We start from the raw sequence: 144,179 nt of genomic DNA, 5'->3' as shown, positions 1-144,179 counted from the left end.
ACCCTGGTATTGGATGCAACCAGGACAAACCCTTTCCCTTGCCTAGGGATCAGAATCCTCTTTGAATATGCAAATCCTCACAGGAATAGGGGAGAGCACCCCTGATCTGTTGGACAAGAAAGGCAGCTGTCATTTCTCTCCCTTTGGCCGCCCATCCTGTGCTCCCTGAAAGATGTCTCCGCCCGGTAACTTGTGCCTTCCTGGGACGCATCTTTCACCAATGACATCAGCCCCACCAAACCCTTCAATGCAGACAAACATTACAATATCACATTGATCCACCTTACTCCAAACGCCATCCAGTGGACACTCAGATGTATTACAGATTCAAACCTTTATAACATTTTGGGGCTGATGCAATACGGTGCGCTCAACAGAGTGCACTGTATAACCCGCAGTCGGACGCGGGTTAAATAGGCGCTAATCCACCCCCTAATGCATATGGGGATTAGCGCCTATTTAACGCATGTCCGACACGGAGTGAATGGGATAGTGCTCATCACATGCAAATGCATGTGAACGAGGCTATTACTCATTCACGCCAATGAAAAAAAATAACTGTGCGTCTCAGACGCACATTTATCGCGCAAGGATTAAAACCTGCCTGGAGCAGGCGTTAATAGCTGAGCACATTGAAAAGAAGTACAGAAAAGCAGAAAAAACGGCTTTTCTGTACTTCTTTTAAAAGTTCAAAAAAAACCCAAAAACCTCAGCCGGCCGCATTGAAGACCGATGCCGATAAACTCGGCGTCGGTGTTCTTAACTGGCAGACCGCTGCTAACGCAACCCCCTAATTATAATATTACATGGTGCCCCCCTTGCGGGCGCTATGCGCGTGTTAAGAAAGCAGGCGCTGACTTTTCAGCGCCCGCTTTCCACGCTTTTTTTTTTTTGCATCGGCCCCTTTAGATGTAACCAAGAGCCATTCTTTTGTTACCAGTAGGCCCAGGGAAGCGCCAGGTACAATAAGTGAGTGGATGGGGGAGGATCCATTCAAATTCCAGTCCCTCCCTTTGAAGGGCCTGGGAATGGTCATCCCCCTAGGAGGCTTTATAACAGCTCTCTCCTGAGAGTCTGGAGACAGTCTTGTATAATCTTTGGAGCGTTAGGAGGTGGGAGGCACTTACTTTTTGTTGAACTTTTCAGGCCCAGTTGGAGGGAACAGGCTAACCCAGCCTGGGAATCCTGACCAGGGTCGGGACGGTGGTCCTGTCAGTCTGTTTGGATACTCCTCCGGGTTGTTTTCAGGATTTTGAGATTTTCATGGTAGGAGCCTCACTTTCTCAGATTCAGGGCACCCTGTGTTTGGGATGCCCAGGGATAGGGATCACCTGCCTTCAGAGGTGGTGACCCATTTGGGGAGTATTAACACTGGTGTTATATTCAGTTAAGGGAAAAGGACATTAAGTTGAGACATTCAGGAGGAAGATTTTTGGCTGCCCCTTCCTACCTGCAGTGGGTCAGGGTAAGTGATCCCTCCCATAAGGGATCCACAGGAGAGTGAGAGACTGAGATAAATCTAAAGAAGTGGAAGACCCTGCTAACCATGAATAACAGAACTGTAAAAATTTGAGAGGGTGCTAGGGATGCCAACTTTTTCATAGATGTGATGTAGTGCAGCACTGCCGAGAGCAGGAACTAACAAGACACCATAAGGCGGCAGGTAATACCAGAGCCAGACAGCAGGGGGCCCAGGTGAAGATGAGAAAGACTACACTTCCCAGGTTCCCTGAACCGGCACCTGACCCCTGGCTGGAAAGTGAGCAGGAACAGGTGGAGGAAATAGGGACTGATCCCTATGACTCAGCAGAGTCCATGGAAGCTGAGGAAGAGGACGTGCTGCCGTGGTGGAGCTGGCCACAAAAGCCCGGCTCCTCAGAGACAGGGGGAGGAGATGGAGGTAAGCTGGGGAGAGGAAAGCTCCAGCTGTTCCTCTAGGGAGGTGGAATAACCAGGAGGTTGGGGGATGGTAAATCCTGTGTTGGTAAATGGATGTATGAGAAAGGTTGGAAGGGAATTGTGGTTTTAAAAGCTGTTTAACTCTGGGCTTGTTAAGGAGAACCTAAGAGGTTGGGCTTGGGGCTTGTAAGGACAACCAGGCATTATTACAGGACTGCAGCCGGTGAAGCTACAGGATCACATTAAACCCTTTTGTGATAAAGACCTTTTTCTGTGTATTGTTTGGGAGTGCCAGGAATAGGCCTGGCACTCTGACTAGAGACTTGGAGGAGTCCATAGCAGCGGAGGGGCGTGATCCTGACAATAGACCAGGACTGGACACTTGAGGACTAGGGGGTGTGTGTGTGTGTGGGGGAGAATGGTACCCCCTCATTTGCATACATTTTAGATCCTGCCAGTGAACTGTCTAAACATTGTATCTATGTATCTGCCGAACCACTGGGAACTGAGGGCTGTGCTGTGCACCACCTCCTCTCCCTATGCTGTCCAATCACAGCATGGGAAAGGAGGCAGGGCTACAGCACAGCCCTCCTCCGATAGGCTCTGACCTGCCTTTCTCTTCCTCTAAGAGACTGTGGGATAAAGGAGGATCCACCTGCAAAACCAGACATTTAGCATCCGGTCAGTACTTCTGACTGGACACTGTACAAAATGCCTGAAAACCTTGCTGTCCGATCCAAAACTGGACAGTTGGCAACCCTAGAGGGTGCCCATCAGGAGTCTTCAGCCCCTGGGAAGAGGAAAGAGCTTACTCTCTGTGCAAGGACAGGATTTTTGGTCATCCCTAGAAGGGGTTTTCCTGACCAGCTTAAAGTTTGCCCTGCCCATTGGGACCTCCGTCTCTCCTAATCCAGGAGGGCGGTAGGATCCCTTGCCCTGTGAAAGATTCCTGCACAGATAAAGGTGTACATTGTAATCAAGGAGAAGAGAGACTGTGGTGCTGGAAACATATTAATTGTGCCCTCTGCAAGTATTTTATTCAGTAAACTTAAGGTTGGACACTAATCCAGTGCGTCCAGTGTATTCGTTTGGCATTCAGAACTCACCGAGGGAAGTGACCCTTCTCCCAGGGATACATAGAAGGATGTCATCCACCCCTGCACTGGGACCCGAAAGGAATCCTTTCCCCACAAGCCAAAGGATCCACACCCTGGGGAAAAGAGGGCAGGAAAGAGCTAGCCAAGGTTCCTGCCCCAAAGAACTTACAAATTAGTTTATGGCCCCACCCACGCAGGACACACACACTGGGGTGGTGCTACATAGATAAAACATTGAACAATGAGAATCCAGGGTCCCCCCCCCCCACCCCTAGAATATCTTGTGCTACTAAACTAAGAACACAAAATTAAGGGGGGTGGTCTCCTTACACATATGTAATGGCTTCTCCAGTTGGCTGGTTCCATGGAACAGGGGAGCCACATAAAGCTGGGGGTTCATCCAGCGGGGGAGGGTAACCTCCTGGGTCCTAAGCACTGTTGTGGGGGTTTCTTCCTTCTCTCTTCTCACGTCACATGCTGGTCAGGGGGATTCTTAGCTGGCAGTTAGGTCCACCAGGGGATTCCCAGGCGTAAAAAGAACCACAGACTCCAAGGATTGAGTTCAAATGAAAAGTTTACTTAAAGCGGGGGAAAAAACCCCCCAAAGTCCAAACCAGTATGGCAAAAGCAAAAGACAGCATCAGAAAAATCAAAACCGGAGAAAGCCAAAGTCTCTTTCTCCACGGTGCATCCCTTGGCTGTTATTTTACCAGGTGAGCCAGTGTCTCTTCAAATAGTCCTTCCTTGTGGAAGGGAGGGTAACTCTTCAAGCTCCAGCATAAGATAAGGGCTGGGGAGGTGAAAATCATCTTGTCCAAAAACAGTTAGCTCACATTATATGTTCAAAATTCGAAAACTTCAGTAATTCTCTAAAAATCTCCAGCCTCTGACGATCACTGGTCACAAAGACATAAGATCCAGAGCCCATGCCCTTTGAGATGCTGGGGCTATGCCCTTCTGTTAGGTAACTTGACCCAAAATTCCACAAACAGCAAAGCCTTCCAGAAATCTATACTTCATTCTACTCTTCTCTCCTCTTGGTCAGTCCACCTTGGGGCTGGAGAAGACCCTCCTTTTCTCTGGTGGGCAGAGCCCTATCAAAGATCTCTCCTGAGACCCAGGGAGGATCTCAAGCACCTTTCTCTTCCTCTATTGCCTTCCCTCTGACTCTGAGCAGGCTCCAGGGACCATTTATAGCCTACAGATGCCCCCCCCCAGGGAAAGCTGGGAGAGGATGCCAAAAAAGCAAAACCCCCTCCCACTATCTATGCTAGAAAAATCCAAGAAAACTCAGAAGAATATTAGTGACAGGCAACGTTGGGTCACACATAACATAGTTAAGATCCATAAAAATACATTACAACTTCAATGTCTTTCTAAAACAGGAGTTCTCAACCCAGTGCTTAGGATGCACCAAACTAGTCAGGTTTTCAGGAGATCCACAATGAATATGCTTGAGATAGATTTGCATGCACTGCCTCCATTGTATGTAAATCTATCTCATGCATATTCATTGTGTTAGCACTGTGGACCCTTGGGCCGGGACGAGGGTTGGAACTACCACTGAGGGACGGCCCCCAGTGGTCCTCGTCGCCGGGAGGCGGTACTGGTGGGAGAGACCCAGCTGGGACTTCACCTATACCAGCCCTCATTCCCCTCAGCTTGAGCCCTTGGGTGTCGGAGCCGGCAGGAGTTAGGTGTGGGTCTCCTGGTGAAGTGGAGTCCAGGGAGAGGCTGAGATGGCATCTGGAGTCTGGGTCGAGGCTGGTGGAGTTCAGGCATAGACAAGGACAGTCCAGGAGTCAAGGCTGGCAGCGAAGTTTCAGTATGGTGAATCATGCCGGAGATCAGGGGCAGGCAGCGGACGAGCAGAGACGAGAAGACAAGCCAAAGGTCGGGATGGGCAGCAGACAAGCAGAGCCAGGAAACCAAGCCAAAGTCAGAACTAGGAAAACAATCCGAGGAAAGGAACGCAGGAACCAGGAACAAGCAGGAAGTCAGGATGAGGAACAAGCATGAACTCAGGATCAGGAACAAGCAGAAACGCAGCAACAACGCACTCCTAGGAGCAGGACCAGTTGCCAAGGTGAAGAACATGAAGCTGAGCAGGGCTTACGTAGCCCGGAGTCGTATGTCATCTTCGGGGGCCGGGCGGAGGTTTCCTGCCGTGGCCCCTTTAAATGCCGGCATGTTCCGCGCGCGCGTGCACCTAGGAGAGCTCATGTGAGGAGGACGTCAGCGGCGTCCTGGACCGCGTGGGAGAAGCGCCGCCGGCCGGCTCAGCACTGGGCCGTGCCGCACTGAGAGCGGGGAAGCCCCGAGACGCAGACAACTGAGGCAGGTAGGGGGCACTGGCTGCGGGTTGCCGCAGCCGGGATTCCCAACACATTGTGGAAATCTTGAAAATCTGACTGGCTGTGTGTGTCCCGAGGACTGGGTTGAGAACCTCTGGTCTTGAAGATTGCCACAAGGCTTGCCTTAAATCCATAACATTAGATTCACTTATGTAAAGCTCACTAATGTGTGGCTTTCTTCTTTCCTCTGGGATTTATTTATTTATTTAAAAGTATTTCTATACCATTTTTACAAATGAAAATTTTATGAAAACGGTGCACAAGGTTACCTTCTTAAACAAGTATGTACTTCTATTATTGAATGCTTTTAAGTAACAGAACACTTCACTTTAGCACATTACACACACACAATAGATATAATGCGTTCGCTTTGTCAAAGAAAAAATGTAAAAATAGAAAATGTGCTCAGAGTTCTGACCATTCAGACGTAGAGGTCAATATTCAAAATTGGCCATTTAAGTAACTTAGTCGGATAAAATGTATCACATATAGTGTTTATTCAGTGGCATGGCTAAGCTGCTGTATATACACATATATTAGGGATGTGAATCGTTTTTTGACGATTTAAAATATCGTCCGATATATTTTAAATCGTCAAAAATCGTTAGGGCCACGATACAATACCAATTCCCCCGATTTATCGTCAAAAAATCGTAAATCGGGGGAAGGGGGAGGGCAGGAAAACCGGCACACTAAAACCCCCTAAAACCCACCCCCGACCCTTTAAATTAAATCCCCCACCCTCCCGAACCCCCCCCCAAATGCATTAAATTACCTGGGAGTCCTCCGTAGCGGCGGTCCGTGGCTAAATCGGGGGAAGGGGGAGAGCACGAAAACCGGCACACTAGATCGTGAGGTCTTCAGCCGGCGCCATTTTTCAAAATGGCTGCCGCAAAATGGCGGCGGCCATAGACGAAAATGATTCGACGCAAGAGGTCGTTCCGGACCCCCGCTGGAATTTTGGCAAGTCTTGTGGGGGTCAGGAGGCCCCCCCAAGCTGGCCAAAAGTTCCTGGGGGTCCAGCGGGGGTCAAGGAGCGATTTCCTGCCGCGAATCGTTTTCCGTACGGAAAATGGCGCCGGCAGGAGATCAACTGCAGGAGGTCGTTCAGCGAGGTCCGGAAATCTCGCGAGATTTCCGGACCTCGCTGAACGACCTCTCGCGAGATTTCTGGACCTCGCTGAACGACCTCCTGCAGTCGATCTCCTGCCGGCGCCATTTTCCGTACGGAAAACGATTCGCGGCAGGAAATCGCTCCTTGACCCCCGCTGGACCCCCAGGAACTTTTGGCCAGCTTGGGGGGGGCCTCCTGACCCCCACAAGACTTGCCAAAAGTCCAGCGGGGGTCCGGAACGACCTCTTGCGTCGAATCGTTTTCGTCTATGGCCGCCGCCATTTTGCGGCGGCCATTTTGAAAAATGGCGCCGGCTGAAGACCTAGTGTGCCGGTTTTCGTGCTCTCCCCCTTCCCCCGATTTAGCCACGGACCGCCGCTACGGAGGACTCCCAGGTAATTTAATGCATTTGGGTGGGGGATTTAATTTAAAGGGTCGGGGGTGGGTTTTAGGGGGTTTTAGTGTGCCGCTGGACCACCAGGTAATTTAAGGCATTTGGGGGGGGTTCGGGAGGGGGGGGATTTAATTTAAAGGGTCGGGGGTGGGTTTTAGGGGGTTTTAGTGTGCCGGCTCACGATTTTAACGATTATGACGATACTTTACACACACAAACGGCAACAATACGATTCCCTCCCCCTCCCAGCCGAAATCGATCGTTAAGACGATCGAGGACACGATTCACATCTCTAACATATATATCCGTGTTAAAACTGGTTGAGTTTAGACCTGCTCTATGGCACATCTAACTTATTGGTAGTTAGCTGCATAATTTATATGGGTAACTTGCTCTCCTCCTATCCACCTACTATACGCTCACAAGTTATCCAGCTAACGTTTTAGCCATATTAGTGACGTATGCGGCTACGCTTCGGCTGCTGAAAGTAGTCTCATATTCAGTGGCAGCTATTTAATCACATAAGTTACACTTATCTGGCTAAATAGCGCAGAATACACTTTCGGGCGGATTTTAAAAGCCCTGCTCGCGTAAATCCGCCTGGATTTACGCGAGCAGGGCCTTGCGCGCCGGCGCACCTGTTTTCCATAGGCCGCCGGCGCGCGCAGAACCCCGGGATGCGTATAGGTCCCGGGGTTTTTGGAATGGGGCATGTCGGGGGCGGGGCCGAATGACGCGGCGTTTTGGGGGGGGACGCGGCATTTCGAGGGCGGGCCTGGGGGCGTGGTTTCAGGCTGGGGCGTTCCGGGGGCGTTGCCGTGCCCTCCGGAACCGCCCCCGGGTCGGGTCTCGGTGCGCCAGCAGCCTGCTGTCGCGCGTGGATTTACGTCTCCCTCCGGGAGGCGTAAATCCATGGATAAAGGTAGGGGGGGGTTTAGATAGGGCCGGGGGGGTGGGTTAGGTAGAGGAAGGGAGGGGAAGGTGAGGGGAGGGAACGGAGGCAGGCTGCGCGGCTCGGCGCACGCCGGCTGCCCAAAATCGGCAGCCTTGTGCGCGCCGATCCAGGATTTTAGAGGATACGCGCGGCTATGCGCGTATCTTATAAAATCCAGCGTACTTTTGTTTGCGCCTGCTGTGCAAACAAAAGTACGCGATCGCGCAGTTTTTAAAAATCTACCCCTTTGAATATTTACCTCCTAGATTTCTAGCACCCAGACACTCTATAGGACATCAAAATGGCCATTACCAAAAAGAATGCACGGAGAGGAGAAAAACATAACCTCTTCATTAAACCTTAGATATTCAGTTTGTTGTACTCCTCCTCTGGGCAACTCAGGTAGTCTTCTCCCCCAAGATCTACCAGCACTATTGGGTGAAGACACCTCGTTTGACTCCAGAATGGAAATGGACCAACTGGGAGAAATATGTGATGTGGACTTCTCCCACAACCAGAGTCCCCAAAGCCAAGTCAACATAATACCTCTTGGTCTTCAGGTCTGGGAGTCCTTTCTCTTTGTCTGAGGATATGACACTCAGGTTACTGCTTGCAATAGAGACAGCATCGGTAATGGCAGTGCCATGGGACTACTAAGCTTCCCATGCGGTTGGTACTTGCTAGTTGGTGGGTGGCAGAGTGGGGTGGGGGGGGTCGCTAGATGGACTGAGTACCTGCTTATGCAACATCTGCATTACATACTCTCAACTCCATCCATGAAACTGGGAGCCCTCATTCTTGGGGGCTATGTAGGCCGGTGGATGGGAGAGCTCTTCTCTCACAGATCCTCTTTCTGTTGGTTCAAGAACTGATGACTTCAGCTCACTCAGCAGAACTCTCATGGTTCCCAGCTCCTCCTCTCCTGCAGGGCTACTCCCTGCCATAGACATCTTTTGTGCCCCAGGCACAACAGGACTTTCAGAAGCTTGTGTTTCCATTTCTCCAGTATTCACTCTGGTGTTCCAGGTTCCATGACCTTCTCTGCTTTTATGCAGTGACCTTCCGCCAGCTCCACTACTTCCTCTAGATAAGGTAAGAGACCTTGTTCCTGCATAAGCTCCTGGCTGGCAATTCAGCCCACAACTCGGTGAGTTTTCAAAATGTGGAAGGCAGTATAAGTGCGAAAAGGGTCTTTGGCTCATATAATAATTCTAGGCAGTAGGTGCATTTTATGATCACAGGCCTGGGATCTTGCACTTAGTGGCATCCAAAGCAGTTGGTCCTCTCAAAGTTTGAACTGGCCTCAATAGACAGCCAAACCCAGTCTTGCAGGTGGTAGGTTCATTTCAGCTTCAAGAAAAGATTGGTTTGAATCTGGGATGCACCTGCATTCTCCTCTATCAAATTGGTCGAGCTCTTCCTTGATCACTCATATGAGCAATCGGAGCAAAACCCAATGACCTTGGCTCTGAGCATTTTGTGTCTCCTGGAACTGCGCAGTCAACTCCTGCCTGACTTCATGAGGCTCCCAGATAAGGTCTGTTTACTTCAGGGATAGATTTAATCTGCCATCACCCCACAACGACACACTTTCTCACTTTGGTCATACCTTCTTCAAAGAAGGTCACCAGTGGGAAACAGTAGCCATCTTGAAAAATCACAAAAAATATAAAACTTCACCAACAGAATCATTTTAAAACAAAAACACTGTGATTTAAACAAAAATAATTTTGGAACACCAATCTTGAATCTGTGTGTGAGGAGTATATAGAAAACTCCCTCAGACTACCTTAAAGGACTGGTCACAGCTATCTCATCCAGTTGTTCCTTAAAATCCAAATGCACAGAGAATCCTGGGTGAAGGAAGGAGCTGCTCACCAGAGTTTAAGAACTCAGGGTCTGAAAGGTTTAAACAAGCCCCGGGGAGGCAGGAAGCCACTGTATGAGAGAACCTGCTATATTTGAGGACTGTGTGTTAGCTGAAGTTAAGGTGAGCTGTATCATTTGTTTGTTTTGCTTTGCTCTTCATTTTTTCACTGTAAATAAATAGCACTAAAGGGAAATAGCCAGAGTCTTCCTGCTTTTTCTTTCTGTTTTTTTTCCAAGCTGCTATCACCGAAGTTACCACATATGTGGTAGCAGTGAGATCTCTTGCATAAGCGGGAAGTACAAGCAAGAGCCCACAACCACAGCAGCAGAGAAAAAAAGGCCTTGCAGAACTTTTTTCCCTTTTTTCTGGAGCCTCCCATTTTCACTCACCGTACAAGAGGCCAAGGGGGCTAGCTCCGCCTGTGTAGTCAGGGGTCAAGAAGTATGTAAGGGCTGGACAGGTCAGCAAGTTTTTTTTTTTTTCATTTTTGCCCTCTCCTAATCCTGAAAAGATATACAATATGGAAGCAGGGAAGATGAAGTAAGTGATCCAGCTCCTTGCTACAGGGCAGCAAAAATTACAGAAACATCCTGCAAAATAGCCCAGTCAAATAAACAAAATAAAACTCAACTCTAACACATCAACCTCCTGAAGTGGGTTGTACAGGAGTGCGGAGTAGTAGAAGAAGGAGAGTTTGGCCCAGAGGTTAGACCTGAAGTGGACCAAGCCCAAGCTCCTTTCAGAGAGGAACTGTCCATTGCATGGACAACTGAGTTAAAGCAGCTGGTAGAGCACAACAAAGAGATTTTCTCGAACCTGCCTGATAGAATCCATCAGGTGCAACATGACATCATTACACCTCTTGGAGTTGTGGTACGGCAAAAACCCTATTGGATTCCCAAAGCCAGGTGCCACATCACGGGGACCAACGTAAAGGAGATGCTCCAGCTCAGGGTTATAGAGGAGTCTAACAGTGATTGGTCCTCACCCATAGTGCTGTTGCCAAAGTTAGATGGCAGCATAAGGTTCTGCATTGACTTTAAAAGGGTCAAAGTGGTCTCAAAATGTGATGTGCACCTGATACCATGAGTGGATGAACTGATCGAGTGTCTGGGATCAGCCCAGTTCATCTCCACCCTGGACTTTACAAAAGGGTATTGGCAGGTGCCTCTCCCACCAATAGTGAAGAAAACTGTGCTCTTGATGCCAGGTGGACTTTTCCAGTTCATTATTCTCCCTTTTGGACTCCACGGCACCCCTGCAACATTTCAATGCTTGGTTGACAGCCCGTACCACCCACATAATGGGTACGCAGCCGCCTACTTGGATGACATTGTGGTATGCAGCCCAGATTGGAAGACACATCTAAGCCAACTCCAGGCTGTGCTAACCAGTCTGAGGAAAGCAGGACTAATCCCAAGAAGTGTTTGCTGGGAGGGCAAGGATTCCAGTATCTTGGCTATACCCTGGGAAAGGGCAAAGTCTATCCACAGACCCAGAAGCCTGAGGTAATCACCCAGGTGCCGGTCCTGCAAACAAAATAAAAAGTGAGAGCATTCCTAGGCCTTACAGGATACTACAGAATGTTTATCCCTAATTACTCAGAGAAGGTGGAGTCTCGCAGAAGGATGTTGTTGAAGAAGGCACCAGAGAAGGTCCAATGGTCAGCTGAAGCAGAGAAGGCCTTCAGGGCTTTGAAAGAGGTGATATGCTCCACACCAGTCCTGATAAGCCTGGACTTCATTGAACCCTTCACGGTTCAGACTGATGCCTCAAAAATAGCCTTGGGAACCATCCTAGTTCAAGAGAAGGATGATCAAGATCATCCTGTGGAATGCATTAGCTGGAAGTTGATGTCAAGAGAAAGGCGTTACTCAATAGTTGAGAAAGATGCCTTGGCAGTCAAGTGGGCCTTAGAGGCCTTACACTATTACCTGCTGGGATGGCAGTTCACACTCATATCGGACCACCAACTGCTCCTATGGATAAATAGAAATAAGGATTCCAATGTGAGGATGATGAAGTGGTTCTTGGCCCTTCAGCCATTCAACTATCGGATACGACATAGGGTAGGAAAGGAAAACACCAATGCGAATTCCCACTATCACTCAAAATGACCACTTCACCCATGGAATTTCCCATTGCTGGATGTTTCCTCATAAAAACCTATGGTGAAGCCTAGTGGGATTTATGTAGAAGTATAGGAACTGTGAGGGGACAGGAAGGGAGTAGGAGAGAAAACACAAGGGCAATAGTTAGGGACACAAGAACAGCTCAGGGGAGATAGGGGCAGGGAGGAGAAAAGCAGGAGCAATAACCAATAATACAGGAACTGCTGATTGGAGAGAGAAGGGTAGGAGGGTAAAAGCAGGGGCAATAACCAGAGATACAGGAACTGCTGAGGGGGAGAGAGAGACAGGGTGAGGGAAAGAAAGGGCAATAAACACTATAAGCTGATTTTGCTAGAAAATATCAGATACATTTGAAATCTCTGGAGAAGAGAAATGTTCTCCCCATCCTCTGAAAGACTATGGACCAGATTTAAGTTTTGGGCGCCCCCCCCCCCCACACACACACATTTGAATTTGCTTTGCACTGATGCTGCCCCTGGATTCCTGTAGCTTCTGCAAGGGCAAAGCCCCCTCCAAACCATGGAAAAATGTTTGTCTAAATGTAACCCCTGGGTGGTACCCAGGGACACATAGTAAAAGAGAGATGGACTCCTTATGCACACACCTCCTCTACTCTCTCTCTCTTTTCCTGACTCCATGGACAGCAGTAATTATCTGAGTCCCAAGGCTCCACTTGGGGAATAAACAATTGTTCTTATATCTGGTTCGCTTTTGCAATAAGCCCTTTCCATCCCTTGTAAACAGCACTGATAACTATCACACTCTATGCATCCAGTAAACACACATGAGGAGAGGGGTGGTTTCCAGCTCCTTTCCTGATAGTTGATTAAATGACTGAAGAATATTTTGCAGCTTCAATTAACGTCAATAAATAATAAAGCAGCAGAAAGATTATTAAACTCATGACTCTGTTTCTTTAGCAAAGTCTTTACATTTTCTCTTTTAATACTTAAATTCCTTCTAAAAAGTCATGGGATAGGAGGCGATGTCCTTTCGTGGATTACAAACTGGTTAAAAGACAGGAAACAGAGAGTAGGATTAAATGGTCAATATTCTCAGTGGAAAAGGGTAAACAGTGGAGTACCTCAGGGATCTATATTGGGACCGGTGCTTTTCAATATATATATAAATGATCTGGAAAGGAATACGACGAGTGAGGTTATCAAATTTGCGGATGATACAAAATTATTCAGAGTAGTTAAATCACAGGCAGACTGTGATACATTACAGGAGGACCTTGCAAGACTGGAAGATTGGGCATCCAAATGGCAGATGAAATTTAATGTGGACAAGTGCAAGGTGATGCACATAGGGAAAAATAACCCTTGCTGTAGTTACACGATGTTAGGTTCCGTGTTAGGAGCTACCACCCAGGAAAAAGATCTAGGTATCATAGTGGATAATACTTTAAAATCGTCGGCTCAGTGTGCTGCAGCAGTCAAAAAAGCAAATAGAATGTTAGGAATTATTAGGAAGGGAATGGTTAATAGAACGGAAAATGTCATAATGCCTCTGTATCGCTCCATGGTGAGACCGCACCTTGAATACTGTGTACAATTCTGGTCACTGCATCTCAAAAAAGATATAGTTGCGATGGAGAAGGTACAGAGAAGGGCAACCAAAATGATAAAGGGGATGGAACAGCTTCCCTATGAGGAAAGGCTGAAGAGGTTAGGGCTGTTCAGCTTGGAGAAGAGACGGCTGAGGGGGGATATGATAGAGGTCTTTAAGATCATGAGAGGTCTTGAACGAGTAGATGTGACTCTGTTATTTACACTTTCGAATAACAGAAGGACTAGGGGGCATTCCATGAAGTTAGCAAGTAACACATTTAAGACTAATCGGAGAAAATTCTTTTTCACTCAACGCACAATAAAGCTCTGGAATTTGTTGCCAGAGAAGGTAGTTAGTGCAGTTAGTGTAGCTGGGTTCAAAAAAGGTTTGGATAAGTTCTTGGAGGAGAAGTCCATTAATGGCTATTAATCAGTTATACTTAGGGAATAGCCACTGCTATTAATTGCATCATTAGCATGGGTTCTTCTTAGTGTTTGGGTAATTGCCAGGTTCTTGTGGCCTGGTTTTTGGCCTCTGTTGGAAACAGGATGCTGGGCTTGATGGACCCTTGGTCTGTCCCATCATGGCAATTTCTTATGTTCTTATGTTCTTATGTTCTTCTCAGTTACTCCAGTTGCTTAGACTGAATGTAGTTCAATCCTCTTTTAATCACAAATGTATTTCCCAGCTTTTCCCCACTGTAGGTGGATAGAATTTAGTCCCAATATTTTATCAGAACTTGGTGCCAGTTTTAATCCCTTTTACTCATCTCCTCTTAAATCCTTTAACTCCTTCAGCAGTACCTGGTGGGCCCTTTACTTTCAGCACCAAAGTTCCTGTTACCTTTAATCCAGATGAATTTCTCCACACTTCTTTTTCTTTCAGCATGAAAGACACCACTCTCTCAACAGTTTGGTTACTGAGTCCCGGGTGCCAAGGGCCATCATTTCCCAGTGGAGCAAAAAAAATAATCTTTGAACCCAAAAAGGAGAAAAATCAAGCCAAAGGCAGGGAAGGTGGGATAAAACTTCCCGAGTGCAAGAAGACAGCTAACGCAAAGGTGAAACTCCTCTGCATCGGGTCACTGTCAGGTCCATCCTCTGAAGGAGAGAGGGCACACTGCGGGTCTTTCTTACCCCCAAATCCAGCCTTGAACACAGGGATGCCCCAATCCACTGCAACAAGGGGAACCGGCTCTCACGGGGGCTTCTCCAAAACAAATTGGAGTAAAAGAATCAAAGCGAGCAAAGGTTCTGCTCAACGGGAGTCTGTCCTCAACAGGGAAATTTCCTGACTCCTTGCCCAGAAATAAGGAGACAAAATGAAGACAGGAGAAGAAGAGCTCCTACTTCAACAAAATCCAAACTAAAATCCACGTGGATAGATGGTGATGATAAACAGCTAGGTCACACCAGCTGCAGTTCTCACAGGGGCCAGCAAAACCCCAACCTCTCTTCACTTATTTCTACACAAAATCTCCCCATTCAAATAGTATACTGTATGCTTTTTAGTGAGGAAAATCAAAGGTTCCCTACAAAAACAACAGCGGCGGAGTTTACCTGTAGTCCTTTTCTTTGAAACCAGGCTTTTAGCTTATATAGTTAGTTTCTGCCTAATAATTACACATGATCCTGCAGTTTTCTGTTCTACATTACCTTTCACCTTTGTGAGAGAAACCCAAACATCTCCTAAATAAAGAGTGTTTTAAAATCATACAGTACGCACTTCCGTCTGGCGTCCTTCAAAGTGAAGCTGGAGCTCTCACATGAAGTCTGACGCTAGTGCTGCTGATTACTGGCTTATAACTGTTCATGTATTCCCCCATCTCACATGCCAATTTCAATGATAGAATAATTGCTAATTGTTTTGTGATTTCCACAAAGCCACGGGGGGGAAGATGTGATGGTTAAACAAAGGAATGAACTTTGAAATGAGTAGATTAAATGAAAATTACTTTATATAACTCCACAAATAGGACAGTATTAATGGAGACCTGCCTTCTCCTTGTAAGATTCGTGGACCCTTGTGGCTGTAGTTAGGTTAGGTCAACCTACAGGGAAGGCCCTGTAAGTCCTCAGCGACAACTGGCAGACCTAGGCTACGAAGTGAGGGATCTGGAGCTTCACCTATACCAACCCCTTTCCTCTTGGGTTGGGCCCTTGGGTTCCAGGGGCCGGCAGGTCTTAGGCAAGAGGCATGTACACAGGTCCGGTATCAGGCTAGGGTCCAAGGCAGGCAGTGAACTAGAAAGGTCAGTGTCCAGGCAAGGGTCAGTGGTGGGTGGCAGGCAAGAATGGTCAATATCCAGACAAGGGTCAGAGGCAGGCTGTAGGCAAGAATAGTCAAGGTCCAGGCTAGGGTTGAAATCCAGTAGTCAGTCTGAGAGTAGGTAAAGAAGGCAAGGAGAGGGAGTGACATGGAGGGAAGAAAGGACAGCAAGACTGGATGAAGACAAGACGGGTTAGGCAGAAGAGACAAGTCAGGCTGGGCTGGAGGGTTGAGGCAGGATAGGCTGGAGAGATGAGGCAAGCTGGGCTGGAGAGACAAGGCAGGCTTTGAAACAGAGGATAAATCGACAACTCACAGTACACCTAAGTGTAGCTGACACATTGCTGAAGCGAGGAAAGGAGTCCAGGGCTGAAGCCATGACATGATCGGGAGGTGCCATGGCCAAATTCCTGCCACGGGCCCTTCAAATGAGGCACAGTCCAGCAAGCACACGCCTAGAGGAGCTCGAGAGGGGAGCCATGCTGGGGGCAGTCTGCTACAGAGTGAGGGTCTGGTGGTGTCCCATGGCTGAATAGAGAAACCGGCAGGTCAGCGGCATCGGATGAGTGCTGCGGCTTGCGGGGCCTACCTGCGAGTTGTGAAACATAGCACTCCTCAAGCTGGGCTCAGCATATTCAGCGTGTAAAGGAGACCTGCCACGTCCAATGCTCTGGAATCAGTATGTGGCGTGTATAAAGGAGGCCTGCCTTTTTCTCATGCTGGGATCTGCCTGCCTAGAACAAAAAGGAGACCTGCCTTTTTCTGTGGCTGGAATTAGTGTGTGATACTGACTGCTCTTCGGATATAGGGATTGCACCAGACAAAGTCTAGTTAGAAGAGGGTCCCCAAACCTTTGAATTTCTTATAAAGGCCTAATGGCAACCCATCTGGGCCAACTGCTGGCCACACCCAGCAAAAGTTACAATGCACTCCATCTTTCTCTTTAAAAACAGAAGCATCCAGAGAGGCCTTTTTATTTTAACACAACCACAGTGGGGTCTTTAACTATTCCAGAGCATAACACTTATATATAATTAGTGAAATATCCCAAAATTTCCTTTTGGTTATGATACTCAACCCCATTCTCATCCTTAATTTCAGTAATTACATTTTGCGCCTAATTTTGATGCAACTGAGTAGCTAATATCCTATTTGCCATTCCACCCTTTTGACAAAAAGCACTATCTTCTTTTTTTTAAATCTTTTTGGCTTTGTACTTTTCTTCTTCTTCTGGGATTCCAGATCAATTGGGATCAGCTTTCTATGGGCTATGCCACCATGAGTCTTCATTCACAACTACCCAGGGTTTTAGCACCTATTATCTATCACTCTCCCAACATCCTTTAGTCAAGTCATTGCAGCAACGGTACTCGGCTGGGGGCCGTGCACCTTCTGGATCCCTACAATCATGGGTCCTAAATCCAGCAGCCACTAGGTGTCACCATAACTTCCTCCCCCCCCTCCTGTGCACTGTGAATTCTGCTTTTGCAGCATCATCAGCCCTGGCCAATCATAGCGGGAGAAAGACCTGAGCCAGGTATTGAACCCAGGTTCTTCTGTATGACAGGATGTAGAGCCACCACTGACCCATCGGGTCAGTCCTTCCAATAGATGTTTCATTTCAATGAGGTATAAATTAATTTTAAAGAAGTGTAACCTCTGGGCTAGTTTGTCCTGGATAGTTGATCCAGATGCTTTATCTCAAATCACAGTTTTAGGTGCCACACTTCCTTGGTATTAAATTACTTACATTTCCAGGATTCCCTGAGCAGGAAGAAAGATAACTTACAGGGATCAGGTACTCGCTCCTCGAGGGCCTGCTCTCCCTGCCTTGGTGCCACTACCAACTTCTTCAAGCTGGTGGAATCGCATACCAACAGCAACCATCTAGTGAGTAATCTAACTCTCATTCTATCTCATCCACAGTACTGCCTTGCTGGGAGACCTACACTGGAATCCTTCTATACCAACGGGGTGAGACTGCTACATCCAGATTAACTCACTACTTCCACCTCTGGTGGTACACTTCAAGCTGTTTAATAAAAGAACTAACTCTGTGTTTGTGCGTCTGCATTTAGCCAAGTACTGTGGCACCTCATGGGGCTCCTCCCTGTGGGTGTGGTCATCTGCCTCAGTATCCAAGAATCCACCCAAACACCACTTAACCATAACAAAGAGAACTTAGAGTGTCAGGCAACTCACGTGTGGCAAGTTCATCTTTTACACGGGAGTTGAGGCCTTCTAAGAAGATAGCTCTTAAACAATCTGAATCCCATAGGAGTTCAGAAGACAGGGTTTTAAATTCGATTACATAGTCCGGAGTAGCTTAGTCCCTTGTTGGAGGTATAGGAGTGCTGAACCAGCTACAGACTGGTGTGCAGGGTCATCAAATACAGATTTGAAGAGAGTCAGAAAGCCAGGCAAGTCATTCAGGACTGGATCATTGCGTTCCCATAATGGTGAAGCCCAAGCCAGGGCTTTCCCATCCAACAAGGACAAGATATATGTTGTTTTGGTAACTGCTATAGGGAAGTACAGCGGTTGTAAGGCGAAGTGCATACAGCACTGATTTAGAAAGCCCCTACACAACAGGGAGTCTTCTAAGAAACGAGTAGGGGCAGCCAAAAGAACTGTAGTACGCCCAGTAACCACTGGAGGTAGTGGTCCACAGGATGGGGTAGGCAGGAGGCAGATGTGGGTAACTGGATGTGGAATCCGGTAGTGGTCCGCAGAGCGGGGTAACCTGGAAAGTACTTGCTTCTGGTATACCTTGTGCGTAGTAGCTCTGGTAGTGGTCCGCACGCGGGGTAGGCCGGAAGTAGGTGTTGGCAACTGGCACAAGACAGTGTGGATCTGGTAGTGGTCCGCAGAGTGGGGTAACCCAAGGATCCACACAGCAAGACAGACATGGTAATGTAGAGTAGGTCTTGTACTCACAATGCAGTAGAGAATTCATTGTAGCAGCAGCAGAGGTCCGATGCAGGAGAAACTCACTTAGCTGGTGAAGGTGAGACAGGCAGAAGAGGCTCTTCGAGGAGCAGATAGCCCTGAGTGCAGCAAGGTCCCCGAGGAGCGGGTACCTGAGTCACTCAGCCTGGAACACAGGAACAGCGATGCGAAGCGTCTCAGAGTAAAGAAATTAAGCAAGATGGAATCCTTGCTAACTTGTAGGTAGGAAAGTCTGGTAGGTTTAAATACACATAGGCAGTGATGTTATGCGGAGGGGACGCCCCCGAGGTTCCCGCCATGATGTGCATAAGAAGGAGGCAGGTGCGCTCGCATGCCCTAGGTCACACCAGATTCAAGATGGCGACCAGGATTGCCCTCACCGTCCCGGGAACACCAGAGAGGTCAGCGTGCAGAGGCAGAGGCGGCCATCTTAGCCAGAATTGGAGCTACTGGGCAAAATGAGGTGAGCAGCAAAGGTAACAGCCTTCTGCAACCGGCAGGCACAACACCAAGATAATTTTGGCTACTTCCAGGGAAGACAGTCATACCCTCCTGGCTGCATGAAAAGGTATTAAAATGGGTACATGACTCCTGTGTCACAGGTTACCCTGGATGGGCTCTGAGTTGCTTCAATGCTACTATTGATCGCCTCAGATGAAGCAAAAAAAAACAAACTGAAATCAAAAGGGAAACCGGCTATAACAACTTCAAACTCTTCTCTGCCATCAAAACAAAGGGTTACATTGTTTTCCCATGTAAATGTAACCCTTTGTTTTGATGGCAGAGAAGAGTTTGAAGTTGTTATAGCCGGTTTCCCTTTTGATTTAATTTTTTTTGTTGATATATGGGACCGAGGTTTAGTGCTCTCTTTTTTGTATCTCAGATGAAGCAAGACATCAAAGTCTATGTTGCATGGCCGACCCTGGGGGCCGTTACAGCTATTGCCAGCCTCCAGGGAACCCTGGACCCACTTGTCCATAGATTATATCATGGATCTCTCCCTCTCAAAAGGCAGCACCATGATCTGAGTAGTCTTAGATCATTTCTATAAAATGGAAGACTTCATTCCACTACCAGGGCTCCCATCTGCACCCTAGTTGGCATGCCTCTTTACTCTTCATGTCTTTCATCTGCACAGCTTACTGAAACATATTCTGTCAATCAGAGGAGTATAATTTACGGCAAAATACTGGCGTTCCCCATGCAAGAAATTTGGAATTATGCTAGATTTCACATCTGCCTATCACTCCCAAGGAAATGGCAAGTGGAACGTATCAAATGGACCCTGAAGACATTTCTCTGCTTGTACATCAATGAGCACCACGAAAATTGGGCTACTCTCTTACCATGGGCTGAGTTTGCTCAAAATTCCCATGTTAACGCAGCCACCGGGTCCTCTCTCTTCTTGCTGGTCTATTGGAAGCAATCAATGCCTCTGCTTCCACTGCTGGAAACCTTGCCTTTGCCCATGGCTCAATGTCCGGCCCAGGAATTGCAAGAACTATGGGCACAAACACCCCTCCTAATCCAGAAGGCCATGGGCAGGGCCAAAAGGATGACAGATGCCCACAGGAGACCACCTCCACATTTTAAAACAGGAAAGTATGGCTCAGCACACATCATCTACATTTGAGAGTACCCTCCATGCTCTTGACTCCACACTACATTGGCTCCTTTCCATTACTGTGACAACTAGGGTCCATTACCTATCAATTGAAGCTGCCAGCAACTCTCAAAATACACAATGGATTTCATGTCTCGTTACTTAAGCCCTTGATACTCTCCTAGGAAGCTACCAGAACCTTAAGAGGTAACCATTTATGGGGAAACTATATACGAAGTCAAGGAGACACTGGACTCCTGCCGCAGGGGTAAAAAACTTGAGTACCTTATTGCTTGGAATGATTACAAACCAGAGGAGAACTCCTGGGAGCCAACATCCAAAATTCTTGACCGTAACCTACCGAAGGAGTTCCATCTACACTATACCAAGAGACCCCGAGCCTCAGGGAGGGGGCTTAAGAGGGGGGTACTGTTGCATTTGGCAGTCCATGGGCTCCTCTCATGAACTGCCACACTCACCCTTCAGGCCGGGCCTTCCTCCTAATGCTAGGATACCACCAAACCGCCTCAGCTTCCAGCACAATGAGTCACTGCACAGTGATGCGGCAGGATGCCACAGGAGATCCCCACAGCCGGACACCACTGACACAGCCAAGATCTGCTCCCCCTAAGGCATGTGCGCATGCCTGACTCCTCTATTTTTAAAGGGCCTGTGGTGTAAAAGTCCAGATGGTGCCCTCTGATGTCATCACACTCCCTAGCCTATATAAGGCCACTACAGACACCTCTCTGACACCTCGGCAACAGATCTCCCTACTGCCTAGTAGCTTGAGTTGCCTCAGCATTCCTGTTCCTGTGCTCTCCAATTCCTGAGCCTTTGTCCTTTAGAGCCAGTATTCTTCATTTCCAGTGTCTTCGGTCCCAGTGTTTTCAGTGTCTTTGTTCTTCTGTTCCTGTGGTCTTCATCTTGTCTGCCAGTTCCCATGGTCAGTTCTTCAGTGTACCTTGTCTCCTGTGCTGTTCCTCGCCTTCCTGCCTTGCCTCTCCATCCCCTTTTCTACAGACAGACTCCTGGTATTGACCTTGGCCTGACTTCTGGATCTCCTCGAACGCTGCCTGCCACTGACCATTGTTTGATTCCTGGACTTCCTTGAATGCTGCCTGCCACTCACCATTGCTTGCATCCTGGACCTCCTTGCACACTGACTGACACCAACCCCAGCCTGCCTCCAGACTTGCATGCATCATCCAGCAACCTCAATGGATCCTCTGATCACCAGCAGAAGCCCCCACCTAAGACCTATGGGCCCTGGTACTCAAAGGTTCAAGTCAAGGGAAAATGGGCTGAGATGCTGAGATGCTCCAGTTGGGCCACTGCCTTCTCCAACTCCACCGGCCGGCAGTGGGGAACCGCAGTGCTTCTCCCTGCCAATTCTGACTGTTGCGAAAGTGGAACCTTGGGCCAAGAGGGAGTTGGTGCTACCTGTGGGGAAGAGCCCTGCAGGTCCCCACCATCGTCATGAGGAGCTGGCTGAAGCAGAGGCTCAACTGGAGCTTTACCAATACTAGCCCTTGTTCCCCTTAGGTTGAGTCCTCGGGTGCCGGGGCTGACTGGACTTAGGTGCAGGCCTCTGTGGAGGTGAAGGTTCATTGCATAGAAGATGATGCGGGCCAGCACAGTTGAAAAAGCGGAATCAGGTCAAACAATGGTCAGGGCAGGTGGCAGGCAATCAGAGTCAGACTTAGGCTGTGGTCAGAGGCGGGCAGAGTACACTCAGGGTTGAGGTCCAGGCAGAGGGTTGGGCCAGGCAGAGGTCAGTCAACAATGAAAAACAGGTGGAGGTCAGAAGTGAGTGGAGATCAAGCACTGTCAAGTCTGAGCTGGGGTCAATGTCAGAAGTCCAAACTGAGGAGAAAAGGAACAGAGGATGAGGAACCACGGGAACAAGGAGGAACACTGGGAGGCAGACAAGGAGGACTGACCAGGAAGACGAGAACTTGGGGTGAAGATGCAGAAGAACAAGAATACAACAGGAACCAGGAACAGATGTCAGAAGTGAAGAACACTGAGGCAAAGCACTAATCCAAAGAGGCAACCTAATGCCAAGGCAAGAAGAGGCAGGAGAAGTGGCCTTAAATAGTCTTAGTCTGTGATGTCATCAAGGGGTGTGTGGGAGAATTCCTGCACTGGGCCCTTTAAATGCTGGCAGGTCAGGCATGCACTCACTTAAGGGGATCCCTTCAGCGTTGCTGTCATTGTTAATGGTGTGGGCCTAGTCGCTCCACGACAGTGGCCGCGTCCATGCTGGGGACGCCGGTTGCAGCACCAGAGATCTGTGTGCCGGGGTCCAGGCTGGAGGTAAGAGAGGCAGATGGACCTGCGACCCGCCAAACGCAATAATGCCAACTTCACCTCGGCTGAAGAGTCCACGATTCCAACACAATCACTGCCCTCTGAGCTAAGGAATTCTCCTAGTTTCCAGCTCTAGAAGCTTCACTGCCTGCAGGAGCGGAGGTCACTTTTTGAGTTTTGCTATTAAATAGGAAGCAAAGCAACATCATTCCTTTGCCCATGCTAGGCGACTTGACATAATCCCTTATTTATTCCTCTAAGCTTATCAAAACCCTATTGCTGTTCCATTCTGATTAACCTTGTCACCTTTCCCTGAAAGCTTGATGCAGCCGTAGTTCCATTCTGTGCTAGTTGACTTCCTCATCTTCACTTTTTGTCCTTCTACCATTCCAGGTATTAGTCATATGCATTTCCATGGTTAAACTGAACCCTGAGCCCTTCATTTCTTTATTCTGCCTCTCCCCATCAAAAGTATGCTGAATTTGTCTCAAGCATCTGGTTGATTGAGGGATGCAATCTGTAAGTGTGTGTGTGTGTGTGTGGCATGTATATTCTGGATCTTCATGTTAACTCTATTGATGCTACCTAAACTTCTTCAATTTATATACCAAGGTCAGACAAGGCTTGGAAGAAAAGATTTATCATGGCTTAAGATAAAGGTTCCCAAAATCTGTCTTGGACACCCCACTGCCAATCATTTATTGCTTATTTAATTTGATATATTGCATAATTAACTAAATCAATGCAGCTTACAATAAAAATATATGCATACAATTTCTAATGTTGCATTTAACAACAAATACAAACACTATGAAAGTTAAAAACATAAAGTATCACAGGCAAAAACCAGTGAATGGTTAAAAAAATGAGAGAAAAACCAAATACTACCATTCTTCCTGAATTTTAAATAATCTATCTCAAGCTTAATGTCAAGTGGAAGTGACTTATACAACAGTGTTGTTTGATAATTAAAAGTTGTTTGACACGTGGTCCTAAACAAATCTCAGTAGATGAACATAGTCTTAATAAAGCCTATTGGGAAGAGCACAATAATATTGAAGGAGAATAATGCATTATAAGATAAGAAAGATATGTTGGTTGGCTTGTGTGCAATACTCACAATGAATGTAAATGAGAATAATTTGCATACTTTGCAGACCCAGCATATACAAATTTGTCTCATGCATGTTCATTGAGAATATTTTGAAACCCAATGGGCCATAGCGTCACCATGACTGGTTTACAGGATGAGAGAGAGTACTGGCTGTGAAGATGGATGAAGTGAATGGCAGGATATAATCCGGCTCAAAGAGACTTTGTTCAGCAATTGATCTTTCATTTTAGAGAAGTCACCATGCTTTATAAATTTAAGTGAAGTGTTTGCAATCTCTGATAACACAGGTTGACTGAGATGGTCATGTGATGACTCAGCCATGTTACTTCCAGGTTCTAATGTTCAACTTCACAGGGAGGTGATTTGTTTTAGATCAGCTGGCAACCAGGTTCTTTTCTTATTTACTAGGGTTTCTGCTTTAAGAAAATGTATTTTCAGATAACAAGATTACATCACACAAACTCTGATATTTATTAACCAATATGTTATAAGGTAATTACTTTGTTTTCCTGAGGCTCCCTGTGGCTTTTCCCATTAGGAATTCCTTGGTGTTCATGTCTGATCTGATTAGGATGATATAACATTTGGGGAAGAATATACAACCCAACAACCCAGCACTGGAGGACAAAATTGCAAATATTTCCACAGCCACCGTGTATTTCCCTGTTGTGCTAAGATACGCAGGAATGAAAGAGAGCCAGACAGCAATAAATATAAGCATGCTGAAGGTGATGAACTTAGCCTCATTAAAGCTGTCGGGCAACTTTCTAGCTAAAAACGCTACAATGAAGCTGATAGTAGCCAACAAGCCCATGTAACCCAGCATGCAGCAGAATGCAACCAATGACCCTTCATTGCATTCAATGATTATCTTTCCCATCTGGGATTTCATGTTCATTTGGAAAAATGGGGGAGCCACTATCAGCCAAGTGACACAGATGAGGACCTGGACCAGACTGCAGGCTAATACCAGAGAATTGGACAGTCGTGGTCCCACAAATAACTTTAGGTTGCTGGTTGGCTTGGTGGCCTTGAAGGCTATGACCACCATGATGGTCTTGGCCAGCAGGCAAGAGATGCAGATGGCGAATTCAATGCCAAATGCCATCTGACGCAACAAACAAGTCAGTGTCGTGGGTTGGCCTATGAACACTAATGAGCACCCGAAGCACAGAATGAGGGCTAATAACAGGAGGTAGCTGAGTTCACGGTTGTTTGCTTTCACAACTGGGGTGTGGCAGTTCCAGATGAAGACAACAAGGATAGCGGCTGGTATCAGGGCACCAAGCACTGAGAAAACAGCCAACGCCATCCCTAAGGGTTCTTGGTAGGACAGGAATTCGATAAGCTTGCTCTGGCATCCATCTTGTTTCTTGGTTGGCCATTGGTCATCGGGGCACTTCATGCAGTCCATGGCATCTGTAGGAAGAAACAATTCTATGTGTGACTTTGATGAGGAAAAATCATTTCATTAATAGAAATTAGAATAGGAGTACCATTCACCTTTAGAGATTCTTTATCTTTTCTCATCTTCTTTGTGCCTATTACAAGATATATCTATGCAGCCTGTTTTTGGAAGCATTTTTATTTTGTGATTAATTTGTTATGCTTGTATTGCTGTTGTAGTTTTTTCAGTGCTACATGCTTGTGTAGGCTTTGTTATCTTGAATCCTTTCTTCAGCAGTCTTTTATGAATGGAAAGGCAGTTTGTAAATCAATAAAGCAAATTAAACTATGGCAGCTTGATGAAACCATTACAATAAAGTCTAAATGGACAGCTTATCTCTTGAACATGAGATTTTTTACTGAAACAATTCAAATAAATATGGAAGGTGAGGCAATGCTTGCTGCCTCACCAGTCCCATGAAAGGCAGAATACTTTATACGTTGTGCTATCTTCTACCATCCAAAAGAACTGAGATAATTAACGTTACTAGCCGACAGCCATTGAAACGTCAAAGTGAAATAATTATGATTGAACCCACACTCTAGAACAGTGGTTCTCAACCCTGTCCTGGGGACCCCCCCCAGCCAGTCGGGTTTTTAGGATATCCACAATGAATATGCATGAGAGAAAATTTGCATGTTATGGAGGCAGTGTATGCAAATTTTCTCTCATGCATATTCATTGTGGATATCCTGAAAACCCGACTGGTTGGGGCAGTCCCCAGGACAGGGTTGAGAACCACTGCTCTAGAACATCCCCCTGTCTGACCCTGAGCAGTCTCTGACCCCTGGACTCTCCCTGTTCCCCTGCATATTTGCTAACTGCTGACATCTTCACCTGTTTGGTTACTAAACTCATCTTCAGAGCAGGAGATGCAGTCAAAGCAGCAGGCAGGTTGCCCTTCTAGAATGGCCTTCCGGAATCCAGGACCACAGCTCTCACTGCAGATAGAGACAGGAGCCTTAACGGAGAGAAATGAGGAGGGGTACACAGCAAATGTGTCTATTAATAATGTATAAAGAGGCTCTTTATTTCAGATAAGAGTGGTGCATAAGATTAGACACGCTGAAAGAGGTGAAATAAAATGAAGTGTGGAAGAATGGTCTGAAAAGAAACATGGATGCCAAAAAGGGTAAAGTCATGCATCTGAGGCACAAAACTCCACAAGCTATTTATAATGTTGAATACTAAGCTACTTAGTATTCAACAATATACATTTTTTTACTGCTATTTTTTTATTTACAATTAATTGTTTTTCTTAAAGTATTTATTTATTATTTTTTAATTGTTACATGGTGTTATTTTTTATAAAACAATATCTTTTTGGAACTGTTTAAATAATATTTTTATTCATTTTGGCACTCTGTGATTTTCTGGTCCTAGTGGGGGCTTGAACCATTAGTTATCAGTGTTTGGTGCATTTGCTATAGCTGTTGAGTAATAGAATTTTTGGCATTTTAGCCCTGAATTTGAATAGATATACCCTCCTGTCTAATTAAAATTTACATTTATGGCAAAAGGGCAGTCTGGGTCTGCATTTGTAACATTGGTCCATCTATAGTGCAGGACTGCACACTATCCACTGAGAGTTTTGTCTTTCTGTTTGCAAAGTAACTAGAAGTAGATTTTTAAATAAGGTTTATTTTGCTTGCTTTTTATGGTTCTAGAGAGTGCTTGTTAGTCTTTTTAAATTATTTGTTTTTAAAATAACCTTTTTAAATAAAATGTTTTTATTCCCCTGTGTTTCCTTTCTTCCTTATTATATTTCTTTTTTCTTTTCTTATTCACCTCTTCCTCCTTTCCCTCTTATTTTTCTTTTCACCTTTTCCCCTGTCCACTCTTCCCCATCCCTTGGGGACTCTTTTCCCCTTAGTTTTCCCTTCCTTCCCCTCCCCTCCCCACCTTTTCCCTATCCCCCTTTCTCCTTACTCCTTGTCTGAGCATGTGTTTTTTTTTATTCCAATGTTTATATTTTTATTATTTATTTATATTTAATAATTTTTTTATTAAGGGAGAATATTCATTTTCTATTTCTGGTACCTCCTATGAGGGCCTTTATGTTTTTCAACATAGGATGTTGTTATTATTATTTGATTATTATTATTATCTTGTTTTCATTATTTTTTACTCTCTATATTTAAAAAAAAATATTTTATTGTATTTTAGGTTTGTGATTTTATATCTCACTTATGGTCCAGTGGTGAGCCTCTTCTCCTCTTAGCTAAGAGGTATGCTTCACTTCTTATATATTTTGTGTTTAAATTATTTCTTATTTTTTTGCATTTTATGTTATGTGTTCTTTTTTCCCCTCATTTACTTCTGTTATGTTTTACCATCTTATATTAATTTAAAAATTTTGATTATTTTAATATTTTGATTATTTTCAATTTTGTAGTACTATAGGTTTATTTATTATGTTTTATTTCTCATGTTTTTGGTATTGATTGCTATTGTTTGTTGTTTATTATAATTTTACTAGTTTGATCATAGATATTTATAGTTTCTTGATTGGAACTAAGAATGATATTTATATAATCACTCCTGATGCAGATACTTTGTCAAAATATGGCCATGTCAGGTATATTGAATCCATCACTGTATTAATTTAATGTTTGCATTTTTATTGTATTCATGCTTTTATTGATATTAAATTTGGAATATTTTACCTTATGTGTTTTTTAATTTTTTTAAAATATAATTTATTATCCATTACCCTTTTGTTTTTTGAGTACCTGTGGTAACCTGGGAAAAATTGGATTGGAAAACAGCCAGGAGGAATAAGGAGGCAGACTCTGGCTGTTTCCTTTATGTGCAATTTACTTACAGTACAACGCAAATCAAAACAAAGAATGCAGCTCAACTTAAGTTCAGGTAGTATACACATTAAACACAGCAGGTTTTAATATAGGCTTGCTTCCTGCCTGCTCCCCGGGGCCTCTCTAATCCTTCTGGGCCCTGTATTATTATGCTAGGCTGAAGGGATCCTCCCTGGACTCAGAATCCCTTGCTGGTTTGGCAGACCAGGCCAGATATCTGTACCCAGTCCCTTAAGGAGGTCTGAGGGAGACCCCCTTACATACCCTACCCCTTAGCTCAGCCTTGCTGGGTTGAGCACCTGCCTTTACTAGGGACACTGCTCTGGATTGTAAATCCACATTGGCATTAAGAACATAAGAACATGCCATACTGGGTCAGACCAAGGGTCCATCAAGCCCAGCATCCTGTCTCCAACAGTGGCCAATCCAGGCCATAAGAACCTGGCAAGTACCCAAAAACTAAGTCTATCCCATGTTACTGATGCTAGTAATAGCAGTGGCTATTTTCTAAGTCAACTTAGCCAATCCTTTCTTAAACCCAGCTACACTAACTGCACTAACCACATCCCCTGGCAACAAATTCCAGAGTTTAATTGTGCGTTGAGTGAAAAAGAACTTTCTCCGATTAGTTTTAAATGTGCCACATGCTAACTTCATGGAGTGTCCCCTAGTCCTTCTATTATCCAAAAGAGTAAATAACCAATTCACATTTACCCGTTCTAGACCTCTCATGATTTTAAACACCTCTATCATATCCCCCCTCAGCCATCTCTTCTCCAAGCTGAAAAGTCCTAACCTCATTAGTCTTTCCTCATAGGGGAGCTGTTCTGTCCCCATGGGTGCCATTACTCACCCACGGTATGAAGGCCTCGGCAAGCCGCTCCTCATAGGCTCCAGCCACTCCGCGGCGGCGTGGAGGCCGAAGACGCTGCTGGCTCCAATTTCCTGGATGCTCCTTAGCCCACATGTGCGCCAATGCCCCGCCTCTTAAAGGGGCCGTGGTGGGAAATTCAGGTCCAGCCCCCATCTGACGTTGGGACTCCGGGGCTTCTTAAGTGAGCTTCCCCGATCACTTTACGACTTGGTAACAAGTTCTCCTACTTGCTTCAGGCCTCTGCTGTTGGTTCAGCCCTCCAACTTGTCTTGCCTTCCTGCTGTTACCTCGACCTCAGAACAGACCGTGACCTAGCCTACAGCCGCCTGCCCAGACCTCGGAACGAACCTTGACCTCTCCTACAGCTGGCGGCCCAGACCTCGGAACGGATATTGACCGCGTCCTTAGCAGTCTGCCAGACCTCGGACCAGAGCCACCCATGTCGTCAGCCATTGCCCTACCACCTCGGCCACGCTCGGGAACAGCCATGCAGAAAGGCCACCTAAGTCCAACCAGCCCCGGCACCCATGGGCTCAACCTGCGGGGAATGTGGGCTGGCCCTGAAATGTTTGCTTGCCTCTGCTTCCCAACCGACCTTGCCTCCCGACGGTGGGGACCTGTGGGGTTTGCCCCACATGTTGCCCCACAGCTTGCGTCAACTCCACCTTGGGCCAAGGGTCCACGCATAGTAGCAGTTTGCCAAGTCGATGGACCCGGTGGATGCTTCCACAATTCAGGCCATTTTGGTCCTGGCCCAAAAAAATCATGGAACAGCAAAAGGTCCTGGCCACCTTGGCCTCAGCAGTAGAGAACTTAAGTCTTCACCTCAACTCCGGATCTTCCACAGCCACCCCGGTGGCTTCCATGCCAGTTCACCGGCCAGTGATTCCATTGCCTACCCCTCCGCGCTACTCCGGAGATCCTCAGCTGTGCTGCGGCTTTTTGCATCAGTGCAACATGTACTTTTGCCTACAACCAGCCCTCTTTCCAGAAGACATAACCAAGACCACCTACATCCTCTCCCTCTTGGATGGGAGAGCGTTAGCTTGGGCCTCACCACTGTGGGAGTGCGCAGACCCAGTTCTATGGGACTTGTCTAGCTTCTTGACCCTCTTCCGCATGGTCTTTGATGACCCCGCGAGGCAAATGGTCTACCTTGCTCCACTTGTGCCAGGGTTCCTGACCCCTTGCCGAATATGTCATCGAGTTCCAAACACTCTCTTCCGAACTCCACTGGGATGCAGGTTGTCTACGGGCCATCTTTATCGAAGGTCTAAGCTGCAGGATAAAGGATTATGTCGCGGCACGAGAGTTGCCAGGCTCCCTAGACTCGCTCATTGACTTGGATGGACGCATTGACCGGCTCCTTCAAGAACGTTCCCGTGACGTCCAGCTCCCCAAGAGGCAAGCCTCATCTCTGAGACGTCCCCAGCATTCGCCTTCACCCACTGAGTCCGCCACCGCCCCCAGGGTGTCCGGCGAGGAACCCATGCAACTGGGCCATGGGAAGCTTTAGACTAAAGAATGCCTTCGACGTAGGCAGTCCTGTCTCTGCCTCTATTGCGGGGAGGCTGGTCACTTCCTAGCTACCTGTCCTGTAAGACCGGGAAACCTCCAGACCTAGGTTCTGTTGGAGGACTTTTCCTAGGTCTGTTCTGAGGTCGAGGTAACAGCAGGAAGGCAAGACAAGTTGAAGTTCTGGTTGCCCATATCCCTCATGATGGGCAACCAGAACTTCCACACTTTAGCCCTAGTTGACTCTGGAGCCGGAGGCAATTTCATTATGAAACCACTAGTGGAACATCTTCACATGCCAGTCAACCATTCCCTAGTCCCCTTAGTGCTCGCCTCTAACTAGCGGGATCCCTTGCCTGGTCGGGTAACCTGGACCACCGAACCTCTCACAGTCCAGACCGGGGCACTTCACGTGGAGCTCCTCTCCTTCCATGTTCTGGACCGGGCCATACAACCCGTAGTTCTGGGTCTACCTTGGCTTCGTAAACACTCCCCACAGTTCAACTGGTCTACTGTGCAACTGTCCAGTTGGGGTCCAGCATGTCGCTCTACATGTCTTGAACTGGTCACGCCCCTCTGCTGCACCACCACAACCACTCGGCTTACTGGCCTACTGCCCCAGTACGTCGCCTTTGCTGACTTCTTCTCCAAAAATGCTGCAGATACTCTACCTCCTCATCGCATCTTCGACTATTCCATTTATTTATTTATTTATTTAAAATCTTTTCTATACCGTCGTTAAGTTATATACCATCACAACGGTTTACAAAAAGGCACATTTAGTAATGTTAAAAAATAGAACTGGGTAATATGATATACTATATATAATAGTGCCAACAAGTTTCTGGTTACGTAAACTTCCAAAATAAAGACTATTTGATGATTGTCGTAAATCTTGTCCTTTTAATACATGTTACAGTTTTAATTTACATGTGAAACTCTCTTGTACTGTATATTTTTATCTAAGGTTAGCAGTGAGTCATAAAATAAAAAAAATATGCACATGGGGCAGATTTTAAAAAAGTATGCCGGATTTTAAAAGATACGCGCGTAGCCGCGCATATCTTTTAAAATCCGGGGTTGGCGCGCGCAAGGCTGTGCAAAATCGGCAGTCTGCATGCTCCGAGCCGCGCAGCCTGCCTCCGTTCCCTCGGAGGCTGCTCCGAAATCAGAGCGGCCTCGGAGGGACCTTTTTTTTTGTCCCCCCGTACCTTTCCCTCCCTTCCCCTATCTAACCCACCCCCAGCCCTAACTAAATCCCCCTCCCCTACCTTATTTCGTTGAGTTACGCCTGCCTCTGGCAGGCGTAAGTTGCATGCGTCGCCGGCTCCCTGCCCCGGCACAGGCCGCTGTTCCGGAGCACTTGGCCTCGCCTCCAGATCACCGCCACGCCTCCGGTCCCGCCCCCGGACCGCTGCCACGCCCCCTGACATGCCCCCGAATGCCGTGCCGCCCCCGACACGCCCCCCGACATGCCCCCCAAGCAAAGCCCCGGGGCTTACTCGCATCCCGGGGTTTTGCGTGCACTGGCGGCCTATGCAAAATAGGCGCACTGGCGCGCAAGTGCCCTGTGCGCGTAAATCCAGCAGGATTTACGTGCGCAGGGCTTTTAAAATCTACCCCATAGTGAACTAAGTGCTGGGTGCTGATGTTCTGATGCCAGCTTTATTTACTTTCCTATTCTCCATTCTCTTTGTAAAATGCCTGTTTAAAAAGCCAGGTTTTTAAACTTTTTTTGAATAGATTGATATTTCTCTGTAATCTTATCTCAAGGGGCATGGTGTTCCATAGTATGGGTCCTACTAAGGACAGTGCTCGTTCCCTGACTTGGGTAAATCTTGCTGTCTTAACAGAAGGGACGGCTTTGTTAGCCGATCTCAGGTTTCTCTGTGGGACATGTACATACAGTGCTGTGTTAAGCCACTCTGCTTTTTCATTATGGATTAATTTATGTATTGTGCATAGTGCTTTATATTGTACTCTATGTTTTATGGGTAGCCAGTGTAATTCTGCTAGTGTTTCAGTAATGTGATCTCTTTTTCTTTTACCTGTAAGTATTCTTGTGGCGGAGTTTTGTAATATTTGGAGAGGTCTTATAGTTGTATAAAGTAATTCCAAAAACATGGTGTTGCAGTAATCAGCGCTTGCAAATATTAGTTCTTGTAGAACTGTTCGAAAGTTTGTTAGTGTCAATAAAGGTTTTAACTTCCTGAGCACCATTAGTTTAGCGTATCCTTCTTTTACTTTCAGTGATATGTGTTGTTTAAGGCTAAGTTCTGTGTTGATTATAACACCGAGGTTCTATATCTTCTCGGCTAATTCCACTTTCTGATTATTTTTAAGCAAAATTGGAGTTTGAATAATATCAATATTTTTTCATTCCAAGTATAAGAATTCATTTTTTTCAATATTTATGACTAGTTCCATTTGGTTTAATAGTTGTTTAATTATGTCTAGGTAAATGTTAGCAAGGTTTAATGTTTTTTCAATTGTGTCATCAATGGGTAAAATTAGTTGTATGTCATCAGCATATATGTAGTGTATGATTCCCAGGCCTGCAAGTAGATGGCACAAAGGTAGCAGGTAAATATTAAAGAGCGTCGCAGACAGTGCTGATCCCTGTGGTACTCCTGTTTGTGGACTTACTTTTTCTGACATTGTGTTTTTAATTTGTACTTGAAAAAATCTGTTACTTAGATATGATCTGAACCAGTCTATTGTGTTGCTGTGTAGACCTATTTCTTCTAGTCTTTTAAAAAGTATTTCATGATTTACTGTGTCAAAAGCTGATGAGAGATCCAATAGCACAAGGATGTAATGTTTTCCACTATCAAATCCTCTCAGAATATTATCTGTCAGTGAGAGCAGTAGGTTTTCTGTGCTGTAATGTTTATGGAAACCGTGTTGTGAAGGATATAGGATATTGTTATTATCTAAATGTTCTGCTAGTTGTTTTTGCACAGTTTTTTCTATTAGTTTCAAAATTAATGGTACATTTGAAACTGGTCTGTAGTTGTTCAGGATTAGGGGGTCCATGTTTTTTTCTTTATAATTGGTTTAATAATAGCTCCTTTCAGTATATCGGGCATTGAACCTTCCTCTAGTGATAAGTTTATAGTCTTCGTTAGTATTGGGGAGGCTATGTTAGCTAACTTTTTTATGTCCATAGTAGGTAGGGTGTCAATTATATGTGGAGCAGGATTTAACTTTTTTAGCATGGTTTCCACTTCAAGGCTTGATATCTCAGTAAATGAGGGCCATTGGGTAACGTCTCTGGTATGCATTTTAATCTCTTGTTTAGTTGTGCTTGGGATTTTGGTTCTTAGGTTTGCAATTTTGTCACTGAAAAACTGTGCTATTTCATTGCATTTATTCTCTGGGAGATTCTGGGGAGAGACAGTTTTATCATTAGTAAGGTCTTTAATTATGGTGAACAAAGTTCTCGAGTTATTTGCAAATTTTTCTATTTTTGAACTGAAGTATTATTTTTTTGTATCAAGGATTACTTGTTTGTAATATGCCAAATGTTTTCGGTACTTGGTTAAGTTTTCTGTTGTTCCATGTTTTTTCCATTCCTTTTCTTTTTTTCTAAGATTTCGCTTTACTTCTTTTATCTTTTCGTTATGCCAGGGATTTATTTGTTTTGGTTCTTTGATGCGTATGTGTTTTGTGGGGTTTATTTCATCTGCTAGTTTATTAGTTAAATTTATCCATGCTGTTGTTGCGGTGCAGCAATCATTAAAATCTAAATCTTTTAATTTTTCCTCTAATTTCTCTTTTAGTAATTCTATGTTATGAGGAGGATGATACTTAAATTCTATCCAGGGGGATCCCTTGCCTGGTCGGGTAACCTGGACCACCGAACCTCTCACAGTCCAGACCGGGGCACTTCACGTGGAGCTCCTCTCCTTCCATGTTCTGGACCGGGCCATACAACCGGTAGTTCTGGGTCTACCTTGGCTTCGTAAACACTCCCCACAGTTTGACTGGTCTACTATGCAACTGTCCAGTTGGGGTCCAGCGTTTATTTATTTTATTTATTTAACATTTTTTATATACCGACAACCGTTTGCACATCGTATCGGTGTACAATGAAACTCAAAACAGGTAGGCAGAGCCTTTACATGGAACATTAACAATAAAATTTGAATTAAAAAGGTATAACTGGAAGACTTACAGGAAACAAAATGGTAGGCAGGGCAATTCCTAGAACAGTAGCTATAAAATTAGAGATAAAGGTATTTCAAAAAAAATACAGAAAACACAGGTTTTATAATAGTTATGAACTATATGTACAAGATATTTACAAGGGAAATCAAACAGTCTTATGGAAAAAAGTTTTATACATTATGGGGCAGATTTTAAGAGCCCTGCTCGCCTAAATCCGCCCAAATCCGGGCGGATTTAGGCGAGCAGGGCCCTGCGCGCCGGTGAGCCTATTTTACATAGGCCTACCGGCGCGCACAGAGCCCCGGGACTCGCGTAAGTCCCGGGGTTTTCTGAGGGGGGCGTGTCGGGGGCGGGCCCGAACCGCGCGGCGTTTTCGGGGCGTGTCGGGAGCGTTCCGGGGGCGGGCCCGGGGGCGTGGCTACGGCCCGGGGTGGTCCGGGGGCGTGGCCGCGCCCTCCGGACCTGCCCCCAGGTCGCGTCCCGGCGCGCTAGCGGCCCGCTGGCACGCGGGGATTTACGTCTCCCTCCGGGAGGCGTAAATCCCCCGACAAAGGTAAGAGGGGGGTTTAGACAGGGCTGGGCGGGTGGGGAAGGGAGGGGAAGGTGAGGGGAGGGAACGGGGTAGGCTGCGTGGCTCGGCGTGCGCCGGCTATACGTAATCGATAGCCTTGCGCGCGCCGATCCAGGATTTTAGCAGATACGCGCGACTACGCGCGTATCTACTAAAATCCCGCGTACGTTTGCTTGCGCCTGATGCGCCAGCAAAAGTACACGAACGCGCCGTGTTTGAAAATCTACCCCTATGTGGATGGAGTAGCGGGAGGGTAGGCTTGTTGGAAGAGCAGAGTTTTTAGTTTTTTTTTTAATTTTGGGGTGGATGTTTCCATGCGGAGATCTGGAGGGAGAGAGTTCCAGAGAGTGGGGGCGGCGAGAGAGAAAGCTCTATTCATAGTATATTTTAGCTTGTAGGGTTTGATAGAGGGGGAGCGGAGTGTTCCTTGGAGGGCAGGACGTGTGGATCTGGTGGATGTGCGAGGAAGGAGTGGGGGGCAGAGCCAATTGTAGTTTTCATTGGCGATACTTTTGTGAATCAGGGAGAGTTTTGAACAGGATACGAGATTGGATTGGTAGCCAGTGGAGATCAAAGAGGGTAGGAGTGATATGATCTCTTTTTCTAGTGTTGGTAAGGATACGTGCAGCAGCGTTTTGTAGGAGTTGTAAAGGTTTGGTGTGGCTGGAAGGGAGGCCGAGTAGGAGAGCATTACAGTAATCGATCTTGGAGAGGATGATAGATTGGAGTACTGTGCGAAAATCTGAGAAGTGCAGGAGGGGTCTGAGTTTTCTGATGGTTTGTAGTTTAAAATAGCAGTCACTTAAGATGGCTTTGATTTGGGGTTTGAAGGAGAGTTGATTATCAAGACGAACACCAAGGTTGCGGATGTGTGGGTGGAAGGTGGTGGAGGAGTAGGATGGAGGAGGGGAAGGGAGGGGTAGTTTAGTGGAAATGATGAGGAGTTCGGTCTTTTGGGGGTTGAGAGCAAGGTGCATGTCAGTGAGTAGTTTGTTGATGGCGGTAAGGCATGATTCCCAGTTTTGGAGGGCTGAGTTAAGAGAGTCAGAGAAAGGGAAGAGGATTTGCATATCATCTGCGTAGATGAAGTGTTTGATGCCAAGATTAGTGAGGAGGGTGGTGAGAGGAAGCATGTAAATGTTAAATAAGGTAGAGGAGAGAGAGGAGCCCTGGGGAACGCCCTGATCCAGTTTAATGGCATCAGATTCGTGGTTGTCTAGGAGAATTGTAAATTGGCGATTTTGTAGATATGATTTAAGCCAGGAGAGTGCAACTCCAGTGATGCCGATACTGTTTAGGATGTTAAGGAGGATGGTGTGGTTAACAGTATCGAAAGCTGCAGAGATGTCTAACATAGCAAGGAGGTAGGAGGTACCAGAGTCAGTTCTCTTGATAATGGTGTCAGTAAGAGAGAGGAGTAAAGTTTCGGTGCTCAGGTGCTTTCGAAAACCATGTTGTGTAGGGGGAAGAATGTTGTGTTGTTCAATGTAGTCAGAAAGGCGAGAGTTAACAAGCTTTTCTAGGGTTTTCGCGAGGAGGGGAAGGTTGGAGATGGGTCTGAAATTAGAGAGGGTGGTGGGGTCAAGATTGGGTTTTTTAAGGATAGGTTTAACTACTGCATGCTTGAGTGGGTTGGGAACAATGCCTTGTTCTAGTGAGCAGTTCAGTAGGATAGAAAGGGGTTTGGAAAAAGTTTTCGGAATGGAAAGAAGAAGTTTAGAGGGGATGGTTTCAGTGGGATGAGAGGATGGTTTCATTTTTTTTAGGATGTTTTCTATTTCCAGGGTGGAGGATGATTCAAAGGTAGACAAGGTAGATGGGAACGAGTTGAGGAGGGGTAGGTTCAGATTATTGGGGTTAGGTGAGAATTGTGCGGTGAGGGAGGAGACTTTGTTTTTAAAGAACAGAGCCAGTTCGTTGCAGCGGTTCTTAGAGGTGGGGATTTGGGTATGTGCTGAGGAAGAGTTGGTAAGGTTTGAGATCAATGAAAAGAGGGCTCTGGGGTTGTGTTGGAAACCATGTATTTTTTTGGAATAGTATTCTCGTTTAGTGACAAGAATGGTGTTTCTGTATTCATGCATAAGCTGGTAGTAGGTTGTCTTGTGTGCTGGGGAGGGGAGTTTGTGCCAGCATCGTTCGGCCTTTCTAAGGCGGGACTTGAGGTTTCTAAGTTCAGGTGAGAACCAGGGTTTTTTATTTGGATGGGTAGCTTTGATAGTTTTTGTCATGATGGGGCAGAGAGTATTGGCAATGTTTAGGGTAAGGTTGTTCCAGGATGAAAAGGCATTGTCTGGAGATGAGATGTCGAGTTGGTTGGTGAGGGAAGAGCAGGCCTGAGAGAGGGAATCTAAGGAGCATGATTTACGGTATTTGAGTGATAGGGGGAAGGAGGGGGAAATAGGAGTGGGTGGGGGAAGTGCAAGGGTGGTACGGATGATAGAGTGGTCAGACCAGGGTACAGGAAGACATGTAGGAGAGTGGATGGTTTTGATGGGTGAGTTTGTAAAGATAAGATCAAGAGTATGTCCGGCTTTGTGTGTGGGTGCATGTATGCTTTGGGTAAAGCCCATTGCTTCGAGAGAGGAGATGAAGGCTTCGCATGCCGGAGATTGGGGGGTGGCATCAACATGTAGATTAAAATCTCCTAGGAGGATAGTGGGAAGGTCTGGAGATATAGAGTTAGCAAAGAATTCGATCAGAGGAGAGGAGTCTTTTTCTAGCAGTCCAGGGGGGTGTAGATAATGCAGATTTGGAGGGATTTGGATTTAAAGAGACCAATTTTGTATTGGTTGGGGAGGTTGCAGGTATAGGGTGTAAGCTTAAGGTCTTTTTTTGCAGCTAGGAGTAAGCCACCTCCTCTTTTGTTCTTACGTGGAATGGAAATGAGATCATATGTATCGGTGGGTAGTTGATTTATGAGGGGGATGTCATGGGGTCTGAGCCAGGTTTCAGTAACTGCACAGATTTCTGGGTTGTAGTCAGTTAGGAGGTCATAGAGGATATGAGTTTTCTTTTGTAAGGACTGGGCATTGAAAAGGAGAATTGATATAAGTGATAGGCCTAGAAATTGTGTTAGAGGGGAGATGGTTATTGGTATAAGCCTTCTTTGGAGGTGTACTGGTGAGTAGGATAATAGGGGTGTCTGGTTTGTTGTGTATTGGTGTTGGGGTGGTAGGGGGCAGTTGCAGTGAAAGGGTGGCATTGTGAGGGAATGAATGGGCGGAAGTGGAGGTAGGGTGTTGGGTACAGAGAAATTTACTGTGCAGGGAAAGGATAAAAGAGGTGGCAGGGTAAAACTGAAAAGAAGTAAGTCGTTCTGAGAAAGGGTGGGAGAGGCACAAAGGAGGCGCACGAAGGGGCGCACGACGCCGGGAGGAGCGAAGATTTAAATGTTCCTGGGACGCCCGGATGACGTCAGTCACGGTGCTTGGAGGCCAATTGGTCACGGCGTCTGGGCTCGCGGAGGTGGAGGACAGCCGGAAAGGAGCGGAGGACCTTGGGACCTGCCTCGTGGTCGGCGGGGGAGCCCGTGAGGGGTAAGTGCGGAAATTAAAGGCCTTACACCGACGGGCTTAAGCGCCGACCGCGCAGGCCTTGCCAGCTGCTGCCGCTCCGAAATGCCGCCGGTGCTGAAGAGAAGAAACGCCGGGAGGAGCGAAGATTTAAATGTTCCTGGGACGCCCGGATGACGTCAGTCACGGCGCTTGGAGGCCGATTGGTTGCGGCGTCTGGGCTCGCGGAGGTGGAGGACGGCCGGAAAGGAGCGGAGGACCTTGGGACCTGCCTCGTGGTTGGCGGGGGAGCCCGTGAGGGGTAAGTGCGGAAATTAAAGGTCTACTATGCAACTGTCCAGTTGGGGTCCAGCATGTCGCTCCACGTGTCTTGAACTGGTCACGCCCCTCTGCTGCACCACCACGACCACTCGGCTTACTGGCATACCGCCCCAGTATGTCGCCTTTGCTGAAGTCTTCTCCAAAAATGCCACAGATACTCTACCTCCTCATCGCACCTTCAACTATGCCATCAACCTGCAGCCTAATTCAGAACCCCCCGAGGCCGTACATACCCGCTATCCCCTGCCAAGACTTGAGCCATGATGGAGTACATCCACGAAAATCTCACTAAGGGCTTCATACGTCGCTCAACCATGCTGACTTTGTTCCATTAAACCATATATTTCTATATGTTCTGTGATTTTGATATTTAGAACACTTTCCACTGTTTTTCCTGGCATTGAAATCAGGCTAACTGGTGTGTAGTTTCCTGGATCGCCCTTGGAGCCCTTTTTAAATATCAGGGTTACATTAGCCATCCTCCAGTATTCAGGTACAATGGATGATTTTAATGATAGGTAAAACTTTTTTACTAATAGATATGAAATTTCATTTTTTATTTTCTTCTTCATCCGGTCCAGGTGATTTACCACTCTTCAGTTTGTCAGTCAGCCTTACCACATCTTCATGTAGTACCGGTTTACAGATAACATATAGAAAGGCCACTGAAAGAGGGCACATCCTTTACATGGAACGCATAACTGAAGCAACTAACAAGCTTAATGAAACTTTGGGAGAATGATTAAAATTAAGTAGTATAATGTAAATAGAGGGTAAGAAGAAAAAGGGATAATATATAAAATCTAAAATATACAATATACACTATAACATATTTACACAGAAGTTATTTGAAAGTAAGATCAGATTGGATAAAGTACTGGGAGAGTGCAAAATAGAGTTGCTAGGGATTGAACAGAAAGAAGGGGGGCTGGGAGGAAGGGGGAGTAGAGAGGGGTGCGGGGGATAGATGGGGAGGGGGAAAAATAGATGAAGGAGGGGGAGGTTAAGGCAACAAGGAGGTGAGAAGGGGTGTTAGAGGGCAGGACATATTATGATTCGTTCAGATTAGGGACGTAGGTAGGGGGGGAGCTTTATGGCGCAAGCCGAAGGATTGAAGGGTTGATAAGCTGTGGTTCGAGATATACTATCACTATAGTTTTCCCCACACACAAGGGATTTCTACCCATAAAGATTTGATTGTGCATTTAGTCTCATGCAGGATGTTTATTCTGTTGGACTCTATGCCATCCCGGACATAAAGCGCCACATCGCTTCCTGGGTGCTCTTCTCTGTCATTGCGATATAATTTGTAACCCGGTATAGCACTGTCCCATTGGTTGTCCTCCTTCCACTATGCCTCTGAGATGCCAATTAAGTCTATGTCATCATTCACTGCTATACATTCTAATTCTCCCTTCCTGCCCTATGATGGATCTTATAGTTGAAGGGCATTAGGGCCAGGAGCCATCTCATTACCCTTTCATTGGACTCCTTATTTCTATTTATACATAGGAGTGGTTGGTGGTCCATTACAAGCATGAACTGCATCCCAGCAGGTAGTAGAATAAGGTCTCTAAGGCCCACTTGACTTGCAAGACCTCCTTCAACTGTAGAATAACACCTCTCTGGAGGCATCTGCTTCCGGCTAATGTATGCTAGGGATGTGCAGCAGGGACGGATTTGTCCCATTCGGTATTCATATTCGTCGGGAACCAAATCCGTTGCATCTGTTCTCGGGGAACCCCGATCCATTCATTAGTTAGATATGTAATTCATTTCCCAAACAAAACCCCATCCCAATCCTTTAAATTTAATTTACTACACCCCCCCCCACCCTCCTGATCCCCCCAAGACTTGCCAAAAGTCCCTGGTGGTCCAGCGGGGGTCCTGGAGCGATCTCCTGCACTCGGGCTCGGCTGCCGGTATTCAAAATGGCGCCGATAGCCCCTGTGAAATAATAAGGGCAAAGGCTATCAGCGCCATTTTGAATACCGGCAGCCGACAGCCCGAGTGCAGGAGATCGCTCCAGGACCCCCGCTGGACCACTAGGGACTTTTGGCAAGTCTTGGGGGGTCAGGAGGGTGGGGGTTTATTCGTTAGTGATACATTGTATTCGTGGGGGTTCGCCATATGTTTCGTGACCCCCACGAATACAACGAATATGGCATATACGTTGCGGATTGCCAATACGTTGCAAACAAATGCACACCCCTAATGTATGCCACAGAATGTTCTTGACCATCCTTCTCTTGGACTAAGACTGCTCCCAAGCCTACCTCTGAGGCATTGGTCTGCACTATGAAGGGTTTAGTGAAATGTGGACTTATCAGAACTAGTTCATAGCATAACAGCTCTTTCAGAGCCCAGAAGGCCTTCTCTGAGTCAGCTGATCACTGGACCTTCTCTGGTGCTTTATTCACAAACAGCCTTGTGAGAGGTTCTGCCTTCTCCGAATAATTGGGGATAAATCTTCTATAGTATCCCGTGATGCCTAGGAACATTCTTACTTTCACTTTTGTTTTGGGACTGGTACCCAAGTGATCACCTCAATCTTCAGGGTTTGCTGATGGACCTTGCCCTTCCCCACGGTGTAGCCAAGATATTGGACTTATTTCCCCCCTAGGAAGCACTTCTTAGGGTTGCCATCAGTCCTGCTTTCCTCAGACTGGTTAGCATGGCCTGGAGTTGACTTAGGTGTGTCTACCAACCTGGGCTGTACACCACAATGTCATCTAAATAGGAGGCTGTGTACCCACTCTGAAATGAAGTGGGGGCACCATGGAATCCAAAAGGGAGGATGGTGAACTGAAAAAGTCCCCCGGGAGTCAATAATACAGTCTTCACCTTCACTACTGGCATGAGAGGCACCTGTCAATACTCTTTTGTAAAGTCCAGGGTAGAGATGAACTGGGCTGATCTCAGACACTCAATCAGCTCATCCATTTGAGGCATCAGGGATGCGTCAAGTTTTGAGACGTTGACTTTTTTAAAGTCAATGCACAATCTTATGCTGCCATCTGGCTTCGGCAGCAACACTATGGGTGAGGCTCAATCACTGTTAGATTCCTCTAGAACTCCAAGCCAGTGCATCTCCTTTACTTCAGTCTCAATGATGTGGCATCCGGCCTCAGAAATACAATAGGATTATTGTCGCAAAATAACTTCAGTAGGCATAATGATGTCATGCTCAGCTGCACCAGGTGTGCATTACCTGGTATGTTCGAGAAGATTTCCTGGTTTTGCTTCACAAGCTGCTTTAAGTCAGCTGTCTGTGCAGTGGACAGCTGCTCTCTGAAAAGAATCTGGGTTTGGTCCACGTCAGGTCTGACCTCTGGAACAAACTCTTCTTCTTGTACCACTCCACACAACTGTGGAACCCTCTTCCTCAGAAGGTTTATGTGGTAGATCTGAGTTTTCCTTTGTTTATCAGGATGGGTTATTTTGTAATCCATGGGCCTTGTTTTCTCCATAGGATCCTTGCTAAAGGGCTAATAGCTTGCTTTCTGAAGAGGTGAGGAGGGCAAAGATGTGTTCCCCCAGATGAAATGCTCAGTTTACCATTGAGCTCTTATAAGCTCAGGTTTTGGTAGCCTGAGCCTTCTCTAGGCATAGGTGGATCATCTCTCCAGCTTTTTTCATATGATCCTGCACTCAGAGAATGTAGTTCACGAAGTTCTTCCCAGGGTTTCCTTCATCTTCCTAAGGTTCCCGAGCTATGTCCAAAATTCCTCTCGGCCTCTTCCCATACAGTAGTTCAGAAGGGAAAAACTCCATTTATTATCCATTACCCTTTTGTTTTTTGAGTACCTTTGGTAACCTGGGAAATACTGGATTGGAAAACAGCAGGAGGAATAAGGAGGCGGACTCTGGTTGTTTCCTTTATGTGCAATTTATTTACAGTGCAAAGCAAATCAAAACAACAAATGTAGCTCACCTTATGTTCAGGTAGAATACTCATCAAACATAGCAGATTTTAGCTAGGCTGGCTTCCTGCCTGCTCCCTGAGGGTTCTCTAACCCTTCTGGGTCCTGTCTTCTTATACTAGGCCGAAGGGAATCCTCCCTGGGTGCAGAAACCCTTGCTGGGTTGGGATCAGATAGCTGTGGCTGGTCCCTTAAGGTGATCTAAGGGAGTTTCCTGTAGACTCCCTCACATTGCTACTCTAGTTGTTTTCCTATTTATTTATGTAGCACCCTCTTCTCTTTTTGTCTTTCCTATTACAAAATCATATTTAATAAAAACTAAATATAGGCCCATATACAAAAAGGTGAGGGGGTGGGACAAGGCCTGTCCCCAGGGGTTTAAGCCTTTCAATATGTATTTTCTTATTGGCTGTCTCCATGATTGGTGGGGGGGGGGGGGGGGGGAAGAGGGTCTATGGAGACACCATGGAGTCTTTTACACAGCTGGAGGGGTATTAGTTGGGGCCAGTTGGCCCTTTAAGACATGGCAGAACCCCTACAGTCCCAGAGCCACCATTGCATGAAATTTTGGATTTATGTAATGCTGTGGTATTTTTTCCTTTTGGTATTTTATCACTGGGAAAAATACCACAGCATTTTCAAAGCAGCAATGCTGAGTACCATGGCTTTGTAAGTCCCACAGTATTTTCCCCTCCAGGAAAAATGCTATAGCTTAGTAAAATATATTTTTAGATTGTAAACCAGCTGGAGATAATGAAATAACTACAATATCTGAATGGAATCCATCTTGCAGTATTATAAAAGGTGGACAATAAATAAAAATTAGTTCTTACTGTTGCAATGTTTCTTCCCATAGAAGTCTTCCCAAGATACAGACTGCCGAACCCTGGGTTTTGGGGTGGTGACTCTATTACTGAGTTCAAGGTCCTGTCCCAGACAGTTTCTAATGATCTGAAGACGGCAAAGCAATGTGACAAGGCAATAGCTAAAGCCAGAAGAATGCTGGGCTGCATAGAGAGGGGAATAACCAGTAAGAGAAAGGAGATGATAATGCCATTGTACAGGTCTTTGGTGAGGCCTCATCTGGAGTATTGTGCTCAGTTCTGGAGACTGCATCTCAAAAGGGACAGAAACAGGATGGAGGCGGTCCAGAGAAGGGCGACAAAAATGGTGAGGGGTCAGCATTGGAAGACCTATGAGAAGAGGCTGAAAGATCTAAATATGTACACCCTAGAAGAGAAGTAGGTACAGGGGAGGTATGATACAGACCTTCAGATACCCCTAGAACTAGGGGTCACGAATTGAAACCCCAGGGAGGAAGACTCAGAACCAACATCAGGAAACATTTCTTCACAGAGAGGGTGGTGGATGCAGGGAATGCCCTTCCAGAGGATGTGGTGAAGACAAATACAGTGAAAGATTTCAAAGGGGCATGGGATAAACACTGTGGATCCCTAAAGGTTAGATAATGGAATTGAAGAAAAGAGTGCATGGAGATAATTTGCTGAGTGGTGGTTACTACCCTTAACCAATAAGCCTTCATATTGTTGATGAACTCCGTTATTGCTCTCTGCTTTCACAGCAGGGAGAAAAGAAAAGGGGAATTAGATTCAGACAGCAACCAACAAGGACATGGTTGTTAGTGCGAGTGGAGATGACAATCCAAATGTGAAGCATAAGTGCATGACCAATACGTTTTCTGAATTGGGGAGCCAATAGACGAATTGCATTTACAAGACTATGATTCACTATTAAAACAATAAGAATTAGTGCCACAGTGGATTGTATTTGAAAAGACAAATTTGTCACACAAGCTTATAGCTGTTTCAGCCAGCCTGAGTCCAAAAATAGATATATATCTAAGCCCTTGAGGCAGCCATTTTGATAATGGCGAAACTTGGCCAGAGTCGGGCTGTAAGATTTTAGATACGTCTCCACTTCAATAAAGAATTGAAAAGGACTGTGGCATCTATTCCTTGTTGTTTTCCTAATGGCTTTTTTAGATCGCCTGCCTTCGTGTTTTATGTTACTACCCTCAGGGCAGATCTTTAAACCTGCGTGCGGGCATAGATTTGTTTGCACAACCCGGCACGAACAAATCTACACCCGATTTTATAACATGCGCACGCTGCAGCGCGCATTTTATAAAATCCAGGGTCGGCGCGCGCAAAGGGGTGCACCATTGTGCAACTTGTGCACGCCAAGCCGCGCAGCCTTCCTCCGTTCCCTCCGCCCCCCCCCCCCCGCACCTTCCCCTCCCTTCCCCTATCTAACCTGCCCCCCAGCCCTATCTAAAACCCCCTCCTTACCTTTATCGGGAAAGTTACACCTGCCTCTGGGCAGGCGTAACTTGCGTGCACCGGCTGGCTGCCGGCGCGTCATCCCCCGGCACGGCGGCTGTTCTGGAGGCCTCGGTCCTGCCCCCACAACGCCCCCGGGTCGGCGCCCCGCCCCTGGAATGCCCCTTTTTCGAAGCCCCAGGACATATGCTCATCCCGGGGCTTGCGCGTGCCACCGAGCCTATGCAAGATAGGCTCGGCGTGCGCAGGGGCAGCTTGGGGCAGCTTTACGGGGGTTATGCGCGTAACCCTTTGAAAATCTGCCCCTTAACCAATAAGCCTGATACTTTTGATGCAACTCCAACATTGCTCTCTGCTTCAATGGCAAGAGGTGATGGGGGATTGGACTCAAACAGCAACGAACAAGGGCCCTGACTTTGACAGTCTGGGAAATTGATAATCATAAAGGTGGCATGTATGGCCAGTAGTTTCTACCATAAACTTGCTGGGCAGACTGGATGGACCATTTGATCTTTTTCCGCCGTCATTTCTATATTTCTATGTTAATTACTGAAAAATCAACGAGTCAGATTCAAAGCAATGCGGAGCTGACTTTGATTGACAGAGTCCAAACAAATGATTCACGCATCTGAAACTGGATTTCAAACATATCAAAGAAGGTTCCTCCCATCACTACTTCTGAGCATATTATCAATCATTTTTCTATGAAGACAGGGGGATCATCTAACCTGTGCATAGTCTTCACTCCACGTGATGGCACTGATGTTGATTTTGATGTCCTGGCCACGGGCGGCTCCTGAGTCATAGTGGCCAATCCTTACATAGGTAAAGGAGCCACTTGAAGGCAGTTGCCAGTTAAGAATGTCATAAGCAGCCGGTGGGTTGCCCTTTTGGTCAAAGAAAATCTCCCGGGCCCATGGTGTTCTGGAAACGCACCTTCCATACATAATGCAGGAGCTGTGCGGAGAAAAGGAGACATGCTTGCATTGATTTTACACTGACAGCCTGATTTCATAGTATAGAGCTGTGTCTCAGCCTTACCAGCCATATCCAGAATTTGTAATGCATTTCTATCTCATTAACAGGCTTATTAACCAAGTATAAAATATCCTGATAATCACTGAAGTCCACACACCTAGAATGTGGCTGAAAATATCACTTCAGCAACACTGACTATATTTATCCCACCTCATTCTGAGCTAACCAGGCAGTTGATCTGGGTTTGTGGACTCCTTGATAAACTCAATAAGGTGTTAAAATATGTCCTGGGAGAGATTAAGTTCTCTGATACATATTAAACCCCATATTAGAGAACCACCCCCCCCACCCAATATTTTTAGATATATATTATTTCTCTGTCATTATAACACCATGTGGATCACTATGCTGGTGGCTGGAAAAGAATCAGTAAAGTACTGCTTTGGGGAAATTTTTAAAACTTAAACGTATTGGGGAGAAGTAAAACATTTTTGGGGGTAGATTTTCAGACGAGCGCGACCAGCCTACTTTGTTTGCGCTCCAGTCGCAAACAAAAGTACGCTGGATTTTAGTAGATACGCGCGGAGCCGCGCGTATCCACTAAAATCCTGGATCGGCGCGCAAGGCTATCGATTTTGTATAGCCCTGCGCGCGCCGAGCCGCGCTACCTCCCCCCGTTCCTCACAGGCCGCTCCGAAATCGGAGCGGCCTTGGAGGGAACTTTCCTTTGCCCTCCCCCTCACCTTCCCCTCCCTTCCCCTACCTAACCCACCCGCCCGGCCCTGTCTACATCCCCCCCTTACCTTTGTCGGGGGATTTACGCCTCCCGGAGGGAGACGTAAATCCCCGCGCGCCAGCGGGCCTGCTGCGCGCCGGGCCGCGACCTGGGGGCGGGTACGGAGGGCGCGGCCACGCCCCCGGGCCGTAGCCACGCCCCGTACCCGCCCCCAACACGCTGCCGACACGCCCCCGGAACGCCGCGACGACCGGGCCCGCCCCCCGACACGCCCCCGACACGCCCCCCTCCGAGAACCCCGGGACTTACGCGAGTCCCGGGGCTCTGCGCGCGCCGGGAGGCCTATGTAAAATAGGCTTCCCGGCGCGCAGGGCCCTGCTCGCCTAAATCCGCCCGGTTTTGGGCGGATTTAGGCGAGCAGGGCTCTGAAAATCTACCCCTTGGGGTATATTAATTAGTGTGTTTGTGTGTCTATATTGAAAAGCTAATCAGAGGGCAGGCAAAAACCAAGAGTTTTGTGTGTGTTGTATTAAATAGGTAGTCAGAAAGGCAGGCAAAAAACAGAAGTTTGTGTGTTTGTATTTCCCAATCCTCCCACCCTCCCCTAGCTCATCCTTTAATTTATAGGCAGGTGACACTTTCACACACACACACATACACTCAAAATAAATCAATTAATCAGCCTTTTAACTTAAATTCAGAAATTCCCCACACCTTATCAAGAATTTAAGCATTCCCTTGTAGGTCACTATCAGATATATAGTGAATACACTAATACATTTAAAGGGATCTAATCATACACAGTCCTACACCCATAGCAACCTAAAACTTAACTGGAACTGAACAAATTTAAGATGAAGGCAGCAGACCAGCAGCAAGAGGGGGGCTTCCCAGTCTTCTTTGTTGAGTGTTACATGTATGATTTTTTACCCACCGATGAGAAAATGTATGTGTGCATCCGATTCAAAGAGCTCCTATCTCTCAGAGAACGAGTCTGATCTCTGGAGGCTAGAGTGGCAGACCTGGAGGAGCTGAGGCATACAGAGAGGTATATAGATGAGACCGTCAGAGACATGAATGGACTGAATCAAATTACAGTGAACTTAGAAGATGTGGTAGGCCAGCTTGACAAACTGAAGAGTAGTAAATCACCCGGACCGGATGGTATACACCCCAGAGTTCTGAAGGAACTAAAAAATGAAATTTCAGACCTATTAGTAAAAATTTGTAACTTATCATTAAAATCATCCATTGTACCTGAAGACTGGAGGATAGCAAATGTAACCCCAATATTTAAAAAGGGATCCAGGGGCAATCCGGGAAACTACAGACCGGTTAGCCTGACTTCAGTGCCAGGAAAAATAGTGGAAAGTATTCTAAACATCAAAATCACAGAACATATAGAAAGACATGGTTTAATGGAACAAAGTCAGCATGGCTTTACCCAGGGCAAGTCTTGCCTCACAAATCTGCTTCACTTTTTTGAAGGAGTTAATAAACATGTGGATAAAGGTGAACCGGTAGATATAGTATACTTGTATTTTCAGAAGGCATTTGACAAAGTTCCTCATGAGAGGCTTCTAGGAAAAGTAAAAAGTCATGGGATAGGTGGCGATGTCCTTTCATGGATTGCAAACTGGCTAAAAGACAGGAAACAGAGAGTCGGATTAAATGGACAATTTTCTCAGTGGAAGGGAGTGGACAGTGGAGTGCCTCAGGGATCTGTATTGGGACCCTTACTTTTCAATATATTTATAAATGATCTGGAAAGAAATACGACGAGTGAGATAATCAAATTTGCAGATGACACAAAATTGTTTAGAGTATTTAAATCACAAGCAGATTGTGATAAATTGCAGGAAGACCGTGTGAGACTGGAAAATTGGGCATCCAAATGGCAGATGAAATTTAATGTGGATAAGTGCAAGGTGATGCATATAGGGAAAAATAACCCATGCTATAATTACACAATGTTGGGTTCCATATTAGGTGCTACAACCCAAGAAAGAGATCTAGCTGTCATAGTGGATAACACATTGAAATTGTCGGTTCAGTGTGCTGCGGCAGTCAAAAAAGCAAACAGAATATTGGGAATTATTAGAAAGGGAATGGTGAATAAAACGGAAAATGTCATAATGCCTCTGTATCGCTCCATGGTGAGACCGCACCTTGAATACTGTGTACAATTCTGGTCGCTGCATCTCATAAAAGATATAATTGCGATGGAGAAGGTACAGAGAAGGGCTACCAAAATGATAAGGGGAATGGAACAACTCCCCTATGAGGAAAGCCTAAAGAGGTTAGGACTTTTCAGCTTGGAGAAGAGACGACTGAGGGGGGATATGATAGAGGTGTTTAAAATCATGAGAGGTCTAGAACGGGTAGATGTGAATCGGTTATTTACTCTTTCGGATAGTAGAAAGACTAGGGGGCACTCCATGAAGTTAGCATGGGGCACATTTAAAACTAATCGGAGAAAGTTCTTTTTTACTCAACGCACAATTAAACTCTGGAATTTGTTGCCAGAGGATGTGGTTAGTGCAGTTAGTATAGCTGTGTTTAAAAAAGGATTGGATAAGTTCTTGGAGGAGAAGTCCATTACCTGCTATTAAGTTCACTTAGAGAATAGCCACTGCCATTAGCAATGGTTACATGGAATAGACTTAGTTTTTGGGTACTTGCCAGGTTCTTATGACCTGGATTGGCCACTGTTGGAAACAGGATGCTGGGCTTGATGGACCCTTGGTCTGACCCAGTATGGCACGTTTTTATGTGCTTAATGTTTCAAGAACCAGTGACTCTCCTCTCCTCCCCATTACCACACAGGTCAGAACCATACCTGGAAACTTTTGATTTCCACTGACCCTGAGATCATCATGGATTAGCAGGATGGCATGGGGGCTGTGGCAGTACATGTAAACATTTCTTTTCTTACATGCACACACACTCACATGTTCACTCTCAGCCTCTCACATGCATAAGTGCTTATTCTCACACAAACGTACACACACTCACTTTCACTCACACCCCTCTCATTCTCATATACACCACCTCTCTCACATTGTAAGGGTTTCTAGGGTCTTGGAAACCCACCCGAAGCGTGGCATGGGGGGCTGCAAGGCAGGACTCAGGACCAGACAAGGACTGGTCTTCTGCCTAGCCTGCCCCCTCCTCTGCAGGTTGAGCCCTTGGGTTCTGGGGGCCAGTAGGTCTCTGTGGTGGCAGTACATAGTGAGTCTGTACAGGCTGTAACCAGACTAGGCAAGGCAGGACCAGACAGGCACAGATCTATTTATTTATTTATTTAACATTTTTTTATATACCGACAGCCGTCTGCACATCGTATCGGTGTACATTTAACTCAGAACTAACAGGCGGTGCCTTTACATGGAACGGAAACTAAGATTAAAAATTAAACAGGTATTACAACAGATAAAGTAAACAAATTAATAATAATTGAGAAATAAATAGATAATAGATAGGCTGACAAGGCTATCTATTATCTATTAATAATAGATAATAGATAGCCTTGTATAATAGTAATAATAATAATAAATAATAGATAATAATAATAATAATAATAATAATAATAATAGATAATAGATAGCCTGACAAGGCTGTATAGGCAAGGCTGGGCAGGTGAGGCTAGAAGGTGGGCTGATGAGGCAAGGCTGAAGGCCAGGCTAGGACGAGGCAAGTTAGGGCTTGGCAGGCTGGAAAAGACAGGCAGGACTTGGCAGGCAGGACATAGCAAGGCTCGGCTGGATACTGGGCAGGATCTGGAACTAGACAAGAAACTGACTGAGGCAAGGCAAGGTAAGAATAGGGCTCTGGCACAGGCAGGACTGGACAGGATACCAGAACAGACAGGACTGACAGGGCATGACAAGAATAACCAAGGATAAGACTAAACAAGGCACACAAGTCAGGAGTTAGTCAAGGCAGACAAGGATAACACTGAACAAAGAACATAGAATCCCGACAGCAACAAGGCAGGAGGCCTGTAGGGCACTAGGCAATAGGAAAACTCGGAGAGGCTACAAAGCAGGGTACTAGATAGAGTAAGCCCAAAAGCCTCAAGGCAGGAAACAAGGCAGCACAGGCTGAAGGCCTCAAGACATGATACAAGGCAGAATAGGCCCGAAGGCCTCAAGACAAGATACAACGCAAATAGGCAGATGGCCTCAAGGCAGGGCAAGGAGAAAGAAGGCCACAAGACAAGGCAAGGCATGGAGCAGGAAAGCTGAAAGGCTATAAAGCAAGAGAAAGAGCAAGAAGCCCCAAAGGCCGCAAGACAGGAAGGTCACAAGGCAAGACAAGGAACAGGGGCCAGGACACGGAGTCAAGAGTGACACCATGTGAAGGCAAGGATACAATGGAAAGGCAGATTTACATAGGGCTGACACTTGGGCATGGCACAGGCAGAGATGAGGAGCTTGGCAAGCCTGGAAGCTAAGCTTGCTGGAGGCCTTTGCTGGTGGGGAGGTATCATTGCAGGCGGCAGCAGGGGTAGGATGAGGCTGCATAGCAGGTGAAATCCTAACACACATGGTCATTCACTCTCTCTCATTCTGACACATGCTCACTCATTCTCTTTCCTCACCCTGAACCCACTAGGGACAGCAGCCTCCTCATTGTGGACCAAGGATCTCCTCCTGCTTTTTTTTTTGCCATGGGATGGGGGCTGATGAATCTCCTCCCACATCTTCCATCCCATTGGGGCCGATGTTTCTATCACTTTTCTTCCCCCTTGTGGGGCCCAGGCTCCTCCCAGTTCTTCTTCCCTTGCACAGGGTTGACAGTTCCTTTCCACTTTACTTCTCTCTCATGGGGCCCAGGTTGCTCCTGTTTCTTCTTCCCTTGCATAAGGGCTGATACTCCTCCTTCTTTCGGTTACTTGGCCTGAGTTTGACACTCCTCCTCCTCTCCTCCCTGCATGCTTCAGGGAACTTTTAATTCTGTGTTCTAGTTCTGCGGCAGCACCTGGAGTATTGGTATCTCGGCCCGGAGACCCGGCAATTTCTTTTGAATTCCGTAGTCTCTGGGCCAATTCCAGAGAGTTCCTGGTATGGGCAGAACACCCCCGCAATATACATCTACTTCTCACCTATTCCTGTTGATATTTACTGCTTTTTGCACAGCTATCTATTGAGACACCATATTTATTTCATCCTTGCCTCACATGGATTGACTTACTTACTCTGTTTCAACATGTGACCACCAACAGGTTTGACTATATTTATTTATTTATTTATTACAACTGTATATGCTGCCAATGTGACACAATGGGAGGTCCAAAGGGGGGGGGGGGGGTGAAAGTGAGTGAAAGCTGGGTCCTTCCCCCAAAGGGGATAGCTTTTAGACTTTTAGAAGTGCTATATAAGATGGTGCCATGAGTCATGGGGGTAGTTATTAAGATTGTTTCTGAAGTGTTAGCATCTGAATCTGGTTCTGAGGGGGATCAGAGATATTGCGTGGAGATATTTGATCTCCATGGTATGAGCTAAAGAGTAAAGACCTACTGGAAGGAGAGGAACCCCAAATCTATCGTCCATCATCTTCCATTTCAGTGAGTTGTGTGGTGAAGGAGGAGAAATTTTCTCTTCTTCACTGGGGCCTAAAGGAAGGAAAAGGCCTGCAACATGAATGCATGCATTTTTCGGAGATTGAAATGAGTTGGCTGGGGCTCAACAGCCGTGGGGAATGGACATGGTTAAATATATTTTGTTTAGCATTTTATGTATGCAGTAAATTGCACAAAGCACACTCAAATCATTTTATGTCTGCTTTAAACTTTACAGAGCACCAGTTTGACATGGCAGTATATAAAATATTAGATATTAATAATAATAGTGAGGTCCATATTCAAAACTATTTAGATGGATAGCATAATAAGAACATGCCATACTGGGTCAGACCAAGGGTCCATCAAGCCCAGCATCCTGTTTCCAACAGTGGCCAATCCAAGCCTTAAGAACCTGGCAACTACCCAAAAGCTAAGTCTATTCCATGTTACCATTGCTAATGCAATGGCTAATCTCTAGGTGAACTTAATAGCAGGTGATGGACTTCTCCTCCAAGAACTTATCCGATCCTTTTTTAAACACAGCTACACTAACTGCACTAACCACATCCTCTGGCAACAAATTCCAGAGTTTAATTGTGCGTTGAGTGAAAAAGAACTTTCTCCGATTAGTTTTAAATGTGCCACATACTAACTTCATGGAGTGCCCCCTAGTCTTTCTATTATCCAAAGGAGTACATAACTGATTCATATCTACCCGTTCTAGACCTGAAAGGTTTCATGGTGCATTGACCAGGAATCAAACCCAAGCCTCCCACAGGGTAGATAAGAATTCTACCACTGAACCACCAATGCTTCCTGAAAACCTTCTCCTCTGTGATCCATCTAAATGGCTTACCTGGCTATATTCAGTCTATTTGGCTAAATTTTAATTGGCTAATAAGTTAGGAGGCTAGAATTTAGCCGGATACATTAGGGGTGTTACTGGGAGGAGTTGAGTTAGTTGGCTAAGTTAACTGCCTAGCTCCAATAATCACAGTTAGCCGGATGACTTAGCTGGCTAAGGGGGCTATTTTCCAAGCTGCAATAGGCCCTTAACATAGAAACATAGAAATGATGGCATAAAAAGACCAATCGGCCCATCTAGTCTGTCCAGCAAGCATCCATACTTATTTTCCCATACTTATCTGTTTCATCAACCACCAAGTTCAGGGCCCTTGTTGGTAACCGTTTGATTCAAATTTCCTGCCATCCCCTGTCAATGATGCAGAGAGTAATGTTGGAGTTGCATCAAAGGTGAGCATAAGACTTAATGGTTAAGGGTAGTAACCGCCGCATCAAGCAAGTTACCCCGATGCTTGTTTACCCAGACTGCACAGATCAATGCCTTGTTGAATGTTGTCTGAATGTAAATCCTATTTTCCACATTTCCCCCTGCCATTGAAGCAGAGAGCAATGCTGTATATGCATTCAAAGTGATGTATCAGGCTTAATTGGTTTAGGGTAGTAACCGCCGTAATAAGCAAGCTACCCTCACGCTTATTTGTTTACTCAGATTGTGAAGTTCAGTCCTTGTTGGTTGTTATCTGAATGCAAATCCTCTTTTCCACATTTCCCTCTGCCGTTGAAGCAGAGAGCAATGATGTATATGCATTCAAAGTGATGTATCAGGCTTAATTGGTTTAGGGTAGTAACCGCCATAATAAGCAAGCTACCCCTACTCTTATTTGTTTACACAGATTGTGAAGTTCAGTCCTTGTTGGTTGTTAACTGAATGCAAATCCTCTTTTCCACATTTCCCCTTGCCATTGAAGCAGAGAGCAATGTTGGAGTTGCACTAACCATGCGAAGGCTTATTGAGTAAGGGTAGTAATCACCAGGTAGTAGCCTCCACTCCAGTAATCCACCCCCATGGCTCTTCTCTTTATTCCCATCCTCTAACCTTTTTGGATCCACAGTGTTTATCCCATGCCCCTTTGAAATCCTTCACAGTTTTAGTCTTCACCACTTCCTCCGGAAGGGCATTCCAGGCATCCACCACCCTCTCCGTGAAGAAATACTTCCTGACATTGGTTCTGAGTCTTTCTCCCTGGAGCTTCAAATCGTGACCCCTAGTTCTACTGATTTTTTTCCAACGTAAAAGGTTTGTTGCTGACCATGGATCATTAAAACCTTTCAAGTATCTGAAAGTCTGTATCATATCACCCCTGCTCCTTCTCTCCTCCAGGGTGTACATATTTAGGTTCTTCAATCTCTCCTCAAGTCATTTTATGAAGACCATCCACCTTTTTGGTCGCCCTTCTCTGGATCGCCTCCATCCTATCTCTGTCCCTTTGGAGATAAGTTCTCCAGAACCGAACACAGTACTCCAGGTGAGGCCTCACCAAGGCCCTGTACAAGGGGATCATCACTTCCTTTCTCTTACTAGATATTCGTCTCTCTATGCAGCCCAGCATTCTTCTGGCTTTAGCTATCGCCTTGTCACATTGTTTCGCCGACTTCAGATCGTTAGACACTATCACCCCAAGGTCTCTCTCCTGCTCTGTGCACATCAGTCCTTCACCCCCCATCGAATACAGTTCTTTCGGATTTTCACACCCCTAGATTTTCACACCCCTAGACACTTTTACCCAGTCCTACCCACCCCCACCTTTATAGCCTCCTAGTCTCCCTCCCTCCCACCCTGCCCGCCTTTCCCTCCCTAAGGCAATACCTCTCCACCCTCCGCTGCCTGCCCTCTCTTTTTTATCGTTCTGCAATTTTATAAAGTTTTTCAATGAAACTGAAGTAATCAATATTATTTTAGATGTAACTATTGTAAATAGATCCTTCTGTAAATAAGTTCCTTCTACTGTTTTGACGGTTGCTCTTTATTCTCTATTTCACGCTACCTATCTTTCCCTCTCTTCTCCTGTCTCCATTACCCCCCTCCTCTTTCTGGCCTGCTCCCATCCCCGGCCCCCTGTTCATTGTAATTCCTCCTTTAATTGAGTTACTTGTAAACCGGCGTGATGTGCCATACGAACGTCGGTATATTAAAAACTGTTAAATAAATAAATAAATAAATAAATATGTATGACTCTGCACTTCTTGGCATTGAATCTCAGCTGCCATATCTTCGACCACTCTTCCCGCTTCCTTAAATCCCTTCTCATTCTCTCCACTCCTTCTGGCATGTCCACTCTGTTGCAGATCTTAGTATCATCTGCAAACAGACAAACTTTACCTTCTATCCCATCGGCAATGTCGCTCACAAAGATATTGAACAGGACCGATCCCAACACTGATCCTTGCTGCACTCCGCTTAACATCGCTCTCTCTTCAGAGTAAGTTCCATTTACCATCACACATTGTCTTCTGTCCGTCAACCAGTTTGCAATCCAGGCCACACCTCAGCACTCACTCCTAAGCTTCTCATTTTATTCACAAGCCTCCTGTGCAGGACCATATCAAAAGCTTTGCTGAAATCCAAGTAGATGACATCGAGCGCTCTTCCTTGATCTAATTCCCTAGTCACCCAATCAAAAAAGTCAATCTGATTTGTCTGACAGGACCTTCTCCTGGTGAATCCATGCTGCCTCTGGTCCAGCATTTCTTCTGACTGTAGATAGTTCACTATTCTTTCTTTCAGCAGCGACTCCATTACTTTTCCCACCACCGAAGTGAGGCTAACCGGCCTGTAGTTTCCAGCCTCCTCTCTGCTCCCACTCTTGTGAAGTGGGACCACCACCGCTCTTCTCCAATCGCTCGGCACCACTCCTGTTTCTAGGGATCTATTGAACAGGTCACACAGCGGACCCGCCAGCACATCTCTGAGCTCCCTCAGTATCCTGGGATGAACCTCATCAGGCCCCATGGCTTTGTCCACTTTCAGTTTGCCCAGCTCTTCCCATACATTCTCTTCTAAAAGGGAGTTACATCTACTCGACTCCTCTCCAGTTTCTTGTTCTCTTTAGTGAACACCGAACTGAAGTATTCATTTAATATTTCTGCCATTTCTTCATCTCTCTCCACACATTGATCCTTTTCACCTTTCAATTTCACTATACCATTTTGAACTTTTCTCCTTTCTCTGATATATCTGAAAAATGTTTTGTCGCCTCGCTTTACCTCTTTGGCAATCCTCTCTTCCGCTTGACTTTTTGCCATCTTGATTACTTTCTTTGTCTCCCTCAGTTCCACCAGATATTCTTCCTTGTGCTCCTCCCTTTGGGATTCTTTATATTTCTTGAACGCTGTTCTTTTAGCTTTTATTTTGTCTGCCACCTCCTTTGAGAACCAGATAGGTTTCATTTTTCTTTTTCTTTTCTTTATTTTTCTAACATATAGATTAGATGCCTTGGTAATTGCTCCTTTCAGTTTGGTCCATTGTTGTTCCACATCTCTCTTGTTCTCCCAGCCTTCTAGTTCTTCCTCCAAGTACTTCCCCATTTCATCAAAGTCTGTGTTTTTGAACTGCAAAACTCGGGTGTTCGTGCTTCTTATTCCGTATCCTATTTGTGATATGAAAACCATACCGTTTGATGATCACTGGTGCTGAGGTGGGCACCCACCTGGACGTTAGAGACCTTATCTCCATTAGTGAGCACTAAATTGAGTATAAGTCCTTCCCTCATGGATTCCATTACCATTTGTTTGAACAGAGCCCCTTGCAGGACATCCACTATCTCTCTCCTATTTTTAGATTCTGCAGAAGGGATTCTCCAGTCTACATCCGGCAGATTAAAATCTCCAACAATCACCACTTCTCCCTTCTTTCCCATCTTTTGGGTGTTTTCAACCAGATCTCTGTCAAGCTCTTCCATTTGATTTGGAGGCCTGTAAACCACTCCAATAAAAATGGATGCCCCCATCATCTTTCTTTAGGTCGGCCCATAGTGCTTCTTCTTTGCCCCATCTTCCTTGCAGCTCAGATGCTTGGATATTGTTTCTGACATAAAGAGCCACTCCTCCCCCTTTCTTGTCCTCTCTGTCCTTCCTTAATAAGTTATAGCCCGGTATTGCCGTATCCCAATCATGAGATTCCGTGAACCACGTCTCTGTGACAGCAACAACGTCTAAGTTTCGATTTACATCATGTTAACTTCTCTCACCGTAAGAATTCTGTTTACAGTCACCGTAAGAATTCTATTTACAATCGATTTACATCATTTTAATTTCTCTCACCATAAGAATTCTATTTACAGTTGTACCTTCTTTTATCTTCAGTTGTCTATCTGGTATATTGACACCCATGTATCCTGCTCCCAGTTTTGCTATTTCCCTGTTACATGTAATTTCAAGCATTTCTGTTTTACTGTAAACTGGTAAGATGTCCATACGAATGCCAGTATAGAAAAAGTTTTTAAATAAAAAAATAAATAAGTCCGCCTCTACCATTAGGGCTTGCAGATCTGGGATTTTATTGCCCAAACTTCGAGCATTTTTGCTCATAGCTTTCCAGCTTTTCTCGTTCAGGTTACTGCTTTTCTTGGACTCCTTTTGTGACTTATTTAGTTGAGTTTTGTTATCCACTTCACCCTTTTCCATTGCATTTATATTTGGGGGGTGACATTCTAATTTCTTTCTGCCACCCCCAGCATCTAGTTTAAATGCCTTATGACATAGGATTTGAATTTATCTCTTAGGATCCTTTTACCTGCCACAGACAGATGTAAGCAATCTTTGGCATAGAACTTTTTATTGTTCCATACACAGCCCCAGCCCCCAATAAATCCAAAACTTTGTTCCTTACACCAGGATTTGAGCCATACATTGAAGTTATTAATATGGCTTAGCCTCTCCTTCCCATGAACAGGTAACACTTCTCAAAAGGCAATGGTTGTCGCAATGTGACTAATCTGCTTCGCTAGAGGGCAATAAGGGTCTTATAGCTGCGGCAAGATTTAAATTAGGGGGAGGAAATTATGGTAATTGCCAGTGGCACTGGTGCTGGCGATAATGTTTCAAACAGTGGCGCTATGCCCATGATAGCCTCCTGCTCCCCCCCCAATTATTGTATTTCCAAGAGAGAGAGAGTGAGCGAGCAGGCAAGAGAGAGAACCAATTTATAAGGGCCTTGTAATAGTTAGCTATTTATGCTACTATAGGAGGCCTACCTAATAACTTGAGGTGAGGTTTAGGTAGTAGTGTAGGGATTAGGGGCTACTTTGACATGCAGAGTGAGATGTATGAACAGAACAGTGCGCTCTTGTGAAGATTTGATGTCTTTCAGAGTGTGGAAACTCACACAATGATGAGATTTGTACAATGTTCTCTCAACCTAGCTTGATGTTACCCAGGTAGAGCGTCCATTAAGCTAAGTTGAGAGAACATTGTACAAATCTCAATTTTGTGTAAGTTTCCACATTCCAAAAGACATCAAATCTTCACAAGAGTATGGAGAAGGGCGACTAAAATGATAAAGGGAATGGAACAGCTCCCCTATGAGGAAAGACTAAAGTGGTTAGGACTTTTCAGCTTGGAGAAGAGATGGCTGAGGGGGGATATGGTAGAGGTGTTTAAAATCATGAGAGGTCTAGAACGGGTTAATGTGAATCAGTTATTTACTCTTTTGGATAATAGAAAGACTAGGGGGCACTCCATGAAGTTAGCATGTGGCACATTTAAAACTAATCGGAGAAAGTTCTTTTTCACTCAACGCACAATTAAACTCTGGAATTTGTTGCCAGAAGATGTGGTTAGTGCAGTTAGTATAGCTGTGTTTAAAAAAGGATTGGATAAGTTCTTGGAGGAGAAGTCCATTACCTGCTATTAATTAAGTTGACTTAGAAAATAGCCACTGCTGGGCTTGATGGACCCTTGGTCTGACCCAGTATGGCATGTTCTTATGAGTGCACTGTTCTGTTCGTACATCTCACTCTGCATGTCAAAGTGGCCCCTAACTCCTACCTAAACCTCAGCTTGAGTTACTACAAGATCGTTATGGATAGGTTTTCTCTCTCTCTCGTAGTGCCCGATATTTGCCAGTTTCTTTTATCGTGGTGCACGATGAGAGAGAGAGAGAGAGAGAGAGAGAGAGAGAGAGAGAGAGAGAAAGAGAGAGAGAGAGAGAGAGAGAGAGAGAGAGAGAGAGAGAGAGAGAACCTTACTATAGTGCCTATGCCCTACATAGGTATTTCAATCCCTATGGGAGGGCTACCTACTAACTCGGGGTGGGGATTAGGTATGAGCGTCGGGGGTTGGGGGCCACTTTCGCATTCCACATGAGACCTACGGACAGAACAGTGGTCTCTAGTGCAGATTTGCTGGCCGTCGGAGTGAGGACGCTCACTCCAAGAAGTGGTTTGGGCAACGTTCTCTCTACCTAGCTTGATGGACACTCTACCTGGGCAACAACATGCTAGGTGGAGAGAATGTTGGCCAAATCTCCACTTGGAGTGAGCGTCCTCACTCCGACGGCCAGCAAATCTGCACTAGAGACCACTGTTCTGTCTGTAGGTCTCATGTGGAATGCGAAAGTGGCCCCCAACCCCCGACGCTCATACCTAATCCCCACCCCGAGTTAGTAGGTAGCCCTCCCATAGGGATTGAAATACCTATGTAGGGCATAGGCACTATAGTAAGGTTCTCTCTCTCTCTCTCTCTCTCTCTCTCTCTCTCTCTCTCTCTCTCTCTCTCTCTCTCTCTCTCTCTCTCTCTCTCTCCTCTCTCTCTCTCTCTCTCTCAGTATCGTGGATGGCGATACTCCTTTTCTGGCCCATAACGCGAGGTTGGAGTTGTAGTTATTAGCCGCGATAGCAGCCGCACTAACACTGCGGCTGTTTCGCCGCACACGATACACAGGTTCCCGCTTTACATATGCTCCGCCCCCTGAATACCAAATGACTAATTTGCATTCGCAAATTGCATTAACAGCTGTTAACGCGATTTGCGAATTTATCGCACGCGGTAAAGTGCTTGGAAAATGAGGCCCTTTGTCAATTCAGTGACTCAAGACTTCGACTGTTTTTAATTAACAGCTTGCTAAATGCAGCATAATCATCTGTGAATTTCCATGTTGGAAACCTTTTCAAGTCTCTTTGCTGGAACTGTATTTGGAGCAGACTTCAAATAGGGCTCTATTTGACAGTAACATCACAGCATCTGTACTGAAAAGAGGAATTGAAGTCTGCTCCAAATACAGTTCCAACAAAGAGACTTGAAAAGGTTTCCAACACGCTATGAAGACACTGGAAATTCACAGATGATTAATTAAAAACAGTCGAAGTCTTGAGACACTGAATTGACAAAGTGACCCCAAGAGAGATGGTACCTCCCACTGGGAGGAGCCCTGTGAGCCTCACCATCGAGAGGCGAGGTCTCAGCTGTGAGGTGCATAAAGCAACAGGTGCTGGAGAGAGAGAGGTGAGAGGCAGAGGAAGCTAGAGAGAGTGACCCCTGGTGGTGAAGTCACGGAACATCAGCGCAGGGGGCTGATGTCAGTACTAGCTTGAGAGTCCTTGAAACTTTATTAGAGAAGTAGAGTGACACTGCCCGCGGAGAGGGGAGTGTAGCAGAAAGACACACAGGCGCTCGGGAGCCCCAGGGTCTGTGAAGTGGGGTATACCCACGGAGAAGTCCTTTGTAGTGATGTCACGGCAATGGTCCGCAGAGCGGGGTACATCGGTGACGGTCCTCTGTAGCAATGGTATGGCAAGGGTCCGCAGAGCGGGGTACTCACTGTAGCAGAGTGAAGTTCCAGAGAAGGCCCCGGGGAACGGGGCAGGCAGATGTCCTAGGCAGAAGTTCCTCCGAGGAGCGGATAGCCAGAGACAGGAAGGGCCCCCGAGGAGCGGGTACCCGGGACGTCTCATGCCACAGAAGCAGGAGTTGGAACAAGAGTCTGCAGTGAGCGAAGCGGATTCAGCAATGAGGGAACTCGTTGCCAAGTCATCGATAGGTAGGGTCAGCCGGCTTAAGAGTCCTTGAAGAATGATGTCATCTGAAGGGGACACCCCCGAGATTCCCGCCATGACGTGCATAAGACCGACCATGTAGCGCGCACCTAAGGGACTCCGAGGGCAAGATGGCGGTCGGCAGCGACCACGCCATCCAGGGGGGCCTGGGAACCAGGGTGTGTAGGCCGGCGATAGCTGGTGAAGGCCACGAGTCGACCCAGAGGAGTCAGTGTAGTCAAGCAAGAGGTGAGCAACAGCGGTCGCAGCTGTCTGCGACCAACGGGTGTAACAATAAGTTGGGGAATTTTATAATGAGTGCTCATGACCAGTTTCACCAGTTCATCCACCAATTCCCCCAGTGTCAAGCTAGCCTCTCCAAACCCCCCCACCATTTAAATAGCCTACATTCCTACCAGTTACCCCAGGCTCTTTAAAGCCTCCTCCATAGTAGAAATAACGTTACATGGTAGTAAATTTGGGTACGCACTCAGGCATGTAAATATTTGCCCCCACCCCAGCACGTTCATGCCCCATCCACACTATGCCCACACCGCTCCCCTTTTATATTCTGAGTGAGATGTGCATGCAGCATGAGATATGCATGCATGTAGGTAGCTTTTAAAATACAGTGGGTGCTTGTAAGCCCTGCATGTGCATGCATTTCCCAATTTTGGCATGCACTAGGCTTCTAAAATTCACCTTAATGTATGCAAGCAGTTGGTGTTTTTAGACCAGTTAAGTTTCTGTAGGCTGTATACAGTACATGTACTTCTGCAGTTAGATACACTTTTAAAACATTTACTTCGTACTGTGTGTCATTGTAATATAGAGAACTGAACAGGTTATACTTACTTAAAGTCACTTATCTCAAACAAACATTGCCCATACCTGCCAAGGCTCAAAGTGTTTGATGTCCCCACATGTCCCATTGAAGAAAGGTCCTTTTCCAGGTTCACAGGTATACATAGCATGCAGAGCATGGGCCACCATGTACACAGCATTATAAGCATTATAAACAGACCTGAGGTTTGTCATATCAAAGAAACGGATATTAAGGGTCCTCAAGTCTTCCTTCCCTGTGCAGACTTTCCCTTCTCTGCTTAGTTCCTGAAGAGTGGCCTGGTCCATGTTGGGGTCAGCCCACCTGCAGCCAAATGCTTCTTCCCAAAATTGCCCAAAAAAGATGTCTTCTGTGGTTCTGAGAGGATGAAGGTCATAGAGGTACTCTTTGAAGCTTGGTATGTTGCCTGTAGGAACAGAGATTGCAATGGTTCCTTTCAGAGTTTTTAAGAAATCCTTTTCATTAAATATTGGATAATCAGCCCAGCCATCCGAAGCAATCCAGACTTTCCCAGATATGTCACTCTTTGCAATTGCCAGCATCACCGGATAGAGGTTGTTGGCAGTGGAAAAAACGACAATGATCTTGGCAGTTGTCTTTTTGACAACCTCCACTATGCGTCGTGTCTTCTCTTGTGAGTAAAACAGGGGGATGATTTCATAGAAGGCTACGCACACTCCAGCCTTGACCAGCTCTTCTTTCAGCATCTGACTCCCAATTAGTCCATAATCATTGTTCTCAGCGAGGATTCCAATCCATGTCCAACCAAAGAAGGTGATCAACTGGGCGATGCCCAGAGACTGCAAGTCATCACTTGGAACAGTGCGGAGGAAAGAGGGAAATCGGCTTTTATCACTAAGAATGGCTACAGTTGAGGCATAGCTGATCTAGAAGAATTTCACCAACAGCATTAATTAGTTTTCTTAACCTTGATCGGCATTTATGAGAGTGCTAACATATTATTTTTTTCCTTTTTCTTATAGGGTATCTCAAAACACACTAAACATTTTCCTGCCTAACCAAGTCCTTCAGGTCAAAGGTGAACAACCTCTATACCTCCACCCATCCATTCTCCTTCTTGACAATAAGTAATAGCAACCATAATGACTTCCCATACAACCACATCTTCAGTCTGGCTTTTGAATTGTAGCAAGCAATGCATTGACATTGTCTTTACAACTAGCCAAAGCAGCAGGATATTCCATATTTTATTATAGCTGATCCATACCTGTGTCTGTTTATAGACTCCAAGTAGCTGAGCTATGGATATGGACAACCGAGACTGGTTATCTCCAATCACTGCGGCTAATAGAGATGTCCCCCTGCAGGCATAATTCAGAATGGGGTCTTTGTTTCCGGTGAGTTGCCACATTGTGCCTTGCAGGGACCTGGACTGGGCATTGCAGGAGTCGTATATCCAGAACCCCAGCCTGATGTTGGGCAGTAGGGAGGAGTTCTTGTTAATTTCTTTCAAGGCAAATGCCATGACATTCACATGTTGGTAAAAAATGAATTGTAGTCTAAAAACAACAACAGAAAATATACATAAAAGATAAGCAAATGTACACCGAGTAGTGAATTTTCAAAGGAGTCATGCATAAAAGTCACATATATCATAGCAATTTTCAAAATTCCTTTCACATGTGTAAAACGTTTTGAAAATGTAGCTGGATGGAATGAATTTTCAAAGGAGTTATGCATGTAAAAATAGCAATTTTCAAAAGACTTTTATGCATGCAAATCCTTTTGAAAATTATCTCCATAGGTTACATTTTCAATATGGTACCCACCTGGTAACACACAAATTCAGGTGCTTTACAAATACAAGGTAATCACAAACTTTGAGTTTGAGTATCAGCTTATTTTGTGGATAAAAATATGTGCATACACTTAAATGGTCAGAAAATTCACTGTAGGCATATAGCTTCCAAAATGCCTCCAAAACACACCCCTGACCACCTCTTTTCTATGTTGTCAAATGTATATGCGTTATGCAACTAAGTGCATACTGGAGGCTAAAAACGTACTTTCCTGGTTTGGGCTGGTTTAGGTGGGTTAACCATTTTTACCCATGTGAAAGGTGCCAAAGACTTTGAAAACTTTCCCCATGTTGTATGTAGAAAACCAGAATATGATGGAAGTTAAGGACCAGAAGGTCCATACAGTCTTACTTCCTGGTGCAGTGCCACAGTACATGTAGGGAATTGAAACTTTTGTAATAAATGAAATGTAAAAAGATGCAGAAAGCAATGCTTCTTTGGTGGAGCAAGGTCACCTGGAAAAAAAGCATCACCTTAGTGTGGCAGGAATTTATCTTGAAATGGGATATGCCTGTTGTGACAGTGTCTAGGGTTCCCCTGTACCTCTAAGAAACAGAAAGATGAAAACAATATCCTCTGAACCTCAAACATGACATGTGCTTAGTATTTCTTTATCCTTCACTGACCACTTGCAGCTGTCAGGCTAGGATGACAGCCAAGCATTAGTAGTTAGTCTAGTTTGGCAGAATCCCCAGAAGCTTAGAAGCATATGTGTTGCGTCTGTCGGTCTCAGACGGCTTCGCCCGACATGCCTCACCTCTATTTCAGCCTTCTCCACCAGACTCGGGAGAATGGCATCCATAGCGTCTCCTTGCCGCACCCTCCGGCTTCCCCGGAGCAGCTCTGGCGCGGCGTCCCACCATGTTGACCTGAGGCCTCCTAGAGCGCGCGAACACCTCACGTCTTGTAGCAGTGTTGGCGCGAACCTCGGGGGCGTCCCCCTTGAGGGACGTCACTGCTTCCGTGTACAAAAGGTTGCCCATTTGCTGACTCTCGTCGAGTTAGCAACGGATTGGATTTGTTCCGGTCTGAAGCTGCTCTGCTGCTTCTGCTGCTGCTGGAAGCTATCTTACCTTCTACTAACCTGGGTACCCGCTCCTTGGGGGCCCTTTGCTTATTTCCAGGTGCCTATCCTGAATCCAGGTACTCGCTCCTCGAGGGCCTGTGTGCCTGCCACCAATTCTTCAACCTGCTGGAACATCACCTATCAGCTACAGAGAGAGTACTACTTCTCCCAGTCTGTTCATCTACAGCGCCTCGTTGTCTATCTGCATCGGGCCCTATACCACCATTGTGGAATGGGACTCCTCTGCCGAGGATCGCAGACTGTTGCTACCTATTCTCTCTCTACTGCTAATTGGGAGCTCTATCTATGCAGCTACAAGGGAGTGTGTAATAACATCTGCCAGTCTGCCTCTCCTACAGCACCTCACTGGAAATCTGCATCGGGCCTTACACCACCATTGTGGGACGGGTCTCCTCCGCTGAGGATCACAGATTGTTGCTATCTAATCCACTCTCTACTGCCACCTCTGGTGAACCATACAAGCTGCATAATAAAGATATATTCTCTGTGTTTGTGCATCTGAGTCTAGCCTGGTGCTACAGTTCCCTACGAGGCTCCGCCCCATGGGAGTCACTATCACTGTTGCCTCTAAGAATCCACCAAACACCTCGATATCATAACAGATTGCTAACTCCATGGATTCGGCTCAGCTCACCACAAAGGGCCCCCGAGGAGCGGGTACCCAGGTTAGTAGAACCCTGGAAGGTAAGATAGCTTCTGGCCCAGCGAATCACCGAACAACAGAACTTGCTGGATAGCTTGACTGTGGCCTTTAATCTACTGCACTCACAGATGAACGCTTCTACTACCTCAGGTAAAGAAGAAACACCGCCAGAAGTGACGGTTAAAACTGTTGTACCCCTCTCTGCTCCTATTCGCTTCTCAGGGGAAGCCTGGAGATGCAGGGGATTCCTCAACCAATGCTGTATGCATTTTGCACTTCAACTTAATAATTTTACCACAGCTTATGCCAAGACCACGTATATCCTGCCTTATCTGGATGGAAGGGCACTAGCTTGGGCTTCACCGCTGTGGGAGCGAGATGACCCCCATCCTGAGGGACCTTGCTGGGTTTCTGGAACTGTTCAAATCCGTATTTGATGACCCTGCCAGGTACATAACCACAGGATCCACTTTGGTTCATCTACAGCAAGGTAATAAACCTTTACCAGACTTCGCCATCGAGTTTAAGACTTTGGCTTCAGAGTTGAATTGGGACTTGAGATGCCTGAAGACCTTTTCTTTGAAGGCCTGAACTCCCGGCTGAAAGATGAATTGGTGGCTCGAGAAATGCCTGAGACCTTGGAGGACCTGATGAAGTTAGCCACAAGAATTGACCAACGATTTCGGGATAAAGTTCAAGAGGTTAAAGGTTCCAAGAGACCGAGCCAGGGAGAAATTTGAGTCAAAACTATACCTAAGCTTATTCAGTCTAAATCGGTTGCCGGCGAAGAAGAACCTATGCAAGTTGGCCATAGTCACCTGACTTCTAAAGAGAGAAGAACGCAGAGAAGATTAGGCCTCTGCATGTATTGTGGCCAAGCAGGCCATGCGGTACAAACATGCCCTATCTGTCTGGGAAATGGTCAGACCTAAGTCCTGTGGGAGAACTCTTCTTAGGTCTAACTGCACCTTTTCCTCCACTTTCTCTGCCAGTCTCTTTGATAAACGGACCTCTTGAATTCCAGACTCATGCCCTAGTGGACTCTGGGGCAGGAGGGAATTTTATACTGAGACGTCTAGTGGAATATCTGCGTATCCCCACTACGACTATGAAGCCTCCGCTTCTGTTATCCTCTATCCATAGGGAGCCCTTACCTGGTGAAATAACCCTATAAACAGAACCGGTCAGTTTAAGGACTGGAGCTCTACATACGGAATCCATTTCCTTCTTTGTGCTAGAAAAGGCTATGCACCCCTTAGTACTCGGGTTACCATGGCTACAAGAGCACTGCCACAATTCAACTGGGCTACTCTAGAGCTTTCACGTTGGGGCCCAGATTGTCATGGTAAATGTCTGAAGGAAGTTTCACCATACCCTGTACGACTTCGGTGATGCCTGGGTTACCACCTCAATACGCATCGTTTCAAGATGTGTTCTCTAAAGAAGCTGCTGATTTACTTCCCCCACACAGATCTTATGACTGCGCGATCAATTTGAAACTAAATACCGAACCACCTAAGGGAAGAGTTTACCCCCTCTCAGTGGTGGAAAATAAAGCGATGTCAGAATACATCCAATAAAATCTGCAAAAAGGTTTCATAAGGCCGTCCAAGTCTCCTGCAGGAGCAGGGTTTTTCTTTGTGGGGAAGAAGGACAGAACCCTACGTCCATGCATTGATTATCGTGGTCTAAATGAGATCACGGTCAAAGACCGCTATCCCTTACCACTCATCTCAGAGCTGTTTGACTGCCTACAGGGTGCTAAGATCTTCTCTAAGCTGGATCTTAAAGGAGCATATAACCTTGTCCGCATTTGTTCAGGTGACGAATGGAAGACAGCTTTAAACACTATGGACGTACACTTTGAGTATTTGGTGATGCCCTTCAGCTTATGCAATGCTCAAGCTGTTTTCCAAGGCATGATGAACGACATCCTGCGTGACCTACTCTACCAATGTGTTGTTGTCTATCTGGATGATATCTTGATCTTCTCTCAAGATCTGAATACCCACATTACGGATGTCAAGAGAGTGTTTCAAAGACTGCGGGAGAACCATCTATACACTAAGCTGTCCAAATGCGAATTCCACAAGGAATCTGTACCATTCCTGGGGTACATAGTGTCTAACAAGGGGTTCCAGATGGACCTACAAAAGCTGGAGAGCATTCAGAAATGGTCTCAACCTACTGGTCTAAAGGCTCTCAGAAGGTTTCTGGGATTTACAAATTACTATAGAACCTTCATTAAGAATTACTCCTCACTGACTGTGCCTTTAACTGCTCTGACAAAGAAGGGTGCCAATGTTGCCAATTGGTCTATAGAGGCTGTCACCGCCTTCCAAAAACTGAAGGATGCTTTCTCCAGCAAGCCATGTCTCCATCACCAGGATCCTACACGCCCCATTATTGTCGAGGTGGATGCCTCTGATGTTAGCGTAGGGGCTGTACTAAGTCAAACCAGTGACTCCAAGATCCTGTGGCCATGTTCCTTCTTCTCTAGATGATTCACACCGGCTGAGAGGAACTATGTGTTATGATCTGGCTGCTGGATACTCCCGTTGAAGGATGAGTTAGCAATCTGTTATGGATCTGCCAAGGAGTTAGCAATCTGCTAGCGCTCACCCTGCCAGGAGGGTGGAGTGAGTGATCTGGAATCGATCAGCTCCTCCCAAAGGGAGGAGATAGCAATCTGATAGGCTTGGCTCCTATAGGAGGAGGAGTTTAGCAATCTGTTAGTGTTCTGCTTCCCCAGAGAGAAGGAGTAGCAACTGTTATGCTTTGTTCCTGTAGAAAGATGAGCCAGCAACCTGTATGATCCCCAAGGGGAGAAAGCTATCTGATATGGATCAGCTTCCGCAGAAAGAGGAGTAATGGTCTGATGTGGGTTGGCTCCCACAGAGTGGCAGATGATAATATCGCTCTATTAGTGTAAGGAGTAACACTTATTAGAAATAGTGAATCCCTGGGCCGATGGCAGATGACAGCACCCTCAAGTGGAGATCCTGAGAAGGACCACCGGCTAGGCTGGAGTATTGAGACAAACACAGATAGTTCTTTATTAGACTGGAAGTAGAACCACCAGAGGTGGCAGTAGTGAGTTGATGTGCCCAGCAGGGCTGAAGTCCCTCTGATACTGGAACTACGATCTCTGAGTTGCTGAGCTGTAAGACGAGACTATAGGTAGTGAGTAGACAGGGTATGCTGGACATTGGTAGATGATACACTCACAATTTCAGATATCTGTAATGTCTTCTTATGCAACAGAGAGTCTTCAGCATTCAGGAACAGGAGCCACAGGCAAGTGCCTGTGGCTCCTGTTTCTATTTCAGACTGCCTATAGGCAGTCTGAAATAGAACTCAAAATAACCGTGTATGGAATGGCTTCTGGAATAAAAGAGAGGCTAGGAGAGATTTAGGAACATAGGCCCTCGTGGAGCGAGTACCGGTTCCTGTTAATCTGTAATAGTAATCCATAAGATATAGGTATGTGATATCTTCTGAGGAAGAAGAGAGTCTGAGAAAGGTATTAGGAACATAGGCCCTTGTGGAGTGAGTATCGGTTCCTATCTGCAATCTGCAATGGTAACTCACGATCTCCGTACCTGCGATAACGTCTTAGACTGAAAGGAGTCTTAGAGATTAGGAACAAGGGCCCTCATGGAGCGAGTACCGGTTCCTGTCTGTAATAGGACTCACTGTGTTCACGTCTGCAATCGCCTCCAGGCAATAGGAGTCTTCTGAGTCTTCGGGAATGTACGCTCTCGAGGAGCGAGTACCGGATCCCGTCCAACAATCTGAAATCAAGAAGAGAGCGAGAGGAGCCCCCGAGGAGGGGGTACTCCTGGTAAGTTTGAAAAGGCCGAGCAGTGGAGAAATAGTTCCCCTTGCTGACTCGGATCGTAGTTGCAAGTAGTGTGGACTGCCGAAGCAAGTCCCGTTGGAGTTCCTTGCTAACTCGTTTGTAGTTAGCAAAGACCTTTTAAATTGAAAACGGATGAGGTCACTACGGGGGGACGCCCCCGAGATTCGCACCCTTGCTGGTACAAAGTCTGGAGCGCGTGTGCGCACGTGCCCTTACGTCATCAGGAACATGGTGGATCCATGGCGTCAGGCCAGCCCGGGGATACCGGGACCAAGAGGCGGGGAGAAGCCACTGCTGCATCTGTCCGTCTGAGCCGGAGGGAGTCGTCACAAAGATAGAGAGGGTGGAGCGAGGGCGAGAATAGGCACGAACGCAACACTATGGAATCGGAGATAAGGAATTGTTGGCAATAAAGTTGGTGTTCGAAGAGTGGAGACCCTGGCTCGAGGGTGCTCAACACCAGATTATGGTTTTTACTGACCATAAAAACCTAGAATACCTTCGTCACACCCAGCACCTCAACCATAGACAGGCGAGGTGGTCCCTGTTCTTTATAGAAACATAGAAACATAGAAATGACGGCAGAAGAAGACCAAATGGCCCAAATGTATTTTATTTATGTGTCTAATTTGAAAAATCAATAAATAATAAATTTTAAAAAATTAAAAAAAAAAAAAAAAGGCCCATCCAGTCTGCCAGGCAAGTTTCACACTTTTTTTTTCTCTCATACTTATCTGTTACTCTTGGCTCTTAGTAACCTTTTGGTTCTATTTCCCTTCCACCCCCACCATTAATGTAGAGAGCAGTGTTGGAGCTGCATCTAAGTGAAAAACAGGTTTGATTTCATCTTAAAGTACCGACCTGGAGATAAAAACGTCAGAGCGGATGCCCTATCTCGCTCCTTCGTATCTGAAGATGTGCCTGATGCTCCGCAACACATCATTGAACCAGAGACAGTCATTCTATCAGCTACTCACCCAGTACCTGCGGGCAAAACGATTGTGCCTGTTAACCTCTGGAAGAAAGTACTAGCATGGGCTCATGACTACAAACTGGCTGGACATCCCGGTCAATGGAGAACCCTGGCAAAGCTGCAAAAATTCAACTGGTGGCCATCGATGAGAGAAGACGCCTTCACTTATGTAGCGGCCTGTACCAACTGTGCCAGACAAAAACCTCCGCCCGGATGTCCTTGGGGTCAGCTACAACCTTTACCCATACCAGATGAGCCCTGGACTCACATCGCCACGAACTTCATGGTGGACTTACCCCTCTCCGGGGGCAACAACACTATCTGGGTAACGGTGGACAGATTCTCAAAGATGGCTCACTTTGTGGTGCTTCCTGGCTTACCATCTGTCAGTAAACTTGCAAAGCTTTTCATCAGCCACATATTCCGCCTGCACGGGATACCGAAGCACATCGTCTCAGACATAGGTGTACAATTCACAGCCAAATTCTGGAAGGCTCTTTGCAAGAAGTTTGATATCACACTTGATGTCACTTCTTCTTACCATCCGCAATCCAACGGCCAAACTGAGAGGATGAACCGTACCCTCAAACAGTTCCTCAGAGCCTATGTCTCTTCATGCCAGAACGACTGGGCTGAACTTCTACCGTGGGCTGAGTTTTTCATCAACTCTCATTCAGCAACATCTACTGGATCAACACCATTCGAAGTGGTATATGGATGACTGCCTTCACCACCTTTGCCACTTCCACTTTCAGTGTCATTCCTGGCAGCAAAAGCCACTGCCAATGAGATTCAACAACTTTGGAAGAAGACAAAGGAGATGCTCATCAAAGCTGGAATTCGAGCAAAACGAGACTATGACATTCATCACGGAAAGGCTCCTGAACTCAAGTCTGGTGATAAGGTCTGGTTGTCTATGAAGCACCATAGATTGAAGCTGCCATCTGCTCGCTTCGCTCCATGCTATGTTGGACCATTCTCCATCCTCTGACATCTGGGCAATCTCTCCTACAGTTCTCACAGGCAAGGAAAGGTCCTCAGGGCCGGATTTTCAAAAGGTTACGTGCGTAAATCGCCTTACGCGCGCAGGGCCTATTTTCAAAAGGCCCGGCGATGTGCATAAAGCCCCGGGACGCGGGAGGCATGGCTGAGGACTCCGGCACAGCAGCCACAATCGGCCACGATCGGCCGGCTCGCGCAAGTTATGCCTGCCTCTGGCAGACGTAACTTGTGAGATAAAGGTACGGGGGTTTTTTTTTTCGGGCTGGGGGGCGGGACAAGTAGGGGAAGGGAGGGGAAGGTGGGGGGGAAGGGAACGGGGAAAGCCAGCTGGTCTCCCCAAGGGCGCGGCGCGCACAAGGTGCACAAGTGTGCACCCCCTTGAGCACGCCGACCCCTAGTTTTATAACATGTGCACGGCTGCGCGCGCATGTTATAAAATCGGGCGTACATTTTAAAATCTGCCACTCAGAGTGCAGCTCCGGTACTGGCCCGCAGAGCGGGGTACGCCGAGGAGTCTGTGATGGTAAAGCAGAGAAATAGCCTGAGGAAGCTGTTGCGAGATGAGGCAGGAACTGCTGTGCACAGTGTGCAGGGTGAGAAGCAGCTTGGCGGTAGTGGCCCGGCGAGTGGGGTACACCGTCGTAGAATCCAGCAAGTGTAGCAGAATAAGGAGAAGTACTCACAAAGAGATCCAGCAGCTCCGCGAAGGTGGTTAGGCAGGAGACGCAGGCAGGAAGGCCCTCCGAGAGCGGATGGCCGCAGGTGCCGGTGAGCCCCCAAGAAGCAGGTACTCAGCGTCTAAACCACGGAGAAAGGAAGTCCGAGATGAGCGGAATTAGGTAGGTAGGTAAACTTACTAAAAGACTGTCATGTAAATTGTGTTATTTTGACCAGTATAACATTTGCAGAATTTTCAGTTTTTGTGCGCAGAATTTTGCTAACTCGTCTTAGCCAAGGGCCGAGCGGATTAAGTACTGTAGGCATCTGACATCATCGGGAGGGGACGCCCCGAGGTTCCCGCCATGACGTGTACTTAGGAGGCCCTTGCGCGCACGTGTGCGTGCGCGCCCTAGGTGATCCCTGCTGGAAAATGGCGGTCAGCCATGCCCACGCTGCTCGGAAGACGCCGCAGAGGTTGGCGGTCACTAGCAGAGGTTGCTACTTGTCCCAGCGAGGCAGGCACTGGGAAAGAGAGGTGAGCAACAAGGTGTGCAGCCTTCTGCGACTGAGGGGCGCAACACAAGTAGCATTGTCTGAATTATCAAAAAGGCTGCTCACCCTGTACAAATGTTGCTAACAGTAATGGGTTTGACAGTTGCTTGGTTTTGAATGTTAATATTATTACCCTTAACATAAGGCTTGGTAATAACTGCTTGGAGCAGCAGTTACTACCCTTAACATAAGGCTTGGAGGTAACCTGCACAGAGCGGCAGTTACTGTCCTTAACAGAAACATGGGGGTAACCTGCATGAAGCAGTAGTTACTACCGTAAGAAACTTGCTGGGCAGACTGGATGGACCAGATGCTCTTTTTCTGCCATCATTAATATCTTACTATAAATTACTAGTAATTGGTACTTTATCATTAAAATTAGCCACTGTACCTGAAGACTGGACTGTGGCCAGTTTAATGCCATTTTTTAAAAAGGGCTCCAGGGTGAAACTACAGACCAGTGAGCCTGAAATGTGTGCAGGGGAAACTGATAGAAACTATTCTTAAGAACAGAATTACTGGGCACATGGATAGACATAACGGGGAAGAGCCAATACATATTTAGCAAAGGGAAGTCTTGTTTTACCAAACAGACAGCTGATACAAAACAAACTGGAGAAACATATTTTTTTCACTCAAGCTGCGGAATTTGTTGTCAGATGATGTGGTCAAAGCATAGCACAGTGACTTTATAAAGGATTTGGATACGTTCCTGGAAGAAAAGTCCATTAGTAATTATTAGCTGGGTAGACTTGTGCAAATTCATTGCTTACTCCTGGGAGTGAGCCAGATAATTCCTAGAGATCTGGATTGGCCACTGTTGGATACAGGATGCTGGGCTTGATGGACATTTGGTCTCACCCAGCATGTCTGTTCTTATGTTCAACAGGACATTTCTCAATACTAGCAATTGTCTGATTTAAATTAAATTTTAAAAAGCTTTTTTTTCAGTCAGCAACAATTATGTTGCTCAATTTGTTAATAGACAATCTTGAGTGTACAATAGGCATGGACATGTTAAAAAATACATCTTAGAAATGCAGTCCAGATGTATTCCACACATTAAGAAAGGTCGAAGGAAAGCCATCGAATACGAGTATGGTTAAAAGGTGAGGTGAAATGGGGGAGACCAAGATGGCCACCGATCAATGAGGAAGTGAAAGCAGCAGCTCCCGACTTGTCGAAGGTTTTTCTTGCTTTTCTGTGTAATTTCTTTGGACTTATTTACTTGAATAACATGCCGCACACAAAAAGAAAAGCTAAAGTAAGAGAAGGATTACCTAGTATTGAAGATAATCGACAGCCGAGTATAGTCGCTGCTTTTGCTAAGATGCCATCGAGTAACCCCGAGGGAGGAGTCGCTGGAGCCGGTATTGAGCAGCTGCCAGGCTCCCTGACCTTAGAAACAACTTTGAGCCCGGGGGCTCCAACAACGCCCGAACCTCCTGCGCGTGGAGAGTTGTTCCTATCTCAAGAACTGCATACCGCCAACTTACAGAGAAGAGCAGAGGACGATTCTGCTTCTTCGGAGAGCCAGGTATTACCAAGCTCCAGTAAGCTGGGAGAGGAAACCGCACGCTGCACAGAACAACGAGAAGAAGGCGCAGTAGCAGAGGTAGGAAGTGAGAATGGATCACTGTCTCTTACTTGCTCTACTCCTATACTAGCTCCTTCCTTGGGTGAAATCAGGAATATTCTGTTTTCAATGCAGAAATCCATAAATGCACTAACTATGTCAGTACAAGAAGCAATATTGAAGTCCCAGAAAATGGAGGAGCAGAATGAAAAATTAACAAAACGTATAACCCTGATGGAGGGTAAAGTGGATAATATGGCTAAAATTCAATTGAATTTGATAACATCGGAGAAAATGCAAGAGAGTAAAATGGAACTGCTTGAAAATCAGATAAAAAGAGCTAACCTGAGAATACTAAATTTCCCGAAGACCAGGATGATGACAGCGAAAGATTTATTCTCAAGTTATTTGATAAACATTTTGAAATACTCCCAAGATAATTTACCACTACTGTCGAGGATTTACTATTTGCCACAGCGTATTCTAAAGGATAAGAGGAATAATCAAGATGAGGGTCAACTAGATGAAGATGTGAATTTGGACTTAAATCTTACTGAATTCCTAGAGAAGTCTTTCGAATCTGAAATAAAAACTAGAGCAACACTATTGATTCAATTTGCAAGTGTAATTGATAGAGATAAAGTGCTAAGATCGTATTTTAGATTTCAGAAATTGAAATTTTATGGATATACAATACAGATATTCCCAGATATTGCAAAAAGTTCCCAGATGAAGAGAAAAAAGTTTCTTGCAATGAGGGAGGAAGCTATAGCACGTGGAGCAAAGTAGTTTCTACGTTTTCCATGTAGGTGTATAGTAAATTTCAGAGAAGCAAAGTATGTTTTCAATGAACCTGAGCAATTGTGTGTATATTTAGATTCTTATTCTCAATCCTAGAGAAACTCTGAATAGTAGTTGGAAAAAAATGTGTATGGTGTCACTCTTTGTTCGGTTTTGGCACTCAATTGATATAAATATTTCTTAGGAGTATTGCTCTAGTTTCCTCTTGGTCTCCTCACAGATTTCTTTGGGGGATTTATTCAATATGATAACAGATATAGGGTAGATTTCTTTAATCTTTGAATACTGATATATTTGTTTGAAAATTTCCTATGGTGTATCTCTATCTGTAAGATTCATATTGTAATTTTGTTTTCTTGTAATAATGAAAAATTCAATAAAATATAAATTTAAAAAAAAAAAAAAGGTGAGGTGAAAGAGGTCATTTTAGTCAAAAGATCTTCCTTCAAAAATTGGAAGAAAGATCCATTTCATGAAAATAGGAAAAAGCAAAATCATTGGCAAGTTAAATGTAAAACATTAATAAGACAGGCTAAAAGAGAATTTGAAAAGAAGTTGGCTGTAGAGGCAAAAACTCATAATAACATTTTTTAAAAATATATCTAAAGCAGGAAACTTGCGAGGGAGTTGGATGGACTGTTAGATGATCAAGGGGTTAAAGGGGTGATAGGGAAGTTAAGGCCATTGTGGATACTAAACGAAGTCTTTGATTCAGTGTTTACTGATGAAGATGTTGGGGAGATACCCATTCCAGAGAAAGTTTTCAAGAGTGAAAATTCAGATGAACTGAACCAAGTTACGGTGAACCTGAAAGATGTAGTAGGGCAGATTGACAAACTGAAGAGTAGCAAATCACCTGGTCTGTATGGTATACATTCCAGGGTTCTGAAAGAACTAAAAAATGAAATTTCAGACCTATTACAAGTAATTTGTAACCTATGCTTAAAATCATCCATAGAACTGAAGACTGGAAGATAGCCAAGTTTACTCCGATATTTAAAAAGGGCTACAGCGGTGATCCAGGAAACTATAGACTGGTGAGCCTGACTTCAGTGCCAGGAAAATCATGGAAACTATTATAAAGAATAAAATCACAGAACATATAGATACATATGGTTTAATTGGACACAGCCAGCATGGATTTACCCAGGGGAAATCTTGCCTCACAAATCTGCTACATTTTTTTTAAGGGGTGAATAAGCATGTGGACAAAGGAGAACTGATAGATGAGGTATATTTGGATTTTGAGAAGGCATTTGACAAAGTCCCTCATGAGAGGCTTCTAAAAAAACTAAAAATTCATGGGATAGGAGGAGATGTCCTTTTGTGGAGTGCAAACTGGTTAACAAAGATAAGAAAGAGAGAGTAGGATTAAATGGTCAGTTTTCATACTGGAAAAAGGTAAACAGTGGAGTGCCTCAGGGATCTGTACTTAGACCGGTGCTTTTTAATATATTTATAAACTAGCTGTACCCGGCCACGCGTTGCTGTGGCTCAGTCTGGTTAAATGGAAAAGAAAGAAAAGAGAAAGCGCACGTTTCGAATATGTTTAGTTTCACAATGCTTGTGGGTATACAATATTTTTTGTTGTTCCATTGTCTGTGCAGATATAGAGATTGTCTGGTTTGCCGACTCTAGAACACGCAACATATAATTGTCCATGTGAGAAGCAATCCGTGTCTAGATGTAAACAGCATAATTCTAGAAATGAAAAAGAATGAAAAAAGAAAAAACATTAACTATACTCACTAAATGAACGGTATGGTAAACGACACAGCTCAATTGCAACGCAATGTCACACGAAATAATTAAATCAAAATGAAAATAAATCGAAATCTATGAAAATTCAATTTAACAATGCAATCGGAAACATTGAAATGGAATCGTAAAATATGTAGTCCAAGCCGTTAAGCCCGTTAAAACGGGCAAGATTTTTGTCCCCTCTCCTCCTACGTCTTTGCTCTGCTCCGCTCCTCCCCCCCCACCCCCCCAGCACCACGAAGGGCCAGAGGCGGAGGCGGTGGTAGGAGCTGCAGTGGTGGCCGAGGGGGATCTCGCGAGGCATAAAGGTCCTGCCATCCCAACTCCCTCCCCCCTTCCCCGGTGGCGGAGGGACAGGCTCAGACCCCTTTCACTCTATCCTTTTAAAACAAAAGTAACCACCATCTCCACAGAATTCTCACAACTACCTTACCCCACCTGTGTCAAGAAAGAACCTAATTATCAATGGTCCGAATTTAATCCAGTTTCAGACAATTCAATTCAAATTATAATCAGCAAACAAAAACCCTCAAACTCACCATACAATCCTTGTTCAGGAGCTTTCTTTAAAGCTATTGGTCATCATGCATACTCTTTTCTTAGTAGTCTAGTTAACCAATCTTTAGAAACAGGACAATTCCCATCCAATTTGAAAAAAACATCCATTCTACCTATTCTAAAATCAAAAACAAAAGGTACAGCTGATCTCAATAATTACAGACCTATCGCCTCTCTCACATCATTAGCTAAACTAATAGAATCTGCAGTCTTACGTCAACTTTCCGATTTTCTATCCGAAAATAACATTCTCCACATTAACCAGCATGGCTTCAGAAAGGGACACTCTACAGAAACACTTCTTCTATCTACCTTTGACACATTATTCCGGGCCTTTGATTCATACACAGACTATATTATAGTATTTTTAGACATCTCAGCAGCATTTGATACGGTTGATCACCAAATTCTCATCTCAGGACTACAAGCAATAGGTATCACTGGAACAGTATTAAGTTGGTTTTCATCCTTTCTTACAGATCGCCCTCAACAAGTTAATATCAATCATCAATTTTCCACTCCCTACACAATTCCCTCTGGCGTTCCCCAAGGATCTTCATTGTCTCCCATACTATTCAATATATATCTTCTTCCACTTTGCCACATCTTATCTTCACTCAATTTACAATTCAAAATTTATGCAGATGACATTCAATTTCTGGTACCCTATAAAACTTCCTGGTCTGACACCCTTTCATTAGTTTCACTCTACCTATCTACCATTAATTCTTGGCTATCTCATAATCGTTTAAAATTAAATCCATCAAAAACTGAATTGGTTCATTTAACATCCATTACAGATTCCTCTATAGGTCCACCATCCCATTTCACATTCAATGGTTCAACCATCCCAATTAATTGTCACGCCATAAATCTAGGAGTAACCATAAATACAGATTTATCCATGAAACAACAAATTTCCTCCCTAACAAAGAAATCATTCTATAAATTACAGCTTCTGAAACGTCTTCGTCCTCTTCTTTTCTATCGTGATTTCAGGACTGTCCTTCAATCTCTCATTTTCTCTGGTCTAGACTATTGTAATGCTCTCTATCTAGGTCTATCTGATTCATCAATTCATCCGCTACAACTAGTTCAAAATAGTGCTGCTCGCTTATTATCCGGTACCTCCATTCGCAATCATATTACACCCATCCTACATTCTCTTCATTGGCTACCCATAAAGTACAGGATAAAATATAAAGTAATCTCAATCATTCACAGTCTAATTAATAATTCCTCATCCACCTGGCTTTGCACCTTACTCCGTATTTACAAACCCACCCGACACTTAAGATCACTTACTCAAAATCTCTTAGACATTCCATCACCACGACAGGCCAGATTAGACATCACCAGGAAAAGAGCTTTTTCAGTAGCAGGACCATCACTCTGGAACTCACTACCCAACCCTCTTCGCTTAATATCAAATCCTCATCATTTCAAAAAAGCTCTAAAAACATTCCTCTTTCAACAAGCATTTAATACTTCCACTAAGCAACCCCCTGATCATAAATGAAACTTCATCTCCCAAATTTCTCTCATCAGTTACATGTCACTTTAACTTCTCCCTTCCCCTATCTTCCCATCAGTGTTCTTTAAGGATATTACGATTCGTCCCCTCTCGTTCCCCTTTTTACCCTCCCTGCCCTCCTTGCTCAAGGCACGCTACCTTTATTTTATTTTAATTTTAATTAATAATTTGTTTTTAGCTAGTTATCATCTAGCTATTTAGTCAAATTTATGTATTTAAGTTTATTTTAGTTATATTTTATTTTTATTTTATTTTTAACATGTTGTAAACCGTTTTGATAAAATTTTATTTTAAAAAACGGTATATAAATACCTTTAAATAAATAAATAAATAAATCCTTACAGGCCCCAACTCCTTTGCTCTCCCATTCCCCTCTACACTCAACCCCTTCCACTGTAACCTATAAGTGGAGAGCTGGGGGGGGGGGGGGGGTAGAGACTCTCTCTCTCATACAGCCCCCTACATAGGCTTCCTCTCTCTCTCTCTCTCTCTTGCACATACACTTTCCCTCTGTCCCTCACACATGCATGCCCAATTCCTCTCACACACATATACAATCCCTCACGTAGTCTCCCTCTCTCTCTGGCACTCACACTCGCCTTCAGCGCACATTACCACACTTCTCTCTCACACAGTTAAAACGGGCGGGATTTTTGTCCCCTCCCCACCTAAGTCTTTGCTCTGCACTTGCAAGAGCTTGCAAAGTACCAACGCCAGTTGTGTCTGGGAGAGAGAGGAAAACATTCCATCCTCTCCCCCTCGCAAAGGGCAGGTGACAGGCACTGCAACAGATTTGGGACACGTTGCCTAGCTTACTTTGCTCTTTCTGGCAGACCTGTGCCTTTAAGAAATCAGATCAGGGGCTTGAGAGGGAGGAGGGAGCAGGGCTCTGGCTTTCACTTTTGTCCCAGTGCTTTGCTGGGAGTGGGGGTGGAGCGATGCCCATGTAAATTCTTCCCATGGTGGCTGAGACCCACGGGCGGGCTGACAGCACTGCCTTCCCCCTCCCCCCCCGCAGTTTCAGGATATTTACTTGGCTTCTCCTTATCTACAGGACTCAGGGGGCGGGAGGAGGGCGAGCTGTTCTCTGTTCAGCTCTTTGCGCTTTGGCTGCTGCAGGCTGCAGCTTCTTATGATCTCTTCACAGCCACTTTCTACTGCATTTGCTCTGTTCCGGCCATCCCATCTCCCTCCCCCCCTTGCCCGGTGGTGGATGGACTGGCTCGGCGACTCTTCTACCCTTTCCTCCTCCTGTGTGTAACTGTCCGGCAGTCCCTTCTCCCTCCCCCCTTCCCCAGTGGGGGAGGAACGGGCTGAGCTATTTCTCAGAGTGGCGACTCACCTGCCCTTTCCTCCTCCCCTCTGTGACACCCATCACGTAGCGCAGAGCTCAATGGTCCGCACATGCACGGTAGAACTGCTCTCTACTGCGCATTTGCGGGCCATGGGTCAGAGCCCATTTATATTGTAGATAGCGTGTGTTGTTTGTACGTCCAACAGATGGCGCTGTTTTTCCAAAAAAGCATGTTTTTACCTGTCACAGGTGTGACATCTATATAATATAGGTATATAAAAACACGCTCGTATTTGAATGCAACGTTATGTCAAAATTTCAAAGCAATCGGTGAAGAACTTTCGGAGATTTAAGATTTTGAACAAATGAACATTTACATTTTTATTTATATAGATGATCTGGAAAGGGGTACGACAAGTGAGGTGATCAAATTTGCAGATGATACAAAATTATGCAGAGTAGTTAAATCACAAGTGGATTGTGTAAATTGCAGGAGGACCTTGCAAGACTGGAAGATTGGCTGTCAATAATGTAGATGAAATATAAAGCGTACAAGTGTAAGATGATACATATAGGGAAAAATAACCCATGCTGTAACTATACAATGTTAGGTTCCATTTTAGGAGTTACCACCCAGGAAAAAGATCTGGGCCTCATAGTTGATGTTACATTGAACTCGTTGGCTCAGAGTGATGTGGTGGTCAAAAAAGCAAACAGAATATTAGGAGTTATTAGGAAAGGAATGGCAAATAAAACCGAGGATGGCATAATACCTCTGTATCGCTCAATGGTTAGTCTGCACCTTGAATACTGTGTGCAATTCTGGTCGCCACATCTCATAAGAACATAAGAACATGCCATACTGGGTCAGACCAAGGGTCCATCAAGCCCAGCATCCTGTTTCCAACAGTGGCCAATCCAGGCGATAAGAACCTGGCAAGTACCCCAAAACTAAGTCTATTCCATGTTACCGTTGCTAGTAATAGCAGTGGCTATTTTCTAAGTCAACTTAATTAATAGCAGGTAATGGTCTTCTCCAAGAACTTATCCAATCCTTTTTTAAACACAGCTACATTAACTGCACTAACCACATCCTCTGGCAACAAATTCCAGAGTTTAATTGTGCATTGAGTGAAAAAGAACTTTTTCCGATCAAAAAAGATATAGTTGCACTAGAGAAAGAACAGAGAAGGGTGACCAAAATGATAAAAGGGATGGAAAGGCTCATGTACGAGGAAAGGCTAAAGAGGTTAGGGCTGTTCAGCTTGGAGAAGAGACGGCTGTGGGGGGATATGATAGAGGTCTACAAAACCATGAAAGGACTTGAATGGATAAATGTGAATCTGTTATTTACTCTTTTGAATAATATAAGAACTTGGGGGCACTCCATGAGGTTAGCAAGTAGCACATTTAAAACAAATCAGAGAAAATTCTTTTTCACTCAATGCACAATAAAGCTCTGGAATTCATTGAGGCAACTGGTGTAGCTGGGTTTAAAACAGTTTTGAATAATTCCTGGAAGAGAAGTCCATAAACTGCTATTAATCAATAGGGAGTAGCCTCTGCTTGTTGTCAGCATTCATAGTATGGGATCTATTTAATATTTGGATACTTGCAGGGTACTTGTGACTTGGATTGGCCACTGTTGGAGACAGGATACTGGGCATGATGGACCCTTGGCCTGACCCAGTATGGCATATCTTATGTTCTTATGATCAATGCAAATAGTATAGCTGAGTGTAAAAAAGGTCTGGCCAAATTTCTAGAGGACATATCCATAAAAGAATATTAGCCAGGTAGACGTGGGTATCTCTACCTTATGCATGTAGGAGTGAATGAGAAGGGATTGGCATTTCCTATTAGGATCTGTTGTGTTTTTCCATGTGACCGAGACTGTCCACTGTTGAAGACAGGATGCTGGGCTTGATGGACCATTGGTCTGCCTCATCGTGGCATGTCTTACATTCTTATGAATAAGAGTAGCAATATAGAGAGGTAACCTTAAGTTAGAACAGCATGGAAATGAAAAATAAAAAGCGCAGGGGAAATAATCTGTCACTTACGTGTTGCAAGGCTGGATGCTGGGTGACTCGGTGAAGGGAATAGGGGGGTAGGTTTTAGCATTGTGAACAGGGATGATCCCCCCTATAATGATGTCTCCCTGCTTTATATATCCTGTCACATTCACACTGCTCAATCCACAGTTGACATTAGCAGTATTATTAACAGGGATGGACAGTGTTAGGAAATAAGTCAGTGCCAATAGCATAAGTTCCTGCATCGAGCTGTGCTGGTCTCAACCTGTCTTTCCTTCAGCTTTTACCTTGGGTGGAGTGGAAAATAAACCAGATTATCACTTGTGAATGTAAAGAGTTATAGGTAGGGATAGGGTTAAAGATAGCATTAGTGTCAACGAGTTAGGTTAGGGTCATAGTCAGGGTTAGGGTTAAGGATATATTTTTGGATAGGGTTAAAGAGAAGGTTAGGGTTAAGAAAAGGGTCAGTGTAAGGGTTAGGGTCAGGATTTGAGATATGGCTAGGATTAGGGTTAGAGTTGTTCATAGTTATTATGAAGGATTCTATCACCAAGAGGCCTAATTTAGAAGAATTTTCTTGCAAAGATTAAAAAACAGGAGTGAAATTTCTTAAATATTGCATGCAAGATCTAATAAAATAACTTTCTCTGATCCCACGACTGTTATAAAAAAAAAAAAATCCATCAAAATCATTGGGAGAACAAGGCTGAAAGCTATTTACCCAGGTAATAAGGCTTTCTGCAAACTACCCTCACTCAATCCAACTAAAGGAACACATCTTCATCTGGATGCATGTAAGGGAAATGTTCCCCAAAGTTTGTCATGGGCAGGATCAGAAAACAAGTCAGAAAATGCCATTGTAAATATTGCCTGGAATAGTGAGCCCAGGGCAAGGTTCAGCATGAAAGCCCACACACATCCTTCCTCTTTGAGAACCGGGGTAAAGTCCACCAGTAAAGACAATCCAAGGACTTTGTTCAAAGGCGGACAGTTTTACATCTGCCCCTCAACAAAGGAAACTGACAGGAAAAAAAAGGAGAGAGAAGCAGAGCCGGGAAAAGCAGGGGCAATAACCAGAGATACAGGAACTACTGAGGGGAGAGAGGGGCAGGGAGAGGAAAAGCAGGGGCAATAACCAGAGATACAGGAACTACTGAGGGGAGAGAGAGGGGCAGGGAGAGGGAAAGCAGGGGCAATAACCAGAGATACAGGATCTACTGAGGGGAGAGAGAGGGGCAGGGAGAGGAAAAACAGGGGCAATAACCAGAGATACAGGATCTACTGAGGGGGGAGAGGGGCAGGGAGAGGAAAAGCAGGGGCAATAACCAGAGATACAGGAACTACTGAGGGGAGAGAGAGGGGCAGGGAGAGGGAAAGCAGGGGCAATAACCAGAGATACAGGAACTACTGAGGGGAGAGAGAGGGGCAGGGAGAGGGAAAGCAGGGGCAATAACCAGAGATACAGGATCTACTGAGGGGGGAGAGGGGCAGGGAGAGGAAAAGCAGGGGCAATAACCAGAGATACAGGAACTACTGAGGGGAGAGAGAGAGGCAGGGAGAGGAAAAGCAGGGGCAATAACCAGAGATACAGGAACTACTGAGAGGAGAGAGAGGCAGGGAGAGGAAAAGCAGGGGCAATAACCAGAGATACAGGAACTACTGAGGGGAGAGAGTGGGGCAGGGAGAGGAAAAGCAGGGGCAATAACCAGAGATACAGGAACTACTGAGGGGAGAGAGAGAGGCAGGGAGAGGGAAAGCAGGGGCAATAACCAGAGATACAGGATCTACTGAGGGGAGAGAGAGGGGCAGGGAGAGGAAAAGCAGGGGCAATAACCAGAGATACAGGATCTACTGAGGGGGGAGAGGAAAAGCAGGGGCAATAACCAGAGATACAGGAACTACTGAGGGAATAGAGAGAGGGGCAGGGAGAGGAAAAGCAGGGGCAATAACCAGAGATACAGGAACTACTGAGGGGAGAGAGAGGGGCAGGGAGAGGAAAAGCAGGGGCAATAACCAGAAATACAGGAACTACTGAGGGGAGAGAGAGGCAGGGAGAGGGAAAGCAGGGGCAATAACCAGAGATACAGGAACTACTGAGGGGAGAGAGAGGGGCAGGGAGAGGAAAAGCAGGGGCAATAACCAGAGATACAGGAACTACTGAGGGGAGAGAGAGAGGCAGGGAGAGGAAAAGCAGGGGCAATAACCAGAGATACAGGAACTACTGAGGGGAGAGAGAGAGGCAGGGAGAGGAAAAGCAAGGGCAATAACCAGAGATACAGGAACTACTGAGGGAGAGAGGGGCAGGGAGAGGAAAAGCAGGGGCAATAACCAGAGATACAGGAACTACTGAGGGGAGAGAGAGGGGCAGGGAGAGGGAAAGCTGGGGCAATAACCAGAGATACAGGAACTACTGAGGGGAGAGAGAGGGGCAGGGAGAGAAAAAGCAGGGGCAATAACCAGAGATACAGGAACTACTGAGGGGAGAGAGAGGGGCAGGGAGAGGAAAAGCAGGGGCAATAACCAGAGATACAGGAACTACTGAGGGGAGAGAGAGGCAGGGAGAGGAAAAGCAGGGGCAATAACCAGAGATACAGGAACTACTGAGGGGAGAGAGAGGGGCAGGGAGAGGAAAAGCAGGGGCAATAACCAGAGATACAGGAACTACTGAGGGGAGAGAGAGGGGCAGGAAGGAGAAAAGCAGGGGCAATAACCAGAGATACAGGAACTACTGAGGGGGAGAGAGAGGGGCAGGGAGAGGGAAAGCAGGGGCAATAACCAGAGATACAGGAACTACTGAGGGGAGAGAGAGGGGCAGGGAGAGGGAAAGCAGGGGCAATAACCAGAGATACAGGAACTGCTGAGGGGAGAGAGCGAGGGTCAGAGAGAAGAAAAGCAATACCCACTGCCATCTGATGTCCTTTGGAGCGAAGCTGGAGCTGTTACATAGGGTCTGGTGCAGGTTCTTCTAACTACCGGCTTATACCTTTTCACTTATTCCACCAACACACAGACCAATTTTTATGATGGGATAATTGCTAATTGCTTTGAGATTGTTCCAAGCCCTTGGGGAGGGAGGAGGTGAAGATGTGATTGATAAAGAAAGGAACAAAACTTTGAAAAGTAGATTGAAGGGACATTGCTGTTTCATGAGTGTGCAGTGTTAAAAGGAGACCTGCCAGTGTCCATAGTCTGGAATCAGCATGAGGGGGGTGCAAAGGAGACCTGCACCTTCGTCTCAGGTTAAGGAATTAGGAGATAAGAAATGCCATGTTGGGTCAGAACCAGGGTCCATCAAGCCCTGCATCCTGTTTCCCTGCCCTGGCCAGTCCAGATCACCTGGAAGTTCCTGGCTATTCCAGATTTGAAAAGCCTGTTTCATGTTGCTCTCCCCAGCAAAGCCTCTCTGGCTAAAAGTTTATGGAAATGTCCTTCAGAGATGCTCAGGATACTCAAGGTGCAGCCCCAGCAGGGAGCAATGCAGAGGCCTCACTGCATTCCCAGTTTCATTATCCCTTCCCTCACCTTCTATTTCCTTTTTGGCTGTCCACATGCACTGAGCTATAGGTTTCAAAGATTTGTCCACACTGACTCCACCAAAATCCTTTCCCCATGTAATAACTCCTAATATGGATGCCAGCACTTTGTAAGCATGGTTAGGATTGTGTCTTCCCATTTGCTTCAGCTGTTACTTGCTGACTTTATATTTAATCTCCCCAGTCTCTCCCAGGTCTCCTGCAACTCCTCTCACAGCTTGTAGGTGTTTTAAATACTTTGAATAGTTTTGTGTTCAGCTCGTTGCTCCTTTATGTAGATCACTAATGAAAATGTTAAACAGCGCAGGTCCCAGACCTCATCCCTGGGGCACTCCACTATTTACCTTCCTCTGCTGAGAAAGCTGACCATCATTTACTCTTGTTCTCCATTCCCTTCTTTTTATTATACTATAATCAGTTACCAATCTGCAATTGGACATTGCCTCCTATTCAGCAACTTTTTGTAACTTCCAGATGATTCACTAATCTGAGACTTTTTCTAATGCCTTCTGAAAATCCAGGTGCACTGTACTGACCTGCTCACCCTTCTCCACATGTTTATCTACACCTTCAAAGACGTCTAATAGACTGGTAAGGCAGGACTTCATAGATGTCGCTACGGGGTGGCAAGTGCCACTGCAAAGACTTGCCTAGCCACCCCGGTTTTATACATTGGATCAGGCGGGTTTAGACCCCACCCCTCTGGAATATAGTGGCTCTCTCACTTATGGTGGATGAAGGTAGCAATTTTGTAAAATGAGGTTTCTGATGTTTCCAGCAGAGTAAGTAGTATCCCATGGTGAGAGCCAGAAAAAGACTTCTTCTTCCTTCTAGGTCTCCTGCAAGGAAACAGGGCCTAGAACCCACCCAGCTGATCCCTCAGGGGTAGAAAAGGAAGGAAGATCCCAGAAAAATAGGAATACATAAGAAAATAAGAAATTGCTATACTGAGTCAGACGCGCCCGTCGGCTGCAGACGGCTGCGCCCTCTGTTGCTCACCTTTCTCCTGCCTGCTTCAGTCTCCATGGGCAAGATGGCTGCCTCCGCTTCCACATGCTGACCCCGGACCGGCATGGGTGATTGCGTTCGCCATCTTTCTCCAAGGATCACCTCCTTTATGCTGCCTCCTCCTTTACGTGTGTAATGGCGGGAACCTCGGGGGCGTCCCCTCCGCATGACATCACGGACTCCGGATATTTAAACTCCCTTCGCTATACCAGCTATGAGTTAGCAAGGATTCCTTCCTGCAACTTCGCCTTGTCACAGACGCTTCCGCTCTGTGCTCTCGCTTCGGACGGCTTAGGTACTGGCTCTTCGGGGGCCTTGCCTCGCTCCTACCTACCCTTTGGGGTTACCAGCTTCCAGCACGGATGACTTAGGTACCTGCTCCTTGGGTGCCTTGCTCCGTCCCAGACCTCCGCTTCTTTGGGGCCTCTCTCTACAACAGCTTCCAGCCTCAGAGTGAGTACATCTGCCATTGATCTGTCTCTACCTTTGTCTCATCTCCTCCAACGTAGATTCTCGGCCTACCCCACTCTGTGGACCACTACCGAATCTACAGTCACTGGCATACCATCAGTGCCTGGGTTCTCGGCCTACTCCGCTCGGTGGACCACTGAGATCATACACCTGCGTTTCCACACTGTGAAATACAGACTGGACAGCACCATTAGAGACCTCATCTTCTGGCTGAGGATCGCTGCCCCCTCCTCGGGTTTTATCAACTATATTGCTGTATTATAAAGACTTGCATTCCACTGTGTCCATTACTGCTAGAGCTAGCCTATCCCTACAAGTCCCCACTGGGCTCTGCCCTGTGGGAGGTGTCATCTCTTGCAGCAACCAAGGGCTCACGACTCCATGTCTAAACCACAACACAGACCAAGGGTCCCTCAAGCTCAGTATCCTGTTTCCAACAGTGGCCAATCCAAGTCACAAATACCTGACAAAGACCCAAACACTAAAAAGATCTCATGCTAATAATTCCGGCAACAAGCAGTGGCTAATCCTTATTGATTAACAGCAATTTATGGAATTCTCCTCCAGGAACATGTACAAAACCTTTTTTTTAAACCCAGCTATGCTGGCTGCCTTAACAATATCCTCCATAATGAATTCCAGAGCTTAATTTTGTGTTGAGTGAAAAAGAATTTTCTATGATTTGTTTTAAATCTGCTACTTGCTAACATCATGGAGTTCCCCCCAATCCTTGCACTATCTGAAAGAGTAAATAACCATTTCACATTTACCCATTCAAGTCCTTTCATGATTTTGTTGACCTCTATCGTATTTCCCCTCAGTCATCTCTTCTCCAAGCTGAATAGCCCTAACCTCTTTAGTCTTTCCTCATAGGGGAGCTGTTCCATCCCCTTTATCGTTTTGGTCGCCCTTCTCTGTATCTTCTCCATCACAACTATATCTTTTTTGAGATGTGGCGACCAGAATTGTACACAGAACTCAAGGTGTGGTCTCACCATGGAGTGATATAGAGACATTATGACATCCTTTGTTTTATTTACCATTCCCTTCCTAATAATTCCTAACATTCTATTTGCTTTTTTGACTGCCACAGCACACTGAACCGACGATTTCAATGTGTTATTCACTATGATGCCTAGATCTCTTTCCTGGGTGGTAGCTCCTAATATGGAACCTAACATCATGTCACTAGAGCATGGGTTATTTTCCCTATATGCATTACACTTATCCACATTAAATTTCATCTGCCATTTGAATGCCCAATTTTCCACTCTCACAAGGTCCTCCTGCAATATATTAAAATCCGCTTGTGATTTAACTAATCTGAATAATTTTGTATCATCTGCAAATTTGATTACTTCACTCGTCGTATTCCTTTCCAGATCATTTATAAATATATTGAAAAGCACAGATCCTACTACAGATCCTTGATGAACTCCACTGTATACCCTTTTCCACTGAGAAAATTGTCCATTTAATCCTACTCTTTGTTTCCTGTCTTTTAACCAGTTTATAATCCATGAAAGGACATCACCACCTATCCCATGACTTTTTACTTTTCTTAGAAGCCTCTCTCGAAGAACTTTGTCAAATGTCTTCTGAAAATCCAAATACACTACATCCACTGGTTCACCTATATCTACATGTTTATTAACCCCTTCAAAACAGTGAAGCAGATTTATGAGGCAAGACTTGCCTTGAGGAAAGCCATGCTGACTTTGTTCCATTAAACCATGTCTGTTGAGTTTGTGGACCCTTGAGCTGGCTAGGGATGATGAAAGTGCACTGTGAGAAGGCCCACAGCGGGGGTCGTAGCTGGGAGGTGGATAAAGTCAGAAGACTCGGGCTTCCAGTGGCTTCTTCACCACTGGAAGCCCGAGATCGCCTTGGGAGGAGCCGTTGAGGATCCGAGCCACTGGGACTTATGTGCGGTCTCCTGAAGATGAGTCTCCAAAGAGTTGTACTGAAGTTGCAAAGCAGAGGAGTGGTTGGAGCCAGGAGACCAACAGGAACTTCACTACTGGAAGCCCGAGGTCCCCCCAGGAGGAGCCTGTGAGGACCCGAGCTGCTTGGACTTAGGTGAGGTCTCCTGGATGGAGTGAACGCAGAGCAGTCTGGATCAAGGCAGGCAGCAGACAAGCAGAACGTGGAACGAACCAGGAGTCAGGGCAGGTGGCAGACAGCGGAGACCGAAGACGAACCAGGGGTCGAGACAGGCAGCAAGCAGGATACCAGAAGACAATCCGAAGTCAGGAGCCAGGAAGATGAGCCGAAGTCAGGAGCCAGGAGACGAGCCAAGGTCAGAAGCCAGGAGACAAGCCAAAGTCAGGAGCCAGGAGACGCAGGAATAAGAAGAAGACTGCAACTACTAACCTCAGGGAGGGAACCTCGTTGCAAGGCCAAGAGTGGAGCTAGTTGCAGGGTTTTAAAACCAGAAGGCGTCTAACATCATCCCCGGGGCGGTGCTATCATTCCCGCGCTGGTCCCTTTAAATTCCAAGCCCCTGCGCGCATGCGCCCCTAGGTGGTGGGGCCAGCTGGAGAGCGTCAGCGGCATCTCCCTCAAGGAGGGATCGCCACAGAAGGGCCTAGCAAGGCCCGAACGGAGCATTGCAGTCCCCGGAGCAGCCCTGAGGTAAGAGAAGGGACCGACCGCGGACCTCCGCGGGCTGGGACCACAACAGTACCCCCCCTCTTACGCCCCCTTCCTGGGGGCTTTGGTTTTTCAGGATGGTCTAAATGAAACTGGTGGAGAAGAGTCTTATCCAGAATGTTGGAGGCAGGTTCCCAAGTATTCTCCTCCGGGCCATACCCCTCCCAGGAGAGAAGATACTCCCATCTTCTATGATGGAAACGGACATCTAATACATCCTTTACTTGATAAATGATGTCCTCCTCAGCTGTTGGTTTGGTAGGTTCAGGAGGTTTGTCGTGGATGGTTGACAAGACTAAAAGCTTGACTAAAGATACGTGGAAGACATTATGAATCTTTAGTGTGGACGGAAGACGTAGATGGTATGGATCAGCACCCACTTGCTCTGTTATGGCAAACGGGCCAATGTATCTCGGGGCCAGGCACATGGAGGGAATCCGCAATTGAATGTTCTTGGTGCTCGACACAAAAATTCTAGATTCTTATGGTCCGTATAGACAATGGTGGTATGTTGGGCCCCTTCCAGCCACTGGCACCATTCTTCGAAGGCTAGCTTGATGGCTAATAGTTCCTTGTCCCCTATACCGTAATTCTTCTCAGCAGGTGAGAACTTCCGAGAGAAATAGGAACATGGTAAGGTTTTGCCTTTATTAGATATTTGGCTAAGGAAATCCCCTACCGCAATGTCGGATGCGTCTACTTCCACAATGAACTGATGCTGTGGATCTGTATGGTGTAAACACGTATCCTGAAGGAAGGCTCCCTTCAACTCCTGAAAGGCTAATTGTGCTGCCGGGGACCAGTTCCTGGCATCTGCTCCCTTATTGGTAAGAGCGGTGAGTGGGGCCACCATCTGAGAGTAGTGTGGGATAAACTGGTGGTAGAAGTTGGCAAACCCAAGGAAGCATTGAAGAGCTTTAACCTCCACAGGCCGAGGCCAATCCTTGATGGCTGCCAATTTGTCCGGATCCATGTGGAAACCTGTAGAGGACACAATGTACCCAAGGAAGGGCAGGGATTCTTGTTCGAACTGGCATTTTTCAAATTTGGCAAAGAGACGGTTGTCTCGAAGCTTTTGTAACACTCTTCTCACGTGTAACCGATGCGTAGGGAGGTCTTTAGAGTAAATCAATACATCATCGAAATATACGATGACGGAAGTGTGTAGCATATCTCTTAAGACCTCATTCATGAGGTTTTGGAAAACCGCAGGGGCGTTGCATAAGCCAAATGGCATGACCAAGTATTCATAGTGCCCGTCTCAAGTATTGAATGCAGTTTTCCATTCATCACCGGAACGTATTCTTATGAGGTTGTACACACCCCGGAGGTCAAGCTTGGTGAAAATCTTGGTTCCCTGCAGCCAGTCTAAAAGTTCTGGAATCAGTGGTAATGGATATCAGTCACGTCACGTGATGGTAATCAGACCCCGGTAGTCGATACAGGGACTGAGTGATCCATATCTTTTCACCACAAAAAAGAATCTGGCTCCAGCGGGGGATGTGGAAGGCTGAATGAAGCCACGATCTAAGTTCTCTTGGATGTAGCTCGACATAGCTCAGGTTTCTGGTAGCGATACAGGGTAGGTCCAATAAAGCAAATCGGAAGGTGATCCCACGTAGCCAAGGCAAAAAAACAACAAGGGGACAACCTTATGCTGTGGAAAGATTTAGTAAGTGTAATTACAGAGCCCGACTCCAGCCGAGTTTCGCCAGTTAAGGCTGCATCAGGGGCTAAAATTATAAAATTAATAAAAAAAATTTTAATTATTAAAAACAAAATTTTTTTACATTTATACAGAATTCTGAATAAATGCTGCCAACAGGCAGAATTCTGCCTGTTGGCAGCAGGTCCATGGCACAATCAAAGGGCCGATGTTCTGGGAGGAGTTCGGCCTTTTCTTTAGAGAAGATATCTATGTAGTCCAGATAGGGTTTGGGTATGGTCAATGACGTAGTCAAGAGCGGAACACAGGGGCACTGAACCGTGGCCAAGCAGGAGGTAAAACAGGATGGGCTCCAGGATGCAAGTTGGAGGGTATCCCAGTGGATGACTGGAGAGTGTCTCTGGAGCCAGGGCAAGCCCAGGACAATAGGATGGATGGCCTTCTCTAGTACAAGGAATGAAATTTCTTCGGTATGTAGGAGGCCAGTGCGGAGAGCTAGAGGCTTCATGCGAGTAGAGATATTCCCCGGAAGGGGAGTTCTGTGAATTGAAGAGATTCGAAGTGGGGGGAAGCGAGGTTGTATGGCAAGCTGTAATTGCTGAATGAGGTCGGCCAGAATGAAGTTTCCTCCGGCTCCAGAGTCAAGGATAGCCAATGTGGTGAAGGAATCACTGGGGTATTCGAGAGTAACCGGTACGGTACATTGGGGAGCGGGATTGTATTACCTAGGGTCAGCTCCCCGATGACACCTAGGTTCTGGCGTTTTCCGGCCGTTCACTACATTGAGCTAGGAAGTGCCCCTTATTCCCACAGGAAAGACAGAGGCCTAGAAAGCGTCGACATCTCCGTTCTTCTTGTGAGAGAGGGCTTCACCCTAACTGCATAGGCTCCACCACTTGGCTGCTCGAAGAAGTAGAGGGAGAAGACATAGGTCGAGAAAATGCGGGTGCTAGGTTTACCAGTCTTTGAACCGATCTCCCTTCACGGAAGCATTGTTGGAGTCAGCGGTCGACCCTTCCTGCCAGGTCAATCATACCATCTAAGTCGTCCGGAAGGTCCCTTGCCACTAGTTCATCTTTAAGGCGCGAGGACAATCCTTCCAAGAATATACTGTGGAAGCTGTACTCTCTCCAATCTAGCTCGGTTGCCAACGTGTGGAATTCAACCGCGTACTCGGCGAGAGAACGGGAACCCTGGCATAGCCGTAATAACTCTGCAACCGCTGTAGACTTGCGAGCTGGCTCATCAAAGACCTATCTAAATGTAGACACAAATTGTTGCAAATTTCCCAGGATAGGATCAATATGTTCCCATAGTGGCGAGGCCCTGGCCAGGACCCTCTCCTCCAACAGGGAAATGATATAGCTGGTCTTCACCAGATCCGAAGGAAACTGTGTTGGCAGTAGGGTAAACCATACGTAACATTGGTTGAGGAATCCACGGCATTGTTTGGCTTCACCCGAGCACCTGGGCGGAGCTGTCAGCTGCGTGGGAGTCGCAGGTCCGGGGCTTGGCATCGGAACGGAAGCAGGAGGTGCTACCGGGGGTGTAGAATCAAAATGGTTTGCCAGTCTCTCCACTGTTGCTGACAGAACATCTAAGCAGTGTTGTTGCTGTTGTTCCGTAAGAGAGAATTTGTGCGAGTAGAAGGAGCATGGGATCAAGGTACCCTTGGGAGAGTACTGACTTAAGACTGCCCCCGCTCCAATCGCTTCTACCACAAATGGACATCTGGGATCTGGATGTTGCAGGCAGGGGCCAGAACAGAATGCTTCCTTGAAAGTCAGAAAGGTGGCTTGCGCTTTAGGAGTCCAAACTCGGGTGTTAGCCCCTTTCTTTGTCATGGCAGTGAGCGGAGCAGCTAGGGCTGAGTAGTTGGCAATAAAGCTCCTATAGTAATTCGTGAAACCCAGGAAGCATTGTAATGCATGGAGACCAACTGGCTGGAGCCAGTCTCAGATGCCTTGGAGTTTTTCCGGATCCACGGAAAATCCTCGATCGGAGATGATATACCCTAAGAAGGGCAACTGGTTCTGTTTGAAGATGCAGTTCTCTAACTTGGCATAGAGATGATTTTCTCTCAAACGTAGGAGTACGGTCTTGACATGTTCACGGTGGGATTCTAGGTCCTTGGAAAAAATCAAGATGTCGTCCAGGTATACGACATGGAGGAATATAGAAGGTCTCAGAGAATCTCGTTCATGAGACGTTGAAAGACGGCAGGGGCATTTCATAGGCTGAAGGGCATCACGATGTACTCGTAGTGACCATCCCTAGTGTTGAATGCAGTCTTCCAGATATTTTCTGGTTGGATACGTACAAGATTATACGCACCCCGTAGATCTAATTTAGTGAACATTCGAGCCCCTTGGAGACGATCAAACAGTTCACTGATAAGGAGCAATGAATATTGATCTTTCCTGGTAATGGCATTGAGCCCTCTATAATCAATACAAGGGCATAATCCTCCATCCTTTTTCTTAACAAAGAAAAAGCCCACTTCAGCGGGAGAGTCGGAAGGGTGGATAAACCCTTTTTCTAGGTTTTCTTTAATATACTCAGACATGGGTAGGTATCCAGGACGAAACAGAGGATAAGTCCTGCCTTTGGGAGGCATTGTGCCCAGCAGGAGTTCTATGGGGCAATTCAATTTGTGGAGTGGAGGAAGTGTATCAGCTCTTTGCTTTGAAAAGACATCCTCAAACTCGGCGTACTGGGTAGGGAACCCGGCAAGGGTAGTGGACTTGAGAACAGGCACCACTGGGGTTACCTGTCATAAACAGGTCTTCTGGCATGTGGGACCCCATTGCACCAACTACAAGGAGCGCCAATCAAATTGGGGTCCATGGACCTGGAGCCAGGGCAATGTTAGTACTATAGGATGGCTGGAACGTTTCAGTACGTAGAAGGACATCTCCTCTTCATGGAGAGTGCCTACGGTGAGATGGACGGCCACTGTTTGGTGGGTAATGAGCCCTGGAAGGTGTTCCCCTTGGATGGATGCTATACGAAGGGACACCTCTAGTGGCAGTAGAGCAATGTGCAGGAGCTTGATGATGTCGTCCATGATGAAACTGCCACTGGCCCCGGTATCTATGAGGTCAGTGGTGGCAAAGGAGTGAGACTCAATGTCTATGGAGACTGGAAGAAGAAGTTGGGGGCCGGAGACAGTAGCGCCCAAGCTCAGGACCCCCGCCGGGCTTAGGAGTTGAAGTTTTCCGGACGAACCGGACAAGACTGTTGAATGTGTCCGGACGTGCCACAGTAAAGGCAGAGACCCTTCTTCTGTCGATGAAGATGTTCGGTCGAATATATCCGCCCACGGTTAACCTGCATGAGTTCATCAGCAGGAGGTGGTGGTGCTGAAGTAGTCTTAGGTGGAGGAGTTGCGGCACACCTGGGGCATGGAGCAGGAGGTCAAGAGGGCTTTACTTCTAGGCGCCATAACCGGAGTCTGTGATCGATCTTCCCTGGGAGGGAGATCAAGTCCTCTAGAGACGTGGGAGTCTCATGGACGGCGAGTTCATCCTTGAGTGCACTGGAGAGACCATCTAGGAAGATGGCTTGCAGACAATCTCCTTGCCAGCCGAGCTCGGTAGCCAGGGTCATGAATTCCACCGTGTACTCGAAGAGGGTTCTAGACTCTTGACATAGATGGAGGAGATCATGGCTTTTTACTGCTTGACAGATGGGGTCACTGAAGGTCTGCTTGAAGACAGTGATGAACTCAGACAACTGGGAGAGCATGGGGTCAGAGCATTCCCACAACGGAGAAGCCCATGCAAGAGCTTTGTCTTCTAGGCAGGAGAGGATAAAAGTCACTTTCATGGTCTCCTTTAAGAACAAGGAAGGTTGCAGTGCAAATTGCATGAAGCACTTGTTGAGGAAGCCTCGACAGAGGCATGGATCCCCATTGTATCGGGGAGGTGCAGGAAGAGCCAATGATGCTCTAGGTAACAGAGAGGCCGACAGGCCCACAGGATTGGCCAGAGCTGTGTCCCGCAATAGGGAACGGAGTTCTTCAACTGAAGAAGCCAATGATTCCAAGGCTCGTCGATGCTCTTGGACAGTTGCAGCCAGCCCTGGTAGGCCTCGGGAGGTGGGGGACTCCGCCAAGTCCATGGCCTTGGCAACCTGTAGCGCTCGGGGGTGGACCCTTGGTCTGGTGCAGGGGAGGACGGCTCCCTGGTCGGGCCCAGGAAGCACCTGCCACCAAGGGGCAGAGCACAGGAGGAGACAGAGGTTAGCTGGAGCTTTACCACTGGAAGTCCGAGGTCCCCCTGGGTGGAGCCCTTGGCGACCCGGACCGCTTGGCTTAGGTGGGCCTCACAGGTTCTCCCCGAAAGGAAGTTCAATGGTGTGCCCACCAAGAGCAAGGGAGTGTGGTCGGTGTCTGGAAAGGAGACTGGAGGAACCACGGAGGGCCAGAACAGAGTCTGTGATGACAAGGCTAGGAGCAAGGCCAGAATCAAGGAGGCAGGGTCAAGAATAGCTGGGGTCAAGTACCAAAGGTCAGTCCACAGATAATCAGCCAAAGCAGAGGTCAGGTTCCAGGAGGTCAGTTCGAGAGTAGTCGAGGAGGGCAGGCAGAGGTAAGGTTCCAGAGGTCAGCTCAGGAGTAGTCGAGGAGGCAGGCAGAGGTCAAGATCCAGGCGGCAAACAACGAAGTCAGGAGCAGGCAGAGGTCAATACCAGAGAGTCAGTCCAAGAGGTACTACCTGGGAAGACACAGGAGACAGACGCTGGAACAGGAGGATGCTGGAACAAGGCTGGAACGGAAGGGCGCTGGAACAGGATGACGCTGGAACAAGACTGGAACAGATGATGAGACATGGAGACAAACTAGTACACAACAGTGTCGACCCGATTGCCAATGCAGGGAACAGAGGATTGAGCCCTGCCTTATATTCAGGGCTCATGTGATGTCATCAAGGCGCGCTGTGGAGAGGCTTCCCACGCTTGGCCCTTTAAAAGGCTGTGAGTTCCATGCGTGTGCACTAGGGGGCGGGGCCGACGCCAGCGAGGATGCCGAACCCTGCCGCGAGGAGCCGTGCGAGGTAGAAGGCCCAGGTGAGGCCGTGGGTCGCCGTGGACACCGGGCACTGGCGGCAACTGCCAGGGAGGACAGATCAGGCCCTGGGGAGGAACACCCGAGGTGAGCAGGGTCAGCCGTGGCACCAGTGTGGCCGGGACGCACAACCATTTTCCCCTAAGTAAGGATCTGAAATTGCACAATCATCTGCTATAATAGTATTAGCTGGCCAATTTCTTGGATAATCATATGTCATAATGTAACAATGTGCAAATTCCTGATAACATGCCAATTCACGATATGTCTCTTGATTATCAAAAGAGTCTAAGGGTATATCAAATTCCAGTACTGTTTGTTGTAAAACCCTTAATTCCTCATTCACCACTTGCTGTAGTTGTGTAAGGCCATTACCTGTCTGTATCCCTAAAGTATGTCCTAATGTTTCAGCATCTATTAGAATTATTGTTGATATGACCAGAACCGTTTCTTTTACCACTATGGGGTATGGATAAGGCTGAAAGATCAGTCCTTGTATAACAGGTTAAATGTTAATATCTACAGACATCTGATATGTAATTCTCTTTTTCATCTGTGTATGGGAGTTAATGTATCCGTCTGATTTTTCAATGACCAGTCAATTAACTGTCCAGGCTGATCAACCACAGCTTTCCACTGCAAATGAAAAATAATACCTAGGACTATGATGAAAATCATAATTAGGGTTATACCTAAAACCAACATTAAAAATGTAACTCTTGGGAATGCTGTACACAAGACATGAAGTTTATATTTTACCCATTGAATTATAGTAAGTTTTGTTATTGAGGTTTCTGGAGGTATAGTAATCTCAACAGATATGGAACCGGGTTCTGTCAATGAAGCTTCAGGAGTCTACAGCTCCATTTCCATGTGTTCCTGCCTCTTTTGCCTGTTCTGCCACCACATCCAATCTTGAATTGTCATTGCCATCCTGAAAACCCTGTTGTTGAAATGGAGTAATTTTCAAATTGTCAATTGATATAATGCATTCCTGTCCTTTCTTGTCCAAAATCACTACCGTTCTGGGGTTTAAAACGTTAAAAATAGGAATGGGTTAATGCTGTGATCATGCTGAAAGCGTTATATGACGGGACAGACTTAAAAAAATACACCGATGCAAATTTCTACCCCTGAAGACGTCCACAAAACACGGACGTGTCGGGTTCATGCCGGTGTTTGAATAAGCTGTCACCTCTCTACGCCAAGCGCATAACTAATGATAAGTGAACTGTCTTCCTATACATTCTAGTATAAAATTTTCAAAAAAATTGCAAAGTATGTAAAAACTGAATGTCGATACCAGTGATTATAAAAAAAGGTCTTTTTGCATTAAACCACCCTTCAGAATTGGTTAACGTTATATTTTTGATACCTTTTGAAGTGAGTACCCTCTGACAAATATAGAGTGGCTCCAACTTGATATGAGGTATCGCATTCTATAAATACAGCTCCTACTTATGATGTTCGTTTTGATTTGAACATCATATGAAGAGGCAACACCCAACAACAGTACTGCTATCTGGGGATGGTGGCAGTACCAGTCAGGGGACCCCTTTTTCCAGGCAGCATAAAGTGGTTGAAAAGGAGCAGAGTCACCCCATGCCCTCAGCCCCTTCTAGCAGTCAGGTGGCAGGCCAGCAGCTGCCTGCCCTGTGTCAGAAGCGACAACCCACCATGGATGAAATGGGGTGGTGTGCGGTAAAATAATCCCGGGGTAGGAGGCAGGCAGCCACAAAAGTTGTAACCAGGAGCATTGGGGAAATGATTGCCCTTGATGACCAGCCCTTGCAGATAGTGGAGAATGTGGGTTTCATGCGTTTTCTGAAGGTCTTATTTCCAAATTACAAAGTCCCATCCAGAACCACATTTAGCAGAAAGGTCATCCCCAGCCAGTACAAGCAATGTCGCAGTCGTATCCAAGCGCTGCTTGCTAAGGCAGAGGGGAATGTGCATTTCACCTGTGATATCTGGACCGCCATGAATGCTGCACACTCTTACCTCTCCCTGACAGCACACAGGTGGGACCTGGCTGAGGCAGGGGCAGGCAGCAGCTCTATTAGTGAACAAGTATCAGGGTGGAGGTGGGCTTTACTGCACACCCACCTGACAGACCAGGCCCATACCGCAGGCAATATTCTAGCATGCATCAGACAGATGCTGGAGGGCTGGCAACCACACCAGCGAGACAGGAATCTTCAGGCAGGGTTCTTTGTCACAGGCAATGGTGCAAACATGGTAAAGGCAATATACGACGCGCACTTTCAGAACATATGATGTTTTGCACACACTCTGCACCTGGTAGTGAAGTCATCTCTGGGGTTGGAGTCCAATCACCAAGACAATGAATACCTGCATACATTAATACAGAAGTGCAGGAACATAGCAGCGCACTTCCACAGAAGTGTGAAGGCTGGGCAGGTTCTCCGACAAAAGCAGACTGATTTGGACATGCCTCATAAGCGCCTCATTCAAGACATTGCCACCTGGTGGAATTCCACCTTTATGATGCTGCAGAGGTTACTGGAGCTGTGGACACCCCTTCATGAACTTTCTGGTACAATAGACATAGGTGTGCAGAATCCCCTAGGGCATCATGATTGGTTAGTCATGAGTCAGCTGGTAAAAATCCTGCAGCCCTTCAAGGATGTCACGGAGGAGCTGAGTTCCAGAAGTGCCACCTTGGCTGACATCATCCCTATAGTTAACTTTCTGGATGAACATTTGGAGGCCTTTAAACAGGAAGAGGGAATGACAGCTGAGGTGCTGCATTGTCTGAACATTTTGCAGCAGCAGGTGGAAGAGAGATTAAGGCCTTGAACAGAATAGAACACATACATGCTCGCCACAGTCTGTGATCCCCGTGTGAAAGGGAAACTCGCCCTACAGTATGATTGTCTCCTATTGGTGAGGGACCTGCTGATAGCAAAAGTCCGTCATCAGGAGCGCCATAGGCAGAGACAGATTAGGCATGAAGCAGAGGAGGAAACAGCGGCAGGGACTTCAGTGAGTTGTGCTAGCCCAAGCAGGAGCAGCACCCTGTCAGCGACAGCTACTACCTCCTCCTCCTCCACTTCAGTACGCCAAAGGCATGTTGCCCATAAAGAATCATCTGTTCTGCTATGGGCTAGAGAGAAAGTAGCTGGAATGAGTGACTCTCAGCTCACCCAAGCAAAGGAGACACCAGCACAACTGTCAGTGACATGGTATCTCTCAGAGCCCACAGAGGACATGCAGACAGATCCGCTGGCATATTGGCCACTAGAGTCCACTGTCTGGCCACACCTAGCCAAGTGGCTCAGTGATATCTGTCATGTCCACCAACCAGTGTGCAAAGTGAACGTGTATTTTCAATGACAGGGGATATCATGAGCCTTCACCGCTCAAGGCTGGTACCAGAGTTGATGGAAATGCTAGTGTTTTTGAAAATAAACCTGCCTTTGCTTGGCTTTCCAAATTTTCCCTGTGAATGGCAAGATGAATAAAAGCAATTGAAAGCCTTGCAGCAGCTACAACTGCCTCCTATGTTCCAGATAATATCAGCACATGTACCTGCCCTCAAACACAGTGCCAGTCCGTCCACTTTCCAGGCCATACGTCCCTACAAGGGTCTGACCTCAAACGCTGTGCCTGCCTGTCTACTGTCCAGGCCATACGTCCCTACAAGGGCCTGACCTCATACGCTGTGCCTATCTGAGTTTAATTCTAGTATTTCTAATTTCAGTTTCATGTATTTGTGCATCACTTCTTTCCAGAATATTCTTTTCCTGTTTTGCAACATTTGAAATGTAAGAACATAAAAAGCTGACTTAAGATGTTTGGAGCTTGCATATTTTATATGCCTAATAGTTTTCCTGACCTTCATAATATGGGCCATGTTCCTGAAATCTTTCTTTGGTGCCAACAGCAATGTTTCTAGTACTACAGAAAACTGGTGATAATTGCACTCTAGTTCATCCTCTGTGTTCCCATAGTTTACAGAGGCACTGTGTAAACTAAAAAGACAACATAGATTGATATTGTAGATTTGGACTTGATTAGCGGTTTTCTTATTTCTGAGAGCTCTTCATGTTCCTTTGTCATCAGCTGAAGTGCATAAGTACAGTTAATAGCTTCTGGGTATTCACAAATAATCTCCAGCTCATTTTTTGCTTCACAAATGGCAGTCTGTATTGCTCTAAAATCATCCTCTGTTGAATTACAAGGCCTTGACCTCTAACGCTGTGCCTGTCCATCCAGGCCTTATGTCCCTAAAAGGGCTTGACATATAACGCTGTGCCTGTCCATCCAGGATTTATGTCCCTACGAGGGCTTGACCTCAAATTCTGTGCCTGTCCATCCAGGCTTTATATCTCTACGAGGGCTTGACCTTGAATGCTGTGCCTGTCCGTCCAGACTTTACGTCTCTACAAGGGCTTGACCTAGAATGCTGTGCCTGTCCATCCAGACTTTACATCCCTACAAGGGCTTGGCCTAGAATGCTGTGCCTGTCCATCCAGGCCTTATGTCCCTATGAAGGCTTGGCCTCTATCCTCTAATGCTGTGCCTGTCCATCCAGGCCTTAAGTCCCTATGAGGGCTTGACCTCTAACACTGTGCCTGTCTGTCCAGGCTTTATGTCCCTACAAGGGCTTGACCTCGAATGCTGTGCCTGTCTATCCAGGCCTTATGTCCTTACAAAGGCTTGACCTCTATCCTCTCATGCTATGCCTGTTTATCCTCGAATGCTGTGCCTGTCCATCCAGGCCTTAGGTCCCTACGAGGGCTTGACCTCTATCCTCAAATGCTGTGCCTGCCTGTCTGTCCAGGCCTTATGTCCCTAAAAGGGCTTGACCTCTAACGCTGTGCCTGTCTGTGCAAGCTTTATGTCCCTACAAGGGTTTGACCTCGAATGCTGTGCCTGTCCGTCCAGGTTTTATATCCATAAAAGGGCTTGACCTCTAATGATGTGCCTGTCTGTCCAGGCTTTATGTCCCTACAAGGGTTCACCTCGATTGCTGTGCCTGTCCATCCAGGCTTTATGTATCTACAAGGGCTTGACCTAGAATGCTGGGCCTGTCCATCCAGGCTTTACATCTCTACAAGGGCTTGGCCTAGAATGCTGTGCCTGTCCATCCAGGCCTTATGTCCCTATGAAGGCTTGACCTCTATCCTCTAATGCTGTGCCTGTCCATCCAGGCCTTAAGTCCCTATGAGGGCTTGACCTCTGACCTCTAACGCTGTGCTTGTCCATCCAGGCCTTATGTCCCTACAAGGGCTTGACCTCTATCCTCGAATGTTGTACCTGTTCGTCCAGGCCTTATGTCTCTATGAGGGCTTGACCTCAAATGCTGTGCCTGTCCGTCCAGGATTTACGTCTCTACGAGGGCTTGACCTTGAATGCTGTGCCTGTCCGTTCAGGATTTACGTCCCTACAAGGGCTTGACCTCAAATGCTGCGCCAGTCTGTCCAGGCCTTATGTCCCTATGAGGGCTTGACCTCTATCCTCTAATGATGTGCCTGTTTATTCTCGAATGCTGTGCCTGTCCATCCAGGCCTTAGGTCCCTAGGAGGGCTTGACCTCTATCCTCGAATGCTGTGCCTGCCTGTCTGTCCAGGCCTTATGTCCCTAAAAGGGCTTGACCTCTAATGCTGTGCCTGTCCGTCCAGGATTTATGTCCCTATAAGGGTTTGACCTCAAATGCTGTGTCTGTCCGTCCAGGATTTACGTCCCTACAAGGGCTTGACCTCGAATGCTGAGCATGTCCATCCAGGCCTTATGTCCCTACGAGGGCTTGACCTTGAATGCTGTGCCTGTCTGTCCAGGCTTTACGTCTCTAAAAGGGCTTGACCTCGAATGCTGTGCCTGTCTGTCCATGCCTTATGTCCCTAAAAGGGCTTGACCTCGAATGCTGTGCCTGTCCGTCCAGGCTTTATGTCCCTAAAAGGGCTTGACCTCTAATGCTGTGCCTGACCGTCCAGCTTTACGTCCCTACGAGGGCTTGACCTTCCTCCATCTTGCTCATGAAGTCATGATTTGTTTGCACATGGTTAAATCCTATCAATTTGTACCATTATACACTCTAGGGGCAAACCCATTCTGCAGAGCCCTTTCCTGCTCAAAGGAAAGGGAAATCTCCCCGGGGTAGCTGGCCTATTTCTTAGCACGGCATTTTGGGGGCGTGTCGGCAGCGTTTTGGGGGCGGGCCCGGGGGCGTGGTTACGGCCTGGGGCGGTCCGGGGGCGTGGCCGCGCCCTCCGTACTCGCCCCCAGGTCGTGTCCCGGCATGCTAGCGGCCTGCTGGCGCGCGGGGATTTACGTCTCCCTCCGGGAGGCGTAAATCCCCCGACAAAGGTAAGTGGGGGGGTTTAGACAGGGCCGGGTGGGTGGGTTAGGTAGGGGAAGGGAGGGGAAGGTGAGGGGAGGGCAAAAGAAAGTTTCCTCCGAGGCCGCTCCGATTTCGGAGCGACCTCGGAGGGAACGGGGGTAGGCTGCGCTGCTCGGCGCGCACCGGCTATACGGAATCGATAGCCTTGCGCGCGCCGATCCAGGATTTTAGCGGATACGCGCAGCTACACGCGTATCTACTAAAATCCCGCGTACTTTTGCTTGCGCCTGATGCGCCAGCAAAAGTACGCCAATTCGCGCGGTTTGAAAATCTACCCCTTAGAGAATAGCCACTGCGATTAGCAATGGTAACATGGAATAGACTTAGTTTTTGGGTACTTGCCAGGTTCTTATGGCCTGGATTGGCCACTGTTGGAAACAGGATGCTGGGCTTGATGGACCCTTGGTCTGACCCAGTATGGCATTTTCTTATGTTCTTATGCACTGTTCACATGGCACCCTGCTCCACTTCGCCACGCTTTGAAGGGCTCGTGCTCCACTCTAGGGGCCAACCCATTCCGCGAAGCCCTTTCCTGCTCAATGGAAAGGGAACTCTCCCTGGGGTAGCCGGCCTATCTCTTAGTACTTGTTGACCCATGTTGAACTGCTGTTCACATGGCACCCTGCTCCACGTTGCCATGGTTTGAAGACTCGTGCTCCACTCTAGGGGTCAACCCATTTCAAGGGAGCCCTTTCCTGCTCAAAGGAAAGGGAACTCTCCCCGGGGTAGCTGGCCTATCTCTTAGCACCTGTTGACCCATGTTGAACCGCTGTTCACATGGCACCCTCCTCCACTTCGCCACGCTTTGAAGGCTCGTGCTCCACTCTAGGGGCCATCTTGCTGACTTCCCGAAAAATCTTGGTGCAGTCAGTGAAGAGAAAGGTGAACGATTCCACCAAGATTTGTAGGTCATAGAGGCCCGGTATCAGGGTAGATGGGATGTACATATGATGGCTGACTATTGTTGGAGCATCAGGCGAGATTGTCCACAGATTGAACACTGCTGGAAAAGCTATAATTGTAAATTTTTACCTTAATATGTATGTTTGATAGCAGAACTTTAGTATTTGTACACAATTTGGCTTACAGTAACAATATATAGCCTTTGTGTGAATAAAATAACTCTTAATAAACAGTATACTCAGGTAATTTTTTTCTTTTATTTCTTTTGTATGTACATTTTGTATGATTTTTGGGACAAAGGGAGGGGATCCTGTACCTTAAAAAGTTGACATGATAGAGAACAACTGGGGTCATTTTTGGATTCAGATGTCAAAAGTTAGTCAAAAACAAGTGTCAGATCTAACTCAATGAAAATTGTGTTCCCCACTGTTATTACGTGCCGTAGATCCTGGTTCCTCCCCGGGACCCTTTGGGTTGCCATGAGAGCAACCCAAAGGGTCAAGGCCAAAAATGTGCAATGCTTCTGTCAGTATTTGTTCAATGTGTCCTGCTTTTTGTGCATCTGTGGCATAGTCCTCAAGTCTCCTTTTTATTTCTGCCAGCAGATGTGGAGAAGCAATTAAACTTCTCAGGATATCCCAAACCGTCCCAAAACTTCCTTGGGTAAATATTAGACCCACTTTAAAGGTTATGCCTAGCCCATTCTTCTGATATCTTGTTCTTAGGGTTCCAATAAAGCCTGGAAACAGGAACTACACCCATTAATTTTGTATATAAGGCCGAAATCACTTTTTCCCCACATAGCTGCTTCTAACAGAGTCAGTGCACATGTGCTGGGAACCAGTGCATTAATTATTTTTCATCTAAGATCAAGGTTACCGACACTCACCACACCGTCAATGCCAGCAATTTTACTGCCTAGCCATACCGCAATATCCCTAATATTAGTGGCTGTTGATCCAATAACAGCCCTTATTTGAGTTATAGGTAATGTGGCAATTAAAGCCGGTGCTGCAGCATGTCTGATAGCGGCTGCTCCTACCACAGACCTCAGCATATCTCCTAAAAGGCTTCTCATTAATGCTTTCTCAGTTCTACACTGGTCAGCATTTAAATTAGCCACTTCAACAGCTATAGTGGGGGAATATGCTTCTGAAGTAGGATCTCCTGGCAGCCAAGGTTCTCTAGCAATCAGTCCGTGCCTGTTAATTGAGGCAGGAATTTCTAAAACTCCCCCTACCCAGCCTTACACTGCTAGTGCTGTGGCAGTAATACTTATAGAATCATGTCTATTTACTTCTCTATCTACTATTCTCCAAGTAGGTATTTATAATTGGACAGGAGGCTGCGGAGCAGCATCAAGGGTATGTAATACAAAAGTTAAATACCGCTCACCTGTACCCCATCCCCCATACTGAATTCTAAAAGTAACAGTAGGCCTCTTCAATGTCTGCTCTTGGGAGAGTGGGAAATCTGTATCTTCCATACCTCTATGACTTCTCCTCATTTGTCACACAACAGCTGACATGATGTTCTAGCAGGCTGCAAGTAGATAACATTTTTTTTAAACTGTCATACATAAAAAAGTTATTTTTATTGAGTGCCTTTTAAGTGGAGTGAGGACACAAGGAAGGGGTCCTAAGTAATCTCTTGTGGGGTGATTAGTGTCACTTCACCTAACACTACACAAGAATTACGTGTACACTATATACTCTCTGGATCTGAACCCTGCAGCTGCACATTTCTGCTCCCTAGAGATGAACAACACCTAGTGCTTTATGTATTTTTCAAGTAGGCTTCTGACTAAACATTTATGTGATGACAGCATTTGGTGCTAGACCCAGAGAGAAGGCCCGTTGTTTGGTCAGAGGTGATAGATCTTCACAATGGAAGAGGCTAATGGTTTGTTATAGCTGATCTATAACATTCACATAGCTATATAACCTATTGGTCACCAACAAAGTGAAGACATTGCTACAACCTCTCTAGCCAAGCATTTCTACATCTAGTCTACTGGACAGCTTATGGAGATGAACACTAGATAGATAGTTCACATCTCACATACATGCACATGTACCCAAGAGTTATCTAAGAGTATGCTCTTTGGAGAAGGCAACATGAGCCACTTATGAAGCTCCACAGTAATGAGTTTCCTGTTTTGCTCTTGCTGTTATTCTTTGGAGCAAACAATACGTTTTCTGTTTTATGACCTAGGATATATGTTCTTGCATGTGAGAAATGTGCCTATCTGGAATGGCCAATGGCAGTCTAGCATATAAGGTCATGTGGGTCCCAAACCTTTTACATAGTGAACCCTTAAGACAAAAACTACACAATGAAAAGACACAACCTGAATGTAAAGTTTCAAATTATGTGGCCACTTTATTAAGCATCATTTGTAGTCATCAAAATCTTTGGTAATCATATTTTGCAAGGTCAAGATATCAAATAGCAAATGACATTGTAAAGGAAATGATCATCACATTTAGTGGATACATGTACATACATTGTTACAACTGGCAACATGACATATGCAGTATTATGATCTTTTCCTTTTCAAAAATCATGATTACTGCAAAGAACCTAGAAATTTGAAGTGGCAACCAATGTTAGAGCTGATGCCAGCACAACTATGTGATAGCAAGTAAAGGCCAAGACAGTCCATGTTGAAAGAATGCACTCAAAGGGGACAAACTAAGTACCTGAATGTAATCCACTCTGAAGTGTCAAATAGTGAAAAAATGTTAGCCTAATTATGTAGAGTATTCAATAGTAAGGTGTACACTCCTTTTGCTATATATGCAGCATTTCAACAAGACACATCCAAAGTCATGAGATGTCCATCAACTGTAGCCATTTTTTGCAGGTTTTTTGACGCAACTCCGCTACATTCTTGTGAGCAGCCGTATTTAAAAATGAGTCACTGACATACATACACAGTGGTAGCTGGGAGATGTCAGCAGATAACCATTTAGGCATCTAGACAATCCTATTGCTTCTGCCTATGCTATTCTTGCTTTGGTCATCACTCTTGGTTCTATCTCTGAGCTAAGGAAGTCTTTCAGTTTCCAGTTCTAGAAGTATGACTGCCTGCAGGAGGACACTTCTTGAGTTTTATCATTAACTGGGAAGTAAAGGAAGTCTCCCAGTTTCCAGTTCTAGAAGTTTGACTGCCTGCAGGAGGTCACTTCTCCTTGAGTTTTGCCATTAACTGAGAAGTAAAGCCACATCATCCCTTTTCCCATTCTGAAGTGTGTATTCTGGATTTTCATGTTGACTATGTTGATGCTACCTAAACTTCTTCATTTTACCTACCAAGGACAGACAAAGGCTGGAAGAAAAGATTTATCATGTCTTAGTAACCCCATATCTAATCATTTATTGTTTATTTAATTTGATATATTATAATTAACAAAATCAATGCAGTTTACAATAAAAATACATGCATAAAATTTCTAATACCATATTCAATATCAAATACAAAAACTATGAAAGTTAAAAACTTAAGAGGTGAATTTTAATATCAAATGGAGGATGCATGCACAAGTGGTGATGGCATGTGCTGACTGAATTTTAAAAGCTGCCCAGATATGCACATATCTCCTGCTGTGCACCCATGTCAAACGTTTTCTAAAAGGTACGGGACATGGGCATGGTCTGAGTGGGGCGAGGGAGTTTTGGAGCACGGTCAAGAAATGTGCATGTAAATACTTATGCATCTGGATGTACACCCAGGTCTACTGGTGCATACGTTTACTTCTGCTAGGGATGAGATGTAAGTTAAAAAATAAACAGAAAGAATCATTTCTTTTCTTTTTTTTAATTTTCAATAATTACAGACATTAGCAAATGTCAAAGAAATACAGGCATAGTACTTTCTAATATTGCTCACTCAAATAGTAACCACTTAATCTTAAACAAAACAAAGTCACATATTCCAACAAACTACATTCTATAACACCAAGTCATAGTACTGCCTAGAAATTTACTTATATACTAGTGACGGGGAGATCCAAATCTAACTTAGAGCAATAACAATACAATGATACCATAATATCAGAGAGTAAGGTAGTAAACATTTTGATCGCTGGTTACTTTATCCTATCCTGAATCTAAAGTCCATTGGTATGACTGTATAAAATTTCCCAATTGTTCAGGATCATAAAATACATATCTATTTCCTTCCACTCTCATTACACATTTACATGGAAATCTCAGTGTAACTTGAGCTCCATGCATTCTAGTTTGTGGTAACAATGTAAAAAATTTCTTCCTTTTCCTTTGGGTTTCTGTTATTGTTTGTAATGTTTTGGGTGGACCCTTGGACACTGTGGCTGCTGACCACGCCCATGGGGGGGAAGTCCCGTGAGGGGCCACAGGTCAGGCTCAGCTTTAGGACACACAACACAGATAGATCTTTTATTAACAGTATTGAGGAGCCACCAGAGGTGGCGGTAGTGAGCAGAGATGAAACCCGGCTGGGCTTGTAGTCCCTCAGGGCTCAGGAACAGCGATCCCACAATGGCTGTGCTGTAGTGGAGAGAAACTGAGATAGTGAGTACAATGGAGTATATGCAGGGTTCAGGAATAGAGCCTCCTAGGTTGAGTACTCACACAGCGATTTCTCTCGGTAGGAATCACAGGAGCTGGAGTAGAGGCAGGCGCTCGAGGAGTGAGTACCTGGTTCAATGGAACAGCTCTGAGAGAAGTAGATGGTAACTCACTGATGGAGTAGGCAGCGATATCTTCCAGGCAGAAGTGAAGTCCAGGCAGCGAGTCCGGGAACATGGGCCCTCGAGGAGCGAGTACCGGTTCCAGACAGCGACCTGAAAGAGAAGAGAGAGGCCCCCGAGGAGCAGGTACCCCGATAGAGTAAGTCCAATAATGGAAAGGCAGAGTAGCTAGGTACGGAGAGCGAATCCCATCCGTAAGGAATCCCTTTGCTAACTAGATTAGCTAGCAGTAGCGTAAGCTTTTTATATCCGGGATGCGTGACGTCATCACAGGGGGACGCCCCTGAGGTTCGCGCCAAAGAAAGTATTTGAAGCAGGGCCGCACGGTGCGTGTGCCCTAAGGCAGCTGGACAGCATGGCGGGAGGCAGTACCCAAGCCGGACCGGGGACGCCAGAGAGGACAACAGGCAGACGCTGCAGCATCTACATATCCGTCAACCACGGGAGGAGTCGCCAAAGAGGTAAGGAGGGCAGAGTGGAGACGTCGGGCAGCGACAGTCGTAACAGTTTCCTTGGAGACATCCGGGTATATCCAGATTTTTTGGTTGAGGTAAAGAGCTGACTGATTTTGCAGGAATTTCTTCATTATAGTATCTCTTTCCACAGGTAACATAAACTTGACCAACAACTTACCTCTTCCTTCCACCTGGGATTCCTGTGAGGTTTCCAGAAATTCCGTGATGTTCAAAATATTTTCTCTAATTTCCATCTGATTTTCCGTTCCTTCTTTAAGTCCTGACACAAAATAAGCTTTATTCATAACTGGTTGTTCTTCAGTTGGTATCTTTAATATTTCTTTCAAGTAGTGTTTAAACTGTTCCTTTGCAGAAACCAGTTTACATTTTGAGAAGTTTAATATTCTAATTTTGGTCTTTCTAAGATCATTTTCTAAAACTTCCAATCTTCTACTTGCTACCATTTCACCTTTTATGATAGCATTGTGTAACTATAGAATGGGTTTTTTTCCCCTATATGCATCACCTTGCACTTATCCACATTAAATTTCATCTGCCATTTCGATGCCCAATTTTCGAGTCTCACAAGGTCTTCCTGCAATTTATCACAATCTGCTTGTGATTTAACTACTCTGAACAATTTTGTATCATCTGCAAATTTGATTACCTCACTCGTCGTATTTCTTTCCAGATCATTTATAAATATATTGAAAAGTAAGGGTCCCAATACAGATCCCACTGCCCACTCCCTTCCACTGAGAAAATTGTCCATTTAATCCTACTCTCTGTTTCCTGTCTTTTAGCCAGTTTATAATCCATGAAAGGACATCGCCACCTATCCCATGGCTTTTTTACTTTTCCTAGAAGCCTCTCATGAGGAACTTTGTCAAACGCCTTCTGAAAATCCAAGTACACTACATCTACCGGTTCACCTTTATCCACATGTTTATTAACTCCTTCAAAAAGTGAAGCAGATTTGTGATGCAAGACTTGCCTTGGTTCCATTAAACCAAGTCTTTCTATATATTCTGTGATTTGATATTTAGAACACTTTCCACTATTTTTCCTGGCACTGAAGTCAGGATAACCGGTCTGTAGTTTCCTGGATCACCCCTGGAGTCCTTTTTAAATATTCGGGTTACATTAGCTATCATCCAATCTTCAGTTACAATGGATGATTTTAATGATAGGTTACAAATTTTTACTAATAAGTCTGAAATTTCATTTTTGAGTTCCTTCAGAACCCTGGGGTGTATACCATCAGGTCCAGGTGATTTACTACTCTTCAGTTTGTCAATCAGGCCTACCACATCTTCTAGGTTCACCGTGATTTGGTTAAGTCCATCTGAATCATTACCCTTGAAAACCTTCTCCAGTATGGGTACCTCCCCAACATCCTCTTCAGTAAACACCGAAGCAAAGAAATCATTTAATCTTTCCGCGATGGCCTTATCTTCTCTAAGGGGCAGATTTTAAGAGCCCTGCTCGCCTAAATCCGCCCAAATCCGGGCGGATTTAGGAGAGCAGGGCCCTGTGCGCCGGTGAGCCTATTTTACATAGGCCTACCGGCGCGCGCAGAGCCCCGGGACTCGCGTAAGTCCCGGGGTTTTCTGAGGGGGCGTGTCGGGGGCGGGACCGAGCGCAGCGCCGTTTTGGGGGCGTGTCGGGAGCGTTTCGGGGGCAGGTCCGGGGGCGTGGTTATGGCCCGGGGCGGTCCGGGGGCGTGGCCGCGCCCTCTGGACCCGCCCCCAGGTTGCGTCCTGGCGCGCTAGCGGCCCGCTGGCGCGCGGGGATTTACGCCTCCCTCTGGGAGGCGTAAATCCCCCGACAAAGGTAAGGATGGGGTTTAGACAGGGCCGGGCGGGTGGGTTAGGTAGGGGAAGGGAGGGGAATGTGAGGGGAGGGCAAAAGAAAGTTCCCTCCGATTTCGGAGCGGCCTCGGAGGGAACGGAGGTAGGCTGCGCGGCTCGGCGCGAGCCGGCTATACAGAATCCATAGCCTTGCGCGCGCCGATCCCGGATTTTAGCGGCTCCGCGCGTATCTACTAAAATCCCGCATACTTTTGCTTGCGCCTGATGCGCCAGCAAAAGTACGCCTATTCGCGCGGTCTGAAAATCTACCCCTAAGTGCCCCTTTAACCCCTCGATCATCTAACGGTCCAACTGACTCCCTCACAGGCTTTCTGCTTCGGATATATTTTAAAACGTTTTTACTGTGAGTTTTTGCCTCTACAGCCTCTACGGCCGCAGGCAGCCTCTTACGGTTGATGCAGCCTGAGCACCGCCGCCTGTTCTTCGCGGTGGGCAGAGCCACCACTGATACGTCCATCTCCAGTGTGGCCTGAGCGCCCCCATCATCTGTTCTTCACGGCGGGCAGAACCGCCGCTGCCACCTTTCATGCGGCCCAAGTGCCACTGCCGAGTGGCTCCTTCTGCGGCGTGGAGCCACCGACATTTTGGCCCTGCCTTGCAGCCTGGAGGCCACTGACACTGCTGTCTCCATGTGGCAGGAGTGCCAGCACCCTCTTGACTCCACAGCGGGCAGAGCTACCGCCGTTGCCTGCCTTCATGGCAGGAAGCCGCCGCTGACCTGCTCCTTCTTTGCGGTGTGGAGCTGCTGATGTCTTGGCTCTGTTTCATGGCCCTGTGCCACCTCCAGCCTTGTTCTTCATGACGTGGATGCCATCGCCGCTGTCCCCAGTCCTGGCCTCTCTCTAGGCTTGCAGCTGCACCTCTTCTGGTTATTTAAAGGGCCCATGGCAGGAAAAGCCCCTCGGCCCCACCTGATGAAGTCTTCTGGGCGTCTTCTCTTCAGCCCTATAAAAGGACTCCTTGTGAGTCCCTCGTTGCCTTTGCAAGGAGCCAGTCCTCTTGTCGTTCCAGGGGGCTCTGAGGTTCATCTTCGCTTCTTCAAAGTCCTCTGTTCTTTGTGGGAGCTCCCTTGTCTTCATCTGTGGTTCCTGGTCTCTCGTCTTATCCTGCGTCCTCATCTGTCCTGTCTCCAGATGTTCCTGTCCCCAGATGTTTCAAGTTCCAGTCCTGATCCTGATGCCCTTGTCTCCGGCTCTTCGTCCTGCTTCCAGGTTTCCTACTTGCCCACCTTTCCTGGTGTACCACCGTCGTGGTCCGTGACCAGCCCATGGGGGGCTGTGTAGGGCGTTTCGTGGCACAAGGCATGTCTTCACGTCTGCAGCACAAGTCTCCAGAAGGCCCTTGATTTTAATGCTGAGGTCTGCTCCTGAATCCGAGTTCCAAGTCTCCTGAATCTTGATTCCTGTTCCCGGTCTTTGAAGTACCTTGTACCTGCTTCCGTCCATGCCCAAGACTCAAGCTAGAACCTATTCCGCTTCAGCATGGTCTGTGACTAGCCACAGGTGGCTGTATAGGGCATGTCTTGGTGAAGGCCTCTCCTGAATCTTTGACATGTTTCAGGTTCCAAGTCTTCACTTCCTCGCCTGGAGTCTGCTTCGCTTCTGGCATGGTCCATGACCACTCAACAACGAGAGTCACTACCTGATCCCCCCAATTTAGACATCAAACATCACCTTGGGAATCATTACCTAATACCCCATCAAATTTTCATCAAAAATATCACATATTTTTTAACTGATATTTAATACATTTTAATACATAAGTCCAAAAAAACAAACTGTCATATTAAAACAATGAATTCACAAGAATATTTTTATTATATATTGCATTTACCCCACATACCACATGAGCATTATTAACTTATTACATATCAACCAACAATATAATATGTATAATATTGTTGTAGATATTCTAGATTTTGTTCAATAATATACTCATGAATTGTTTTACCTTGAACATACTACTTGAAAATTAGATGTTAGATATCATGAGAGAATAATTGATACCTTTGTATTGACACATCAACTCACAAATATTTATTCACTACTGAAAACACTATAAATCCCCAGTAGTGTTTTCAGTAGTGAACAAGACCTAACATTCTTTCTGAGTTTTAAATATTATATTTCAATCTTAACGTCAAGGGGAAGTGAGTTATACAACAGTGACGCTTGATAAATAAAAATGGTTTGTCGCGTGGTCTTGAAGCAAATCTCAGTAGGTGAATATAGTTTTAATGAACCCTGTTTGGAAGAACATAATAACCTTGAAGGAGAATCATGCATTAAAAGATAAGAAAAATATGTTGATTGACATGTGTGCAATTCTCACAATGAATGTAAATGAGATAAATTTACATACGTTGCAGTCCCAATGGGCTGTAGGGTCATTATGACAGGTTGGGGAAATCCTGGCTTACAGGATGAGAGAGAAAACTGACTGTGAAGATGGATGAAGTGAACATCAGGATATAATCCGGCTCAAACACACTTGGGTCATTAATTGATCTCTCATTTCAGAGATTCCACCATGCTTTATACATTTTAAGTGAAGTGTTTGTAATCTCTGGTAACACCAGATTGGCTGAGATGGTCATGTGATGACTCATCCAAACCAAAAAAGAACGAAAAAAGTCTTATCCGTCAAAACCAAACATAACAAAAAGACCCAAACTGTATCGTTGTTTTTCAATGCTGTGTCAACTATACAATCTCTTTAAATTGAAGGATGCTGCATCAGCAAGCCAGACAACGGCAGTAATACAACTTGCTGTCCGGACTACTCGTCACTTGCAGCGTATTATATCAATTTTGTATATGGTATTTCTAAAGTGTTGTTTTAAGTCCCAATTGTAAAAGTCCCAATTATAAAAGTCCCATAACCTTAGGAACACACATCTGTGCCTTTAACCATAGTTGAGAAGCCCCAGCCCCGACAACGGCCGGTGTTTCGCGATGGCTGAATCGCTTCTTCAGTAGTTTTAAGCATAAATATCAGGACAGATGCTTCTTCCCGGACGCGAACGTCTCCAAAAATTTTTCCGCGATATGTGGGGACTCAGCCATGTTACTTCTATGTGATGACTCAGCCATGTTACTTCTAAATTCTAATTTCAACGTCACAGGGGGGAGAATTTTTTAAATCAGTTTCTAACCAAGTCCTTTTCTTATTTACGACGGCTGCTGCTTCAAGCAAAAATATTTTCAGAAAGCAGGATTACGTCACGTAAACTCTGATATTTATTAACCAATATGTTACAAGACAATTACTTTGTTTTCTTGAGGCTCCCTGTGGCTTTCCCCATTAGGAATTCCTTGGTGTTCATGTCTGGTCTGATTAGGATGATATAACATTTGGGGAAGAATATACAACCCAACAACCCAGCACTGGAGGACAAAATTGCAAATATTTCCACAGCCACTGTGTATTTTCCTGTTGTGCTTAGATACGCAGGAATGAAAGAGATCCAGACAGCAATGAATATAAGCATGCTAAAGGTGATGAACTTAGCCTCATTAAAGCTGTCTGGCAAATTTCTAGCTAAAAACGCTACAATGAAGCTGATAGTAGACAACAAGCCCATGTAACCCAGCATGCAGCAGAATGCAACCAATGACCCTTCATTGCATTCAAGGACTATCTTACCCATCTGGGATTTCATGTTTATTTGGGAAAATGGGGGAGCCACGATCAGCCAGGTGACACAGATGAGGACCTGGACCAGGCTGCAGGCCAAGACCAGGGTGTTGGGCAGTCGCTGTCCCACCCATAACTTTAGGTTGCTGGTTGGCTTGGTGGCCTTGAAGGCTATGACCACCATGATGGTCTTGGCCAGTAGGCAAGAGATGCAGATGGCAAATACAATGCCAAATGTAATCTGACGCACTAAGCAAGTCAGTGTTGTGGGGTGGCCTATGAACACTAATGAGCACCCGAAGCACAGGATGAGGGCTAATAACAGGAAGTAGCTGAGTTCACGGTTGTTTGCTTTTACAACTGGGGTGTGGCGGTTCTGAATGAAAACAACAAGGATAGCAGATGGCATCAGAGCACCAAGCACAGAGATAACAGCCAGAATCATACCCAAGGGTTCTTGATAGGACAGAAATTCAATGGTCTTCTTCTGGCATTTATCTTTCCTCTTGGTGGGCCATTGGTCATCGGGGCACTTCATGCACTCTGTGGCATCTGTAGAAAGAAGAAATTCCAGATGTGGCTTTGATGAGGAAAATCAAAATGGGAGTATCATTCACCTTTAGAGATTCTTTATCTTTTCCCATCTTCTTTGTATCTATCATGACATTAATGGTATCCGTAAATTGGTTACCCCCATTATCAACCTCCCTTAGCTGTGTTAGTGGGGAGGACAAGACACGTAAGTAGGGGTAGCATGTAATATAAAATCCATAGATATAGAGAATATTGCACCTCCTTATAAACCTAAGATTTGCAGCAAGAACGTGTCCATTCTATGTCTAGAAATCAATTAACCCAACAGACACACTGAGACTGCTCCTCAAGTCACACTTCTATTCAACCATTAATTAATGTAGGCAACTGCACCCAATGAAACTTAAACAGCAATTAATTACAATAGAACCCAGTCCTCACTGCCTGACCCTCAGAATCATTCCCTGTCTCTTTTGTGGGCAAAATATATTTGTATTTCCTGATGGCTCCCATCCCATTCAGGTTCATCGGAGACATTTCCTCTCACTGAAGAGTAAAATAACCACCTTAGTCACCTCTTTCTTTTTAATGTTTCCTTGCAGTCGCTTTGTTACTTACCAATCTAACACATTGATATTTACAGATCCGCTGCACTTAGAGACCTTTATTGTTAATAGACATTACGAGCGTGGATTGGAAATTTAGTATATCAGGGAGGGTAAGTCAAGGTAAAAAGATAATTGGTACATTTCTTTTTATTACTTTCTGACAGGAAGTAATTTCTGGTAATTCTCCCCCATTATTATAGGTGTGATGATTTGTAGTTAAGTTAAATTAGTTTTTTTCTCTGCCTCATTTAATAATGCTTGGTTGTGATCATCATTGCTTTACTTTATTGTATTAATTGCAAAATTTTAAATAAGGAAATAAACATTCAGAAAGATGGTGTAAACTTTATTTTTCAGGCAAGCTTTTAGCGATAGAGGTGTTTAAATCATGAGAGGTCTAGAACGGGTAGATGTGAATCGGTTATTTACTCTTTCGGATAGTAGAAAGACTAGGGGACACTCCATGAAGTTAGCATGGGGCACATTTAAAACTAATCGGAGAAAGTTCTTTTTTACTCAACGCACAATTAAACTCTGGAATTTGTTGCCAGAAAATGTGGTTCGTGCAGTTAGTATAGCTGTGTTTAAAAAGGATTGGATAAGTTCTTGGAGGAGAAGTCCATTACCTGCTATTAAGTTCACTTAGAGAATAGCCACTGCCATTAGCAATGGTTACATGGAATAGACTTAGTTTTTGGGTACTTGCCAGGTTCTTATGGCCTGGATTGGCCACTGTTGGAAACAGGATGCTGGGCTTGATGGACCCTTGGTCTGACCCAGTATGGCATTTTCTTATGTTCTTATGTTCTTATGATGAAGAAGCTTACATTTCTGGTTAGATACTAATGAATAACACCTTCCTGCAGTCTTCCTTTTACCATTAGGGTTTGTAGACATGGTTTCTTTTGATAATGTTGTCTGTGCTTCTACTACGTTGATGCTTGCCAAGAATATTGAATTGTACATGTAAAATGTTTTCAAATAAGTAAATAAAAGGCAAGGCAATTCTTCACAAGGAAATCTACTTTTTTAGATTTAGATGGCAATACCGACCGTTGTGATGGCAATACCGACCGTTGTGATGGCAATACCGAACGACGGTATATAAAACTCTATAAATAAATGCTGGAACATGTTTGTCTCTAAACATTTGCTCAGAATTGAAACTGCATTGCCCTGAATTGTTGTTGTCCTTTAGAATGACCTAGAGAGAACCATTGTACTCTCTAATACCAACCCTTCCATCCTACAAAATATGTTCATTACTGAGTGGCCTTCATAGCACTCACCGGTTTGGTTACTAAACTCTTCTTCAGAGCAGGGGACGCAGTCAAAGCAGCAGGCAGGTTGCCCTTCCAGAATGGCCTTCCGGAACCCAGGACCACAGCTCTCGCTGCAGACAGAGACAGGAGCCTTAACGGAGAGAAATGTGGAGGGGAACAGAGCAAATTTGTCTATTAATAATGAATCAAGAGGCTCTCTCTTTTAGGGAAGAGTGGTGCATAAGATTAGAGACACTGGAAAAGATAAAAAAATTGAAGACTGGAAAAGTGAACTGAAAATAAACATGGATAGTAAAAAGTGTATATCATGCTTTTGAGGCACAAGACTCCTCAAAAGCATTTGTAGGACAAAACCTGGAAAATGTTAAACAGAAAAGAAATTGTTATATTTGGCAGTTCGCAGGCGCTCCTCGTGAACAGCCACACTCACCTCCCCGGCTGGGTCATCCTTCTCAGCTCCTGATGTGGTCTAGTGCCTCCAGATCTCCACACAGCTGGATACCATGCTCTCATGTGGCAGGATGCTGCCAGCTCCTCATGTGGCAGGACGCCTCTGGTCCCATCCAGCTGCGATCCTTCTTTGGTGTGCTCGGCTTCACCCTATTTAAAGGGCCAGTGGCTGAAATGTCCTGACAGCATCGAATGAGGACATCAAATGCTCTCTCCTTCACTGCCTCAGCAACAGGTCCAGCTAAGCTTTGTTGTGCGTGTTGCTTCCCAGCTTCTTGTGTTCATTCCAGCCTTGTCCAGCTTGTCTTCAATTCTTGTCCAGCTTGTCTTCAACCGCGTTGTCCGCTTGTTCTTCTCCTTGCCTGCCTGCCCTGCCAATCCGCTCCCCTTCTCTTCCTTCAGACAGATACCTGGTTTGATCTCGGCTTGAATTCCAGATATGCTTGACCACTGCCTGCATCTGACCATTTCGTGGATAATGGATACACGACTGCTGCCTACCTCTCACCATTGCTCAGACCATGGTTATGCTTGACGACTGCCTGCCTCTGACCATTAACTGGAACTCAGATACACCTGATTGCAGTCTAGATGACATATTGATCTTTTCTCAAAACCTGAGTTCCCAGTGAAGAGATGTTTGTATTGTGCTTCAACATCTGCTAAAGAATAATCTCTATGCCAAACTGAGAACAAGAGCTCCCTTTCCTTGGGTACATAGTCTCACAAGATGGATTTTGGATGGATCCTGCCAAGATAAAAGCTATTATGGAGTATGGACTTGCCTTGCCTCATGGAGCTCTGGGCCTTACAAAATTCTTCAGGTTTGCTGTCAGTTTATCCCAAATTACTCCTCCATGGCAGCCCCCTTACTGCTTTTTTCCATAAGGTCACCAACACCCAAAGCTATTGAGGCATTTCAGAAGTTAAAGGATGCCTTTGCTGACAGGCCTTGCCTGTGTCACATGGATTCTATGGTGACCCCTGGGGGTAGGGGTTGTTCTCAGCCAACACACTCCGAAAGGGGTACTTCATCCATGTTTCTTCTTTTCTAAGAAGTTCTCCACAGCTAAACACAACTACAGCATTTGAGATTGAGAGCTCTTGGCTAACAAACTAGCTCTTGAGGAATGGTGCCATCTACTTGAAGGGGCTCAACATCATGTTACAATATACATGGACCACAAGAACCTTGAACATCTAAATCAAGCACAGCTGCTTAATGCAAGACAAGCCTGTTGGTCATTGTTCTTCACCCAATTCAATTTTGAATTATGGTATCATCCACTCAAGAATCAATGGAAAGACACCCTCTCTCACTCTTTCCAGATTGAGGATGCCCAGAACCACCCAGGCACATCAATCCCACTAAGATACTCCTGGCTACTATGGTACCCTGCCTCAAGGGAAGGTGGTCATACTTTATTTATTTTATTTATTTAGATTTATATTCTGCTTTTTGCACTTTTTTCAGCTCTTCAAAGTAGATTACATTCAGGTACTGTAGGTATTTCCCTATCCCCAGAGGGCTTACAATCTAAGTTTGTACCTGAGGCAATAGAGGGTAAAGTGACTTGCCCAAGGTTACAAGAAGCAACTGCAGAACTCGAACCCTGGTCTCCTGGTTCATAGCCCACTGCTCTAACCACTAGGCTATTCCTCTACTCCGGCTACGCCTCCACTCCTTCCAGATTGCATATGAAAGCATTGAAATGCGCCCATGACTCCCATGTTGCAGGTCACCTGGGGTGGGCACAAACCCTTGAATTGCTTCAATGACATTACTAGTAGCTGCAGATGGAGCAAGACCTCAAGGCCTACATTGACTCATGTCATGCCTTACATTGACTCATGCCCTACTTGTGCACAGCAAAACGTGCTGCATGGCCAACCCTGGGGGCTGTTAGAGCCATTGTCAGCCCCCGTTGAACCCTGGACCCACTTGTACATGGATTTTATCATGGAGCTGCCCATTTCAAAAGGTGCTACCACAATTTAGGTGGTGATTGATTGATTTTCAAAGATGGTATATTTTGTTCCATTACCAGACCTTTCTTCCATACCAGAGTTAGCATATCTCTTCACCCTCCACATCTTTTGCCTACATGGCCTTCCAAAGCACATACTATAAGGTAAAGTAGTCCAATACACCATGAGGATCTGGCTTTCCTTTTGTAAAAAATTTAGCATAACGATCGACTACACTACAGACTACCAACCACAGGGCAATGGACAAGTGTAGCATACTATTCACAACCTTAAGAACATGCCATACTGGGTCAAACCAAGGATCCATCAAGTCCAGCATCCTGTTTCCAACAGTGGCCAATCCAGGCTACAAGAACCTGGCAAGTACCCAAAAACTAAGTCTATCCCATGCTACTGATGCTAGCAATAGCAGTGGCTATTTTCTAAGTCAACTTAATTAATAGCAGGTAATGGACTTCTCCTCCAAGAACTTATCCAATCCTTTTTTTAAACCCAGCTACAGTAACTTCACTAACCACATCCCGTGGCAACAAATTCCAGAGCTTAATTGTGCGGTGAGTGAAAAAGAACTTTCTCCAATTAGTTTTAAATGTGCCACATGCTAACTTCATGGAGTGCCCCCTAGTCCTTCTATTATTTGAAAGAGTAAATAACCAATTCACATCTACCCATTCTAGACCTCTCATGATTTTAAACACCTCTATCATATTCCCCCCTCAGCTGTCTCTTCTCCAAGCTGAACAGTCCTAACCTCTATAGTCTTTCCTCATAGGGGAGCTATTCCATCCCCTTTATCATTTTGGTCACCCTTCTCCATACCTTCTCCATTGCAACTATATCTTTTTTGAGATACAGCGACCAGAATTGTACACAGTATTCAAGGTGCGGTCTTACCATGGAGTGATACAGAGGCATTATGACATTTTCCGTTTTATTCACCATTCCCTTTCTAATAATTCCCAACATTCTGTTTGCAGAATGTTGGGAATGATGTTGCTCCTACATCAAAGAGCACCAGGATAACTGGAATACCCTCTTACCGTGGGCTGAATTCTCACATAATAATTATATCAGTGCCATCACTGGCTCTTCACCCTTTCAGCTGGTCTATGGGAAACAAACTTTTATGTCCTCTGCCACAGCCTGAGATGGTACCCTCTCCAGTGGCTCAACTCTCTGCCCAGGAATTGCATGAACTATGGGAAGACTAATCAATTGATGGAGAAAGCCACTGCTTGAGCCAAAAAAACAGCAGATACATGAAGAGAACCAGTCCCACAGTTCAAAGTGTGGAAAGGGTGTGGTTAAGAACCTGGCACTTACATCTATCATTTCTCTCCCTGTGTATGGTCCAATGTTTTATTGGATCATTCCCTGTTCATCAACAAGTGGGTCCTATCATGTACCAGCTAAGGTTACAACCCACCCTAAAAGTCCATAATGTATTTTACATGTCCTTGCTTAAATCAGTGGTGTTTTCATGGTCCTCCAGAGTCCTGTCTGAACCTCAGGAAGTCTCTGCAAATGGAAATGACATATACGAAGTCCAAGAGATCCTAGACTCCAACTGGAGAGGAAAAAAGGTCAAGTATTTAATCTCGTGGAAAACTATTGGACAGATGAAAACTATTGGAAGCAATCAGCCAACATACTGGATACCAACCTTTTGAAGGACTTCCTTCAATAGTACCCCATAAAAACCAGGACCTCAGGGATGGGGCCTAAGAGGGAGTACTGTTACTTTTGGCAGTCCACGGGCTGTCCTCGTGAACCTCCGCACTCACCTCCCCAGGTTGTCCCTCTCAGCTCCTGATATGGCCTGGGGCCTCTGGCTCTCTGCATGGCTAGACACTGAACTCAAATGTGGCAGGACACCATCATCTCCTTACGTGGGAGAATGCCGCTGCCCCATCTAGCCATGCTCCTTCACAGACACGTGAGTGGTCCACTTCATCCTATCTAAAAGGCCCATGGCTGGAATGTCCTGACAGCACCAAATGATGACAAAAAATGCTCAGGCCCATAAAAGGATCTTGCTGTCTCTCCTTCATTGCCTCAGCAACAGGTCCAGCTATGCTTCATAGTGCATCTTGCTTCCCAGCTTCTTGTCTTAATTCCAGCCTTGTAAAGTTTGTCTTCAATTCTTGTCCAGCTTGTCTTCAGTTTTGCTCCAGTTTGTCTTCACCCACATTGTCCACTTGTTCTTGTCCTCACCTGCCTGCCCTGCCTATCCGTCCCCCTTCTCTTCCCTCAGATGGATCCTTGGTTTGACCTTGGTTTGGATTCTGGATACACTTGACCATTGCCTGCCTTTGACCATTGCCTGGACCCTAGACACACTTGACTGCTGCCTGCCTCTGACCATCACCTGGACCTCAGATACACCTGATTGCAGCCTGCCTGCAAACCTAGCTAACCACGGACATTCTCTTCTTTTATCAGCAGAGACCCCAACTAAGTCCTGCTGGCCCCCCCCCCCCCACCCAAAGGCTCAACCTGAAGGGAACAAGGGCTGGTATAGGTTAAGGTCCTGACTGGTCTCTGCATCACCTGGGTTCAACTGCTGAAGGCAGGAAACTGCAGGGCTCCTCTCTGCAGATAGAGTCAATTACATTTCGGTCCAAGGTCCACAGACACAACAGAGATCTATGAGTAATCATCTGCCTTGACTTGAATGTACCAGTCAATGTAATAAAATGACAGGAAAAGTAAACTGTATGCTCAGTTGCATAAACAAAAGTATTATCAGCAGGAAAGGAGGTCATATTGCCCATGTATCGCTCACTAGTGAGACCTCATCCTGAGAACTAATAACTGGAAACCATTCTTCCATTAGGACACTGAGGGGATACAAGGCCTGAAACAGAAACTCTACGACAAAAACTTAGATACACAAAATGAATATGCTGGAGAAAAGAGGGGAAAGAGGGGATATGATAGAAACATCTAAAATTTTCAAGCTTCAGTAGTAGGGATGTGAATCGTTTTTTGATGATTTAAAATATCATCCGATATTTTTTAAATCGTCAAAAATCGTTAGAGTGCGATACAATAGAAATTTCCCCGATTTATCGTGAAAAATCGTCAATCGGGTTTGTGTCCACTAACGGGAGTTATTTGGGGGGAGGGCGGGAAAACCGGCACACCAAAACAACCCCTAAACCCACCCCGACCCTTTAAAACTAATCCCTTACCTTCCCCCACCCTCCCAACCCCCCCCCCCCCCAAAATGTTTTAAAATCACCTGGTGGTCCAGTGGAAGCCCCGGGACCGATTGCCCGCTCTCGGGCCATCGGCTGCCACTAATAAAAATGGCGCCAATGGCCCGATAAAAAAAACCCACCCCGACCCTTTAAAACTGACCCCTTAGCCTCCCCCCCCCCTCCCGACCCCCCCCCCATATGTTTTTAAATTACCTGGTGGTTACCCAGGTAGAGAGTCCATCAAGCTAGGTTGAGAGAACATTGCCCAAATCTCATCTTGGAGTGAGTTTCCTCACTCCGAGGGTCATCAAATGTTCACAAGAGACCACTGATCTGTTCGTACATCTAACATTGAATGTCAAAGGGGCCCCTAACCCCCTACACTGATACCTAACCCTCACCTCGAGTTACTAGGTGGGCCTACCATAGGGATACAAATTAGGGATGTGAATCGTTTTAGGACGATTAAAATTATCGTCCGATAATTTTAATATCGTCTTAAACCGTTATGGAACACAATACAATACAGATTCTAACGATTTATCGTTATAAATCGTTAGAATCGTGAGCCGGCACACTAAAACCCCCTAAAACCCACCCCTGACCCTTTAAATTAAATCCCCCACCCTCCCGAACCCCCCCCAAATAACTTAAATAACCTGCGGGTCCAGCGGCGGTCCGGAACGGCAGCGGTCCGGAACGGGCTCCTGCTCCTGCATCTTGTCGTCTTCGGCCGGCGCCATTTTCCAAAATGGCGCCGAAAAATGGCGGCGGCCATAGACGAAAAAGATTGGACGGCAGGAGGTCCTTCCGGACCCCCGCTGGACTTTTGGCAAGTCTCGTGGGGGTCAGGAGGCCCCCCACAAGCTGGCCAAAAGTTCCTGGAGGTCCAGCGGGGGTCAGGGAGCGATTTCCCGCCGCGAATCGTTTTCGTACGGAAAATGGCGCCGGCAGGAGATCGACTGCAGGAGGTCGTTCAGCGAGGCGCCGGAACCCTCACTGAACGACCTCCTGCAGTCGATCTCCTGCCGGCGCCATTTTCCGTACGGAAAATGGCGCCGGCCATACGCGTATGGCCGGCGCCATTTTCCGTACGAAAACGATTCGCGGCGGGAAATCGCTCCCTGACCCCCGCTGGACCTCCAGGAACTTTTGGCCAGCTTGTGGGGGGCCTCCTGACCCCCACGAGACTTGCCAAAAGTCCAGCGGGGGTCCGGAAGGACCTCCTGCCGTCCAATCTTTTTCGTCTATGGCCGCCGCCATTTTTCGGCGCCATTTTGGAAAATGGCGCCGGCCGAAGACGACAAGATGCAGGAGCAGGAGCCCGTTCCGGACCGCTGCCGTCCCGGACCGCCGCTGGACCCGCAGGTTATTTAAGTTATTTGGGGGTGGGGGATTTAATTTAAAGGGTCGGGGGTGGGTTTTAGGGGGTTTTAATGTGCCGGTTTTTCGATTTTTCGATTTTTCGATTTTTTAACGATTTTCACGATTTTTCACGATATTTTACCCCCCCAAACGGCAACAATACGATTCCCTCCCCCTCCCAGCCGAAATCGATCGTTAAGACGATCGAGGACACGATTCACATCCCTAATACAAATACCTTTCTAGGGAGATGACATTATGGCCAGGTGCTCACTCTCTCTCTCTCTCTCTCAATACATCTAAATAGACCTTGCAGGAGACATCACACAAGGCAATAAAACCTTACAACACAGCCTAATACAATTCAAAAAGGCATTGCTAAGTCTGTGCAATAGCTCTTCACAGCCAGGCAGACCCAGCTCCTCCTTATTTGCATCACACCATACAATATGGTGCTATCACATGCATTAACAGTGCTTTTTGCATGCGCTAAGCCCTTAACACATGCAAAAAAGCCTTAGCACATTTTGATAAATGACCCCCATAGTCAGATAAGTGTCTGTCTATGCAATTGTAACTTTTGTTTCTTTTATGTCTGTTTCATAAATTGATTCTTTGTGGCATTTTTTGTCTTTTATATTTCCCTTGATCATATGTGAGTACCTTCTCCTTCTTCAGAATCCTTCCCGGGTAAGTATCTTTTCTTTTTATACTTTTTCTTTCACTGTTCTCTCTTTCCTGATGTGTTCTCTCTTGTCTCTAATAAAATGGCCTGTCTTTGTTTGCTGGTGTGTACACACTTAGCTTTATTTTTCCATTTTGGATTGTCTGGCATTTTTTGAGTTCATTGCTGGGGTGCATTGTTTGTGCCTGTTTCTCTTGACTCTCACAACTCTTTACTTACTATCTCACTCTTTACAAAATCAATAAGAACAACTGACTCCCTGGCACTGACAGTTCTTCCAAAAGCTAAACATGTTCCCAGGGGTGTTGTGTTTTCGATGGCTTGTTGGACTTTTACACTAAGGGGTAGATTTTAAAAGAAGCGCGATCAGCCTACTTTTGCTTGCGCATCAGACTCAAGCAAAAGTACGCTGGATTTTAGTAGATACGCGCGGAGCCGCGCATATCCACTAAAATCCTGGATCGGCGCGCGCAAGGCTATCGATTTTGTATAGCCTGCGCGCGCCGAGCCACGCTGCCTCCCCCCGTTCCCTCCAAGGCCGCTCCGAAATCGGAGCGGCCTCGGAGGGAACTTTCCTTTGCCCTCCCCTCACCTTACCCTCCCTTCCCCTACCTAACCCACCCACCCGGCCCTGTCTACACCCCCCCCCCTTACCTTTGTCGGGGGATTTACGCCTCCCGGAGGGAGACGTAAATCCCCGCGCGCCAGCGGGCCTGCTGCGCGCCGGGCCGCGACCTGGGGGCGGGTACGGAGGGCGCGGCCACGCCCCCGGGCCGTAGCCACGCCCCCGTACCCGCCCCCAAAACGCTGCCGACACGCCCCCGGAACGCCGCGACGACCGGGCCCGCCCCCCGACACGCCCCCCTCCGAGAACCCCGGGACTTACGCGAGTCCCGGGGCTCTGCGCGCGCCGGGAGGCCTATGTAAAATAGGCTTCCCGGCGCGCAGGGCCCTGCTCGCGTAAATCCGCCCGGTTTTGGGCGGATTTACGCGAGCAGGGCTCTGAAAATCCGCCCCTAACTATAGAAAAAAAAAAGGATAATTATGTTTTCCCTAACTAAATTCTGGTCAGGAACAATAGGGTAACTAGTTTACTTCTTGCCAGAGAGAACTTATACTCTTACTTGAGTTCTCCTGTTTCTTTTTAAGTTAGTTTCTCTCTTTATCTCTAAAGGGATATTTTTTTTCTTCTGTTTGAAGGCAGTGAGTGTTTTAATCTCCAAGACCAAGACAATTTTTCTTTACTTTTCTTAGAATCCCCAGTTAGAACTCACAAGTTCCAGTCAGTCCTTGCATAAGGAATGTACAAACTCTTTCATCAAATCTCTCTTCTCTGAGCCGTTTATCAGAGAACATCTCTTTCCAGGTTTTTTCCAAAACCAGTTGAAACTTTTTCTCTGGAGTGCGCTAGTCTCAAAGTAAATGCTTCTGCTTGTAACCTTCTTTTAAATTGGGAGTCTTTAGGAATTTTGTGAGCTTTTCTAAGATTTTTCAATCACTCTCATAAACAGTTTTTTAAAATAATTATCCCTTTCATTCGCTGAAGCTAACTATAAATGCTGACATCATTTCATCACAGGTCACCTAAAACTACACTTAAGGTGAACTACCCTAAACCTTACCTTTTCTGTTTTTTTATATAACATAACTTTTCAATCACACACCCATTCATTCCAGAGTTGGTTCTCTTGTTCCTACTGGGTTTTAAAGTGTTTTGAGCCACTTTTTTGCTTTCAGAGAAGAGTACAAGTGTATTGATCCCTCTCGATGTGACTTCATTTCAGCTCAGCTCTCTCCCAGATTCTAAACCTCCTACAGATTTTCTCGCTTCTCTGTATCCATGCTCTGATGATGTCACAGGTCATTATTTTCCTTGTGTTGCATGCCATTCCCTTACTAAGCATCTGCTTAAGGATGGATCATTGACTTTAGGGGTGGATGGATGCTGCCATCTTCTTGAAAAATGTTTGTTTTCACCTTGTTGTGGACTCAAAACACATTTTTCCTATCAGGAAAAGCATTTCTCTGGTCTATTATTTTCCCTTATGCCACTAAAAGCCTTAAAAGGCTATTTGAGTCACTTATTGGTGCTAATATTTTTCTTTTAAAATCTATTCTTCTGACAATTTTTTCAAAAGCTGCACCAGGGTTCTTGGGCTATTGCAGGCCTCCTCTCACTGCTCTACCCCAGCTTGCATTCCTTCCCAGAGCTCCCACCATGATTGGCAACCCAGGACTACCACCACCATCACTGATTCTTCTCTCATAGGTCATGGCTCTGCAAACCAAGACACAGGTAACCATTTATTTTTTTCTAATTAAATTAAATTTTATTTATTTAGCTATATCATCTTACATTAGGACAAGGAGTCATGAAAGGAAGCTAGAAAGGAGAAAGATTCAGAGGAAAAATGAGAGATTATTTTTTTTTAGTGAGTGGTTGGAAGATGCCTGAAATAAGCCACTGGCAAAGGTAGGGGAAGAGTAGTGTGACTGAATTCATGCATGCTGGGGATAGAAACAGAGGGTAGTGGTAAGAACAGGGTTGGGAATTTGCTGTGTTGCAAACAAGCCACCATTCACTCTCTTGAGAGCAGAGGCAAAGAGAAAGTTGCTAATGAAAGAACAAAGGGTGGATAGAGGGAGCACAGCCTAATGACTCCACAGCGTTAGGATTCGTGAGTTAGTGGGCCCTTGGCCCAAGGAGAGAGATGGTACCACCCATGGGAAGGAGCCCCACTGGGCCTCACCATTGGGAGGCGAGGTCTGTAACAACAGGTGACACAGCCCAGGGAGTACGGAGAGAGCAGGAGACTGGGGTGTGGATACGATTGCCAGAATAGGTCCTCCTAGTGGTGATGTGCAGAGCAGGCCCTGAGTGGGAAATGCAAGGCAGGGTATAGAGGAGTGCTGATAGAGCGACCCCAGGGGGTGCAGCCACAGAGTGAGTCAGCACAGAACGAATGATGTAGACTTACCCGAGGAGCAGAGAAGCCCAGGGGTCTCTGATAATGCACGTGGACGCTACCACGAGGAGCGGGGAGTGAGGTGTAGTCACTGAAATACTCAAGGCGCTACCCCAAGAAGTGGGGAAGCGCAGCACAGTCACTGAGATACACAAGGTGCTACGCTGAGGAGCGGGGGGCGCGGCTCAGTCACAGACATAAGGCAATGACCTGCAGAGAGGGGTACACCAACACTGAGTCTCCACGAGGCAGAGTAGTATGGTAATGGCCTGCAGAGTGAGGTACACCTATGTTGAGTCTCCACGAGTAGAGTAGTTCCAGAAGCAACCCCGAGGAGCGGGGGAGCTGGCAGGCAGCGTCCGAGGTGCAGGCCCCTATGAGGAGCGGATAGCCAGAGACAGGAACGAGGCCCTCGAGGAGTGGGTACCCGAGAGTATCTCACGCCATAAGTTGCAGGATACAGGAACCAGTGTCTGAAGAGAGATCAGCAGGATTCAGCAAGGAAGGAATTCGTTGCAGATTAGAGCCAGGCCCCGGTGGTGCTTAAGAGTCCAGGGCTAGTGATGTCATCAGGAGGAGACGCCACTGAGGTTCCTGCCCTGGCATCCTTAAATGAGGGCCATGTAGCATGCATGCTTAGGAAGGCCCGGAGGAGACATGATGGTCTGCAGCGTCCTTGCAGCCGTGGGGGTTCCTGGAACAGGGCAATGTGCGTCAGAAGCAGCTAGCCACAGCTGCGAGTTCCCCCAAGGAAGAGAGAGTTGCAGCACACGAAGTGAGTAAGAGCGGTCACAGCCGTCTGTGACCAACGGTCATAACACACAGGCCATAGGGTAGCATCCTTGCAACCAGCAGTGTAGAACTCTCCATAAACCAAACAGGTTGAAGCGGCAGGTTGGTGGTGGACAGGTAACTTCCAGCAAGGTCACATGACCAAGGTAGCCAAATATTTAAGGAGCATACTCAATAGCTTTCAGGCAACAATCTTGCTAGTTTAGTAGCTGTTTAGATTCCTGCAAGACCAGGTGGTAAGTCTTGGTGGAATGAGTATCAAATTAAGAATGCAAACTTGTATACTCATTTATCCAGGATAGTAGAGAAGCAAAGGGAAGACAATAAAACTGACTTGGATAAGGGACAGTGTCCTATAAGTGACCAGATTTATATGGTGGGCACTGTGATGTCTCATTAACACTGTTGACCAGATTAGCCAAGCAGACTAAATGGTCCAATTTGTCTTTATCTTCCATCATCTACTGTGTCACTATTTTATAAGGGACTACTGGACATGAGGTGAGGAATGATAGGAAGCAGGTTTATGGTTCTCACTGTGTGTTTAGTGATGAAGAATGATAGATAAATATTTATTAATGAGTGGTGAGGACATGGGGTGAGGATCTGTAGGAGAAGGAGGTTGATGGTTATTATTATGAGTTGAGAAGTGAGGGGTGAGGAATGATAGGAGGGGAAGGGCTGATTATTACTATGAGATAAGAAATAATTGGGATGTGGAAAGATAGGAGGGGGACAGTTTAATGATATTACTGTGATTTGAGAAGTCATGGGTGTTGCGCCGGGAGGTGGACCCTTTGCCTGTTGCAGGATTGGTAGGCTCCCTGGTCAGACCCAGAGAGTGCCTGCCACCAGGAGGCGGAGCACAGGAGGAGACAGAGGCTAGATGGAGCTTTACCAATAGCAACCCGGGGTTCCCTCAGGTTGAGCCCTTGGTTATCTGGGCCGCCTAGTCTTAGGTGGGCCTCGCAGGATCTCTGAGAGATAAAGTTCAGGGGTGTGCCTACCATGAACAAGGGTGCGTGGTTGATGTTCAGGTCAGGGAGCTCAGAAGCCAGAGAAGGCCAGAACAGAGTTTCTGAATGGAGAGCGAGGATCTAGGCCAGAGTCAAGGATAGCGTAGTCAGCCAAAGCAGGGGTCAATACCAGTGGTCAGTCCGTGGATAGTCAATCAGGCATAGTCAATCAGGCAGAGGTCAGTTCCAGGCAGTGTACAGACATGGGCAGTGGACAGGCAGAGGTCAGTTCCAGGCAGCGTTCAGACGTGGTTGAGGAAACAGGCAAAGGTCAAATCCAGGCGGTGGTCAAACGTAGTCAAAGAAACAGGCAGAGGTCAGTAGCGAGAAGACAGTCCGAATGGTACTACCTGGGAATACGAAGGAACAGGAGGATGCTGGAACAAGACACTGGAACAAAGCACAGGAACAGGAAGGCAAACTTGCTATCACAACGTGATCGACCCATTTGCCAAGGCATCATTCTGGGGAACGGGCCTTGCCTTATATACTATATAGTCGTGATGTCATCAGGGAGCGACTCGGCTGGGTTTCCCGTGCTTGGCCCTTTAAATGGCAGGAGGTCGGCCGCTCACGCCTAGGGGGGCAGAGCTGAGGAGACGCTGGACGCAGAGCCCCAGTGGGAGCTCCGTTGTGAGGCCTGTGATGACGCCGAAGCACGCTGAGGAGGGCGACGGGAACGGCCGGGACCGACAGCGGTAGTGAGGCCTGAGCTCATGGACAGCTGAGAGAGGTGAGCAGGCCCGGCCGCGGAGCTTACGCGGCCGGGAAGCGCAACAATGGGAATGAGGAATGCAAGGAGGGTCAGGTTGATGCTTATTACTATGGATGTAAAGGAGATTGGGAGAATTATGATAAGAAGGAGATGGAAGATATTTATTTTTCAGCAACAGAACACGTAGAAGGATTAAATCATTAATGTCCATAAAATTCATAAAGTATTCATAACCGCTTTATTTAGGAAGACTGAAAAGGTGTCAACATAATGCACAAAAGTTTGACAAGGGTAGAAAGTCCCCTGACATGGGCCATGTTTAGTAGGAATTGTGTCAGGAGGGAACCCAAACTTAGGAAATGCTCTAGACACTTAGGGGCGGATTTTAAAACGAGCGCGAATAGCCTACTTTTGTTTGCGCTCCAGGCGCAAACAAAAGTACGCTGGATTTTAGTAGATACGCGCGGAGCCGCGCGTATTCGCTAAAATCCTGGATCGGCGCGCGCAAGGCTATCGATTTCGTATAGCCGGCGCGCGCCGAGCCGCGCAGCCTACCCCCATTCCCTCCAAGGCCGCTCCGAAATCGGAGCGGCCTCGGAGGGAACTTTCCTTTGCCCTCCCCTCACCTTCCCCTCCCTTCCCCTCCCTTCCCCTACCTAACCCACCCGCCCGGCCCTGTCTAAACCCCCCCCTTACCTTTGTCGGGGGATTTACGCCTCCCGGAGGGAGGTGTAAATCCCCGCGCGTCAGCGGGCCTCCTGCGCGCCGGGACGCGACCTGGGGGCGGGTCCGGAGGGCGCGGCCACGCCCCCGGGCCGCCCCGGGCCATAGCCACGCCCCCGGGCCCGCCCCCGGAACGCTCCCGACACGCCCCGAAAACGCCGCGCAGTTCGGGCCCGCCCCCCGACACGCCCCCCGACACGCCCCCTCCGAAAACCCCGGGACTTACGCGAGTCCCGGGGCTCTGCGCGCGCCGGTAGGCCTATGTAAAATAGGCTTCCCGGCGCGCAGGGCCCTGCTCGCGTAAATCCGCCCGGTTTTGGGCGGATTTACGCGAGCAGGGCTCTGAAAATCCGCCCCTTAAAGATTAAAAAAGCATCATTTCAAATCATTTCTGTCGAGCCATTCCCTGTTCCTAAGCCAATAGCTTGACTTAGAATTATTCTCAACTCTACTGTGATTAAACAAACTCTTAAGTACTCATATGTGTTATAATGTGGTGGGCTCCTTTTGCCTCCCTCCCACACGATCTCCTGTAAAAAGTTAATTGTCGCTGTTCTCCCCTCTTTATTTCCAATCCCCAGTTTTTGCGCCCCTGTTACAATGTAACTTTTTGCTTCTTCAATCTGTGTCTCTTGTTATCTGGTTATGGTTAACCGCTTTGTTCGACGTAAACCGAGTTGATTTGATTTGTATCAAGAAAGTCGGTATATAAAAGCCTTAAATAAAATAAATAAATAAATTCAAACTGGGTATACACTGTTAATGTGGAAATGAACTTGCTTTAAGCAGCTGATGTGTCGTTCTATCATTCAAACTGGGCATGCGCCTTCTCGACCAAATTTTAAATCCCCCCTCCCGTGCGAAAAAATGGGGGTTGTGCCCGTGGCTTGGCCTTGCACGCACTGCACACATCTTCAAAGGAACCCGGCCATGCGCGTAACCCCTGTTACGTGCCGAAGTGCGGGCCCAGATAAAGGGGCAGTCCAGGGGGTGGTGAGGCGCGGGGCTGGAGGCAGCCGGTACAGTGGCCATTTGCTGCTGTACCGGGGAAGGGCATCCAGGCGCGCCAGGTTGCTACTACTCTGTTGGAGCAGTAAGCAAAAAAAAAAAAAAAGAGGGGTAAGAAAAGGGTTTAGGGGGTGGGGAGGAGAGGAGAGGGGGAGGGGGAAGGGAGGTTAGGGTAGGGGGTAGGGAAGTTCCCTCCCAGACTGCTCCTTAATTGCAGTGGACTATGAGGGAACTGGGAAAGGCCTTGATGCGTCACTGCACGGAAATTGCAATTATCTATCCCCCTTGCATGCACCTCACGTACATGCGCACGCGGATTACAAAATCCACAGTGCATGTGTACGCGCCGCTCATATTTTATAACACGTGTGCAGTCACGCGCATGTGTTATAAAATACAAGTCTCCACGTGCATGCGCCGGGTCCCGCGTGCACATGGACGCGTGCATGTGTCTTTAAAAATCTACCCCTCTGTGATTGCCCTTGTGCAAATATTTGTTTCACATTATGATATAATACTTAGTTGCCATGTTGCTTATCTCTTTGCAAGTTTCCTTGAACAAGTAATAAAACTTGTCAGAGATCAAAATTATTCCCTGTAGCCCAAGATGCTTTATGCAACATCGATAGGTGTCCAGAAATACCCAAACTATCTCTGAGGTTGCCCATCACTATATAGAGAAGAGTGGTCTGCTTCTGAGAATGATGGCTCAGAGCTACACAGAAACACAAATGAGCAGGAGACCCAATACTTTGCTACTAGAATAATACGTCCTTTTTTTTATTTTAAAGCACAGAACAGTTGAGTTTGCGGAGAAAAGAAATGCATTAACCTTATTTGGAGTTTCCTTTGGTTAAACAAAACCATGATTTTAACCAGAGAACACTTTCCCACCCCTGACCCCCAGCAGTTATTGCAAAGATTTCAGAGGAAGCAGCTTGATGCGGATCTCCACTTTCCCCTGGGTTAGATACATTTATGGAATAACTAGCAGAATACCCGTGCTTTGCTACGGTGGAGTAGTTGATAAAAACATATGAGTTTATTTTATGCAAGTTGCAAAGTAATTGTTTTGAGTGAGTGAGGGCTTTAGAGTTTATATCTATAGATGTAATGTACAATGTACTATTGCATGATTGGCACGTCATATCCTGCATTACTGACTGCTATTCATATCTCATTCTGACGTGACCCTGGCGGGGTGTTGTATTAGATGGTGGTATGGAATGAACTATCGAATGTAGGACAGTGAGAAGTAGTTAGTTTTTCCAAGGACATGATAGGGAATGCTGGTGCCAAGTTTCAACCTTGTGGGTACTCGGCAAGTGGGAGAATTAGTGAAGATATCCCATTCCGGTGTGACCCTGGCAGGGTGTTGCATTAGATGGTGGTATGGAACGAACCATCAAATGTAGGACAGTGAGAAGTGGTTAGTTTTTCCAAGGACATGATAGGGAATGCCAGCGCCAAGTTTCAGCCTTGTAGTTACTCGGTAAGTGGGAGAATTAGTGATGAGTGAGTGAGTGAGTCAGTGAGGGCTTTGGCATTTATATATATATAGATAGAGCACAAAAAAGAAATCAATCTCCCAGAAGAGAGAAATGTCCAAAAACCAGCAGGCAGATAGTAGGGAATACACACTTGATAGGGGTAGGCAGAACCATTTTGAAAAATGTCCACCACCGAGCACAGAGCTTAGGAGGCACTCTGGACCCCCAGTACACCAGGACATCTATCGTAAGTGCAGGGGACATCTGGATGATGGGCTAGGAGGGAGGATTAGCCCGTGGTGGGAGGTGATTTTTAAGTCAAAGGGGAAGTGTTGGGGTGGTGCCTGACCCCAGAGGTTTAAACTCTTAAATATATACTTACTTACTTATTGGCTGCCTGCATGGGCAGCAGGGAGTGTATAGTGATCCCCAGAGTCTTTTACACAGTCTGGGCCAATTGGCCCCATTAAGACATAGCAACCCCCACAGTCTTGGGTCCACCATTGTGTGAAATTTGGGAGCCAAGTAATGCAACAGTATTTTACCCAAAACGAAGACCCAAAAATATAGCAAGAAAAAAATCAAATGTGCATGCTGTCCGACATCGCGAGGTTTCGGGGTGGAAAACCAAACAGGCTGCCAGCACTTCAAATCGTTCTTGGAAATCTCAGCGATAGCAATCTGCATCGCGTCTTGTATACTTTACTTCCACTGAATATTTCATCAAATGCTGGGTCCTTGAAGAAGGGGTTTTCCACCCCGAAATCTCGCGATGTCTGACAGCAACAACCATCAGTACAAGTGGATTTAAAGATAAGTACCAAGAGTACTATTTCTGGACTGAAACAGCACAATACATAGTCACCTAATGATTTACAAAGCTCTAGAATCATAAGAGCTTATCGGCACAATAACCATTTTTGTGGTATTGTATGAAGGTTGACTATCAGACCAAAAGAGAAATTGTATCTAGCAAGTGTTATATATATGCACAGTATTTTTCCTGGCAGTATTATACTACAGGGGGAAATACCATGCAATTTACAAAGCAACTTAGTAAATGATTCCCTTAGATTGTAAGCCCTCTGGGGCTAGGGAAATATCTACAATATCTAAATGTAATCCACTCTGAAGTGAAATGCAAGGAGGAAAATAAATACATAAAAACGACTTCTGACTATTGCAATGTTTCTTCCCAAAGAAATCTTCTCAAGGTACAGACTGCCGAACCCTGGATTCTGGGGTGGTGACTCTACTACTGAGCTGAAGGTGCCAGACAGCTTCTAATTACTGAAAAATCAGTCAGATTCAAAGCAAATGAACCTTAATCAGTCTTTGACTAATCACTAACTCCACAGCATTAGGGCAATTCGTTATTACCTCAAATGCATTGATAGGCATATATGTATCATATGTATCTAGTTAAATACCCCTGCTTCTTTTCTCTGCTCCAAGTTATATTACTACCTTGTTTTATTGTAACTGCAACCCTTAACTTTCACTTGTATATTGTTACTATTACTACTACCTTTTTAATTTATGTTATTGTTATTTATGACCTCTTGTTACCTTTTCACTTGTTAATTGTAAACCGACATGATGCGATACCCATCGCGAATGCCGGTATAGAAAAACTTAAAATAAATAAATAAAAATAAATAAAAGATCCAAGTGAAATATTAATGTGTCTGAAATTGATCTTTGATCATGCCAAAGAAGGTTCCTCCCATCACTACTTCTGAGCACCTTGTCAATCACTTTTCTATGAAGGCAGGGGGGGTCATCTAACCTGTGTATAGTCTTCACTCCACGTGATGGCACTGGTGTTGATTTTGATGTCCCGGCCACGGGCGGCTCCTGAGTCATAGTGACCAATCTTTACATAGGCAAAGGAGCCATTTGAAGGCAGTTGCCAGTTAAGAATGTCATAAGCAGCTGGTGGGTTTCCCTTTTGGTCAAAGAAAATCTCCCGGCCCATGGTGTTCTGGAAACGCACCTTCCAAACATAATGCAGGAGCTGTGCGGAGAAAAGGAGACATGCTTGCATTGATTTTATACAGTGACAGCCTGATTTCATGAGTGTACAGCTGTGCCTCAGCCTTGCCATTCATATAGAGAATTTGTAATGCATTTCTAGCTGAGAAACATACTTATTTCCCAAGTATAAAATATGCTGATAATCACAGAAGTCTACACACCTAGAAAGTGGCTTAAAATATCACTTCAGAAACACTGACTACATTTATCGCACTTCATTCTGAGCTAACCAGGAGTTGATGCAGGCTGCTGGGCTCCTTGACAGGCTAAATGCACAGTTGAAATATGCCTAGGGAGAGAATTAAATTCTCTGATATGTGTTAAGCCCCATATTAGAGAAACGATAACCCAAGATTTTTAATTTTAATATATAATGTAGATTTTATCCGTCATAATAATACTCTGTACACTGCAGATAAGGTTTTCAATTACTACTTGTCAAGATGATCCAGTCCTAGTATTACTCTCATTCTATGCATGGGCCCGTGTTATCCAACCGTAGACATAAAAAAATTAGCCATCACAGCCTCTCCGACCTTAAAAAAAATCATTTATCTGTCATTAAATGAAGGAAATATGCCAGATTCACTAAAAGGAGCAATAGTAAAACCAATTTTAAAGAAAAAGAACAGCGATCCACTCACCCTGAGCAATTATAGACCAGTATCAAATCTACCTCTAATTGCAAAATTAATAGAAAAAAAACATACAAAATCAATTAGCAGAACACTTAGAGGGCAATAATATCCTGTACCCATCACAACATGGCTTTCGCAAAAACTATAGCACTGAAACACTACTACTTGCGCTAACAGACAACATCATGAGAGGTTTCGACAGCGGTAAACATTACATTTTAGTGATGCTAGACCTATCAGCGGCATTCGATACAGTAAATCATGACATCCTATTAAATAGATTAGAAGAAATAGGATTATGCAACACAACAATCAAATGGTTCAAATCATACCTAAATAATAGATACTTCCAAGTGCAAATCAAAGACGTAATGTCAGAAAAAATAAACCTTCAAACAGGAGTTCCACAGGGATCAGCCCTATCTGCCACACTATTCAACATACATGCTGCCGTTATGCCACCTGCTAGCTGGTTTGGGCATCTCACACTACATATACGCTGATGATATTCAATTAATACTTCAAATTAATGACTCAATTGAGAAAACATTAAACTTAGCCAACATGTATCTAGATATAATAAAACAGCTCCTAAACCAAATGGAATTAGTTATTAATATAGAGAAAACAGAATTCCTACATCTAGAAAGAAAAAAACATCACAATCATTCAAAACCCAATCACAATCAATAACAACCAAAAAATACAACTAGCTGAGAAAGTACAAAACCTTGGAGTGATAATCGATACGGAACTAAGTATGAAACAACATATATCTCTGAAAGTAAGGGAAGGATAAGCCAAACTTATGACTCTTAGAAGACTTAAACCACTACTAATGACAAACGACTTCCGGTCAGTATTACAAGCATTAATTTTTTCAAGCACGGACTACTGTAATGCCCTTCAACTGGGATTACCCTATACCACGATAAGACCACTACAGGTATTACAAAACACAGCTGCAAGAATTCTAACTGGTAAAAGTGACCATATCACCGAAACCCTAATTGAACTACACTGGCTACCCATTGAACAAAGAATACAATACAAGACTCTATGCACCATACATAAATTAATGCATGACGAAAAGGCAGAATGGCTGAACACAGCTCTTCGCGTACACGTCCCTAATAGAAACCTGAGATCAGCAAACAAAGCACTGCTAACTATTCCCTCAGTAAAAACAGCTAGACTAACTCAAATAAGGGATAAGGCCCTATCCCTAGCAGGACCTATAATATGGAACACCATGCCTTTAGAAATCAGAATGCAAAGAGACATCAAAACATTCAGAAAAAGTTTAAAAACATGGCTATTTAAGCAAGCATACCACAAAGAGAACTGATAGGAGAACCCAGGGAAATGTAGAATGCGGTCAGCAGAACTCCCACACACACACACACCATCTTACTCGAATTATGTGTATTTTATTTTTATTATATTTCAACAACATAGGAATAGATTTAAGTATTAATTTATCTTATAGCTGATATAGATAGAAATAGATATGACTTATCACACCCACTAAGTAATATTTAATATGAAACTATGTTACAGTATTTCATGGCACCTGTTTAGTTAATATAATTTAACACATTTAAGCAACATGAAATTATGTGCCTTATTGTGAACCATTGTGACGGCAGCTAGCTTAACGACGGTATAGAAAAGATTCTAAATAAATAAATGAATAAATAAATAAATATAAATACATTATCTGTGTTTTTCTAATAGAAATCAGAATAGATCTTCACATGTACAGAGGTAATACCTGGAATGGATATCAGACAGACCGAGAAGTCTACCTTTAGACACAATGATTTCAACCATCCAAGGTAAAGCACTCCTTGAAGAGTGGAAGCTGATATTATTCCATGGGAGCTCTGAATTAACCTCTTGCCAAATGTGTGGTTTGCAAGCCAAAGTAGGCTCATCTTTGGGGGGCTAGGGGATGGCTGGAAGTTAAGCCTATATGAAGCTTATAAGATGGATCCCATGACTCTAACTGAGGAACTCTTGCAATGCTGGGGAGAGAAACAAGGGTTGAAGGGTCAGGGGGAGAATGCCATGGCGTTTCTTTTTGATGCAGCACCCAGCGTTTGTGGATGCTGGGCTGGGGACCCGGCAATTTCTTTTCAGTTTTGGAGTCTCCAGTCCGAATCCAGAGAGTTCCCAGGAATGGACAGAACGCGTGCCATATGCACGTACGTTTCACCTTTTGTTCTGTTGACATTTACTGCTTATTGCCCACCTAATTAAGGAGGCACTAAATTTATTTGATCCTTGCTGTATACCTGGTTTGATTTACTGTACCTACCCTGTCTCAACCTATATGTGACTATGGTCATGTCTGACTATATTTGTTTATTTTATAAAATATATATGCTGCCTATGTAACACAAGTTATGGAACTATGTTTTATCTTTAGTAACCTTCCAGCAAGGGAGGGGTTAAGGAGTAAGTGAGTGAAAGAGGGTCCATTCCACCAAGATGATAGGTCTTAGAAGTGGTATATAAGATGGATCCTTGAGTCATGGGGGGAGATTAAGAGGCTTTCTGAAGTGTTCGAACCTGAATCTGGTTCTGAGGAGATCAGAGATATTGCATGGAGATATTAGATCCTCTGGACAGAGTACAAGTGTCTCTCCCTGGTATGAGCTAAAGAGTAAAGACCAATCTGAAGCAGTGGATCCCCTAATACATCATCCCTCATCATCCATCTCAGTGAGTTGTGTGGTAAAAGATGAGAAGTTTCCTGTTCTTCAGTGAGGCCTAAAGAAAGAGAAAGGCTTGGACTGCACTCAAGTGATGTTAGAAAGTTGAATAATTTGTTTTGCGCTTTGTATTATCTGATAAACTATGGAGTCTGCATTGCTTGCATCTTGGATATTTTGTGTTTTGCAATAAATTATTTATTCTATGGAATGCTAAATTGTGTATACTACATTTTTTTTAAATCCTTGGGCCGTGTAGGTAATCTTACTCCCCATATCTCAAATCCATGCATTTTTCCAGAGGCTGCAGCAGCTGCACAGAGCACCAGTTTGACATGGCAGTATATAAAAACATTAAATATTAATAATATTTTTTGAATACCACTTAAGTATCTTTTTAAACTTTTAGCCACATACTATATTCAAACATAATGTATGCAAGTAGCTAGTGTTTTAAGACCATTTAAGTTTCTGTAGGCTAAAAAGTATATAGTACACATTCTTCTGCAGTTAGAAGCTCTTTTACAAATTTAATTCAAACTGCGTATCATTGTAATGTAGTCAACTGTATAAATCAACCATGCAGAACTAAGGGAATGTGACTGTTTATATATTTTAAATGAATAGTACTTGGTTCGATAGTATTGTACCAGGAAGTTAGATGATTGTATGTTTGATTATTTTTATTTGGATCTAATGTAGTATTTGAATTTATGTGCTGTATGTTCCTGTTTATGATCATGAATGTTTTTTATTACAAACCACCTAGATATGGTGATTAGTGGTCTATGATTTTTTTTAAATAAATAAATACATATATTTCTCAAACAAAAATTGGCCCATACCTGCCAAGGCTCAATGTGTTTGATGTCCCCACATGTCCCATTGAAGAAAGGTCCTTTTCCAGGTTCACAGGTATACATGGCATGCAGGGCATGGGCCACCATGTACACAGCATTATAATTGTTATAAACAGACCTTAAGTTTGTTGTATCAAAGAAACGGATATTAAGGGTCCTCAAGTCTTCCTTCCCTGTGCAGAGTTTCCTTTCTATGCTTAGTTCTTGAAGAGTGGCCTGGTCCATGTTGGGGTCAGCCCACCTGCAGCCAAATGCTTCTTCCCAAAACTGCCCAACAAAGATGTCTTCTGTAGTTCTGAAAGGATGAAGGTCATACAGGTACTCTTTGAAGCTTGGTATGTTGCCTGTAGGAACAGAGATTGCAATGGTTCCTTTCAGAGTTTTTAAGAAATCTTTTTCATTAAATATTGGATAAGCAGCCCAGCCATCGGAAGCAATCCAGACTTTCCCAGATATGTCACTCTTTGCAATTGCCAGCATCACCGGATAGAGATTGTTGGCAGAGGAAAAGACCACAATGACCTTGGCTGACATCTTCTTCACCACTTCCACAATGCGTCGTGTCTTCTCTTGAGAGTAAAACAGAGGGATGATTTCGTAGAAGGCTACGCACACCCCAGACTCGACCAGCTCTTCTTTTAGCATCTGACTCCCAATCAGTCCATAATCATTGTTCTCAGCAAGGATTCCAATCCATGTCCAACCGAAGAAAGTGATCAACCTGGCAATGACCAGAGACTGTAAATCATCACTTGGAACAGTGCGGAGGAAAGAGGGAAATCGACTTTTATCACTAAGAGTAGCTACAGTTGAAGCATAGCTGATCTAGGAGAAATTCACCAACAGCATTAATTAGTTTTTCTTACCCTTGATCAGTATTTATGAAAGTGATAACATTAATTATTTTTTCCTTTTTCTTACATGGTAGCTCAAGACACACTAAACATTTTTCTTGCCTTTACCATGTCATTTAGATCAAAGATGATCAACTTCTTTTTCTCCACCCATCCATTCTCCTTCTTGACAATAAGTAATAGCAACAGCAACCATAATGACTTCCCATACAACCACATCTTCAGTCTGGCTTTTGAAGGGTACCAAGTAGTGCATAGACATTGTCTTTACAGCTAGCCAGAGCAGCAGAAATTTTGAGATTTTGTTATAACTTTTCTGTACCTGTGTCTGCTTATAGACTCCCAATAACTGTGCTACAATTATGGACATCTGAGACTGGTTATCTCCAATCACTGCAGCTAATGGAGATGACCCCCTGCAGGCATAATTCGGAATGGGGTCTTTGTTTCCGGTGAGTTGCCACATTGTACCTTGTAGGGACCTGGACTGGGCATTGCAGGAGTCGTATATCCAGAACCCCAAGCTGATATTGGGCAGTAGGTAGCTGTTTTTGTTAATTTCTTTCAAGGCAAAGTGCAGGACATTCACATGTTGGTAAAAACTTAATTGTAGTCTAAAATAAACCAGAAAATATTCTTAGAAGATAAGCAAATGTACAGCAAGGAGTGAATTTTCAAAGGCATTAAACAGGTAAAAGCAGCATATATGAAAGAAATCTAGTGCTTGAAACCTTTTGAAACTTCAGCCCTATGGAGTTACAAGCCTAAAAGTAGCAATTTCCAGTACCCTTTTACTTGTGTAAATGCTTTTGAAAATGTTTATGGTAGGTTTAATTTTCAATACGGCACTGATCTGGCAATGCACAAACCCAGTTAATTTACAAACAAAAGATACTCGCATACACTGAATTTAAATATCAGCTTGTTCTGTGGATAAAATTGTGCACATACACTTAAATGGTTTGAAAAGTCCGTGTACACACATAACTTTGGAACATGCCTCCAAAACACACCCTGAGGGACTCTTTTCTATGAATGTACTTGTGTTATGGAACTAAGTGCTTACAAGTAAATTTGAAACGCCTGCCACATATAAAAACCAGGGGATATGCACGTGGCTGGGCTTTGTAAGCGCCATGCACATTTTACAAAGGGCTCGGCCACGTGCATAACCCCCGTTCACGCCGAAGTGCCGGGCCCTGAAAAAGGGGCGGGTCGGAGGCCGGCCGGGACAGGGACGTGGTAGCCGGCAGCCGCCCAGCATGTGGAAAATACTTCCGCTCTGGGGAAGCAGTAAGTAGTAAAATAAAAACATTTGGGGTAGCTAGGTAGGGGTTAGGGGTCAGGGTGGAGAGGGAAAAGGGAAGGAAGGTTAGGCAGGGAGGTAGGGAAGTTTCCTGCCAGTCCACTCCTTAATTAAGTGTGATCTGTATCTCATACAGGAATGTCGGTATATAAGAATTCTAAATAAATAAATAAATAATATTGTAATTTGAAAATTCCCCCCTCGTGAGTCGCGGTCCACCCACACATGCATGCGTGGATGTTAAAATCCGGCACGCATATGCACGGACATGGGATTTTATAACATGCATGCGCCATTTTGAAAATCTACCCCATGCTTTCTGGAGGTTATTGGTGATTTATGTGGGCTAACTCCATGTTTACCCATATAAAAAAGAAGCCAAAATCTTTGAAAACTTTCTCCATGTTGTGGTTAGAGAAACAGAATAGGATGGAAGATGAGGACCATAAGGCCCATCCAAATCTTACTTCTTGATGCAATGCCCCAATTGATCTCTGGCTTTCCCCTCATTTCTATACAGTGAGGGATCCTCTGGGTTTATCCCAGGCTTTCATGAAATCCACTTTTTGCCTCCACTTTCATGAAATGCTTTTACTTCTACTACCTTCACTGAGCGGCCATTTTATGCATCCACTTCACTTTCCATCAGGATGGTAAGATTATAGAGAGAGAGAAGATAGATACATACTGGCTGCACCTATAGCTAGGAGCAGAGTGGTTCTGGACTCTCTTGGTTCAACACAAGGAAGCTGCAGCTGGGGAGCACAGGACTTTACACTGGGAAAGTGCTAGGATGTGATTATCATCGAGGGTATTCTGTTGGCTAATAGGAATGTGCTTATCCTGTAGGACAGATTCTCTAATGGTGGGAGCTGTTTCTTTAAACATTTAAAACATAATCTTATGTCTTTGGTGGGAGTTGTTTGGTTTTCTTTTTCCATTCCACAGTCCCCATATTCAACCCTTGCCTAATTAGGGATTGGGAAGAACATTTGCAAATGGTGGCCTCACACAAAATGAAAATTAACCCCAACTAAAATGTAAGAACTTGTGCGTCAATTTGGGTCTTTCATAAAACAAAACAAAAATGAACCAAATATTTGTAAGTAACTTAAAGCAAATTGATTCAGACTAGATGGAGGTTATCCAGTCTAGCAGCCCCTTTGCTTCTTAGGGAAAGGTCACCTAAAAGAAGATCATCACCTTGGTATGGCAGGAATTTATCCTTTAGCTAGGAGCTGCTCTCCAGGTGATGAGTTATCCTCTCACACTGAGAATGTTCTTCTATTGGTGATTGTACAGGTAGGAAGAATAGGACTGCTATTATTATTGGGATATGATCACTAGGAATGTAGATAGATGGGTGGCTGGTAGTCATGAGGCTCAATTGCTAACTTATTTGTCTGGTCTTAAGGTAGCAGACCTCATGTGTCATCTAGAAAGGATTTTAGGGAGTGAAGGGGAGGAGCCAGCTGTCATAGTACATGTGGGTACTAAAGTCATAGTACATGTGGGTACTAAAGACATAGTACATGTGGCTTTCAGAGCCTCTCAGAAAAGAGGCTCTGAAAGCCAGAGTAATATTTTAAGGTAAGAGATTAAAATCCAGAACCTCCAGGGTAGCATTCTCAGAAATGTTCCAAATTCCCACACAGTGTTATGGTTATTGGTGTTTGGGTGGATCCTTGGACACTGTGGCAGCTGACCACGCCTACGGGGGGCAGTCCTGTGAGGGACCACATTGTCAGGCTAAACTCCGGACAGACAAACACAGATTTGAATCTTTTATTAAACAGTATATGGAACCACCAGAGGTGGCAGTAGTGAGTAGTGGTTGTAGAGCCCGGCTCGGTGCGTCTCTCACAGAATACTGGAACAGTGGATCCTCTGTAAGCAGTGCTGTAGTGGAAAGAGACTGAGAGATATGAGCACACAATAGAATTAGCATTCAGAGTCCCAAGTAGAATAGGAGAGCTCCAAGACAGGGAGAGCAGGCCCTCGACGAGCGAGTACCTGATCCCTTAGAGCAGAGAGATTCGGTAGCTTTGTACTCACTAGCAGTAGTAGAGATTCCACTAAACGAGAGGTCTGGCACCGGGGCAGAGGGCAGGCCCTCGAGGAGCGAGTACCTGATTCCGGTGAAGCGGTACTGTAGAGAGAGATGTTTCTTGTACTCACAGATGATGACTGTAGTTAGTTCTTCCAAGTAGAAGGTAGAAGTTGCAGGCAGCGACACAGGGAACATGGGCCCTCGAGGAGTGAGTACCGGTTTCCTGATAGCACCTGAAAGAAGCAGAGAAGCCCCCGAGGAGCAGGTACCCCGTTAATGACCCCGAAGGGTAGTAAGAGTTCCAGACGAGCTGGAGTGGCAGAGTAGCTTAGGAACGGAGAGCGAATCCCATCCATAGAGTTCCGT

General features: G+C 45.7%; 3 protein-coding genes across 3 annotated transcripts in view; all 3 read right to left on the bottom strand.

Annotated features, from left to right (window-relative positions):
• Positions 1-5,186, bottom strand: part of LOC115080260 (extracellular calcium-sensing receptor-like) — a 16,756-nt gene extending 11,570 nt beyond the window's left edge. Inside the window, exon 1 of the mRNA XM_029584415.1 lies at positions 5,113-5,186. Within this exon, the coding sequence (XP_029440275.1) occupies positions 5,113-5,186 (74 nt within the window). The remainder of the gene's footprint in view (positions 1-5,112) is intronic.
• Positions 5,187-24,091: 18,905 nt separating this feature from the next.
• LOC115080259 (extracellular calcium-sensing receptor-like) lies at positions 24,092-95,613 on the bottom strand. The gene is made up of 6 exons (XM_029584414.1): positions 94,940-95,613; positions 63,231-63,522; positions 62,050-62,889; positions 45,773-45,931; positions 25,880-26,003; positions 24,092-25,014 (listed from the first exon to the last, which is right to left on the bottom strand). The coding sequence occupies exons 1-6, from the start codon at positions 95,611-95,613 to the stop codon at positions 24,092-24,094; spliced, it is 3,012 nt and encodes a 1,003-aa protein (XP_029440274.1).
• Positions 95,614-114,153: 18,540 nt separating this feature from the next.
• Positions 114,154-140,923, bottom strand: LOC115080258 (extracellular calcium-sensing receptor-like). Its single transcript, XM_029584413.1, has 6 exons — positions 140,780-140,923; positions 139,589-140,428; positions 135,158-135,368; positions 120,421-120,434; positions 116,956-117,079; positions 114,154-115,076 (listed from the first exon to the last, which is right to left on the bottom strand). The coding sequence occupies exons 1-6, from the start codon at positions 140,921-140,923 to the stop codon at positions 114,154-114,156; spliced, it is 2,256 nt and encodes a 751-aa protein (XP_029440273.1).
• Between the last annotated feature and the right edge of the window lie 3,256 nt (positions 140,924-144,179).

Source organism: Rhinatrema bivittatum, chromosome 19 (genome assembly GCF_901001135.1).
Source record: "Rhinatrema bivittatum chromosome 19, aRhiBiv1.1, whole genome shotgun sequence".
Classification (NCBI taxonomy): Eukaryota; Metazoa; Chordata; class Amphibia; order Gymnophiona; family Rhinatrematidae; genus Rhinatrema; species Rhinatrema bivittatum.
This window is presented reverse-complemented; position numbering and strand designations above follow the sequence as displayed.

Excerpts from the sequence above, each read along its gene's own strand:
- LOC115080259 (XM_029584414.1), bottom strand. The coding sequence starts at position 95,613 with ATGGACTTGGCGGAGTCCCCCACCTCCCGAGGCCTACCAGGGCTGGCT. Across the intron at positions 63,523-94,939 it reads AAGATCGATCACAGACTCCG|ACTACAATTCATTTTTTACC; the intron begins GTTATGGCGCCT and ends TGTTGTTTTTAG. Across the intron at positions 45,932-62,049 it reads AACACTTTGAGCCTTGGCAG|GGCAACCCACCGGCTGCTTA; the intron begins GTATGGGCAATG and ends TTTGACCAAAAG.
- LOC115080258 (XM_029584413.1), bottom strand. The coding sequence starts at position 140,923 with ATGTGGCAACTCACCGGAAACAAAGACCCCATTCCGAATTATGCCTGC. Across the intron at positions 135,369-139,588 it reads AACACATTGAGCCTTGGCAG|CTCCTGCATTATGTTTGGAA; the intron begins GTATGGGCCAAT and ends TTCTCCGCACAG. Across the intron at positions 115,077-116,955 it reads AGAGTTTAGTAACCAAACCG|ATGCCACAGAGTGCATGAAG; the intron begins GTGAGTGCTATG and ends TTCTTTCTACAG.